Source organism: Pseudophryne corroboree, chromosome 8 (assembly GCF_028390025.1).
Source record: "Pseudophryne corroboree isolate aPseCor3 chromosome 8, aPseCor3.hap2, whole genome shotgun sequence".
Lineage (NCBI taxonomy): Eukaryota > Metazoa > Chordata > Amphibia > Anura > Myobatrachidae > Pseudophryne > Pseudophryne corroboree.
The window spans coordinates 456,736,637-456,880,815 of record NC_086451.1 but is presented as its reverse complement, the minus strand read 5'-3'; the positions used below and the strand labels follow the sequence as shown (position 1 = coordinate 456,880,815).

The 144,179-nt window shown below is 48.0% G+C and overlaps 1 protein-coding gene and 11 non-coding genes across 14 annotated transcripts; 1 reads left to right on the top strand and 11 right to left on the bottom strand.

Moving 5' to 3' along the window:
- The first annotated feature begins 32,921 nt into the window (after positions 1-32,921).
- On the top strand, positions 32,922-32,993 carry TRNAE-CUC (transfer RNA glutamic acid (anticodon CUC)). The gene has a single exon. It is a non-coding gene; the product is annotated as a tRNA-Glu (tRNA).
- A 370-nt stretch (positions 32,994-33,363) lies between these two features.
- Positions 33,364-33,435, bottom strand: TRNAG-UCC (transfer RNA glycine (anticodon UCC)). Its single transcript has one exon. It is a non-coding gene; the product is annotated as a tRNA-Gly (tRNA).
- A 26,141-nt stretch (positions 33,436-59,576) lies between these two features.
- Positions 59,577-72,153, bottom strand: LOC134949627 (uncharacterized). 3 transcript variants are annotated; one of them, XM_063938334.1, is made up of 5 exons: positions 71,954-72,153; positions 68,558-68,702; positions 66,303-66,380; positions 64,754-64,825; positions 59,577-63,054 (listed from the first exon to the last, which is right to left on the bottom strand). In XM_063938334.1, the coding sequence occupies exons 2-5, from the start codon at positions 68,634-68,636 to the stop codon at positions 62,270-62,272; spliced, it is 1,014 nt and encodes a 337-aa protein (XP_063794404.1). In that variant the 5' UTR covers positions 68,637-68,702; positions 71,954-72,153; the 3' UTR covers positions 59,577-62,269. The 3 variants fall into 3 exon arrangements, with proteins under 3 accessions (XP_063794404.1, XP_063794405.1, XP_063794406.1); XM_063938335.1 differs by lacking the exon at positions 71,954-72,153 and adding an exon at positions 71,868-71,930; XM_063938336.1 differs by lacking the exons at positions 68,558-68,702; positions 71,954-72,153 and adding an exon at positions 67,742-68,475.
- A 205-nt stretch (positions 72,154-72,358) lies between these two features.
- TRNAL-UAA (transfer RNA leucine (anticodon UAA)) lies at positions 72,359-72,441 on the bottom strand. Its single transcript has one exon. It is a non-coding gene; the product is annotated as a tRNA-Leu (tRNA).
- Positions 72,442-73,536: 1,095 nt separating this feature from the next.
- Positions 73,537-73,619, bottom strand: TRNAL-UAA (transfer RNA leucine (anticodon UAA)). The gene has a single exon. It is a non-coding gene; the product is annotated as a tRNA-Leu (tRNA).
- Positions 73,620-74,619: 1,000 nt separating this feature from the next.
- Positions 74,620-74,702, bottom strand: TRNAL-UAA (transfer RNA leucine (anticodon UAA)). The gene has a single exon. It is a non-coding gene; the product is annotated as a tRNA-Leu (tRNA).
- Positions 74,703-76,042: 1,340 nt separating this feature from the next.
- Positions 76,043-76,125, bottom strand: TRNAL-UAA (transfer RNA leucine (anticodon UAA)). Its single transcript has one exon. It is a non-coding gene; the product is annotated as a tRNA-Leu (tRNA).
- A 54,669-nt stretch (positions 76,126-130,794) lies between these two features.
- TRNAE-CUC (transfer RNA glutamic acid (anticodon CUC)) lies at positions 130,795-130,866 on the bottom strand. The gene has a single exon. It is a non-coding gene; the product is annotated as a tRNA-Glu (tRNA).
- A 1,125-nt stretch (positions 130,867-131,991) lies between these two features.
- On the bottom strand, positions 131,992-132,063 carry TRNAE-CUC (transfer RNA glutamic acid (anticodon CUC)). The gene has a single exon. It is a non-coding gene; the product is annotated as a tRNA-Glu (tRNA).
- Positions 132,064-134,987: 2,924 nt separating this feature from the next.
- On the bottom strand, positions 134,988-135,059 carry TRNAE-CUC (transfer RNA glutamic acid (anticodon CUC)). The gene has a single exon. It is a non-coding gene; the product is annotated as a tRNA-Glu (tRNA).
- A 2,918-nt stretch (positions 135,060-137,977) lies between these two features.
- On the bottom strand, positions 137,978-138,049 carry TRNAE-CUC (transfer RNA glutamic acid (anticodon CUC)). Its single transcript has one exon. It is a non-coding gene; the product is annotated as a tRNA-Glu (tRNA).
- A 2,924-nt stretch (positions 138,050-140,973) lies between these two features.
- TRNAE-CUC (transfer RNA glutamic acid (anticodon CUC)) lies at positions 140,974-141,045 on the bottom strand. Its single transcript has one exon. It is a non-coding gene; the product is annotated as a tRNA-Glu (tRNA).
- Positions 141,046-144,179: the final 3,134 nt, after the last annotated feature.

The following is a 144,179-nucleotide window of genomic DNA, read 5'->3' as shown; positions in this document are numbered from 1 at the left end:
GTGTTGGATTTCCTAAAATCACATTGGTTTGAGCCACTTAAGACCGTGGATTTAAAATATCTCACGTGGAAAGTGGTCATGTTGTTGGCTCTGGCTTCGGCCAGACGTGTGTCAGAATTGGCGGCTTTGTCCTGTAAAAGCCCCTATCTGATTTTCCATATGGATAGGGCTGAATTGAGGACTCGTCCTCAATTTCTCCCAAAGGTGGTATCAGCGTTTCACCTGAACCAACCTATTGTGGTGCCTGCGGCTACTAGGGATTTGGAGGACTCCAAATTTCTGGACGTAGTCAGGGCCCTGAAAATATATGTTTCCAGGATGGCTGGAGTCAGGAAGACTGACTCGCTGTTTATCCTGTATGCACCCAACAAGCTGGGTGCTCCTGCTTCTAAGCAGTCTATTGCGCGCTGGATTTGTAGCACTATTCAGCTGGCGCATTCTGCGGTAGGATTGCCGCAGCCTAAATCAGTAAAAGCCCATTCCACAAGGAAGGTGGGCTCATCTTGGGCGGCTGCCCGAGGGGTCTCGGCTTTACAACTTTGCCGAGCTGCTACTTGGTCAGGGGCAAACACGTTTGCTAAATTCTACAAATTTGATACCCTGGCTGAGGAGGACCTGGAGTTCTCTCATTCGGTGCTGCAGAGTCATCCGCACTCTCCCGCCCGTTTGGGAGCTTTGGTATAATCCCCATGGTCCTTACGGAGTCCCCAGCATCCACTAGGACGTTAGAGAAAATAAGAATTTACTCACCGGTAATTCTATTTCTCGTAGTCCGTAGTGGATGCTGGGCGCCCATCCCAAGTGCGGATTGTCTGCAATACTTGTAAATAGTTATTGTTAAACAAATCGGGTTGTTATTGCAAGCCATCTCTTCAGAGGCTCCTTTTTTGTTATCATACTGTTAACCGGGGTTCCTATCACGAGTTACATGGTGTGATTGGTGTGGCTGGTATGAGTCTTACCCGGGATTCAAAATCCTTCCTTATTGTGTCAGCTCTTCCGGGCACAGTGTCCTAACTGAGGCTTGGAGGAGGGTCATAGGGGGAGGAGCCAGTGCACACCAGGTAGTCCTAAATCTTTCTAGAGTGCCCAGTCTCCTGCGGAGCCCGTCTATTCCCCATGGTCCTTACGGAGTCCCCAGCATCCACTACGGACTACGAGAAATAGAATTACCGGTGAGTAAATTCTTATTTTTTCAAGGAAGCATAAGTCATGCTAATTGACGGAGTCATTATTTATAGTCTGCAGAAGATATTCTTTGACCTTGAATATGATATATTTTTCAATGAACGACTACAAAATACGAGTCTACATTCTCTTCATAATCTTATCAATAATATAAATATATTTCTTATAGTTCTAGCTAGTTAAAATAAAACATGCTATTCAAAAAGGATTTATGTTTCATGGACACATTCCTGACTGAAATTTAACCTTCAAACACAAGATTTTTCTAATAAGCCTCTATTTTATTTTTGTATCAGTAGAACAGACAAAATGGAGTCATGTTAGCTAAAACACCGCTTTTTACTATACCATTACTCCCAGCTATTAATCAGGTTCTATCAGTCATTTTTCTAGCACAGTTTGGAGAATTAAAATAAACCTCTGGTTGCTATGGGTGACAGCAACTTTTTCTACACCGTCCGTTACCTCAGTCAGATATATATTGTACAGAGAATAAGGTACTGAGTGTGTAATTGTGGCTCTTACAGTCACGTGTAGCTGTTTAATATAACTGTGCATGTATATTATAGTGCAGGTATCTATATGACTGTATGCAGATTTCCCTGACACTCGCTGTGTTATATATCTGTCACATTCATGTCTATGTAAGATCTTGGTAGTAATTTGAGCATTGATGTATGGTGCAGACCTGTCAGTCATTCCCTATCCCCGTGTAATGTGTTCAGTACAGGAAGATAGCCCTGAGCGCTGTGTACAACAGGCCGGGGCTCATTCACATTGTGACAGGGGGCTGCTATGTGGCTGGTGTCCCCCCCCCCCCCCCCCCTCCCCCATAATGTCACCAGCCTGTCACAGCCTACTGCTGGAAGCAGCATTGTCAGGAAGTGCTGTCATTTCAAGTGTTTATTTTCCGCCCCCTAAATATATCCCCCAGTGTGCCAGGAATAAGTAATTACCAAGTGCCCACAGGAAAGGGGCTTTTCCCGGTTGTCCATGGCTGTATGATATCTATAAGGCTATATATTTATATTTTATGTAATGAACGTTCTACCATTGCAGCACCTGTCACACAGTAGGAGACTGTATAACTCCAGTGGCATGCTGACTACCCCGGGCCCCCCTCAATCAGGGGGAGCCCCCCGGCAACAGCACACTGACATTGCCAGCTCTCTTGTGGGTAGCAGAAGGAAAAACCAGGCAGCCAGGATGTGAGCAGGACAGTATGCAGTGGAGGCAGAGACACAGAAGTATCAGGTGTCATGAGCTGCCGACGGAACTTGCCAACCAGAGGAGAGATAGGAGGAGGGAGAGAGCTGTAAGTGACCCAGGGATCCCAGCTTCTCCCCCACCACCATACACAGCAGGCTAGATTGATATGTCTGGGTCCTGTGTAACCTGTTATCTAATGAGATCATTCGTGACTGGAGAGAGAGAGACACACAGAGTCCTCCGGAGTCCTGTCCCAGTGTGTAGGTAGTATAGAGGCTGCTGCTATTCTTGCATGTGACAAGACATGGTAGATTTTATTTATGTGTATTTTAAGGTTATTTAAGTTGTCTTTGTTCTACTGCAAGAAAACTTTAGGAAATAGTTGTCTCTCAGTTATGTGGAGCTATAAACAGTACTAGGCATGCTTAAATCTAACGTACACCATTTAGTTACAGTAAATGTTATATACACAATCTAATATACATCCCCACCCCTGGAGAACACTGCTGCAGTCTGTCAAAGTCAGAAAAATATCACTATGCACACTGCCATATTTGCACCTCATACATGTCCGCGCTGCGCATGCGTGAGCTCTCCCGTGCGTGCGCATACTCGCTGTTGCGTGCACCCGCAGGCGCACGGTATGCGCATTTACGGTAGAGTTTGTGTTCGTAGCGTGCGACTCAATCGTTACATAATTTAACCATATAATGTATTTTATAAGTTAATATTCCCCTGAGTCCAGCAGGTATCAGTGGGTCTCAAATGGCTCTTTGACCTTAGAGATTCGCCAAACAATAGCTCTCCAGAAGACAGGAATGTGTTAGTCATCACCCAACATTTTGCATAACCAAGCTCACATGCTCAGCTCCCTGATACAAGACAGCCCACATACTGTGAAAGACACACTTCCTGTGGTTGACACACCCCCACAGCTGGAATGCAGGTATGATATTATCCACTGGAAATCACAGGGCTCACTCACTCACACAGCTACCTGGCACCCAGCAGCATGGCGGCTACATCCCCAGGACTGACCTCCAAGCTAAAGGCTAAGTATTGAATTCACATGGCTAGATAAGGAAATATAGACAGATTGCTTTAAGGTCAATGGTGCTGGTTTAAATAGGATATTGTAACTTGTTTGTGTGATAGATCTGGGAATCTGTGATGGTAGCTGGGACATTAGACAACCTGTAGCATAGCATTTGTGGTATTTGTTTGCCTATGGTGATTTAAAATAGATTGTGCTGGTTTGTTATAATATATCTTGTTAATCATGAATACCACCATGCAGTTACTTTTGAATATGTGCTTGTAGCAATGGCAGGCTGATACTTGTGGGTACCTGGTGGTCTGGTCTTGTGATAGCTCATATGCTCTGGTTATTGAGATACTGTGTTTGCTTGAAATTGTGAAAGGTGATTTAGATGGTTTGGAATTGTAAAATCAGAACATATGCATTGTTTTGAGGCTTGGACATTTTGGAATAAAATGGAGTCTTGTGTCTTCTGCTATGTGATTGTGGTGTAACAGAGAGTGCCATGTGTTTGGACCTGCAAATCTAAAATGGCTGCTAGCATCCCCCTTTCAACCATGTGTTGCAGTCTTTGGAATCATGGGAGGTTTCCCAAAATGGAGTCTAGCTTCTGTCCCATGCGGTATTGTAGTGTTGTGTATATAGGGACAGCCAGTATGGGTAAGCTCAAGTATTTTCTCCACAAAGATTCTCAGCACTGACTAACATGCGCAGCGATTGTTCCTCACATGTGTAAGCTTCTCTGCAACCATATTGTCTTATTGTTATTGTTAGCCATTCTCTCTCCCCCTCTCTCTCCCCTCCCCCTTAAACGTACTTGTGTCTTTATTGTATAATATGTTAGTTACTTGGTTAGATATTCTATGTTATTTTGGTAGTGTATAGCTTGTATTGCATTATTCTTTTTGAACGTTCATTCTCTCACTAAAGGCGTTAGAACCTTAGACCGGTATTTGATTGATTATTATAAATGCATAAAGGTTTCTCAGAGCGTCATAGTCGCTCATACAGCTTTTAAGCTAACAAGGTTACACTGCATTACATCTACACATTGTCACTGCACAAATGTTTACAGTATAAGTACATTCCTTAAGGTATAGTTAAGGGAGTACCCTTGCGGTACTTTTTGCGCCAATTGCGTACTGTGTTCTTTAACCTTTAACGTGTTTTTAATAGGACAAATATTATAGACATTGTCAATTGGGGACTCGTCCTCCGGTCTTCACATATCTGCACTAGGTAATTTTAGCAGACATTATCAGGTCAGCAAAGGGCGGAGAAGGTAGTATCGCTCGTTAAACCGTTTGGAGGTCGGGGATACTGCAGTGCTGACCAGTTAATTGTCTGCTTCACTTGGTAAGGAGTGCTGAGGGAATTCGGGAACTGGAAGGTAAGAACAGTACGTTATTGTCTTTGAAAATCTGTTTTTTTTATTTCTATTTTGTGCCTAACTACACACGCAGATTGGATGGTTTGTCTGTTTAAATAGGTTTAAAATTATTTTTAATCGCTCTGCATAGCATGATAACTTTAGGAGTTTGAATGATGACTTTCTTTGTGACAAGAAGCAGCATGGTCTGTCCACCATTTTGTGTGACCCTCATGGAGGTGAAAGGGGGAGGAGCAGCGGCCATTTTGGGAAGGTCACATTTTTTTTATTTTTATTTTTTTCTCCCTAAGCGGCTGATTTTCAGTTGACTCAGGAAATAATCAGCCATCCATTGTCAAAAAGAAATCATCATTTAATGAGTTTTTTTATGCATTTATTTAATCTATATCATAGTCAATCATAAGTAATAGTAATTGGTACTTATATGTAATATCTATATGCGTGTGCTTACATCAATGTATGTTATTAGATTCAATTTAGAATTGCATGTTCATTTGTGTAATTTTCACATCTCACCTTCCTGTTTGCAATTTGCATTGATAACGTGCTAAGAAAGATTTGTTGCTATTAGTAGTTAAAAAGATAAAAAGTAATATTTAAGGGTATAATTGTAAAAAGCACACACGCAGCTCTACCCAAAGGTACAAGGAGAGATTGGTGTGGTGCTCGGTAGACGATCGAGGATCATCTACATTGATAAACGTGTTAGTTGTGTTACGGTGGATAAAAGACTGGTGTACACGTGTCTCTAACAAAGGGTGAGACTCGCGTACGCAAAGGCCGACGCACGCAGCGTAAATTACGCAACGGAGCGTCTGAGTACGCCCACGTAACTCAAATCACACAATAAGTGTTATTTTAGCAGGCGAAGAGGTGGCAATGCGATAAGTAGCGCAAATCTATTTTTAGTGTCCGAAATTTAGACTAACAGATCCTTCTCCAGTTTTACAACACATCTGGTCTAAAGAAAAATTTCTGCGCAGAAATAGAAATAGAAACAAAAGTGTACATGTGGTGAGTGAGTGTGTTATATACAATTTTTGAGGTTGAACCACAGGAAGTCGGGTTCCCGCAGGGTACATACGTGTAAGTGACGTACATGGTGGCAAGGGAGGCATCCCTTGTTAAACATAAATCAGAGTATTAGAGCATAGCAGACCAGGAGGTCATACTGTAGCACAGACCAGGAGGTCCAGAACAGACCAGGAGGTCCAGGTACAGCAGACAAGGAAGTCCGCTATAAATAGAGAAAAGAGCACAACCCCGGGGGTTGGTGCAGAACCCATATAGGCCATAAAGCTCTTGCTGAAGGAATTCGCAGCCGAAATTTTCGATTCCGTTGGTCGCTCCGTACATAAGATTAGTTGCTTATGTACTGAACGATTGTACCGCACGTAATTGTGTGCATTAGTAAACCTGACCAGTACCATTTGCGTACCATTAAGGGTCATAAACGCTATTTGTACATTCTGACGTGATTTGTGTAATTTTTTATTTTCTAAAGGAAAGTTCGCTGGTCACTCAGGAATTGTCCAACAACCAATAGTTACTGGAAAGAGTAAGTGTTCTGCGGATAACCCTCGCATGTTCCAGTAAATAGAGGTTCAGGTCAGGGGCCCTGGGTCGAGTACGCCAGCACTAGGGCAGTGTGTAGGTCGTATTGGTCGGCGTGGGCGAGTGAGTAGGGTACTCGGTAAACCGCCACCGTTGGCCTATCGTGAACATTTTGGTTTGTTTGTAAGGGTTCGCTAAGCGCAACACCTGCAAGTTATGGGGGCCAATTGTTCAGGTAGGGGACGATCAACCTCGGTTCGGGTTGATTCAGTGAACCGACCAGTCGGGTCGGCAAGATATGTAATGTGTGAAAAATACGGTTCACACACAGAGGTTTTATGTGATGAATGGGAGAGAATGACAGTACATGACGGGGAGAAATTCCCAAGAGTAGGCAGCTTCAGCCCAGAAGTGTTACAAAATTTAAGGAGAAGGATCTGTCTCATAAAATCCTGGAAGCAACGAATTAGACATTATGATTGTTTACAGTTATGGCAACAGGAAAGTGAAATGCAAAGAAATTTAACTTACATATCTGACCCTCATCTTGGGAAGAGAGACATGGCAATGGAGAGGATTATGTTTGCAGAGAAATGGCACAATGTTGTACGATAAAAATGCACTTAGTAACTGTATTAAGAATGAAAGTAACAAATGTAATAATGTTTATAAAAATGAAAGTGTAAAAATCACAAATGTTAACCTGTGCAAGTCGCACCCCATGTTAAACTTCCCTCAGGAATACAAGCAAGAAAGTGAGCCCAGCCCGATGTCGGCACCCCTTCCAGCAGCCATCACACAAGACATCCAGGTGGACGCGACCAAATCGGTAAAGGCAATAATCAAACCCCCTAACGGAGGGTCAGGTGAGGTCGTGTCCACAGGTACGTACAATGTTTTATATCACGCACAAACAAATGTACCCCATATTGTAAGACCAACACAAGGTGATGTAATTGAATTTGGTCCTGTCAGGGTGATCACAGTCCCCAATGGGAAGACTGACGATCAGGGAATCATTCCCGTCAAGGACAGTGCAATGCGCCATCCCTGGTCCCGGACAGAATTGAGATCAATCATGTCTGATTTCCCAGATCCTAGGAAAGATCTAAGTGTATGATCAAAGATTCACAGAAGGTATATCAACTCCCTAGACAACGACATAATCAGGGTATCCAAGGATTAAGGGAGGTACAGGGAAAGCAGTTGATGGTGATGAGCATCCAAGCTTTTGAGGAGACATAAAATCAACCAAGACCCCATTTCACTGACACTTGGAGGAAGCCCAGGGTTTGTGATCTTTGCAAAAGAGAAGGGCATTATGCCAGTAACTGCAACAGCCCACATAAAGTCAGACCCCCTAGACATGAAAATGAGCAAAAGTTAGGACACACCAAATTGTAACCAGGGATCAGATAGGAAGAATTTTGGCCCACACTCATGATATGTAGTCAGGAAAGGTGATCACTAGGACTGATGGTAAGCCTGAGGTAACAGTTAACAAGTTGGGAGGTCATTCCCTGAAGACACAGGAATGACCGGGTGAAACGTTGTAAATGTATCTGTAAATGTTCTTTTCCCCATCTCTGACGTTCATCGGCAGGACCCAAATATCACATAAGCTATTTGGTCCTTGCAAAAGTCTACCACACCCCAGGATGACCTGCCAGCATCGATGTATCCTGGCCAGATACAGTGTAGGTATGGAAATGCTGGTGGGAGAGACTATGCAAGGATACCATTGGACATGTAGATGTGACAGCCTGATGGTGAACGGAAGGTCTGACAATGTTTTTTTTCTCTTTCCTGAAAAAAAAAAGAATGTTTGAAAAATGTTTTTTTTTCCTGATGTTGTTTATTGATGTGTTATGTTATATATATGCATATGAATTGTTCTCTCTTTCTGTGTTTTTTTTTTGTTTTCTCTCTCTTCTCACTCATGTTTTCATGTTTTAAAGATGGTATGTCACACAGTAGTTGGACAAATGGTAATGCAAGATTTTTGCTCCTTACAGAAAGAGCGCTGAGCTAGAAGAAATATTGTATCACCAGAATGTTTAGAAAACTGAGAGACAGCACCTTTGAGATGACAGCAGAACAAGAAGAACAACAAGACTAGAGAACTTATTATCGTAACAAGTTTCTCTCCCCCTCAAACTGTTTTCCTGTACCCCCATTACAAATTTCTCCTTTTCTCCTCCTGTAAGATGGACTCGCCCCAAGAGACTGTGATCCGTGTTTTCATGTTGACCCTGATGTTGACCAGAGCAGTCTGTTTCGGTGAGAGTACCAGTGAGGTCGAGAAAGGATCCAGAAAGGTTCTGATGACTGAGACGGAGGTGTAAATTTCCAATAGCAACACAATCACCAAGCAAAGGCGAGTACCGGAAACGGTCTAGCAGCCATGTTATTTGTAAACATTGTGAAGGATTGTTAGCTGAAGAAAACTGTATCTGTAGGCTCTGTGACAATGTAGTTGAGGATGGGTGCATTAAGAAATGCCAATCCAGTTTTAATATCCACGTGGACCGGCATCCATTGAGTGACTATCACTTTTTAGTGGGTAGTGTGTTAAATCAGACAGATTGTTGGGTATGCTCTCAAGTACCTCAAGGTCATAGCAAATCAGGGCTAGTACCATTTCCTTTAACGGTAGGGGAGGTACTTGAGCTAAAGGGTGGGAGACCGGTGGACAGGAGGTTTAATATCTCCAGTCCTCCTAGTTTGAAGCTCCACCAATATCATGTGGATAGATCCCTCGTATGTTTTAACATTTCCAATCCCCGAAAGCCGGGAAATTGGGAAGTGTCATGGAGTAACCAAACCATGACCTTTTCATATAGAGCAGATAGAATGCCAACAGATACAGAGCTTATACGCCACATAGCCGGTAGTGGAAAGTCTTTCCGATATAGGTATACCCTAGGAAGTAGGACCATGAAAGTTGGAGAGGTATCACCAGGATACTGTGCACATATCGTACAAACCGATACGTGTATTAAACAGATGGGAGAATTAGGGTTAGGAGATTTCACATGGAAAATGTGTAATATGGTTATGTCCTACTCCGTCCCATATGTCCTCCCCGATGATGCATATTTCATATGCGGGAGGAAGGCGTATAAGTGGCTTGCCCCAAACTCTGAAGGATTGTGTTATATTGGAAAAGTACTGCCTGAAGTAATGACTGTATCGCATAACAAAATGGATTTGATTTACGACCCAACCATTGAAACCACGCTGTGATAAAAGGTGATTCCACGACCTGTTTCTTTCACCTGTTTTTCCGTTTTCTCCAAAGTAAAAAGACCCACTTGGACGAGGAATTTGACGAGCCTGTATACAGACAACTGATGGATTAAAGAAGAAGTTTTGACAACCTTATACACAGATATTTGATGAACTATGCCATAGACCCCCAGTTTCCCTAGAAATTTTAAAATTACGCTAGCCCAACACTTTTGTAAGTCTATGGACATTGACAAAGCTTTTTGCTCGCACCTTATGAGCAAAAGCGCAAAGAAGACTGCATTCAACAGACACCGAACAAGACTTCAACCGACAAATGTTCATTAACCTGACATAGAATACCACTGCATTTACCATAAGTGTTCTTTATCTTCATCTCTACAACCCTCAGGTAATGACACACATAGTCGATAGGGAATACAGGCACAGATATCAGCAATCACATATCCCCCCCATTCATGTATCATCAACTAAAATGTGCTCCCCCATTTTTGTTACAACCACAGCCGAAAAGAGCTCGGTAGAGTTTGACAGCCCATCCACAGACCCTTAATACGGGATAAGAAGGAATTCAAATGTATACTTAGCAATACCTCGAAGCTTGATGTACAACACGTACGGCACGATGATACATGACCCCCCAAACATGGATTCATACACACATGCTTCTGCTATCTCACTAGGTCATACCCTCTTCACACCTTCTCCTCTCTCCTCCCTTACCCAACCATGGAAATGTATTAACCCCTGACATATATTTTTCTCTTTTTGAAATCTTTTAGAAAGTGGCAGTTATTGTTGACTGCCAAAGGGTGGACTGTCAAAGTCAGAAAAATATCACTATGCACACTGCCATATTTGCACCTCATACATGTCCGCGCTGCGCATGCGTGAGCTCTCCCGTGCGTGCGCATACTCGCTGTTGCGTGCACCCGCAGGCGCACGGTATGCGCATTTACGGTAGAGTTTATGTGTTCGTAGCGTGCGACTCAATCGTTACATAATTTAACCATATAATGTATTTTATAAGTTAATATTCCCCTGAGTCCAGCAGGTATCAGTGGGTCTCAAATGGCTCTTTGACCTTAGAGATTCGCCAAACAATAGCTATCCAGAAGACAGGAATGTGTTAGTCATCACCCAACATTTTGCATAACCAAGCTCACATGCTCAGCTCCCTGATACAAGACAGCCCACATACTGTGAAAGACACACTTCCTGTGGTTGACACACCCCCACAGCTGGAATGCAGGTATGATATTATCCACTGGAAATCACAGGGCTCACTCACTCACACAGCTACCTGGCACCCAGCAGCATGGCGGCTACATCCCCAGGACTGACCTCCAAGCTAAAGGCTAAGTATTGAATTCACATGGCTAGATAAGGAAATATAGACAGATTGCTTTAAGGTCAATGGTGCTGGTTTAAATAGGATATTGTAACTTGTTTGTGTGATAGATCTGGGAATCTGTGATGGTAGCTGGGACATTAGACAACCTGTAGCATAGCATTTGTGGTATTTGTTTGCCTATGGTGATTTAAAATAGATTGTGCTGGTTTGATATAATATATCTTGTTAATCATGAATACCACCATGCAGTTACTTTTGAATATGTGCTTGTAGCAATGGCAGGCTGATACTTGTGGGTACCTGGTGGTCTGGTCTTGTGATAGCTCATATGCTCTGGTTATTGAGATACTGTGTTTGCTTGAAATTGTGAAAGGTGATTTAGATGGTTTGGAATTGTAAAATCAGAACATATGCATTGTTTTGAGGCTTGGACATTTTGGAATAAAATGGAGTCTTGTGTCTTCTGCTATGTGATTGTGGTGTAGCAGAGAGTGCCATGTGTTTGGACCTGCAAATCTAAAATGGCTGCTAGCATCCCCCTTTCAACCATGTGTTGCAGTCTTTGGAATCATGGGAGGTTTCCCAAAATGGAGTCTAGCTTCTGTCCCATGCGGTATTGTAGTGTTGTGTATATAGGGACAGCCAGTATGGGTAAGCTCAAGTATTTTCTCCACAAAGATTCTCAGCACTGACTAACATGCGCAGCGATTGTTCCTCACATGTGTAAGCTTCTCTGCAACCATATTGTCTTATTGTTATTGTTAGCCATTCTCTCTCCCCTCCCCCTTAAACGTACTTGTGTCTTTATTGTATAATATGTTAGTTACTTGGTTAGATATTCTATGTTATTTTGGTAGTGTATAGCTTGTATTGTATTATTCTTTTTGAACGTTCATTCTCTCACTAAAGGCGTTAGAACCTTAGACCGGTATTTGATTGATTATTATAAATGCATAAAGGTTTCTCAGAGCGTCATAGTCGCTCATACAGCTTTTAAGCTAACAAGGTTACACTGCATTACATCTACACATTGTCACTGCACAAATGTTTACAGTATAAGTACATTCCTTAAGGTATAGTTAAGGGAGTACCCTTGCGGTACTTTTTGCGCCAATTGCGTACTGTGTTTTTTAACCTTTAACGTGTTTTTAATAGGACAAATATTAGACATTGTCAAGTCCCATAGTGGGGATGGGCAGGATGACAAGTTGTGGAGGGCCGGCGCAGTGGGGGCAGGACTGGGCCCCCTAAGCCTTCATCAGGCTCTGTGTTGCACCATGTGGCTTCTCCTCATACTGTTCTTGCTTTCCATGGACAACCCACGGAATGGGAACCCAGTTCTGCCACTGCCATCAGCAGACACTGCGCAGCAAGTCACTGTGTAGGATATGTATCATACCCACACGTGTTCTGCGGATATAGTGCTTCCTGCCTAACCTCTTCACTGAGTCGAAGCAGGAAGCATTAGCACCAATGTCTCAGATGCCAAAAAGGGGGAGTGAAAACTCCCTCCTCCGGCGATCCCTGCTAGAGCCCCACAGTGTACCAGCCTAGTGCTGGTGCGCTGTGTCTCTTCCCCTTGCCAGCTCACTGGGCATGCGCAAGATCTCGCTACCATCGTAAGATCTCCCGTGCAGTCCGGAGCCGGCAGTCTCAGCAGTCAGGGACAGAGCCGTCCCTGCTGTGGTGTATGGGCAACGACAACTGCAGATGTCAAGATCGATAGCTTAAGATGTCGGAACGGTCAGTGCTACTTACCCTTCATACATTGCCCCACACGTTGTCATGCTATCTTGTAGATAGCGGCCCAAATATAGACAGGGGCGTCACTGAACACACTTCTCATTCATACATGGGGAAGAACGTGCGCCCCCATAACAACATTTAATACATCTCCCCCTGTGACCAGAGTAAGTAACTGCTCTGTCCCCGCTGTAAGCTTCAGACATAGCCACCCACAAAGGCCTGCACAGTGGGGAGTAGTGCTGGGAAGACCATCAGGTGGGGGCTACACAACTTGTCAGTACCTCACTAGGCACTGCCTGGCACATAGGGGCCATTCTTCAGGAGAGTTGGTACTAGGTTAGCGCTGGACCCTGAGGAACAGAGACGTGCAGCGAGGGGAAGCAGAGCCCCCCTAACACAATGACGATATTTATACCACAGATTCTGTGTTATTATAACACTTCTTTGTATTATTCTACTAATTTTTGCAGTAATAAACCTAGCCATACCTGGATGGGAGGCAGCGAGAGTGCTGCCTCCACTGACAATAAAAAACTGTATGAAGCAGGAGGAAGGAGCCACAGGCAGGAAAAACCCTTTGAAAATAAAAATGAGGTGATGAGGCACCTTTATCTCTGCCTCAGTGACAGGGCTGTGATAGCGGATGCAGAGACGGATCACACTGCTGTCTGACCCTCCCTGATTAGATGCCTGAAAAGGAGGCCGGGTTACGCTGGTTGTCATTAATCACTACTTGGTTTCCTGCCCGACCAGCCCCTGTGCATCAGCCCCATACACAACTCCATCGGTGGGGCTCGGCTGATGGATTCCCCTGGTGCAGCTCCTCTCGGGCCATGACGTTACCTCTAACACTAGATCCGTCCGGCGGTCTCTTCTGCTGCAGTGTACGCCGGGGCTCTATGAGGGACCAGCTGTCCAGGTCCCACTCCCGACTCCACTATATCTCCACCTTGACCAGACAGGACTCACCAGTGATCAGTAGTATAGAGGATACAGGGCCTGATCAGAGATGCCCCAAATGTTCTCGCTGATGAGAATTTGTACGCAGCGGCTTTACAGAAATATACTAATGTCACAGCTACCGGGTGTTACCGCCACCAAACGCTCACCTGTCAATCACACTGCACAAAAATAGTCCCTGCAACCACTGACGGTAGGGAACCTTAATGCATGTGCAGTGCGTCTGAGGTGAATGCACAGATCGGCGATAATCGCTTAATAAATATCAGCATTATGTACATCTCTGAATTAGACCCATAGGGGCTAAGTCAGACCTGATCGCTACTGTATGTTTTCGCACAGCAGGCGATTAGGTCTGAACTGCGCATGCGTATGCACCACAATGCTCAGGCGCGACGGGGAGCGCCAGGATGGTGTGACAAACACGATCACACCAGCGATCGCAAGAAGATTGACAGGAGGAGGGCGTACGTGGGTGGACACCGACCGTTTCTAGGGTGTGTCCGGAAAAACGCAGGAGGGACCCGGAGTTTTGTGGGAGGATCCGTGATGTCTGCTCCGGCCCTGATCATCGCAGCGGCTGAGTAAGACTGCTGTTTGTGCAGCTCTCCTACACATGCGATCGCACCCCTGCACAGCGATTTCTCCCTCCCCCTGTAGCCGGCAATTACCTGATCGCAGGGATACAAAAAACGCACCCTAGCGATCAGGTCTGACGTACCCCCATAGTCATAAACATGGGAGCACCTGGGAAATGTCAGCCATTTTGCCATGGGAGCTGCCAATTTCTATGTAACATAGTCATCATGTTAGTATTCAGCACTGAGAATGCAGAGTGATAACTGGAATATGGAGTAATACAGCATCACTGATTAAAGCCGTCTCCCGGACTGTTTCCCTATAAACGTACAGTACAGTATATAAGGAAAAAGCCGAAGGGAGAAAAATATTTTACTGGCTAATCTTCTATTTCTCATCATATGTTTTTGCATACTTTATTTTTAAAAATATTCTACTGGTTGTATAGCTGACAGATCTTCCAGAAATTAAATGGTAAGACAAATTTGAAATGTGAATATAATATATTATATATATATATATATATATTTTTTTTTTTTTTTTTAAGATGCTACTCAAGAGGGTATAACCACAACATAGATCTTTTTACTTATGTTTGTACTGTTTTCGTCTAAATGATCAAATCCTCTGAAAGGGGTAATCTGCCTACCCGCCAGATGAATCACAGATCTGGGTTTACTCAGATTTCCTGAAGTCCCCACCCAACTGGGTTTTCACCACTAGTCTTTCTGAAGACCAAACAAAGCAACTTGCTCTGTGAGAGGCCATTCAGTCATTCGTCCCTTCAGGGGTGGTCGTTCTAGTACTGATAGAGCAGAAGAGGTCAGAATTATATTCAAATCAGAATCAGCTTTATTGGCCAGGTATACTTTCGTATACTAGCAAAAACAATAGGAGCATGGCTGTTTGTATAAGTTTTTATTGTGAAATTAAACCATATTTTCCTATAATGAATACCGCCAGTTGAGTGTATTGTTAAATTCTTGTCCCTGAGATTACCAGCCGCGCTCCTATTATTTTTGGTTGTGTTTTTTTACATATAAGGAGGTGTGCAATAATTGCCTCCTTTTTTTGGAAGCAGCGGTAGACTATCCAGAGATTAGAATATTTATAAATATATATTTCCACCAGCAGGTCAGCGCAAAATCTTTACATTTGTTGTGTCTTTTCGTATACTAGGAATTGTTTACAGTTGCAGTGCATCGACAGATTACATGGAGGGGTGGGGGTTATTTAACATGGTACGGTACATAACGTGTAGACATACATACATAGCATATTGTACATTACTACGGATACACTGTGCAAGATAGCATCTCAGTTCATATCTTCAGGCGTTTTAGACATTATTTAGTAGATGAACAGCTAGTGGGAAGAAGCTTTTAGAGGTTCTGGTCGACTTGGCAGGAATGGACCTATAACGCCTACCTGATGGGAGAGTTTCAAACAGGGCGTGGCCAGGGTGTAGCTTGTCCGCCATGATTTTCCCAGCCCGCTTCTTGACTCTGGACATGTATATGTCGTGGACACAGGGGAGATCGGCCCCAATGACCTTTTCTGCCGACATCACCACCTTCTGTAGCCGCCGTCTGTCACAGTCTTTGTCAGCTCCATACCATACTGTGATTGATGAGCATAGGACAGACTCCACAATGACTGTGGAGAAAGTGAGCAGCAGCTTCTGTGTGATGTTGAATTTCCTGAGTTGCTTCAGAAAGAACATTCTCTGTTGTGCCTTCTTGACGATGGAGCCTATGTTTGGCCCCCATTTGAGGTCACGGGAGATTTTAGATCCAAGGAATTTGAAGGAGTCGACCCGCGGCACCACGCTGTCAGCAATCACTAATGGGGGCATGGCAGCAGGTTTCTTTCTGAAGTCCACTACCATCTCGACCGTTTTGATGGGGTTTAGGTTAAGGTTGTTCTTACCACACCACAGAGTTAGGTCCACCTTGCGTCTGTATGCCGACTCGTCTCCTTCCTTGATTAGACCAATGATGGTGGTGTCGTCTGCAAATTTTATGATTTTTACCGGTTACTCGGCCGAGGTACAGTCATTGGTGTATAGAGAGAAGAGCAGGGGGGAGAGGACATATCCTTGGGGGCCCCCCGTGCTGAGCGCACGTCTGATGAGAACTTTCTTGCTTTCACCACTTGTTCCGTCGCTGTCAGGAAGTCCATGATCCAGGAGCATGTTGGTGCAGGAACCCCTAGGGAGAGAAGTTTTGGTTGCAGGATACACAGGACAATTGTGTTGAAAGCTGAGCTGAAGTCGACAAAAAGGACTCTAGCGTAGGTGCCTGGACGGTCCAGGTGCTGTAGGATGTAGTGTAGCCCCAAGTTGACTGTGTCCTCAATGCTCCTGTTTGCACGGTAGGCGAACTGCTGGGGGTCTAGGTGGGCATTCGTCACTTCTCTCAGGTGGTTCAGCACTAGCCGCTCGAACACTTTCATGGCCATTGATGTTAGCGCAATTGGCCTGTAGTCATTCAGATCTTTAGCAGTTGCGATCTTGGGAACCGGGACAATTGTCGAGCATTTGAAGCAGGAGGGAACCTTGGACGTCTCCAGCGAGGTGTTAAAGATCCTGGTAAAGATGGATGCAAGCTGGGCAGCACAGGACTTTAGGGCAGATGGCGATATGCCGTTCGGGCCTGTTGCTTTCCTGGGTTTGACTTTGTTGAACATGTCTTCCACCTCTCCTATATCCACCCGCAGAGCCTGATAGGGGGCAGCTATGCTTTGGTCAGGGGTGGGATTGAGACCGGGGGCTGCTTCCTCGAACCTGCAGTAAAAGTTGTTCAGCTCGTCCGCCAGTTTTTGGTGCATGACGATGGGGGTTGGGGGTTTCTTGTAGCTAGTCATGACTCTCCAGACTGACTCGGGGTCGTTGGCTGAGAGGTTGTTTGTCAGCTTGTTGGAGAATTAATTTTTTGCCAGCCTAATCTCGCGGGTCAGTGAGCTTCTAGTCAGTTTGTACAGAGCCCTGTCTCCGCTGCGATGGGCCTCCTCCTTGGCCCGACGGAGCTTCTTGAGCTGAGCGCTGAACCACGGCTTGTTGTTGAAGGAGCGGAATGTCTTGATTGGCATGCACATGTCCTCACAGAAACTGATGTAGGATGTCCAGGTCAGAAGACGAGGGTTCAAAGACCCTCCAGTCTGTGCAGTCAAAGCAGGCCTGGAGCTTCTGCTTAGCTTTGCTTGTCCAGCTTTTTGTGGACCTAACTACAGGTTTTGCCTTTTTTAGCAGCTGGGTGTAGGTTGGGAGGAGCTGAACTAGGCAGTGGTCGGAAAGGCCCAGGGCTGCACATGGGATAGACCGGTGCACCCTTCCCTGGTGGGGCATTTGACTTGCTGCCTGAACTTCGGTAGCTCCTGGCTCAGGTTTGTATTGTTGTAGTCGCCCAGTACTATGAGCAGCGAGACCCGATATTTGAGTTCTGCGTCCGATATCCTGACGGCTAGTTGCACTTGCATGGGGGGGAATATACACTCCCACCAGGACTATTGAGGCAAATTCCCGGGGGGAGTAGAACAGTTTAAATTCTTGTTCCAGAAATCAGACGGACAGGCTCAAGATGCGCTGACAGAGATCTGTCATAAACACTACGGAGCAGAACGATTTATAGTCCTCTATGAACACGAGGAAGGTGCACTTGTATGTTCCAATCTGGGAAGCTCTTGAATGCCTTCTCAGATACACAGTCCAGTCTCATCATTAACAGTTACAAGCTCTATATTTCGACCTGGTGACAGTGTTGACAGCAATTACAAAGATTGTGGAATTGATGGCCACGTTCTACGATCCAGACAAGAGAATATCATTCCTTACCTGGGCGACCTGATAATCAATGTGTTATCCTTGACTTTACACCATTCCCATGTGAGCTATGAGATCTTAGAGTGTCGTGGTGGATCTTAAACTACCAAAAGTCCAACCCAATTCCTAGCCAGTGAAAAATAATTATTGTATTACTGTTCTGCACCAAAAACATGGGGTACGCTTGCCAGAAGTTTAAAGAAACTAATGAAATTTCCCTTAATGTACAGTAAATCTTCCTCAATGGGCCTAATTCTGAGTTGATCGCAGCAGCAAGTTTGTTAGCAATTGGGCAAAACCATGTGCACTGCAGGGGGGACAGATATAACGTGCAGAGAGAGTTAGATTTGGGTGGGGTGTATTCAAACTGAAATCTAAATTGCAGTGTAAAAATAAAGCAGACAGTATTTACCCTGACCAGGAACAAAATAACCCACCCAAATCTAACTCTCTCTGCACATGTTACATCTGCCTCCCCTGCACTGCACATGGTTTTGCCCAACTGCTAACAAAGGCCCTCATTCCGAGTTGTTCGCTCGTTCTTTTTCTTCGCATCGCAGCGATTTTCCGCAAACTGCGCATGCGCAATGTTCGCACTGCGACTGCGCCAAGTAAATTTGCTAAGAAGTTAGGTATTTTACTCACGGCTTAACAAGGAAATTTCTTCGTTCTGGTGATCGGAGTGTGATTGACAGGAAGTGGGTGTTTCTGGGCGGAAACTGGACGTTTTATGGGTGTGTGTGAAAAAACGCTGCCGTTTCTGGGAAAAACGCGGGAGTGGCTGGAGAAACGGGGGAGTGTCTGGGCGAACGCTGGGTGTGTTTGTGACGTCAAACCAGGAACGACAAGCACTGAACTGATCGCTCTGGAAGAGTAAGTCTCGAGCTACTCAGAAACTGCACAGAGAAATCTTTTCGCTATATTGCGAATACTTCGTTTGTACTTCTGATAAGCTAAGATTCACTCCCAGAGGGCGGCGGGTTAGCGTGTGCACTGCTGCAAAAAGCGGCTAGCGAGCGAACAACTCGGAATGAGGACCAAAGTTCCTGCTACGATCAACTCAGAATTACCCCTAATGTACAGTAGACATGAAGGAGAATATATGGGACCCACTAAAACACTATGTGTGGCCCGGTTCCGGTATGAATGGTCGACCATGTTATGGTCGACAGTCATTAGGTTGATCACTATTGGTCGACATGGACATGGTCGACATGGACACATGGTCGACAGATGAAAATGGCCGACACATGAAAGGTCGACACATGAAAAGATTGACATGAGTTTTTTTAACTTTTTTGGTGTCGTTTTTTGCGTAAAGTGACTGGGAACCCCAATTAGTGCACCGCGTTCCCTCGCATGCTTCGAGGCATGGTGCCTTCGCTCCGCTACCGCTTCGCTCGGCACAGATTACCGTTCCAATAGTAGTCACATGGATCGTAAAGTATGGGAAAGTTCCCCAAAAGAAAAAAAAGTTTAAAAACTCATGTCGACCTTTCCATGTGTCGACCATTTTCATGTGTCGACCATGTGTCCATGTCGACCATGTCAATGTTGACCAATAGTGGTCGACCTAATAATTGTCGACCATAACATGGTCGACCATCTGAACAGATACCGTGTGGCCCTAGCCTTACTGTGCAGCAGCAGGAGGTGACGCTTCCTGCAATTGCTGCTCTCGGAGGGACCTCTGGTCCCTCTGCTTTCTGGTTCTCTCCCCCACTGTGCCTGCCATGCTGCTGAACGGTCAGCCCGGCAGCACCCTCCACCCAGCGGCTGCAGACAAGTATAACAAATCACATAATACGAATGATAATCCCCAACTGACTAAACAATGGACTGCTACCAGATTCAGAAGTAATTCAGGTCTTCTACCAAATGCTGTGTAGTTGTTGAGCCCGGGTGTCACAGCAGGCCAACATCCAGATCAAGGCAGATGATTCATATGTAGCAAGGGCCAGTGTACTCTTGCGGTCCCTGGCCCTGCTACTAGGTTCCATGTGCCTTCTTACCTGGGATGAGCGGCGCCGTCCCATGGGGCTGGAGGTAGCGTTGGCTCTGGGCATCACTGGGGACCGGGCCTGGTCTGAGGGGGCATTAGGACCATACATTAGGCCCAGGGAGTATACGGGCACTGGGCCCCACAGTCACCTCAGGCACTAGGCCTGTAGGCAATACGGGCACTAGGCCCTATAGGAGGCGTCATTAGGCCACCAGGTTTGGGATTTGTCCCCCAATGGTGACAGTAGGCCAGGGCAAGAAGGGCAATAGACCCGCACTACTGTACAGGATTAGGGCGGTGGGCAGCAGGCCCAATAGCAAGTCCCCCAGATAGGCAACAATAGGCCGGGGCACCCAGGGCAAGAAAGCCCAAAGCTATTGTGTGTACGATAAGTCGTCACTACGCAGTAGGTGTGGTAAGTCGGTACTAGGCCATGGTATCTTTTGATCCGGCGCTAGGCCACAGGTTGTATAAATTGGCGCTACGCCGCAGGTGTGGTAAGTCAGCGCTAGGCCGTGGTATCTCTGGATCCGGCGCTAGGCTGCAGAAGTCGGCACCACGTCGCAGATGCGGTAAGTTCTTAGTTGTCCCCACAGCCAGTCCCCCATGGAAGGTAGGCTGTCGGAAGTTACGCGCTGGTGAGTATCACAAGGTCGAAACAGTATAACTGTATCGTGTTATAACCTCTGCATAAGTGTCTCTGTCATATCGCATAAGCAGCGCCACGTCCCGTGGGCAGTATTGTGTGTTCTGTTACAGGAGCAGGAAAGAAGGGCCAGCCGTCTGGCAGGAAACCGAGGGTATAGCTAGTGAGCATAACTGTGTTTCGTGTTTTCTGTGTGTGTACGTTGCCCCCCCCCCCTCTCCCACACCTCCCTTTGGGCATTTTCGTTCAGGGTCGCGCCTGGTGCTTCGCACCACTATGGGAGCATCCAGTCTGAGGCCGCAAGTGCCAATGATGACTATTCACTGAGCCCAGAGGAGGCCACCCCTGCGTAGTGTGTCCCCCATTGTTTTCAGGTCACCTCAGGAAGTTCTTGTCCGTGTCTGGGTGCGTCCCAGTACCGTCTGAGTTGCCTCGACAGACTGAAGGTGGAGGATGGGAGGCGTGAGGTACGTAGGCTTGGTGAGTGCGTCATTCCTGCAGGGTCCCACCCCCGTGCCTCTTACACATACAGCATCATCAATGGGCTCAAGCAGCTCCCGCCCATGGCATTTTTACTCCTAGGGGTCTTTTTCAAGGAAATGTAGAGAGTGAGCTGTGGTAGTATTTATGCTATGCCTGACCAATCAGAATAGGGTCCGCCCTTAAAGTCATAATATATCTTTCTTATCCAGTACAAGAAAACATGTTAGATAACAAGCGAACACATAATTAAAAGTATTAATTAAAATAATAATAAAATAATTTACATAATCCACATTCGTTGCCATAGCGACCACTACCAGTTCAGGGGTCTATTTACTAACCGTTGGACGGAGATAAAGGGGGTGATTCAAACTTGATCATAGATGTGCTAAATTTAGCACATTTACAATCAGCTTCCCTGACAATGCGGAGGACGCCCAGCACAGGGCTAGTCCGCCCCGCATGTCTGGCCCTCCCTTCCCGCGCAAGTACAAAAGCATCGCACAGCGGCGATGCTTTTGTACTTGACGAGTAGCTCCATGCCAGTGCTACTCGTCGCTGCTCGGATCACAGCGGCTGTGTGTGACGTCACGCAGCCACCGCGTCCTGCCCCCCAACGGTCCAGGCACGCCTGCATTGCCCTGACTGCGCCCCCTAAACGGCGGCCAGACGCCTCCAGTCCGCCCAGCGACCGCCTCTGCCTGTCAATCATGCAGAGGCGATCGCAGGGCTGAAACAGCTGTCGGCTGTCTGGCATGCGCTGGCACATGCGTAGTTCAGACCCGATTGCTGCTGTGCGAACACGCACAGCATGTATTGGGTTGACGTGACAGAAGGTCGACATGAGTTTTTCACAATTTCTTTAATTTTTTTGAACCTTTTTCATAGTTTACGATCCACGTGGACTACAATTGGGAACGGTAACCAGTGCCGAGTGAAGCGAGCCATGCGAGGGGATACGGTGCACTAATTGAGGTTCCCGGTCACTCTATGGAGAAAACTGCACATTTTTTTTGAATTATGTCGACCTGAGACCATGTCGACCTGGAAACCCTGTCGACCTACTTACTGTTAACCAATAGTGTCTAGGTCGACCTAAGTGTGGTCAACCCTATGATCCAAACCAGAGCCGGCCATAGGCATAGGCAAACTAGGCAATTGCCAAGGGCATTTGATATGCCTATGGGCATCAGCAGCTTCTGCTGATTAAAATGATATGCGGCATGCCTATATTCTGTGTGTAGCATTTCATATGCAGATACAGCCACAGTCTCACACAGTATATAGGCATGCTGCATATCATTTTAATCAGTAGAATCTGCTTGTGCATCCTAGCCACATAGCAATGCAAATAAGATGCATTTTCATAAAAAAAGGTGTGCCCGACGTTCACATTGAGGCAAGATTTATGAGGACACATCTGTATCCAAGCAGAGGCAGAGGTCACAGTGTTAGTGGCAGTGTGAGTGCTGTGTGCATGTGAGTGGGTTGGTTGTGCAGTAGTGTTTGGAATATGTGTAAGGAGCATTATGTGTGTCATGTAAAAATGCATTAATAATGTGCAACATATGTGTAAGGGGCACTATGTGTGTCATTATATGTATAAGGGCATTAATAATGTGCGGCATATGTGTAACAGGGTACTACTGTATGTGTATCATTATGTGTATAGGGGCACTAATAATGTGCAGCAAATGTGTAGGGGGCACTATGTGTGTCATTATGTGTATAAGGGCATTAATAATGTGCGGCATATGTGTAAGGGACATTATGTGTAAAAGGGCATTAATAAAGGTTGTCATAATGTGTAAGGCGCATTATAATTATAAGGACATTAATAAGGTGTCTCATATGTGTAAGGGGCATTACTGTGTGGAATTATGTGTATAAATGAATTACTAATGTGTGGCATTATGTGTATAAGATGCTCTACTATGTGGTGTTGCATATAGAAAGGGCACTACTGTGTCATCTAATGTGAATAAAGAGCAATAGGGTGTGGTGTTATGTGAATAAGGAGCAATTCAGTGTGATGTAATGTGAATAAGGGGATCTACTGTGAGGAGTAACGTTTATAAGGTACAGTGGTACTACTGTGTGATGTAATATGAATTATGGACACTATCGCATGATCAAATGTGAATAAAGTTGCAGTACTGTGTGGCGTAATTGGAATTGGGGTTACTATTGAGTGGCCATGCCCCTTGCCAGCAAAAACACACCCCTTTTTGGGCTGTGCGCCAAATGTGCGAACTGTTCCTATTTGAAATATAGGGGGAACAAACAAAATAAGGACTGCTATGGGTGAGGGGTGATGGTGCTGGGAAAAAGGTGCAAGGTCAGAGGCGGAACCAGCGGTGGTGCTAGGGGCACTAGCCAAAATCTTGCCTAGGGCCGGCTCTGATCCACACCCATTTTACTGTCGTGGTCCACATCTGAAAATGTAAATGTTGGGGATTTAATGGATACCATCATTCGGGGGGGACTGGGATGGAAAACCAGCCCCAGAAATTTATGGTAGCAGCCCTCCCTAATGGGGCGGGGTCTGTTAAATGGGGGGGGGGGGGATTCAGTCGAGGGTGGGGAGTTCCCTCCTCCTGAGTTGGATGCAGTTGCGGCCTTCCTTGCATCTTTTGCTGAAGTTATGTCTGTGACTATGTGCTAATGCCGCTACAATGCCCTTCCCCGATGTACAATCCGTGCATCCGAATATGCAAGATGGTGCAGATCATCCGTCATATTATGGCCTCCAATGTGAGCAATTCAGCCTCTCTATACACAACCACTTTCAGCAACCAGCCCATACTACGTTACATCTGCATCTGATTAGCCCACCACCTGTAGCCTGGTGCATGCGCCTGACTCTGCATTGCAACCCTGTACGAACTCCCTCGGGAGGCATGCAACTTGTGCAGACGAAAAACATCATACACAAAAAATACCCACAATGGCCATCACAGAAAAAAACAACACACACATTGGCCCCTACAGAAAACAATAAAACATATTAGCGCCCACAGGAAAACAACCACATACATTAGCCACCTCAGGGGAAAAAAAAAGGTCGTACTGTATACCATTAGATCAGCCCAATACCCAAATCACAAAAAAGTGAAAGTCAGTGGAGGTACAAACACAGAGTGGCCCATACACATTGATAAATACTAGAAAACTTTAATTATAACAACATAATATACACTATAACTACCGGGAGTGGGACAATTAAGAAAAACAATATAATGTAATAATACTAAATTCAACAGCACTAATAATAACACATGAATATCAGTAGCTGCAAGTTAAAAATTACAATACGGATCCAATGGGTAGCAGTTGATTTACTGATGGACACAATACCGACGGTCATAATCCCCACAGTAAAAAAACTGACACGGCCAAAATATCGACACTCATTATGCCGACATGTTCAAAATGCCAACATAGTCAGAATACCGACATTTGAAATGCCGGCATGTCAAAATGCCGACGTGCGTTTTTGAGGAATTTTTGCCCCAAAACAGACTAATTCATACTTTACCATCACAGTGGACCTGGAATGGGGATATAATGGTGTGCCGGGCCCAGCGAGCCATGCGAAGGGACGCGGTACACTCAGACGGTGTCTATGTCGACCTATGTAGACATTGACACAAAACCCCAAAAAAACTCATGTCGGAGTTGTAACACTGTAGGGGTGCAAGGCGCCTCTTCCTGGGGAATATGGCAGCACGCAGCAGCTGAGGAATAACACAAGTCCAGTTTCTGGTACAACTGACCCCGGCCAGTTTTATTGAAACAGAAAATAAAACAAACCCCAAAATAAGAATACCTTGCCTGTCCGGCACTAACTAAACATAAGATATTCCTAACTGTAACTAAACAAAACACAGAGTTCTTCAGTACATACTGTATAGCTCACTTGCATCAGAAAGCGTGTCTCTTCCACACAGATCCTGCAGCCTTCCCAGGCAGTCTGCCCATACTAATCAGGTTAGAAGCCCTATAACACTCTTACACAGCTGAAACCCTGATTAGCCCTCTGTGAGGCCAAAGACCCGAACTGGGCCCAATGTCTAGAACTCGCCTTATCTCTCTCTCAGAGCCTTTACCCAGCTTTTACAGCAAACTGAAAAGGTTCAGACAAAACAAAAAGCATTTTTCCTAGAAGTTAACATTTTCTAAAACATGTAAGACAAGAACCTGGGACAAATATACCTGCCCTCAAACACTATCCCAGTGTTCTTGTCACAGTATTTTGACATGTCGGAATTTCAAATGTTTGTATTCTGACTATGTCGGCATAATGAATGTTGGTATTTTGACCGTGTCTGTATTTTGACTGTAGATCAATGGCTGTCGGGATTATGACAGTCAGTATTGTGTCTGTCGGTATATCATACTGAACCCGATGCAATAGCTAATGTTAATATAATAGGACGCCCATAGATTGCAGTAGATGCTGGAAGGAGTCCCAGTGTAATATCTAACATACAGTACTGTAAGGGCGTCCTATTATACAGGTTGAGTATCCCATATCCAAATATTCCGAAATACAGACTTTTTTGAGTAAGACTGAGATAGTGAAATCTTTGTTTTTTGATGGCTCAATGTACACAAACTTTGTTTAATACACAAAGTTATTACAAATATTGTATTAAATGACCTCCAGGCTGTGTATATGAAACATAAATGAATTGTGTGAATGTACACACACTTTGTTTAATGCACAAAGTTATAAAAAATATTGGCTAAAAGTACCTTCAGGCTGTGTGTATAAGGTGCATATAAAACATAAATGCATTCTGTGCTTAGACTTAGGTCCCATCGCCATTATATCTCATTATGGTATGCGATTATTCCAAAATACGGAAAAATCCCATATCCAAAATACTTCTGGTCCCAAGCATTTTGGATAAGGGATACTCAACCTGTATTAACATTGGGATTTCCCTTTGCTCTGTTTGGAGCTGGTGTGGTATGCATGACCGGTGGTCAGCATACCTCCGCCGGGATCCCAGCAGCGGAATGCTGGCCGGGTTGGGGGGTAAACGAGTGCAACAAGCCCCTTGCAGGCTCGCTGCGGTCTCGGTGGCAAGCACTATTCCCACTCCATGGGTGTCGTGGACACCCACGAGTGGGAATAGTCCCTGTTGGTGGGCACTGTGAGGGTGCAGGATGTAGGTGGAGGTCATGTGACCGGCGGTCTCCTGGAAGCACCTGCTAGCTGGAGCAGATGATAGCTTCTGGTTTATGTTCCACAGTGGAACACAAATCAAGGAAGTGTGGCCGGCAGATGCAGGGGGAACCGGCCTGACAGGGGGAGAATGGGACAGGCCCAGCGGAAACACAACTGTTACCCCGGTGGGCCAATCTGCCTCTGCCACCAGTAATCATCTTCTTGAATTGACAAAACAGAAACTTCACTAGATTTACAGCTGGCGTTGGCTAATGTACGGCTATCAGCAGCGCCGACCCAGGTCTACTAGCATCTGGTGCAAGAATATTTGGAGTGCCCCATTACCCCCCACCACCATTCCCCCAAAGTAACAAAAAATAAGACACTGCCCCCACAGGAAAAAAACAACATCCTTGACCGCTCCATGGGGCTAATTCAGATCTGATTGCGGCAGGAAATTTGTTAGCTAATGGGCAAAACCATCTGCACTGCAGGAGGGGCAGATGTAACATGTGCAGAGAGCGTTAGATTTGGGTGGGTTATATTGTTTCTGTGCAGGGTAAATACTGGCTGCTTTATGTTTACACTGCAATTTAGATTTCACTATGAATACACCCCACCCAAATCTAACTCTCTCTGCACATGTTACATCTGCCCCACCTGCACTGCACATGGGGGTAAATTTACTAAGATGGGAGTTCTATTTAAGATGGGATGTTGCCCATAGCAACCAATCAGATTCCAAGTATTATCTTCTAGAAGGTGCTAGATAAATGAGACGTAAAAGCTGATTGGTTGCTATGGGCAACATCCCATCTAAAATAGAACTCCCATCTTAGTAAATTTACCCCATGGTTTTGCCCATTAGCTAACAAATTTTCTGCGCAATCAGATCTGAATTAGGCCCCATATTCTGCAACACATCCCTGTCCTCTGTATACACTGCACTACATTCCTGAACCAGGGCCTGTGCTAGGTTTGTAGGCGCCCTAGGCAAAGCTTCACGTTACCGCCCCTGCTCGCCCCAGTGCCCTCTTCCAAGCCTGTTCATTTTAAATCAGAGAAAAGTAACCTTGTAAAAAATACACAGCTCGCATCTCATCAGTGTCTACTCCAGAGGACGGGGAGGAGAGAGCCGGGGGCAGTCGCCCGTGCTTGTATTGTATCACAGCAGATGTCAGCGCTGTGACAGCCCTGGCGACAGAGACCTGGAAGTGTGGGCGGACGGGTCCAGAGGCGTAACTAGGGTTTTCGGAGCCCAGGGCAAGATGTAAAATGGCGCCCCCCCCCCCCTTTAAAAAAAAAAAAATACACTAAAAGAAGCATGTGTGCGCGCCGAAAAGATGGCTACGCTCCAGAAGGGGTGTGGCCACTGAAAATGGCCCACAGTGCCGGATACAATGCCCCACTCAGTGTCGGATACAATGCCCCACTCAGTGCCGGATACATGCCCCACAGTGTCAGTTACATTGCCCCACAGTGCCGGATACATTGCCCCCCACAGTGCCGGATACATTGCCCCACACAGTGCCAGTTACATGCCCCACAGTGCCAGATACATGCCCCACAGTGCCAGATACATGCCCCACAGTGCCAGATACATGCCCCACAGTGCCAGATACAGTGCCCCACAGTGCCAGAGACATGCCCCACAGTGCCAGATACAGTGCCCCACAGTGCCAGTTACAGTGCCCCACAGTGCCAGTTACATTGCCCCACAGTGCCAGTTACATTGCCCCACAGTGCCACTTACATGCCCCACAGTGCCAGTTACATGCCCCACAGTGCCAGTTACATGCCTTACAGTGCCCCACAGTGCCAGTTACAGTGCCCCACAGTGCTGTATACAATGCCCCACAGTGCCTGTTACATGCCCCACAGTGCCAGGCCCCCCCGTGCCGCCGCCGGACCCCCGTCACTTACCTCTTGTGAGGGGAGGAGAGCGCAGCGCAGCGCCTCTCCTCCCCCTCGCCGCTCCAGGTCTCCGGACGCCAGCGCGGTTCGCTAGCCAATCAGAGCTCGCGGACCGGCAGCCAATCAGGAGCCGGTCCGCAATCCCTGATTGGCTAGCGCCGGAGACCGGACACGGCAGCGCTGCTGGCAGCGCTGCTAGTGCTCCCAGCGGCAGTGAGGGGAGGGAGAGACGCTGCGCTCTCTCCTCCCCTCACATTTAGGGTTAACGGGGCGAGTGGGGCATGATGCCCTGGACGCCGGCGGCGACCCCTTCTCCTGGGCCTGCCAGGGCGCCCAGGGCACGTGCCCCACTCGCCCTACCCTAGATACGCCTCTGGACGGGTCACAGCAACAAATACAGCTGTCAAGACCCACAGCCACTGCCAAGCCCTAGGGCCGGATTAAGGATAGTAGGGGCCCTTGGGCAACAAATTTATAGCGGCTCCCAGTGCCGTAACTAGGCATTTAGCGCTGTGTACAAGAAACGGCATTGGCGCCCCCCCCATGCAAGACAGGGACAGTGCGCGCGTGAAAAATATATAGGGCGTGGCTTCATGGGGAAGGGTCGTGGCCACAAAATAATACCAATTAATACTACGGTGCACAGTAGTCTCCATTATTCAAATTACGCTGCACAGTAACACCACTACACCAGGTAGAGCCCCTTTTACACATTACGGCAGACAGCGCCCCCCTTTTTACACATTACGGCAGACAGCGCCCCCCTTTTTACACATTACGGTAGACAGCGTCCCCTTTTTACACATTACGGCAGACAGCGCCCCCCTTTTTACACATTACGGCAGACAGCGCCCCCCTTTTTACACATTACGGCAGACAGCGCCCCCCTTTTTACACATTACGGTAGACAGCGTCCCCTTTTTACACATTACGGCAGACAGCGCCCCCCTTTTTACACATTACGGTAGACAGCGTCCCCTTTTTACACATTACGGCAGACAGCGTCCCCTTTTTATACATAACGGCAGACAGCTTCCCCTTTTTACACATTACTGGAGCCGCAGCAGTGCTATGTAATTGGTAGAGGCGCTGCTGCAGCAGTCTCGTCTCCTTCCGTATTGGCTGCCCGCTGCAGCTGTGAATTCTGGGATGAAGGAACCGCATCCCAGCATTCACAGCAGCGCCGGGCAGCCAATACGGAAGGAGAGGAGACTGCTGCAGCGGCGCTACTACCAATGACATAGCGCTGCTGTGGCTCCAGTCCCCCTCCCTCCTCCTCCGCTGCCTCCGGCGCTGCTGCTCTCCTCACGAGTGCGGCGCACAGAGCAGAGGCGGCTTGTAATGAGTCTATTTGACTCATTACAAGCTGCTGGACGTTGCGCCCTCAGGGCAACTGCGATGTGTGCCAGGCACACCTGGCAGACACGTAGTTATGGCCCTGGCGGCCCCTACCAATAATACCCTACACCTCACCTGCTGATTTACCCCTCACTCATCATCACTCCCATACCTAATACTTGTCCCACTGAAATAATCCTCACCCACTGCCACTGCTGGGCACTCACCTCACCCACTGCCTGGCACTCACCTCACCCACTGCCACTGCCTGGCACTCACCTCACCCACTGCCACTGCCTGGCACTCACCTCACCCACTGCCACTGCCTGGCACTCACCTCACCCACTGCCTGGCACTCACCTCATCCACTGCCACTGCCTGGCACTCACCTCACCCACTGCCACTGCCTGGCACTCACCTCACCCACTGCCACTGCCTGGCACTCACCTCACCCACTGCCTGGCACTCACCTCACCCACTGCCACTGCCTGGCACTCACCTCACCCACTGCCACTGCCTGGCACTCACCTCACCCACTGCCACTGCTGGGCACTCACCTCACCCACGGAAATACCCTTTACATAATCTGACAATAACAGAAAATGTCAAAAGAAAATTGTGTTATATTTATATTTCTCAAATTAAATTGTCCTCCCCTCTCATTGCACCTGTAGCTATTCATGTCTATTCCTGACGGCTGTATTCAGCACAAAGGGAGGGGTAGGTCGCTCTAGAGGGCTATATAAATAAATAAATGAATGAATAAATAAAATGACTCTTTAAAAACAAAACAAAAACACAAACCCCCCCAAAACAAACAAAAAAAGTATCTTTATAATATATACACACATGTAAATAAATGGTATTGTTAGTATACAGGCTATGCAACCAGATAAAGTACCAACCAATCAGCTCCTAACTGTCAAGTTTCATGCTGGGTTTAAAAAATGAGTTACGCTGGGTACCCACTGGCCGATATAGGCGGGGGACTGCAGCACACATTGCCCGTCCTCTTCATCAGCAGGTATTGGGCTGAGCGCACACACAAGGCGGGGGACTGCAGCACACATTGCCCGTCCTCTTCATCAGCAGGTACTAGGCTGAGCACATGCACAAGGCAGGGGGACTGCAGCACACATTGCCCATCCTTTCATCAGCAGGTACTAGGCTGAGCACACACACAAGGCGGGGGACTGCAGCACACATTGCCCGTCCTCTTCATCAGCAGGTACTAGGCTGAGCACATGCACAAGGCAGGGGGACTGCAGCACACATTGCCCATCCTTTCATCAGCAGGTACTAGGCTGAGCACACACACAAGGCGGGGGACTACAGCACACATTGCCCGTCCTCTTCATCAGCAGGTACTGGGCTGAGCACAAACACAAGGCGGAGGACTGCAGCACACATTGCCCGTCCTCTTCTTCAGCAGGTACTAGGCTGAGCACACACAAGGCGGGGGGACTGCAGCACACATTGCCTGTCCTCTTCATCAGCAGGTATTGGGCTGAGCACACGCACAAGGCGGGGGGGGGGGGGGGGGCTGCAGCACACATTGCCCGTCCTCTTCATCAGCAGGTACTGGGCTGAGCACACACAAGGCGGGGGGACTGCAGCACACATTGCCCGTCCTCTTCATCAGCAGGTATTGGGCTGAGCGCACACACAAGGCGGGGGACTGCAGCACACATTGCCCGTCCTCTTCATCAGCAGGTATTGGGCTGAGCACACGCACAAGGCGGGGGGGGGGGGGAAGCTGCAGCACACATTGCCCGTCCTCTTCATCAGCAGGTACTGGGCTGAGCACACACACAAGGCGGGGGGGGGGGGGGGGGGGGGGGGGGCTGCAGCACACATTGCCCGTCCTCTTCATCAGCAGGTATTGGGCTGAGCACACACACAAGGCGGGGGGGGGGGGGGGGGGGGCTGCAGCACACATTGCCCGTCCTCTTCATCAGCAGGTACTGGGCTGAGCACACACACAAGGCGGGGGGGGGGGGGGGGGGGGCTGCAGCACACATTGCCCGTCCTCTTCATCAGCAGGTATTGGGCTGAGCACACACACAAGGCAGGGGGGACTGCAGCACACATTGCCCATCCTTTCATCAGCAGGTACTGGGCTGAGCACACACACAAGGGGTATCCGGAATCTGGGTCGACACCTCTTAGGTCGACACCCATTACATCAACACCCATTGGTCGGCAGCGAATAGATCTACACTAGAAATAGGTCGACACGAACAAGGTCGACATGTAAAAATTAGTTTTTCACATATTTGAACTCTTTTTGAACTTTTTCATACTTTACGATCCACGTGGACTACGATTGGAAATAGTAACCTGTGCTGAGCACAGCGGTAGCAGAGAGAGGCACCTTGCCGAAGCATGGCAAGTGAAGCGAGCCATGCGAGGGGTCACGGTGCACTAATTGTGGTTCCCTGTCACTTTACGAAGAAAACAACACCAAAAAAACATGAAAAACTCATGTCAACCTTGTTCATGTCGACCTATTTATAGTGTTGACCTAGCCACTGTCAACCAATATGTGTCGACCTAGACACTGTCGACCATGAGTCCCATACCCCATAAAAGGCAGGGGGACTGCAGCACGGGTGTACTATGGTATACCGGCAGCAGGGCAAGCACAAAAGAGCCCCTTGTGGGCTCACTGCGCTCGCCAAGCTGCGGGCACAGTGGCGCGTCACATTATTTATTCGCCTCCAGGGGTGCTGTGGACACCCCAAGAGGGAAAATAGTTGTCGGTATGTCGGCTGTTGGGATTCCGGGGCCGGTATGCTGAGCGCCGGGATCCCGACAGCCGGCATATCAGGTGCCACCCCTGCAGCACACATTGCCCGTCCTCTATCACATCCTGGTATTCAGCAATCACCGGAGTTTCTGCAGTGACCACACAGATGCCATGTTGGGTGCTGGATAATGGATGATATATAAAACTATTTCACTGTAAATAGAAATAAAATGTCTCATGGTTGATATTTTCTATGAGAACATTTTTTACTTGATCTATATTATTGTGATAATTTCCTGAAGCCTTGTAGCCCCAGGGTATGTACACAGCCATTGTGTCTGTATTACTTATATGTGTACAGTTACCCTTCTGAGTGAGTGGGTGGCACAGGTGACACTGGAAGGACACTGGGTATACTCTGTATTAGTGTGTGCACAGCACAGAGCACAGAGAGGTAATGAGCTAATGTACAGGACACAGGAGCACTCCTGCTATCAGCACTTGCACTGCCAGCCTCCCTCACACTCCCTGGTGGTCTAGTGGTTAGGATTCGGCGCTCTCACCGCCGCGGCCCGGGTTCGATTCCCGGTCAGGGAAGAAGTATTTTTTTGTTATTGATTAAATAATTAATTGAGTTATTTAATTTCTTTCTTTATTCTTTTCAGTTTATTTTTATCATTTAATTGATATTTTATAAATCTACCTATGGGCTAGTTTATTACTGTGTGACACAGACCTCTGTAACACTCAGCATCTCTACTGACTTGCACTGACAGGTTCACTTCACTTTCTAGGAGTGTTTTGTAACTCAATGCATGAATCAGCACAAATATATATATATATATATATATATATATATATATATATATATATATATATATATGTGTTTCCTGATATGTCATTAGGAATCACTATTACCATGCAGAGGAAAAAAAATGTATAGCTGCAATTGTGGAAGAAAAGAATCTGCGTTGGCCGGGAATCGAACCCGGGTCAACTGCTTGGAAGGCAGCTATGCTCACCACTATACCACCAACGCCTGATGCTGGGAACAGGATCCTGTACTGCTTATGTCAGGGGAATCATTCACTGCTCAGCTCACACCCTACCCTGTGCATTCTCCTGCTCAGCCGTCACTGTGCTCTCCCCTATACCGCTTGTCAGCTCACATTGTGTGCTCTCCCCTACCCTGCCTCACACTGTATGCTCTCCCCTATGCTGCTCATTCCTTATCCTGATCAGCTCGCACTGTGCTCACTTCTATCCTGCTCATCTCCCACTGTGCTCACTTCTATCCTGCTCATCTCCCACTGTGCGCTCTCCCCTATCCTGCTCAGCTCCCACTGTGCGCTCTCCCCTATCCTGCTCAGCTCCCACTGTGCTCTCCCCTATCCTGCTCAGCTCCCACTGTGCGCTCTCCCCTATCCTGCTCATCTCCCACTGTGCGCTCTCCACTATCCTGCTCATCTCCCACTGTGCGCTCTCCCCTATCCTGCTCAGCTCCCACTGTGCGCTCTCCCCTATCCTGCTCATCTCCCACTGTGCGCTCTCCCCTATCCTGCTCAGCTCCCACTGTGCGCTCTCCCCTATCCTGCTCAGCTCCCACTGTGTACTCTCCCCTATCCTGCTCAGCTCCCGCTGTGTGCTTTCCCCTATCCTGCTCAGCTCCCACTGTTCTCTCTCCTATCCTGCTCATCTCCCACTGTGCGCTCTCCCCTATCCTGCTCAGCTCCCACTGTGCTCTCCCCTATCCTGCTCAGCTCCCACTGTGCGCTCTCCCCTATCCTGCTCATCTCCCACTGTGCGCTCTCCACTATCCTGCTCATCTCCCACTGTGCGCTCTCCCCTATCCTGCTCAGCTCCCACTGTGCGCTCTCCCCTATCCTGCTCATCTCCCACTGTGCGCTCTCCACTATCCTGCTCATCTCCCACTGTGCGCTCTCCCCTATCCTTCTCAGCTCCCACTGTGCTCTCCCCTATCCTGCTCAGCTCCCACTGTGCGCTCTCCCCTATCCTGCTCATCTCCCACTGTGCGCTCTCCCCTATCCTGCTCAGCTCCCGCTGTGCGCTCTCCCCTATCCTGCTCAGCTCCCGCTGTGCGCTCTCCCCTATCCTGCTCAGCTCCCGCTGTGCGCTCTCCCCTATCCTGCTCAGCTCCCGCTGTGTGCTCTCCCCTATCCTGCTCAGCTCCCGCTGTGTGCTCTGCTCTCCCCTATCCTGCTCAGCTCCCGCTGTGTGCTCTCCCCTATCCTCTCCCACTGTGCGCTCTCCCCTATCCTGCTCAGCTCCCGCTGTGCGCTCTCCCCTATCCTGCTCAGCTCCCGCTGTGTGCTCTCCCCTATCCTGCTCAGCTCCCGCTGTGTGCTCTCTCTATCCTGCTCAGCTCCCGCTGTGTGCTCTCCCCTATCCTGCTCATCTCCCACTGTGCTCTCCCCTATCCTGCTCATCTCCCACTGTGTGCTCTCCCCTATCCTGCTCAGCTCCCACTGTGCTCTCCCCTATCCTGCTCAGCTCCCACTGTGCGCTCTCCCCTATCCTGCTCATCTCCCACTGTGCGCTCTCCCCTATCCTGCTCAGCTCCCACTGTGTGCTCTCCCCTATCCTGCTCATCTCACACTGTGCTCTCCCCTATCCTGCTCATCTCCCGCTGTGTGCTCTCCCCTATCCTGCTCATCTCACACTGTGCTCTCCCCTATCCTGCTCAGCTCCCGCTGTGTGCTCTCCCCTATCCTGCTCAGCTCCCACTGTGTGCTCTCCCCTATCCTGCTCAGCTCCCGCTGTGTGCTCTCCCCTATCCTGCTCAGCTCCCGCTGTGTGCTCTCCCCTATCCTGCTCATCTCACACTGTGCTCTCCCCTATCCTGCTCATCTCCCACTGTGCTCTCCCCATGCCATCTCACACTGTGCTCTCCCCTATCCTGCTCAGCTCCCACTGTGCGCTCTCCCCTATCCTGCTCATCTCACACTGTGCTCTCCCCTATCCTGCTCATCTCACACTGTGCTCTCCCCTATCCTGCTCAGCTCCCACTGTGCTCTCTCCTATCCTGCTCATCTCCCACTGTGTGCTCTCCCCTATCCTGCTCAGCTCCCACTGTGCTCTGCCCTATCCTGCTCAGCTCCCACTGTGCTCTCCCCTATCCTGCTCAGCTCCCACTGTGCGCTCTCCCCTATCCTGCTCATCTCCCACTGTGTGCTCTCCACTATCCTGCTCATCTCCCACTGTGCACTCTCCCCTATCCTGCTCAGCTCCCACTGTGCTCTGCCCTATCCTGCTCATCTCCCACTGTGCTCTCCCTTATCCTGCTCAGCTCCCGCTGTGTACTCTCCCCTATCCTGCTCAGCTCCCACTGTCTACTCTCCCCTATCCTGCTCAGCTCCCGCTGTGTGCTCTCCCCTATCCTGCTCATCTCCCACTGTGCGCTCTCCCCTATCCTGCTCAGCTCCCACTGTGTGCTCTCCCCTATCCTGCTCAGCTCCCACTGTGCGCTCTCCCCTATCCTGCTCAGCTCCCACTGTGCGCTCTCCCCTATCCTGCTCAGCTCCCACTGTGCTCTCCCCTATCCTGCTCAGCTCCCACTGTGCGCTCTCCCCTATCCTGCTCATCTCCCACTGTGCGCTCTCCACTATCCTGCTCATCTCCCACTGTGCGCTCTCCCCTATCCTGCTCAGCTCCCACTGTGCGCTCTCCCCTATCCTGCTCATCTCCCACTGTGCGCTCTCCCCTATCCTGCTCAGCTCCCACTGTGCGCTCTCCCCTATCCTGCTCAGCTCCCACTGTGTACTCTCCCCTATCCTGCTCAGCTCCCGCTGTGTGCTCTCCCCTATCCTGCTCAGCTCCCACTGTGCTCTGCCCTATCCTGCTCATCTCCCACTGTGCTCTCCCTTATCCTGCTCAGCTCCCGTTGTGTACTCTCCCCTATCCTGCTCAGCTCCCACTGTGTACTCTCCCCTATCCTGCTCAGCTCCCGCTGTGTGCTCTCCCCTATCCTGCTCAGCTCCCACTGTGCTCTCTCCTATCCTGCTCATCTCCCACTGTGCGCTCTCCCCTATCCTACTCAGCTCCCACTGTGTGCTCTCCCCTATCCTGCTCAGCTCCCACTGTGCTCTCTCCTATCCTGCTCTTCTCCCACTGTGCGCTCTCCCCTATCCTGCTCAGCTCCCACTGTGCGCTCTCCCCTATCCTGCTCAGCTCCCACTGTGCTCTCCCCTATCCTGCTCAGCTCCCACTGTGCGCTCTCCCCTATCCTGCTCATCTCCCACTGTGCGCTCTCCACTATCCTGCTCATCTCCCACTGTGCGCTCTCCCCTATCCTGCTCAGCTCCCACTGTGCGCTCTCCCCTATCCTGCTCATCTCCCACTGTGCGCTCTCCCCTATCCTGCTCAGCTCCCACTGTGCGCTCTCCCCTATCCTGCTCAGCTCCCACTGTGTACTCTCCCCTATCCTGCTCATCTCCCACTGTGTGCTCTCCCCTATCCTGCTCATCTCACACTGTGCTCTCCCCTATCCTGCTCAGCTCCCACTGTGCTCTCCCCTATCCTGCTCAGCTCCCACTGTGCGCTCTCCCCTATCCTGCTCATCTCCCACTGTGCGCTCTCCCCTATCCTGCTCAGCTCCCACTGTGTGCTCTCCCCTATCCTGCTCATCTCACACTGTGCTCTCCCCTATCCTGCTCATCTCCCGCTGTGTGCTCTCCCCTATCCTGCTCATCTCACACTGTGCTCTCCCCTATCCTGCTCAGCTCCCGCTGTGTGCTCTCCCCTATCCTGCTCAGCTCCCACTGTGTGCTCTCCCCTATCCTGCTCAGCTCCCGCTGTGTGCTCTCCCCTATCCTGCTCAGCTCCCGCTGTGTGCTCTCTCCTATCCTGCTCATCTCACACTGTGCTCTCCCCTATCCTGCTCATCTCCCACTGTGCTCTCCCCATCCTGCTCATCCCACTGTGTGCTCTCCCCTATCCTGCTCAGCTCCCACTGTGCGCTCTCCCCTATCCTGCTCATCTCACACTGTGCTCTCCCCTATCCTGCTCATATCACACTGTGCTCTCCCCTATCCTGCTCAGCTCCCACTGTGCTCTCTCCTATCCTGCTCATCTCCCACTGTGTGCTCTCCCCTATCCTGCTCAGCTCCCACTGTGCTCTGCCCTATCCTGCTCAGCTCCCACTGTGCTCTCCCCTATCCTGCTTAGCTCCCACTGTGCGCTCTCCCCTATCCTGCTCATCTCCCACTGTGTGCTCTCCACTATCCTGCTCATCTCCCACTGTGCGCTCTCCCCTATCCTGCTCAGCTCCCACTGTGCTCTGCCCTATCCTGCTCATCTCCCACTGTGCTCTCCCTTATCCTGCTCAGCTCCCGCTGTGTACTCTCCCCTATCCTGCTCAGCTCCCACTGTCTACTCTCCCCTATCCTGCTCAGCTCCCGCTGTGTGCTCTCCCCTATCCTGCTCAGCTCCCACTGTGCTCTCTCCTATCCTGCTCATCTCCCACTGTGCGCTCTCCCCTATCCTGCTCATCTCCCACTGTGCGCTCTCCCCTATCCTGCTCAGCTCCCACTGTGCGCTCTCCCCTATCCTGCTCATCTCCCACTGTGCGCTCTCCCCTATCCTGCTCAGCTCCCACTGTGCGCTCTCCCCTATTCTGCTCAGCTCCCACTGTGTACTCTCCCCTATCCTGCTCAGCTCCCGCTGTGTGCTCTCCCCTATCCTGCTCAGCTCCCACTGTGCTCTGCCCTATCCTGCTCATCTCCCACTGTGCTCTCCCTTATCCTGCTCAGCTCCCGTTGTGTACTCTCCCCTATCCTGCTCAGCTCCCACTGTGTACTCTCCCCTTTCCTGCTCAGCTCCCGCTGTGTGCTCTTCCCTATCCTGCTCAGCTCCCACTGTGCTCTCTCCTATCCTGCTCATCTCCCACTGTGCGCTCTCCCCTATCCTACTCAGCTCCCACTGTGTGCTCTCCCCTATCCTGCTCAGCTCCCACTGTGCTCTCTCCTATCCTGCTCATCTCCCACTGTGCGCTCTCCCCTATCCTGCTCAGCTCCCACTGTGCGCTCTCCCCTATCCTGCTCAGCTCCCACTGTGCTCTCCCCTATCCTGCTCAGCTCCCACTGTGCGCTCTCCCCTATCCTGCTCATCTCCCACTGTGCGCTCTCCACTATCCTGCTCATCTCCCACTGTGCGCTCTCCCCTATCCTGCTCAGCTCCCACTGTGCGCTCTACCCTATCCTGCTCATCTCCCACTGTGCGCTCTCCCCTATCCTGCTCAGCTCCCACTGTGCGCTCTCCCCTATCCTGCTCAGCTCCCACTGTGTACTCTCCCCTATCCTGCTCAGCTCCCGCTGTGTGCTCTCCCCTATCCTGCTCAGCTCCCACTGTGCTCTCTCCTATCCTGCTCATCTCCCACTGTGCGCTCTCCCCTATCCTGCTCAGCTCCCACTGTGCTCTCTTCTATCCTGCTCAGCTCCCACTATGCGCTCTCCCCTATCCTGCTCAGCTCCCACTGTGCGCTCTCCACTATCCTGCTCATCTCCCACTGTGCGCTCTCCCCTATCCTGCTCAGCTCCCACTGTACGCTCTCCCCTATCCTGCTCATCTCCCACTGTGCGCTCTCCACTATCCTGCTCATCTCCCACTGTGCGCTCTCCCCTATCCTGCTCAGCTCCCACTGTGCTCTCCCCTATCCTGCTCAGCTCCCACTGTGCGCTCTCCCCTATCCTGCTCATCTCCCACTGTGCGCTCTCCCCTATCCTGCTCATCTCCCACTGTGCGCTCTCCCCTATCCTGCTCAGCTCCCGCTGTGTGCTCTCCCCTATCCTGCTCAGCTCCCACTGTGCTCTCTCCTATCCTGCTCATCTCCCACTGTGCGCTCTCCCCTATCCTGCTCAGCTCCCACTGTGCTCTCCCCTATCCTGCTCAGCTCCCACTGTGCGCTCTCCCCTATCCTGCTCATCTCCCACTGTGCGCTCTCCACTATCCTGCTCATCTCCCACTGTGCGCTCTCCCCTATCCTGCTCAGCTCCCACTGTGCGCTCTCCCCTATCCTGCTCATCTCCCACTGTGCGCTCTCCACTATCCTGCTCATCTCCCACTGTGCGCTCTCCCCTATCCTGCTCAGCTCCCACTGTGCTCTCCCCTATCCTGCTCAGCTCCCACTGTGCGCTCTCCCCTATCCTGCTCATCTCCCACTGTGCGCTCTCCCCTATCCTGCTGAGCTCCCGCTGTGCGCTCTCCCCTATCCTGCTCAGCTCCCGCTGTGTGCTCTCCCCTATCCTGCTCAGCTCCCGCTGTGCGCTCTCCCCTATCCTGCTCAGCTCCCGCTGTGCGCTCTCCTCTATCCTGCTCAGCTCCCGCTGTGTGCTCTCCCCTATCCTGCTCAGCTCCCGCTGTGTGCTCTCCCCTATCCTGCTCATCTCCCACTGTGCGTTCTCCCCTATCCTGCTCAGCTCCCGCTGTGCGCTCTCCCCTATCCTGCTCAGCTCCCGCTGTGTGCTCTCCCCTATCCTGCTCAGCTCCCGCTGTGTGCTCTCTCTATCCTGCTCAGCTCCCGCTGTGTGCTCTCCCCTATCCTGCTCATCTCCCACTGTGCTCTCCCCTATCCTGCTCATCTCCCACTGTGTGCTCTCCCCTATCCTGCTCATCTCACACTGTGCTCTCCCCTATCCTGCTCAGCTCCCACTGTGCTCTCCCCTATCCTGCTCAGCTCCCACTGTGCGCTCTCCCCTATCCTGCTCATCTCCCACTGTGCGCTCTCCCCTATCCTGCTCAGCTCCCACTGTGTGCTCTCCCCTATCCTGCTCATCTCACACTGTGCTCTCCCCTATCCTGCTCATCTCCCGCTGTGTGCTCTCCCCTATCCTGCTCATCTCACACTGTGCTCTCCCCTATCCTGCTCATCTCCCGCTGTGTGCTCTCCCCTATCCTGCTCAGCTCCCACTGTGTGCTCTCCCCTATCCTGCTCAGCTCCCGCTGTGTGCTCTCCCCTATCCTGCTCAGCTCCCGCTGTGTGCTCTTCCCTATCCTGCTTATCTCACACTGTGCTCTCCCCTATCCTGCTCAGCTCCCGCTGTGTGCTCTCCCCTATCCTGCTCATCTCCCACTGTGTGCTCTCCCCTATCCTGCTCAGCTCCCGCTGTGTGCTCTCCCCTATCCTGCTCAGCTCCCGCTGTGTGCTCTCCCCTATCCTGCTCAGCTCCCGCTGTGTGCTCTCCCCTGTCCTGCTCAGCTCCCACTGTGCTCTCCCTATCCTGCTCAGCTCCCACTGTGCTCTCCCCTATCCTGCTCAGCTCCCACTGTGCGCTCTCCCCTATCCTGCTCATCTCACACTGTGCTCTCCCCTATCCTGCTCATCTCACACTGTGCTCTCCCCTATCCTGCTCAGCTCCCACTGTGCTCTCTCCTATCCTGCTCATCTCCCACTGTGTGCTCTCCCCTATCCTGCTCAGCTCCCACTGTGCTCTGCCCTATCCTGCTCAGCTCCCTCTGTGCTCTCCCCTATCCTGCTCAGCTCCCACTGTGCGCTCTCCCCTATCCTGCTCATCTCCCACTGTGTGCTCTCCACTATCCTGCTCATCTCCCACTGTGCGCTCTCCCCTATCCTGCTCAGCTCCCACTGTGCTCTGCCCTATCCTGCTCATCTCCCACTGTGCTCTCCCTTATCCTGCTCAGCTCCCGCTGTGTACTCTCCCCTATCCTGCTCAGCTCCCACTGTGTACTCTCCCCTATCCTGCTCAGCTCCCGCTGTGTGCTCTCCCCTATCCAGCTCAGCTCCCACTGTGCTCTCTCCTATCCTGCTCATCTCCCACTGTGCGCTCTCCCCTATCCTGCTCAGCTCCCACTGTGTGCTCTCCCCTATCCTGCTCAGCTCCCACTGTGCTCTCTCCTATCCTGCTCATCTCCCACTGTGCGCTCTCCCCTATCCTGCTCAGCTCCCACTGTGCGCTCTCCCCTATCCTGCTCAGCTCCCACTGTGCTCTCCCCTATCCTGCTCAGCTCCCACTGTGCGCTCTCCCCTATCCTGCTCAGCTCCCGCTGTGCGCTTTCCCCTATCCTGCTCAGCTCCCGCTGTGTGCTCTCCCCTATCCTGCTCAGCTCCCGCTGTGTGCTCTCTCTATCCTGCTCAGCTCCCGCTGTGTGCTCTCCCCTATCCTGCTCATCTCCCACTGTGCTCTCCCGTATCCTGCTCATCTCCCACTGTGCGCTCTCCCCTATCCTGCTCATCTCCCACTGTGCGCTCTCCCCTATCCTGCTCATCTCCCACTGTGCTCTCCACTATCCTGCTCATCTCCCACTGTGCGCTCTCCCCTATCCTGCTCAGCTCCCACTGTGTGCTCTCCCCTATCCTGCTCATCTCACACTGTGCTCTCCCCTATCCTGCTCATCTCCCGCTGTGTGCTCTCCCCTATCCTGCTCATCTCACACTGTGCTCTCCCCTATCCTGCTCAGCTCCCACTGTGCTCTCCCCTATCCTGCTCAGCTCCCACTGTGCGCTCTCCCCTATCCTGCTCATCTCCCACTGTGCGCTCTCCCCTATCCTGCTCAGCTCCCACTGTGTGCTCTCCCCTATCCTGCTCATCTCACACTGTGCTCTCCCCTATCCTGCTCATCTCCCGCTGTGTGCTCTCCCCTATCCTGCTCATCTCACACTGTGCTCTCCCCTATCCTGCTCAGCTCCCGCTGTGTGCTCTCCCCTATCCTGCTCAGCTCCCGCTGTGTGCTCTCCCCTATCCTGCTCAGCTCCCGCTGTGTGCTCTCCCCTATCCTGCTCAGCTCCCGCTGTGTGCTCTCCCCTATCCTGCTCATCTCACACTGTGCTCTCCCCTATCCTGCTCAGCTCCCGCTGTGTGCTCTCCCCTATCCTGCTCATCTCCCACTGTGTGCTCTCCCCTATCCTGCTCAGCTCCCGCTGTGTGCTCTCCCCTATCCTGCTCATCTCACACTGTGCTCTCCCCATCCTGCTCATCTCACACTGTGCTCTCCCCTATCCTGCTCAGCTCCCACTGTGCGCTCTCCCCTATCCTGCTCATCTCACACTGTGCTCTCCCCTATCCTGCTCATCTCACACTGTGCTCTCCCCTATCCTGCTCAGCTCCCACTGTGCTCTCTCCTATCCTGCTCATCTCCCACTGTGTGCTCTCCCCTATCCTGCTCAGCTCCCACTGTGCTCTGCCCTATCCTTCTCAGCTCCCACTGTGCTCTCCCCTATCCTGCTCAGCTCCCACTGTGCGCTCTCCCCTATCCTGCTCATCTTCCACTGTGTGCTCTCCACTATCCTGCTCATCTCCCACTGTGCGCTCTCCCCTATCCTGCTCAGCTCCCACTGTGCTCTGCCCTATCCTGCTCATCTCCCACTGTGCTCTCCCTTATCCTGCTCAGCTCCCGCTGTGTACTCTCCCCTATCCTGCTCAGCTCCCACTGTGTACTCTCCCCTATCCTGCTCAGCTCCCGCTGTGTGCTCTCCCCTATCCTGCTCAGCTCCCACTGTGCTCTCTCCTATCCTGCTCAGCTCCCACTGTGCGCTCTCCCCTATCCTGCTCAGCTCCCACTGTGTGCTCTCCCCTATCCTGCTCAGCTCCCACTGTGCTCTCTCCTATCCTGCTCATCTCCCACTGTGCGCTCTCCCCTATCCTGCTCAGCTCCCACTGTGCGCTCTCCCCTATCCTGCTCAGCTCCCACTGTGCTCTCCCCTATCCTGCTCAGCTCCCACTGTGCGCTCTCCCCTATCCTGCTCATCTCCCACTGTGCGCTCTCCACTATCCTGCTCATCTCCCACTGTGCGCTCTCCCCTATCCTGCTCAGCTCCCACTGTGCGCTCTCCCCTATCCTGCTCATCTCCCACTGTGCGCTCTCCCCTATCCTGCTCAGCTCCCACTGTGCGCTCTCCCCTATCCTGCTCAGCTCCCACTGTGTACTCTCCCCTATCCTGCTCATCTCCCGCTGTGTGCTCTCCCCTATCCTGCTCAGCTCCCACTGTGCTCTCTCCTATCCTGCTCATCTCCCACTGTGCGCTCTCCCCTATCCTGCTCAGCTCCTACTGTGCTCTCCCCTATCCTGCTCAGCTCCCACTGTGCGCTCTCCCCTATCCTGTTCATCTCCCACTGTACGCTCTCCACTATCCTGCTCATCTCCCACTGTGCGCTCTCCCCTATCCTGCTCATCTCCCACTGTGCGCTCTCCACTATCCTGCTCATCTCCCACTGTGCGCTCTCCCCTATCCTGCTCAGCTCCCACTGTGCTCTCCCCTATCCTGCTCAGCTCCTACTGTGCGCTCTCCCCTATCCTGCTCAGCTCCCGCTGTGCGCTCTCCCCTATCCTGCTCAGCTCCCGCTGTGCGCTTTCCCCTATCCTGCTCATCTCACACTGTGCTCTCCCCTATCGTGCGCTCTCCCCTATCCTGCTCAGCTCCCGCTGTGCGCTCTCCCCTATCCTGTTCAGCTCCCGCTGTGTGCTCTCCCCTATCCTGCTCAGCTCCCGCTGTGTGCTCTCCCCTATCCTGCTCAGCTCCCGCTGTGCGCTCTCCCCTATCCTGCTCAGCTCCCACTGTGCGCTCTCCCCTATCCTGCTCAGCTCCCGCTGTGCGCTCTCCCCTGTCCTGCTCAGCTCCCGCTGTGCGCTCTCCCCTATCCTGCTCAGCTCCCGCTGTGTGCTCTCTCTATCCTGCTCAGCTCCCACTGTGTGCTCTCCCCTATCCTGCTCAGCTCCCGCTGTGTGCTCTCTCTATCCTGCTCAGCTCCCACTGTGTGCTCTCCCCTATCCTGCTCATCTCCCACTGTGCTCTCCCCTATCCTGCTCATCTCCCACTGTGTGCTCTCCCCTATCCTGCTCATCTCCCACTGTGCTCTCCCCTATCCTGCTCAGCTCCCACTGTGCTCTCCCCTATCCTGCTCAGCTCCCACTGTGCGCTCTCCCCTATCCTGCTCATTTCCCACTGTGCGCTCTCCCCTATCCTGCTCAGCTCCCACTGTGTGCTCTCCCCTATCCTGCTCATCTCACACTGTGCTCTCCCCTATCCTGCTCAGCTCCCGCTGTGTGCTCTCCCCTATCCTGCTCATCTCCCACTGTGCTCTCCCCTATCCTGCTCAGCTCCCACTGTGCTCTCCCCTATCCTGCTCAGCTCCCACTGTGCGCTCTCCCCTATCCTGCTCATCTCCCACTGTGCGCTCTCCCCTATCCTGCTCATCTCCCACTGTGCGCTCTCCACTATCCTGCTCATCTCCCACTGTGCGCTCTACCCTATCCTGCTCAGCTCCCACTGTGCGCTCTCCCCTATCCTGCTCAGCTCCCACTGTGTACTCTCCCCTATCCTGCTCAGTTCCCGCTGTGTGCTCTCCCCTATCCTGCTCAGCTCCCACTGTGCGCTCTCCCCTATCCTGCTCAGCTCCTACTGTGCTCTCCCCTATCCTGCTCAGCTCCCACTGTGCGCTCTCCCCTATCCTGCTCATCTCCCACTGTACGCTCTCCACTATCCTGCTCATCTCCCACTGTGCGCTCTCCCCTATCCTGCTCAGCTCCCACTGTGCGCTCTCCCCTATCCTGCTCATCTCCCACTGTGCGCTCTCCACTATCCTGCTCATCTCCCACTGTGCGCTCTCCCCTATCCTGCTCAGCTCCCACTGTGCTCTCCCCTATCCTGCTCAGCTCCTACTGTGCGCTCTCCCCTATCCTGCTCATCTCCCACTGTGCGCTCTCCCCTATCCTGCTCATCTCCCACTGTGCGCTCTCCCCTATCCTGCTCAGCTCCCGCTGTGCGCTCTCCCCTATCCTGCTCAGCTCCCGCTGTGCGCTTTCCCCTATCCTGCTCAGCTCCCACTGTGTGCTCTCCCCTATCCTGCTCATCTCACACTGTGCTCTCCCCTATCGTGCGCTCTCCCCTATCCTGCTCAGCTCCCGCTGTGCGCTCTCCCCTATCCTGCTCAGCTCCCGCTGTGTGCTCTCCCCTATCCTGCTCAGCTCCCGCTGTGTGCTCTCCCCTATCCTGCTCAGCTCCCGCTGTGCGCTCTCCCCTATCCTGCTCAGCTCCCACTGTGCGCTCTCCCCTATCCTGCTCAGCTCCCGCTGTGCGCTCTCCCCTATCCTGCTCAGCTCCCGCTGTGCGCTCTCCCCTATCCTGCTCAGCTCCCGCTGTGTGCTCTCTCTATACTGCTCAGCTCCCACTGTGTGCTCTCCCCTATCCTGCTCAGCTCCCGCTGTGTGCTCTCTCTATCCTGCTCAGCTCCCACTGTGTGCTCTCCCCTATCCTGCTCATCTCCCACTGTGCTCTCCCCTATCCTGCTCATCTCCCACTGTGTGCTCTCCCCTATCCTGCTCAGCTCCCACTGTGCTCTCCCCTATCCTGCTCAGCTCCCACTGTGCGCTCTCCCCTATCCTGCTCATTTCCCACTGTGCGCTCTCCCCTATCCTGCTCAGCTCCCACTGTGTGCTCTCCCCTATCCTGCTCATCTCACACTGTGCTCTCCCCTATCCTGCTCAGCTCCCGCTGTGTGCTCTCCCCTATCCTGCTCATCTCCCACTGTGCTCTCCCCTATCCTGCTCAGCTCCCACTGTGCTCTCCCCTATCCTGCTCAGCTCCCACTGTGCGCTCTCCCCTATCCTGCTCATCTCCCACTGTGCGCTCTCCCCTATCCTGCTCATCTCCCACTGTGCGCTCTCCACTATCCTGCTCATCTCCCACTGTGCGCTCTCCCCTATCCTGCTCAGCTCCCACTGTGCTCTCCCCTATCCTGCTCAGCTCCTACTGTGCGCTCTCCCCTATCTTGCTCATCTCCCACTGTGCGCTCTCCCCTATCCTGCTCAGCTCCCGCTGTGCGCTCTCCCCTATCCTGCTCAGCTCCCGCTGTGCGCTCTCCCCTATCCTGCTCAGCTCCCACTGTGCGCTCTCCCCTATCCTGCTCATCTCCCACTGTGCTCTCCCCTATCCTGCTCAGCTCCCACTGTGCTCTCCCCTATCCTGCTCAGCTCCCACTGTGCGCTCTCCCCTATCCTGCTCATCTCCCACTGTGCGCTCTCCCCTATCCTGCTCAGCTCCCACTGTGCGCTCTCCCCTATCCTGCTCATCTCACACTGTGCGCTCTCCCCTATCCTGCTCAGCTCCCACTGTGCGCTCTCCCCTATCCTGCTCAGCTCCCACTGTGTACTCTCCCCTATCCTGCTCAGCTCCCGCTGTGTGCTCTCCCCTATCCTGCTCAGCTCCCACTGTGCTCTGCCCTATCCTGCTCATCTCCCACTGTGCTCTCCCTTATCCTGCTCAGCTCCCGTTGTGTACTCTCCCCTATCCTGCTCAGCTCCCACTGTGTACTCTCCCCTATCCTGCTCAGCTCCCACTGTGCTCTCTCCTATCCTGCTCATCTCCCACTGTGCGCTCTCCCCTATCCTACTCAGCTCCCACTGTGTGCTCTCCCCTATCCTGCTCAGCTCCCACTGTGCTCTCTCCTATCCTGCTCATCTCCCACTGTGCGCTCTCCCCTATCCTGCTCAGCTCCCACTGTGCGCTCTCCCCTATCCTGCTCAGCTCCCACTGTGCTCTCCCCTATCCTGCTCAGCTCCCACTGTGTGCTCTCCCCTATCCTGCTCAGCTCCCACTGTGCGCTCTCCCCTATCCTGCTCATCTCCCACTGTGCGCTCTCCACTATCCTGCTCATCTCCCACTGTGCGCTCTCCCCTATCCTGCTCAGCTCCCACTGTGCGCTCTACCCTATCCTGCTCATCTCCCACTGTGCGCTCTCCCCTATCCTGCTCAGCTCCCACTGTGCGCTCTCCCCTATCCTGCTCAGCTCCCACTGTGTACTCTCCCCTATCCTGCTCAGCTCCCGCTGTGTGCTCTCCCCTATCCTGCTCAGCTCCCACTGTGCTCTCTCCTATCCTGCTCATCTCCCACTGTGCGCTCTCCCCTATCCTGCTCAGCTCCCACTGTGCTCTCTTCTATCCTGCTCAGCTCCCACTATGCGCTCTCCCCTATCCTGCTCAGCTCCCACTGTGCGCTCTCCACTATCCTGCTCATCTCCCACTGTGCGCTCTCCCCTATCCTGCTCAGCTCCCACTGTGCGCTCTCCCCTATCCTGCTCATCTCCCACTGTGCGCTCTCCACTATCCTGCTCATCTCCCACTGTGCGCTCTCCCCTATCCTGCTCAGCTCCCACTGTGCTCTCCCCTATCCTGCTCAGCTCCCACTGTGCGCTCTCCCCTATCCTGCTCATCTCCCACTGTGCGCTCTCCCCTATCCTGCTCATCTCCCACTGTGCGCTCTCCCCTATCCTGCTCAGCTCCCGCTGTGTGCTCTCCCCTATCCTGCTCATCTCCCACTGTGCTCTCTCCTATCCTGCTCATCTCCCACTGTGCGCTCTCCCCTATCCTGCTCAGCTCCCACTGTGCTCTCCCCTATCCTGCTCAGCTCCCACTGTGCGCTCTCCCCTATCCTGCTCATCTCCCACTGTGCGCTCTCCACTATCCTGCTCATCTCCCACTGTGCGCTCTCCCCTATCCTGCTCAGCTCCCACTGTGCGCTCTCCCCTATCCTGCTCATCTCCCACTGTGCGCTCTCCACTATCCTGCTCATCTCCCACTGTGCGCTCTCCCCTATCCTGCTCAGCTCCCACTGTGCTCTCCCCTATCCTGCTCAGCTCCCACTGTGCGCTCTCCCCTATCCTGCTCATCTCCCACTGTGCGCTCTCCCCTATCCTGCTGAGCTCCCGCTGTGCGCTCTCCCCTATCCTGCTCAGCTCCCGCTGTGTGCTCTCCCCTATCCTGCTCAGCTCCCGCTGTGCGCTCTCCCCTATCCTGCTCAGCTCCCGCTGTGCGCTCTCCTCTATCCTGCTCAGCTCCCGCTGTGTGCTCTCCCCTATCCTGCTCAGCTCCCGCTGTGTGCTCTCCCCTATCCTGCTCATCTCCCACTGTGCGTTCTCCCCTATCCTGCTCAGCTCCCGCTGTGCGCTCTCCCCTATCCTGCTCATCTCACACTGTGCTCTCCCCTATCCTGCTCAGCTCCCACTGTGCTCTCCCCTATCCTGCTCAGCTCCCACTGTGCGCTCTCCCCTATCCTGCTCATCTCCCACTGTGCGCTCTCCCCTATCCTGCTCAGCTCCCACTGTGTGCTCTCGCCTATCCTGCTCATCTCACACTGTGCTCTACCCTATCCTGCTCATCTCCCGCTGTGTGCTCTCCCCTATCCTGCTCATCTCACACTGTGCTCTCCCCTATCCTGCTCAGCTCCCGCTGTGTGCTCTCCCCTATCCTGCTCAGCTCCCACTGTGTGCTCTCCCCTATCCTGCTCAGCTCCCGCTGTGTGCTCTCCCCTATCCTGCTCAGCTCCCGCTGTGTGCTCTTCCCTATCCTGCTTATCTCACACTGTGCTCTCCCCTATCCTGCTCAGCTCCCGCTGTGTGCTCTCCCCTATCCTGCTCATCTCCCACTGTGTGCTCTCCCCTATCCTGCTCAGCTCCCGCTGTGTGCTCTCCCCTATCCTGTTCAGCTCCCGCTGTGTGCTCTCCCCTATCCTGCTCAGCTCCCGCTGTGTGCTCTCCCCTGTCCTGCTCAGCTCCCACTGTGCTCTCCCTATCCTGCTCAGCTCCCACTGTGCTCTCCCCTATCCTGCTCAGCTCCCACTGTGCGCTCTCCCCTATCCTGCTCATCTCACACTGTGCTCTCCCCTATCCTGCTCATCTCCCACTGTGCTCTCTCCTATCCTGCTCATCTCCCACTGTGTGCTCTCCCCTATCCTGCTCAGCTCCCACTGTGCTCTGCCCTATCCTGCTCAGCTCCCTCTGTGCTCTCCCCTATCCTGCTCAGCTCCCACTGTGCGCTCTCCCCTATCCTGCTCATCTCCCACTGTGTGCTCTCCACTATCCTGCTCATCTCCCACTGTGCGCTCTCCCCTATCCTGCTCAGCTCCCACTGTGCTCTGCCCTATCCTGCTCATCTCCCACTGTGCTCTCCCTTATCCTGCTCAGCTCCCGCTGTGTACTCTCCCCTATCCTGCTCAGCTCCCACTGTCTACTCTCCCCTATCCTGCTCAGCTCCCGCTGTGTGCTCTCCCCTATCCTGCTCAGCTCTCACTGTGCTCTCTCCTATCCTGCTCATCTCCCACTGTGCTCTCCCCTATCCTGCTCAGCTCCCACTGTGCGCTCTCCCCTATCCTGCTCAGCTCCCACTGTGTGCTCTCCCCTATCCTGCTCAGCTCCCACTGTGCTCTCTCCTATCCTGCTCATCTCCCACTGTGCGCTCTCCCCTATCCTGCTCAGCTCCCACTGTGCGCTCTACCCTATCCTGCTCAGCTCCCACAGTGCTCTCCCCTATCCTGCTCAGCTCCCACTGTGCGCTCTCCCCTATCCTGCTCATCTCCCACTGTGCGCTCTCCACTATCCTGCTCATCTCCCACTGTGCGCTCTCCCCTATCCTGCTCAGCTCCCACTGTGCGCTCTCCCCTATCCTGCTCATCTCCCACTGTGCGCTCTCCCCTATCCTGCTCAGCTCCCACTGTGCGCTCTCCCCTATCCTGCTCAGCTCCCACTGTGTACTCTCCCCTATCCTGCTCATCTCCCGCTGTGTGCTCTCCCCTATCCTGCTCAGCTCCCACTGTGCTCTGCCCTATCCTGCTCATCTCCCACTGTGCTCTCCCTTATCCTGCTCAGCTCCCGTTGTGTACTCTCCCCTATCCTGCTCAGCTCCCACTGTGTACTCTCCCCTATCCTGCTCAGCTCCCGCTGTGTGCTCTCCCCTATCCTGCTCAGCTCCCACTGTGCTCTCTCCTATCCTGCTCATCTCCCACTGTGCGCTCTCCCCTATCCTGCTCAGCTCCCACTGTGTGCTCTCCCCTATCCTGCTCAGCTCCCACTGTGCTCTCTCCTATCCTGCTCATCTCCCACTGTGCGCTCTCCCCTATCCTGCTCAGCTCCCACTGTGCGCTCTCCCCTATCCTGCTCAGCTCCCACTGTGCTCTCCCCTATCCTGCTCAGCTCCCACTGTGCGCTCTCCCCTATCCTGCTCAGCTCCCGCTGTGCGCTCTCCCCTATCCTGCTCAGCTCCCGCTGTGTGCTCTCCCCTATCCTGCTCAGCTCCCGCTGTGTGCTCTCTCTATCCTGCTCAGCTCCCGCTGTGTGCTCTCCCCTATCCTGCTCATCTCCCACTGTGCTCTCCCGTATCCTGCTCATCTCCCACTGTGCGCTCTCCCCTATCCTGCTCATCTCCCACTGTGCGCTCTCCCCTATCCTGCTCATCTCCCACTGTGCTCTCCACTATCCTGCTCATCTCCCACTGTGCGCTCTCCCCTATCCTGCTCAGCTCCCACTGTGTGCTCTCCCCTATCCTGCTCATCTCACACTGTGCTCTCCCCTATCCTGCTCATCTCCCGCTGTGTGCTCTCCCCTATCCTGCTCATCTCACACTGTGCTCTCCCCTATCCTGCTCAGCTCCCACTGTGCTCTCCCCTATCCTGCTCAGCTCCCACTGTGCGCTCTCCCCTATCCTGCTCATCTCCCACTGTGCGCTCTCCCCTATCCTGCTCAGCTCCCACTGTGTGCTCTCCCCTATCCTGCTCATCTCACACTGTGCTCTCCCCTATCCTGCTCATCTCCCGCTGTGTGCTCTCCCCTATCCTGCTCATCTCACACTGTGCTCTCCCCTATCCTGCTCAGCTCCCGCTGTGTGCTGTCCCCTATCCTGCTCAGCTCCCGCTGTGTGCTCTCCCCTATCCTGCTCAGCTCCCGCTGTGTGCTCTCCCCTATCCTGCTCAGCTCCCGCTGTGTGCTCTCCCCTATCCTGCTCATCTCACACTGTGCTCTCCCCTATCCTGCTCAGCTCCCGCTGTGTGCTCTCCCCTATCCTGCTCATCTCCCACTGTGTGCTCTCCCCTATCCTGCTCAGCTCCCGCTGTGTGCTCTCCCCTATCCTGCTCATCTCACACTGTGCTCTCCCCATCCTGCTCATCTCACACTGTGCTCTCCCCTATCCTGCTCAGCTCCCACTGTGCGCTCTCCCCTATCCTGCTCATCTCACACTGTGCTCTCCCCTATCCTGCTCATCTCACACTGTGCTCTCCCCTATCCTGCTCAGCTCCCACTGTGCTCTCTCCTATCCTGCTCATCTCCCACTGTGTGCTCTCCCCTATCCTGCTCAGCTCCCACTGTGCTCTGCCCTATCCTTCTCAGCTCCCACTGTGCTCTCCCCTATCCTGCTCAGCTCCCACTGTGCGCTCTCCCCTATCCTGCTCATCTTCCACTGTGTGCTCTCCACTATCCTGCTCATCTCCCACTGTGCGCTCTCCCCTATCCTGCTCAGCTCCCACTGTGCTCTGCCCTATCCTGCTCATCTCCCACTGTGCTCTCCCTTATCCTGCTCAGCTCCCGCTGTGTACTCTCCCCTATCCTGCTCAGCTCCCACTGTGTACTCTCCCCTATCCTGCTCAGCTCCCGCTGTGTGCTCTCCCCTATCCTGCTCAGCTCCCACTGTGCTCTCTCCTATCCTGCTCAGCTCCCACTGTGCGCTCTCCCCTATCCTGCTCAGCTCCCACTGTGTGCTCTCCCCTATCCTGCTCAGCTCCCACTGTGCTCTCTCCTATCCTGCTCATCTCCCACTGTGCGCTCTCCCCTATCCTGCTCAGCTCCCACTGTGCGCTCTCCCCTATCCTGCTCAGCTCCCACTGTGCTCTCCCCTATCCTGCTCAGCTCCCACTGTGCGCTCTCCCCTATCCTGCTCATCTCCCACTGTGCGCTCTCCACTATCCTGCTCATCTCCCACTGTGCGCTCTCCCCTATCCTGCTCAGCTCCCACTGTGCACTCTCCCCTATCCTGCTCATCCCCCACTGTGCGCTCTCCCCTATCCTGCTCAGCTCCCACTGTGCGCTCTCCCCTATCCTGCTCAGCTCCCACTGTGTACTCTCCCCTATCCTGCTCATCTCCCGCTGTGTGCTCTCCCCTATCCTGCTCAGCTCCCACTGTGCTCTCTCCTATCCTGCTCATCTCCCACTGTGCGCTCTCCCCTATCCTGCTCAGCTCCTACTGTGCTCTCCCCTATCCTGCTCAGCTCCCACTGTGCGCTCTCCCCTATCCTGCTCATCTCCCACTGTACGCTCTCCACTATCCTGCTCATCTCCCACTGTGCGCTCTCCCCTATCCTGCTCATCTCCCACTGTGCGCTCTCCACTATCCTGCTCATCTCCCACTGTGCGCTCTCCCCTATCCTGCTCAGCTCCCACTGTGCTCTCCCCTATCCTGCTCAGCTCCTACTGTGCGCTCTCCCCTATCCTGCTCAGCTCCCGCTGTGCGCTCTCCCCTATCCTGCTCAGCTCCCGCTGTGCGCTTTCCCCTATCCTGCTCATCTCACACTGTGCTCTCCCCTATCGTGCGCTCTACCCTATCCTGCTCAGCTCCCGCTGTGCGCTCTCCCCTATCCTGCTCAGCTCCCGCTGTGTGCTCTCCCCTATCCTGCTCAGCTCCCGCTGTGTGCTCTCCCCTATCCTGCTCAGCTCCCGCTGTGCGCTCTCCCCTATCCTGCTCAGCTCCCACTGTGCGCTCTCCCCTATCCTGCTCAGCTCCCGCTGTGCGCTCTCCCCTATCCTGCTCAGCTCCCGCTGTGCGCTCTCCCCTATCCTGCTCAGCTCCCGCTGTGTGCTCTCTCTATCCTGCTCAGCTCCCACTGTGTGCTCTCCCCTATCCTGCTCAGCTCCCGCTGTGTGCTCTCTCTATCCTGCTCAGCTCCCACTGTGTGCTCTCCCCTATCCTGCTCATCTCCCACTGTGCTCTCCCCTATCCTGCTCATCTCCCACTGTGTGCTCTCCCCTATCCTGCTCATCTCCCACTGTGCTCTCCCCTATCCTGCTCAGCTCCCACTGTGCTCTCCCCTATCCTGCTCAGCTCCCACTGTGCGCTCTCCCCTATCCTGCTCATTTCCCACTGTGCGCTCTCCCCTATCCTGCTCAGCTCCCACTGTGTGCTCTCCCCTATCCTGCTCATCTCACACTGTGCTCTCCCCTATCCTGCTCAGCTCCCGCTGTGTGCTCTCCCCTATCCTGCTCATCTCCCACTGTGCTCTCCCCTATCCTGCTCAGCTCCCACTGTGCTCTCCCCTATCCTGCTCAGCTCCCACTGTGCGCTCTCCCCTATCCTGCTCATCTCCCACTGTGCGCTCTCCCCTATCCTGCTCATCTCCCACTGTGCGCTCTCCACTATCCTGCTCATCTCCCACTGTGCGCTCTCCCCTATCCTGCTCAGCTCCCACTGTGCGCTCTCCCCTATCCTGCTCAGCTCCCACTGTGTACTCTCCCCTATCCTGCTCAGCTCCCGCTGTGTGCTCTCCCCTATCCTGCTCAGCTCCCACTGTGCTCTCTCCTATCCTGCTCATCTCCCACTGTGCGCTCTCCCCTATCCTGCTCAGCTCCTACTGTGCTCTCCCCTATCCTGCTCAGCTCCCACTGTGCGCTCTCCCCTATCCTGCTCATCTCCCACTGTACGCTCTCCACTATCCTGCTCATCTCCCACTGTGCGCTCTCCCCTATCCTGCTCAGCTCCCACTGTGCGCTCTCCCCTATCCTGCTCATCTCCCACTGTGCGCTCTCCACTATCCTGCTCATCTCCCACTGTGCGCTCTCCCCTATCCTGCTCAGCTCCCACTGTGCTCTCCCCTATCCTGCTCAGCTCCTACTGTGCGCTCTCCCCTATCCTGCTCATCTCCCACTGTGCGCTCTCCCCTATCCTGCTCAGCTCCCGCTGTGCGCTCTCCCCTATCCTGCTCAGCTCCCGCTGTGCGCTTTCCCCTATCCTGCTCAGCTCCCACTGTGTGCTCTCCCCTATCCTGCTCATCTCACACTGTGCTCTCCCCTATCCTGCTCAGCTCCCGCTGTGCGCTCTCCCCTATCCTGCTCAGCTCCCGCTGTGCGCTCTCCCCTATCCTGCTCAGCTCCCGCTGTGCGCTCTCCCCTATCCTGCTCAGCTCCCGCTGTGCGCTCTCCCCTATCCTGCTCAGCTCCCACTGTGCGCTCTCCCCTATCCTGCTCAGCTCCCGCTGTGCGCTCTCCCCTATCCTGCTCAGCTCCCGCTGTGCGCTCTCCCCTATCCTGCTCAGCTCCCGCTGTGTGCTCTCTCTATCCTGCTCAGCTCCCACTGTGTGCTCTCCCCTATCCTGCTCAGCTCCCGCTGTGTGCTCTCTCTATCCTGCTCAGCTCCCACTGTGTGCTCTCCCCTATCCTGCTCATCTCCCACTGTGCTCTCCCCTATCCTGCTCATCTCCCACTGTGTGCTCTCCCCTATCCTGCTCAGCTCCCACTGTGCTCTCCCCTATCCTGCTCAGCTCCCACTGTGCGCTCTCCCCTATCCTGCTCATTTCCCACTGTGCGCTCTCCCCTATCCTGCTCAGCTCCCACTGTGTGCTCTCCCCTATCCTGCTCATCTCACACTGTGCTCTCCCCTATCCTGCTCAGCTCCCGCTGTGTGCTCTCCCCTATCCTGCTCATCTCCCACTGTGCTCTCCCCTATCCTGCTCAGCTCCCACTGTGCTCTCCCCTATCCTGCTCAGCTCCCACTGTGCGCTCTCCCCTATCCTGCTCATCTCCCACTGTGCGCTCTCCCCTATCCTGCTCATCTCCCACTGTGCGCTCTCCACTATCCTGCTCATCTCCCACTGTGCGCTCTCCCCTATCCTGCTCAGCTCCCACTGTGCTCTCCCCTATCCTGCTCAGCTCCTACTGTGCGCTCTCCCCTATCTTGCTCATCTCCCACTGTGCGCTCTCCCCTATCCTGCTCAGCTCCCGCTGTGCGCTCTCCCCTATCCTGCTCAGCTCCCGCTGTGCGCTCTCCCCTATCCTGCTCAGCTCCCACTGTGCGCTCTCCCCTATCCTGCTCATCTCCCACTGTGCTCTCCCCTATCCTGCTCAGCTCCCACTGTGCTCTCCCCTATCCTGCTCAGCTCCCACTGTGCGCTCTCCCCTATCCTGCTCATCTCCCACTGTGCGCTCTCCCCTATCCTGCTCAGCTCCCACTGTGTGCTCTCCCCTATCCTGCTCATCTCACACTGTGCTCTCCCCTATCCTGCTCAGCTCCCGCTGTGTGCTCTCCCCTATCCTGCTCAGCTCCCACTGTGTGCTCTCCCCTATCCTGCTCATCTCACACTGTGCTCTCTCCCTTATCCTGCTCATCTCACACTGTGCTCTCCCCTATCCTGCTCATCTCACACTGTGCTCTCTCCTATCCTGCTCATCTCACACTGTGCGCTCTCCCCTATCCTGCTCATCTCACACTGTGCGCTCTCCCCTATCCTGCTCATCTCCCACTGTGCCCTCTCCCCTATCCTGCTCATCTCCCACTGTGCGCTCTCCCCTATCCTGCTCATCTCACACTGTGCGCTCTCCTCTATCCTGCTCATCTCACACTGTGCGCTCTCCCCTATCCTGCTCAGCTCCCGCTGTGCTCTCCTTTATCCTGCTCAGCTCCCGCTGTGCTCTCCCTATCCTGCTCAGCTCCCAATGTGTTCTCTCCCCTATCCTGCTCAGCTCCCGCTGTGTGCTCTCTCTATCCTGCTCAGCTCCCGCTGTGTACTATCCCTATCCTGCTCAGCTCCCGCTGTGTGCTCTCCCCTATCCTGCTCAGCTCCCGCTGTGTGCTCTCCCCTATCCTGCTCAGCTCCCGCTGTGTGCTCTCCCCTATCCTGCTCAGCTCCCACTGTGCGCTCTCCCCTATCCTGCTCATCTCCCACTGTGCGCTCTCCCCTATCCTGCTCAGCTCCCACTGTGTGCTCTCCCCTATCCTGCTCATCTCACACTGTGCTCTCCCCTATCCTGCTCAGCTCCCGCTGTGTGCTCTCCCCTATCATGCTCAGCTCCCACTGTGTGCTCTCCCCTATTCTGCTCATCTCACACTGTGCTCTCTCCCTTATCCTGCTCATCTCACACTGTGCTCTCCCCTATCCTGCTCATCTCACACTGTGCGCTCTCCCCTATCCTGCTCATCTCCCACTGTGCGCTCTCCCCTATCCTGCTCATCTCACACTGTGCGCTCTCCCCTATCCTGCTCATCTCACACTGTGCGCTCTCCCCTATCCTGCTCAGCTCCCGCTGTGCTCTCCCCTATCCTGCTCAGCTCCCGCTGTGCTCTCCCCTATCCTGCTCAGCTCCCGCTGTGTGCTCTCTCTATCCTGCTCAGCTCCCGCTGTGTGCTCTCCCTATCCTGCTCAGCTCCCGCTGTGTGCTCTCCCCTATCCTGCTCAGCTCCCGCTGTGTGCTCTCCCCTATCCTGCTCAGCTCCCACTGTGTGCTCTCCCTATCCTGCTCATCATCCATATGTAAAACTCAATTTGCATATGAATTTCCTATTTTCCAGCTTATGTGGGACTGTCCCGATTTGAGGGGTCTGTTATACCGTCCCGACCATTGGTTCCTGTGTCATGATCGTTGGAACGTTAGTACGTATGATACAATCACAGGAACGCGCCGCACTTCCATTAATATGGGGTATACTCCAGACCTTCGTGGGGCCATTACACCCTTCCCGGGACCTCCATCTTTCTGCTCTTTGGAAGGACGGGGCTGGGCTGGAGAGTAGCAATATTAAAATGAATTATTAACAGGACATATTCTTTTACACAAACTCAGGATTCAGGCCATTAGCGGCAGCTTTGTGATTCCAGAGCCGTATGCCGGGTTACCGGTGATGTCATTGCACCAGCTGCCACTAGCTGGTCTATGTACTAAGGTTTGAAGAGAGATAAAGTGGATTAAGATAAAGTGCCAATCAGCTCCTGTCATGTTACAGGCTGTTTGAAAAATTAGGAGCTGGTTAGTTGGTACTTTATCTCCGTCCACTTTATCTCTCACCAAGGCTTAGTAAATAGACCCCTAGATCACTATCACAGGGGTAGTGCAGGGGACACAGGACTGAGTCTACGGCTTCCATAAGGTCAGTCATCTTCCTCTCTCCATGTTTTGCTCGCTCTCCCAGTGGTTTGGAATCGCTGTGGGAATAAACCACTCCCACTACCAGAGACTTACACGTAGATGACATCCCTTCATAGTTACAGCACCTGTCCCATAATAGCTGGCACAATGCCATGCCAGGGAATGTAATTCATAAGCAACAACAAAGGGGTTGGGTACACGATGCCGGCAGTCAGAATACCGACACCTCAACTGTTTGAAATCCTGACAGGGGCGCAGGAGGCAGCTAACCCTAACCTCCCCTGCCCGCAGCCTGACTTTATCCCTCTCTCCTATACCCTAACCTCCCCTGCCCGCAGCCTGACTTTATCCCTCTCTCCTATACCCTAACCTCCCCTGCCCGCAGCCTGACTTTAACCCTCCCTCCTGTAGCCTAACCCTCCCTTGCCCGCAGCCTGACTTTAACCCTCCCTCCTGTAGCCTAACCCTAACCTCCCCTGCTCGCAGCCTGACTTTAACCCTCCCTCCTATAGCCTAACCCTGACCTGCCTGAAGCCTGACTTTAACCCTCCCCCTGTAGCCTAACCCTAACCTGCCTGAAGCCTGACTTTAACCCTCCCCCTGTAGCCTAACCTTCCATGCCAGCAGCCTGACTTTATCCCTCTCTCCTGTAGCCTACCCTAACCTTCCCTGCCCGCAGCCTGACTTTATCCCTCTCTCCTGTAGCCTACCCCTCCCCTGCCTGCAATGACTTTAACCCTCCCTCCTGTAGCCTAACCCTCCCTTGCCCGCAGCCTGACTTTATCCCTCCCTCCTATAGCCTAACCCTAACCTCCCCTGCCCACAGCCTGACTTTATCCCTCTCTCCTATAGCCTAACCTCCCCTGCCCGCAGCCTGACTTTATCCCTCTCTCCTGTACCCTAACCTCCCCTGCCCGCAGCCTGACTTTATCCCTCTCTCCTGTACCCTAACCTCCCCTGCCCGCAGCCTGACTTTATCCTTCTCTCCTGTACCCTAACCTCCCCTACCCGCAGCATGACTTTAACCCTCCCTCCTATAGCCTAACCTCCCCTGCCCGCAGCCTGACTTTATCCCTCCCTCCTATAGCCTAACCCTAACCTCCCCTGCCCACAGCCTGACTTTATCCCTCTCTCCTATAGCCTAACCCTAACCTCCCCTGCCCGCAGCCTGACGTTATCCCTCCCTCCTATAGCCTAACCCTAACCTCCCCTGCCCACAGCCTGACTTTATCCATCCCTCCTATAGCCTAACCTCCCCTGCCCACAGCCTGACTTTATCCCTCTCTCCTATAGCCTAACCCTAACCTCTCCTGCCCGCAGCCTGACGTTATCCCTCCCTCCTATAGCCTAACCCTAACCTCCCCTGCCCGCAGCCTGACGTTATCCCTCCCTCCTATAGCCTAACCCTAACCTCCCCTGCCCACAGCCTGACTTTATCCATCCCTCCTATAGCCTAACCTCCCCTGCCCACAGCCTGACTTTATCCCTCTCTCCTATAGCCTAACCCTAACCTCCCCTGCCCACAGCCTGACTTTATCCATCCCTCCTATAGCCTAACCTCTCCTGCCCGCAGCCTGACTTTAACCCTCCCTACTGTAGCCTAACCCTAACCTCCGCGGGATACTTCTGTTCGGGATCTCGTTGTCGGCATTCTGACTTTGGCATTCTGACTGCCAGGATCCAGAGCACCGGGATCCCAATTACTTCCCTTATTGAACAATATATTTTCATGATTATTTACAGGTGTTAATTGTGCAAGATAGACACAGTGGCAACAGATCACACTAATCAGTGCAAACCCAAATCCCCCTGGTGTGTGACGTGGCAGAGTGCCGACAGGTGGGCTTCATACGCCTAGCATCCAGTCAGCCTTAATCGAGTCCGTATATGTCAGTCATTTACACCTGTTACAGGCATAAAGCATTTTGTGTGGAGTAGGTTTAATGAGCCTCACTGGGGCCTATTTACCAACGAGTAATAAAACTTAGTGCAGATGATAAATGGAGCTCCAGCCAATCAGCCCCAACTGTCATTTTTAAAACACAAGACAGGAGCTGATTGGCTGGAGCAGCATTTATCATACGCAACAAGTTTATCACTCACAAGTTTATCACTCCAGGAATTTTATCACTCCATTTTCTCTTTAAAAAGTACCAGCTACTGTATCTCTGAGTTCTCCCCATTCATCTGTAGCGTCACAAGCAATGAGCCCCGTCTGCCACCTGCTCCTCACCAGTGATCACAGGTAAAGCAGCTTTCAAAACACAAAATTGTACCCGTTTGCTGCATACACGAAGTAACGACGACAGAGGTCAGGAAATAAAAGAACAGTGAAACTTTTAATTTAAACAATGCATATAACTGTATGGTATCAGGAGGACGTCTTTGTACAACCACCAATGCTCGTTTCTCTAACGATAAATAAGCCATCTCTATTTTAGAACTTAATGTCCTTCTGATCGTTGTTCTTTAGCACTTCTATGGAAATACTAGCAGAAATATAAACGCTGCAGGGATTGTATTAAAGAAACAAAAATCCAGCGCAGCCACAGAACACGCAGACTGAATGAGCCATATAAAGAGGTACCCGGGTGGTATAGACCTTTCATCATCCTTCGCTGCCCATAAAACTGCGCACCAAGAACCAGTAAGGACCTGGAGCTCGTAGGAGAATGATAAATATTACCTCTTAAAAAGTCAACTCCATGAATAACGCTTAGGTAAAACCACCTTTTGTAATATTTTGTATACAAACATGGTGTAAAAGAATCTATATTGTGTAAACATTTGGAACAGTTCAACTAAACAGTAGGAGCTAAACCTACAAAGAAAATACTGATATAATGAAAGAAGTCTGTGGAGGCGCAAATTGTGGGACTCCACCTTTACTCCGCACACTCTGCTCCTCCTCCTTTACCCTGAACAGCGGCCAGTCAGACAGACTTACAGGATTTCAGATACGTGCAGCTTCCACAAAATTTTATATTGTGAAATTCCTCTAAGACAGGGGTGGCCAAACCGGTCCTCGAGATCTACCAACAGTACACATTTTCCAGACCACCTAGCTGGTGCACAGGTGTAGTCATTACTAATTAAGATGTGCTGCATTCATTCCTAACTGACAATTCTACAGATCTCCAGGAGGCCTGGAAAACATGAACTGTTGGTAGATCTCGAGGACCGGTTTGGCCAGCCCTGCTCTAAGAGGACCCTGGGTTAAGGTGCGATTTAATGCTTCTGCAGTTTGCTGTGATCAGTGTGCAGAGACCGCTGGGATAGTGGTGGTATATAGTGAGGGGCCCCCTGGTGGTAAGGCAGAGCTCTGCAGGAAAGACAGTTTTAACAACTGGTGAAATTCAGCTGTTAAATCATGAAATGGTTTACGACACAAACACTCCTCCCACCAGAGACTGGTCTGCTAGGAGCGAGATACACACAGACCTTTTCACTCCTTTCACCCATCTACACCTAATATCCTTCAACTATAAACAGATCAAAGCATTTCAAATGTACATATCACTTTCTATGCTCTTAGCCGACGTGTGGCACAGCGCTGGGCACGGTCACATATCATTACAGCAGATGTCATATAAGTCAGTATATTACATTTGTGAGAATGAAGTTTCATAGAATTTTGTTTTCATAACCAATTACCAAACTGTATAAGTGACAATGTTGTTATACTAGGGCTATAAGGCTTACCTCTAAACACTGGCGCACATGACAGAGGTGCTGTAACCAGGCGCAGATTTACATTCTTACCCCCCCCCAGGGTCACATGCGACTCTGCTAGCTCCCAACCCTGTGTACACGGCTCAGTTCAGATGGACATCAGGTCTTCAGTGCAGGCGGCTGGTTCAAAATGTCCTGGTCGTTAGTGTAAAACGCTGGCACCCGTCCCGATAACCAGCACTAAATAAGAGTCCAGTGCAGGCTCCATCCCTTACCTGTCCCACCCGCTCTCCTCTGTGGCTGCATACGGCAGAGTGCAGTTGTTACATCATCGTTCTATCAGTAATGACATCACCAACAGCTGTCAATGACCCCAGCAGTGGCCGCCCCAGTAATGTATTCTTAGTAGTAGGGTTCCCCAACTGTTGAATTAAAAATATAAACATATGCTGCCCCCTCCTCACCTGCAGCCCTAGGCTGGGGCACATTAAGCCTTGCCACAAACCTGTATCCATAGCAACAAATGTCATTTACCGCACCTCCTTCCTGCGCAGTTTTTTTTTTTACATTTGTGTAACTGCCCCCAATAAATGTAATGCAAAACAACAGTCATCTTTTTCCCCCAAAATGCTGACAATTGCTCATTCTTGCCCATTACGCTGAATAGGACACCTAGCGTTTAGCAACATTAAATATACACTAAATATACAACAGATGAAAAACATTTTGTCTGAGAGTATTAATATTTATCAAAACCGGTGCACAGGTAATGGTCTTCCCGCCAGAGATGACCAAAGCGTCTATGTCACATGGAATAATCAGCTATTTATTTTTAGAAACAAAACCAGGGAGTCCCACGGGACCGATGAAGGAAACACTGGGGGAAATGTATCAAACCTTCTAAACACTACAAGTGAATAAATTCCCCTTTGCAACCCAATCAGCTTCCAGCCACCACTTATCTAATACAGTCCGTACAATGATAGCTAGAACCTGATGAGTTTCTATGGAAACTTCTTCTCCCACCATCATCAGAACGTTTGATACATCTCCCCCACTGTGTCTTCGCACGTTCCTGCCATTTACCTCTCTTGTGCAGACACAATTATGTGAGAGCGGGATGAGTTCTGATAAAGTGGGATAGACGATCACCTGTTAAGGGTGCTGACGTAATACACCATTAAGGAGGAGATGTATCAAGCCTTGGAGAGTGATAAAGTGGAGAAATTGCCCGATCAGCTTCTATCAATTATCTAGCAGTCTCTGAAATGACAGAAGCTTGTTGGTTGCTTTGGGCAACCACACCATCTTATCTCTCTCCAAGGCTTGATACAGCTCTGCCTAAGTCTCTTCAGCTGCAGCAGCTGAGGCCTCGGCCAGAATGGCTGCTGCAGGATCTGACAAGCGGCGTAAGATTCTCTGCAGGACCTGGTTTTGTTCCTGAATGAGTTTCTCCTGCTTATTATAATGTTCCTTCATGATCCTCTGCTTCTTCGCGTAATGCTCCCTCAGCAACAGTAACTTCTCCCCTCTAAAGTATCGCAGCTCCTCAAAATCCCTGTGCCTCATCCTCAATATTCTGGCCCTTGAAGATTCTCGAACGTATTCGCTCACTTTAATGATCTTCGACAACTTGTGAACACCTGCACCCAAATGGAGCAGGTCCATGTGCACCACGTGCATCTGGTGCCTTTGGGATTGGTGGTAGTTACGCTGCGCTGTACGAAAAGACCGAACAATGTTACTGACACTTCCTGGGTCGGCGGCGTCCGGCTGGTGGACTGGAGTATTGAGTGAGGAGGGCTGGTTGGGAAGAAGAGGTAGTTTGGTACCAACAGAACGTCGCTTCTTAGCAGGAGGAAGACGCTTGGTGCGAGTAGAACACGGCTTGGCGTCCGCTGACAGAGGTTTAGCAGGAACAACTGGAGGCTTGGTTGTAAAGACTGCCGGCTTGGTAGACACAGGAGAGATTTGGGAAGAAGCACAAGGCTGGACGTCTATAGACACAGGTTGAGCAACGCTGTAAATTGACTGGGCAGAAGATGAGGGAACCTCAGCACTGTAGTCGATGGGTTGCATCTTCATGACCATCTCCATGTTGTCTTCTTCCTCTTCTGTCCGGTCAACTAAATGTTGGTGGAAAAACAAAATTAAGTAGCCTGCACATAGAGCATGTATTAATTGGAAGATCGTTTCACAGACACCGACTGATTTATACATACAGAGAACAACTGAACAGTGATTAACTAGATACAATATATTGTGATAAGAAAATAAAATAATTCTGGTTATTCGATCTATCTATAAAAACAAGTGTCCTCACTAATTCATCAAAATCCAGCCCAAACCCCTGGACCCAGAACCATGAAATTCGGGGAGTATATTCCTCCCATGACGTAAGCACTTACTAAGCAGGTATTTTTCAAAATTAGACACCTAAGACTGAGGGTCAAAATATTTCCTCCCCCGATACAATGTCCCGACAGGCTGACTCTACTGCCAGTGATGTTTGGCAGTGTTTGCGGTGGCAGTTGCTGTGTCTCCCCTATCTGAATACAGGACAGCGCTGCCGTCTCACCTCTGCAACTGCCACTACTTATCACTGACCAGATTTTTTTCTTTTTGGATACTTCACTTGATTTGGATTTTTCATTTTCTGGAACATGGCAATTGAGTTTTTGAATGTTAAAGGGGAGACGGTGCCTCACATCACTATCCCCATCACAGGAGACGGAGCCTGCCTGTTCCGAACTCCCTCTCCTGTCTCACTCAGCTAATGGCTAGGTTAGTGGTTCTCAAGTGCCGTGGCTCCCTGGGGTGCCTCGGGACACTTGCAGGAGAGCCTTGCACTGGTGGTCCAGGACCAATACAAATTATTTATAGTCAATGTAATAGGCAAAACCAGTGCTGGTGGATGTCAATCATAAATATGTGGACAAACTGAAGCAGATCTTGTCCCTCACCACACAACTGACCCTAAGGATGACATATAAACACAATTTACATAATTTAATATTTATTTCTAAATTTCTCAATAAGAAGCTTTTGGCCTAGGGGTGCCGTGAAAAGAATTCTTATATTCTAGGGCGCCGTGATTCAAAAAAGTTTGGAAACCTCCGGGCTAGGTAGGTGTATGAACTAATTGTGAGGCATGTGGTGGACAACTGGGAGGACTTCTCCATCATGTCCCACAACAGCGAGGGGGACAACTACACCAGCTCTGCTTAGTATCTCCTTAACATGTCCCAACCAATGCAGGCAGCAATACAGAAGGCTGGTAAGGCAGCCCCCTTAGGAGTCATATGTAAAAAAAAATCCCTGATTAGTGCGTGATTACGTCGTAGAAAGAACACACTTCCAAAATGTTATGTTTCTAGGTCCAGGGGTTTGGGCTGGACATTGATGAGACAGGAGGTTTGATAGACAGTGAAGGAGGGGGGAGGTTTGGGAAGAGGAGACTGGGTGTACCATAGCCCTGGGTACCATGAGCCTCAAAAGACAGTGCTGCAATGCCCTCAAGTAGAAGGATGAGGCCTTCGGAATGTGCTGCCAAGGTTAAGCTCCAGGCCTTCAAACCTCTTCCTGGGTGAGACCGGGCACATACGCTAATTATAATATATACACATTTCAGCCTTCAATACACTAATCACATGATGAATGTCTTAAAAAATTGTGCTTGTTAAAAAAAATATAAACAAAAATAAAATTAAAAATGATCGTACACGCTGATTGAGGAAAATATTTTTTCTTTTACTTTTAAAAATGAAAAAAAAAAAACAGAAGTCACAGGTGTCATGCAAAAGCGACGCACGGGATAGTACATACCGTCATTCCTCTGCCCGGTGGCTACACGGGATGATAATCCCACCCGTGTTGGTGGCGGATGATTACTGGGACCTACAGCGGGGTAAACAAAAACAAAACTTCCTGACAATTGTAGTCACTTAGGGGTAGATTTACCGGGTTCATTATGGTATGCCGGCGGTCGGGCTCCCGGCGACCAGCATACCGGCGCCGGGAGGCCGACCGCCGGCTTACCGACAGTGTGGCGAGCGCAAATGAGCCCCTTGCGGGCTTGCTGCGCTCGCCACGCTACAGGCACGGTGGCGCGCCACGCTATTTTATTCTCCCTCCAGGGGGGTCGTGGACCCCCACGAGGGAGAATAAGTGTCGTATGCCGGCTGTCTGGATCCCAGCGCCGGTGTACTGTGCGCCGGGATCTCGTCAGTCGGCATACTGAAGACCACACAGATTTACCAAAGCTTCTAAAACAGACAAGTGGAGGTGTTTCCAGTAGCAACCAGATTCTATCAGTTTCAAGAATGCAATAGAGAAAGGATACTACCAGTTTTTATTTTTAGAAGCTTTAGTAAATCTAGCAGTCTAGACTTTGGTGGCTAAATTCAACAAGCCAATAATATTTGCTGTAATGTATAACATTAATTCATTTTACAACATTAATCAAGTTACATGTCACATGTACACAGCTACCAGCTGAGCTGTGACTTAAGGGGAAATAGAAAATATCCAAAGCAGAGCAGGAAGTGCCCAGTACAGGAGAAAGGACAGGGCGAGTTCTTGGCTCACTTAGGAGCGTGCCATTGGAATGGGTGTAGTATGGTTTGCTGGCGGTCAGGGTCCCAGCGACCAGCATATCGGCGCTGGAAACCCGACCACCGGCATACCGACAGCTGGACGAGCGCAAATGAGCCCCTTGCGGGCTCGCCGGGCCACGCTATCTGTTCTCTCTCCAGGGGGGTCGTGTACCTCCAAGAGGGAGAAAAGATGTCGGTATGCGGCGGTCGGGATTCCGGCGCTGGTATGGTGGTCGCCGGGAGCCCAGCTGCCGGTAATCAGAAGACCACCCCGTTGGGATCACAGAACCTATTTCATGGCACTGTGAAATCATAAAACATAGAAGTGGAAAAATTATTGATTGTCCATTCAAAAAGGCCTATCATGTTCTCGATTCTACTGTGCGATTTTAAATTTTTATTAATGTTCTTTATTTTTAAAATACAGCATTCCCAAGGTGGGTTATTATGGACGATTGTGTATAAATTCCAAGGCTGTGAGGTATGACGAAGCATAGATGGACAAGTGTGCAGAGGAAGACTGATGACCAAGCTGTGGATTTTGTGACCTTAATTATTTGCCAATGCTAAATCTGCACAGTTAGTCCTAGCAATTTACGCAGTCCCCAGTCTGTGTCCACGCGTTTATCTATTGGTTGAACGGTGTCTGGCCACGGACGAGCATCAGTTCTTCTTCATATGATAAGTAGTGTAACTCCATAACCTGACATGTTTTAAATGATGTAACGCTGCTGTAAATGAATGTGTAAGTACATATGATACAGGCATCATACATTTACCTTCCAAATCCTCATCGGTTGTTAGATCAGCTTCATCCCATTGCTTAATCCAGAGTAACAAATTCGGGTTGAAGCCACCTGATGGGGTCAATACCAGATATTGGAAATGAGGGAAGTTTCTTTGCAGACGTCATTATATGACATAAGAATAAACTGGGGTAACAATTACTTCACTCCAAACATCACTCATATCATAGATGTTGTACAACCTCATTCCCCTCCACACAATGCCGGGCCCTGATTCTGATGGCAATCAATGGGAAACGTTTAATTACAAAAGGAGAAAGGGTGCCAAGCCTGAATTACAAGTTGGTTTAAATGTTTCGTAACTTGAATTTTATCAAAGGCATTTTACATATACAAAACATGGATAAAAAGAACAGCCAGGATGGACAAACCTTCTACAATGTACAAGAGACGTTTGTGAGCGTTCCCTCCCACACTGCAAAACCATGCAGGTAAGGTAATTGGCTGCAGACAAATAAATTAACCCTATTGCAGTGGTTTTCAAACAGTCCAGGTTTTCCAGGTCACCTTGCAGACTCTCCCACGTAGTTTGTCTATATCAATGGTTAACACTAAAGGTGGGGATATTGGGGGTAATTCCAAGTTGATCGCAGCAGGAATTCTGTTAGCAATTGGGCAAAACCATGTGCACTGCAGGGGAGGCAGATATAACATGTGCAGAGAGAGTTAGATTTGGGTGGGGTGTGTTCAATCTGCAATCTAATTTGCAGTTTAAAAATAAAGCAGCCAGTATTTACCCTGCACAGAAACAAAATAACCCACCCAAATCTAACTCTCTCTGCACATGTTACATATGCCTCCCCTGCAGTGCACATGGTTTTGCCCAACTGCTAAAAAAATTTCTGCTGCGATCAATTTGGGATTACCCCCATTGTACAGCCACTCCAGCTAGTAAACGTGTTTCATCCCGGTGTGAGTCAGACTGTTAATTGTATGAAGCAGTGAAAAGAGTGGACAAGGAGATCAGCGTTGAGGCAGCATTTCTAACGTATGTTCTATAAAATTATTTTAGATTGGTTGCTATGGGCAACTTCTCCACTTCATGATAAAGCTCCCCACTTTCTGCAAAATGCGGTTACAAATATTTGCTCAGCAGCTGGCACTTCCCTTTAATCCTACTTCATTACCGCGTCCATCCTTTACCTCACATATACATCATTCAGACAAGCTTGTGCACGTTTTACATGTTTTTGGCCAAACAGCCGCTGTGGAACTATAAAACACAGCATGCCCCAACACTATGGCCTGTCCGGACATGCTAGGGTCTGTAATTCTACCCTAGCTAGAAAGCCACAGGATGCCAACTTCTTCTACAGCTGCTTATGACTGTCAGAACACGATGAGACTTGTAGTTCCACAGCTTGTTCTAAGTTACAAAGTCCCTTTAGTGTTTGGAGTCTTACTTTGCCTACCTGTGAGAATTACTGGAGTCTTCAGTTGTAATGTAGTCAAAGACATTGGAACAAGTGGGAAAATGTAAAATAATACAAAAGCACATAAATACAGAAGTTTTCCATTGGCAACTAAAGATAATGACTATCCAGTGTATAAATCAAATGAACATGGACACGATAAATACTGTATATAATCGTGCTCTACTTGCGAATGAAACAAATCTGTTTGCTGATGTCGGCTTTCCATATTGAGGGTAGTGGATGTGGCATTACCCGTCTCTAATCCTTTGTAGCAGACAGGCAGTGGCAGACTCAGTGTCGGCAGAAGTGCCACCAATGTTCAGCTGCGCACGTATATCCGCATATATGGTACCTGCAACATCGCTAGTGGGCACACCTAGAGGGCACACCTCTACGGAGAGGGATGAAAAACCATCGATGTTGCTGATCTGCCATTCAGGAATGGGACATTGCGACCATCTCATCTGATTGAATCTCCCCTCTCTCTTAATTGCCCTTGTCGCTAAACCTCAATATCACCCCTCTGTCCTGACCCCCTCAGCTATCATAGAGCCTGTTCTAAGGGATGAGACACCCTTAGTATGGCCTCTATATGGTCAGAGTATTAAAGGCAGGTTTCAGGTGTCATTCAGTAGTGTGTGGCCCTCCAAGCTCTAAGAACTACAGGCAGGAACAGAGTTATTGGTGGGTAGCTATAAAGCAGTAACAAGAGACCCATGTTGTCCTTCTAAGAAGGAAAGGGAATGTGGAGGGGGAAGGGGGGTGGGCGTTCCTATTTACCCACTCCTGTTATAGGGAGGTCTCTTCCATTACCTTGTCCAGAGGTGCCTGTACAGGACTCCATGTCTTCTTCCTCGTCATGTAAGATACCTCTCTTCTGTAAGGCGTCCATAGTGTCTGAGGTCCAGACGTCTGGTCCCCTGCAGGAGACTCTCCCCCGGAGTTACAGTTCTTATGACTGAACGAAACACACAGTATATTACATGACACAAGAGGACCTCTGCTTACACTGTGTATACATATAACGCCCTTGGTATTGGCAGGTAAATGACAGACATGCGTTTGTAAATCACTGTGCTGTGGTAGGAGCACAATCAGTACACTTGTAAATCTGTGGCAAGAAAACACTATACAAATATGTTACACAATACAAATCCTGTACATTTATGAAGACTGTGTTCATTTAAAAAAAAAAAAAAAATTAATATCCCAACTCGTGGTTGTCAGACAAGCAGCGGTCATTCCTCGGAAGCAGTACTTACCTTCGACAGTAAAAGGAGGGTGGTTGCTGAACATGTCAGAGCGGTTACATTTGTGATTCCATAAAATCACAATATGTGACTACACGTTCAGGGGAAAATGAACTCGCCACTGCAGGGAAGGGGCCAGTAATAGGTATATACAGTCATTTCTGATCTCAATGGATATTTATGAGACAATGATTTACTCTGCAAATTACTATTTACTGACAAATAATCTATCTTCCATTTGAAAGTAATGGATGTAAGTCGTACTTACTTTATACTAACGGAGATGGACCCCATAATTATACTGTAGCTTGCTGGGGGAGGTGGGGAAGGGTACTGGGGAAATGCTGGGTATGGTCAGTGGGGAAGGGGAGTGGGGAAAAGTACTGGGTATGGTGGGGAAGGGTGCTAGAGAAAAGTGCGGAGTATGGTGGGGAAGGGCGCTGGGGGAGGGGGGAAAACGCCGGGTATGGTCGGTGGGGAAGGGTACTGGGGGGGGTGGGGAAATGCTGGGTATGGTGGGGAAGGGCACTGGGAAAAGTAATGAGTATGGTGAGGGAAGGGGGTAGTGCTGGGTATGGTGGGGAAGGGCACTCTGGGGAAAAGCTGGGTATGGTGGGGAAGGGCCCCGGGGGCAGCGGGAGGTGATGGTGGTGGGCATGGTGGTTGAAGGGCACAGAGGGAAAGTGGCAAGTATAGTGAGATAAAGGTGCTGGGGGGGGGGGGGGTAGTGCTGAGTATGGTGAGGGAAGGGTGCTGGGGGGAGGGAGGTAGTGCTGGGTATGGTGAGGGAAGGGTGCTGGGGGGAGGGAGGTAGTGCTGGGTATGGTGAGGGAAGGGTGCTGGAGGGGGTAGTGCTGGGTATGGTGAGGGAAGGGAGTAGTGCTGGGTATGGTGAGGGAAGGGAGTAGTGCTGGGTATGGTGAGGGAAGGGTGCTGGAGGGGGTAGTGCTGCTGGGTATGGTGAGGGAAGGGTGCTGGGGGAAGGGGGGGTAGTGCTGGGTATGGTGGGGAAGGGTGCTGGGGGGAGGGAGGTAGTGCTGGGTATGGTGAGGGAAGGGTGCTGGGGGTAGTGCTGGGTATGGTGAGGGAAGGGTGCTGGGGGGAGGGGGGGTAGTGCTGGGTACGGTGGGGAAGGGTGCTGGGGGGAGGGAGGTAGTGCTGGGTATGGTGAGGGAAGGGAGTAGTGCTGGGTATGGTGAGGGAAGGGTGCTGGAGGGGGTAGTGCTGGGTATGGTGAGGGAAGGGTGCTGGGGGAAGGGGGGGTAGTGCTGGGTATGGTGGGGAAGGGTGCTGGGGGGAGGGAGGTAGTGCTGGGTATGGTGAGGGAAGGGTGCTGGGGGGAGGGGGGGTAGTGCTGGGTATGGTGGGGAAGGGTGCTGGGGGGAGGAGTGCTGGTATGGGGAGGGAACGGTGCTGGAGGGAGGGGGGCAGTGCTGGGTATGATGAGGGAAGGGTGCTGGAGGGGGTAGTGCTGGGTATGGTGAGGGAAGGGTGCTGGATATGGTGAGGGAAGGGTGCTGGGGGGAGGGAGGTAGTGCTGGGTATGGTGAGGGAAGGGTGCTGGGGGAAAGGGGGTAGTGCTGGGTATGGTGGGGAAGGGTGCTGGGGGGAGGGAGGTAGTGCTGGGTATGGTGAGGGAAGGGTGCTGGGGGGAGGGGGGGTAGTGCTGGGTATGGTGGGGAAGGGTGCTGGGGGAGGAGTGCTGGTATGGGGAGGGAATGGTGCTGGAGGGAGGGGGGCAGTGCTGGGTATGATGAAGGAAGGGTGCTGGTGGGGGTAGTGCTGGGTATGGTGAGGGAAGGATGCTGGAGCGGTTAGTGCTGAGTATGGTGGGGATGGGTGCTGGGGAGGGGGTAGTGCTGGTTATGGTGAGGGAAGAGTGCTGGGGGGAGGGGGGGTTAGTGCTGGGTATGGTGGGGAAGGGTGCTGGGGGAGGAGTGCTGGTATGGGGAGGGAATGGTGCTGGAGGGAGGGGGGCAGTGCTGGGTATGATGAAGGAAGGGTGCTGGTGGGGGTAGTGCTGGGTATGGTGAGGGAAGGATGCTGGAGCGGTTAGTGCTGAGTATGGTGGGGATGGGTGCTGGGGAGGGGGTAGTGCTGGTTATGGTGAGGGAAGAGCGCTGGGGGGAGGGGGGTAGTACTGGGTATGGTGGGGAAGGGTGCTGGGGGGAGGGGGGTAGTGCTGGGTATGGGGGGGGGGGGTAATGCTGGGTATGGTGGGGAAGGGTGCTGGGTATGGGGGGGGGAGGGGGGGAGTGCTGGGTATGGGGGGTAATGCTGGGTATGGTGGGGAAGGGTGTTGGGGGGGCGTGCTGGGAATGGTGAGGGAAGGGTGCTGGGGGGAGGGGGGTAGTGCTGGGTATGGGGGAGGGGGGGGTAATGCTGGGTATGGTGAGGGAAGGTGCTGGGTATGGTGAGGGAAGGGTGCTGGGGGGAGGGGGGGGGTAATGCTGGGTATGGTGGGGAAGGGTGCTGGGTATGGTGAGGGAAGGGTGCTGGGGGGAGGGCTAATGCTGGGTATGGTGGGGAAAGGTGCTGGGTATGGTGAGGGAAGGGTGCTGGGGAGATGGGGGGGGGGGTAATGCTGGGTATGGTGGGGAAAGGTGCTGGGTATGGTGAGGGAAGGGTGATGGGGAGGGGGGGGGGTAATGCTGGGTATGGTGGGGAAAGGTGCTGGGTATGGTGAGGGAAGGGTGATGGGGAGGGGGGGGGGGGGGGGGGTAATGCTGGGTATGGTGGGGAAGGGTGCTGGAGAAGTGGACTGTGGATGGTGGAATGTTTTTTTTACCTGTCTCCAGTCTCCACAATCTCCCCCAGCTATGTTACAGACAATATTACACATATGCACTAATTACACACTATATAAGATGTACTTTATTCTGTTCCTCCAGGTGACTGCAGCTCCTCCCAGCAGCCTGACCAGAGCGAGCAGCAGAACATGGGCAGAGAGACACATTACCTTCTCCTCTAAGCGGCGGACTATCACCCCCAGCAGCGCCAGAGGACTACTATCCTCAGCAGCACATCACAGCACGAACCACATATTGCCTAGCAACCGCGCATGCGCACACTGGCCGGGAACTCCGGCCACGAGGATAAACCCAAACATTTATGTGTCGGCCAGCGGCATTGTGGGTAGCACTGTGCGCCCCGCGCGGCTCTCGAGCATCTACACTTCCCGGCATGCCCGCGCGTCTTAGCTGAGCCTGAAGGATCACGGGAATTGTAGTCCTGTCGCAAACGGAGCGCCGTAAACGGTGTTTTCTGAAATGAAATGTGCCCGCACTTCACGGAGACCTGGAGCGCATGCACTTTCCTGACTCACAGCTGGAAAAAAATGTTTTTTAATGATATTAAAAAATGTTACCAGAAGTGGGGTTCGAACCCACGCGGACATATGTCCATTGGATCTTAAGTCCAACGCCTTAACCACTCGGCCATCCTGGTAGCTGTTGTATAGTGGTGGAATCTCCCCTGATCTCCTCTGCCTGGTGCCATTGCATCGCCCCCTGCTGGTGATTGGTTTCTAATGCACACATAATAGGGACGTGTTACTGCCCCAATCCCCCTGTGTGATCCCTGTCACCTGCAGTGCTGCCCCATCCTCCTGTTACTGCCCCAATCCCCCTGTGTGATTCTCTGTCACCTTCAGTGCTGCCCTGATCCTCCTGTTACTGCCCCAATCCCTCTGTGTGATTCCCTGTCACCTGCAGTGCTGCACCATCCTCCTGTTACTGCCCCAATCCCCCTGTGTGATTCCCTGTCACCTGCAGTGCTGCCCCATCCTCCTGTAACTGCCCCAATCCCCCTGTGTGATTCCCTGTCACCTGCAGTGCTGCACCATCCTCCTGTTACTGCCCCAATCCCTCTGTGTGATTCCCTGTCACCTGCAGTGCTGCACCATCCTCCTGTTACTGCCCCAATCCCCCTGTGTAATTCTCTGTCACCTGCAGTGCTGCCCCATCCTCCTGTAACTGCCCTAATCCCCCTGTGTGATTCTCTGTCACCTTCAGTGCTGCCCCATCCCCCCTGTGTGATTCCCTGTCACCTTCAGTGCTGCCCCATCCTCCTGTTACTGCCCCAATCCCCCAGTGTGATTCCCTATCACCTGCTGTGTTGCCCCATCCTCCTGTTACTGCCCCAATCCCACTGTGTGATTCCCTGTCACCTTCAGTGCTGCCCCAATCCCCTGTGTGATTCTCTGTCACCTGCAGTGCTGCCCTGATCCTCCTGTTACTGCTCCAAACCTCCAGTGTGATTCCCTCTCATCTGCTGGGTCACCCCTATCCTTCTGCTACTGCCCCAACCCCCCATGTGTGATTCCCTGTCACTCACAGTGCCGCCCCAATCCTCATGTGTGATTCTCTGTCACCTTCAGTGCTACCCCATTCTCCTGTTACTGCCCCAATCCCCCTGTGTGATTCCCTCTGACCTTTAGTGCTGTCCCAATCCCCTGTGTGAGTCCCTGTCACCTGCTGTGCTGCCCCGATCCTCCTGTTACTGCCCCAATCCCCCTGTGTGAATGATATTATTAAAAGAAGTTACCAGAAGTGGGGTTCGAACCCACGCGGACATATGTCCATTGGATCTTAAGTCCAACGCCTTAACCACTCGGCCATCCTGGTAGCTGTTGTATAGTGGTGGAATCTCCCCTGATCTCCTCTACCTGGTGCCATCGCATCGCCCCCTGCTGGTGATTGGTTTCTAATGCACACATAATAGGGACGTGTTACTGCCCCAATCCCCCTGTGTGATCCCTGTCACCTGCAGTGCTGCACCATCCTCCTGTTACTGCCCCAATCCCCCTGTGTGATTCTCTGTCACCTTCAGTGCTGCCCTGATCCTCCTGTTACTGCCCCAATCCCTCTGTGTGATTCCCTGTCACCTGCTGTGCTACCCCGATCCTCCTGTTACTGCTCCAATCCCACTGTGTGATTCCCTGTCACCTGCAGTGCTGCCCCATCCTCCTGTAACTGCCCTAATCCCCCTGTGTGATTCCCTGTCACCTGCAGTGCTACCCCGATCCTCCTGTTACTGCCCCAATCCCGCTGTGTGATTCTCTGTCACCTTCAGTGCTGCCCCATCCCCCCTGTGTGATTCCCTGTCACCTTCAGTGCTGCCCCATCCCCCCTGTGTGATTCCCTGTCACCTTCAGTGCTGCCCCAATCCACCTGTGTGATTCCCTGTCACCTGCAGTGCTACCCCGATCCTCCTGTTACTGCCCCAATCCCCCTGTGTGATTCCCTGTCACCTTCAGTGCTGCCCCAATCCCCTGTGTGATTCTCTGTCACCTGCAGTGCTGCCCTGATCCTCCTGTTACTGCTCCAAACCTCCAGTGTGATTCCCTCTCATCTGCTGGGTCACCCCTATCCTTCTGCTACTGCCCCAACCCCCCATGTGTGATTCCCTGTCATCCACTGTGCCGCCCCAATCCCCCTGTGTGATTCTCTGTCACCTTCAGTGCTACCCCATTCTCCTGTTACTGCCCCAATCCCCCTGTGTGATTCCCTCTGACCTTTAGTGCTGTCCCAATCCCCTGTGTGAGTCCCTGTCACCTGCTGTGCTGCCCCGATCCTCCTGTTACTGCCCCAATCCCCCTATGTGAATGATATTATTAAAAGATGTTACCAGAAGTGGGGTTCGAACCCACGCAGACATATGTCCATTGGATCTTAAGTCCAACGCCTTAACCACTCGGCCATCCTGGTAGCTGTTGTATAGTTGTGGAATCTCCCCTGATCTCCTCTACCTGGTGCCATCGCATCGCCCCCTGCTGGTGATTGGTTTCTAATGCACACATAATAGGGACGTGTTACTGCCCCAATCCCCCTGTGTGATCCCTGTCACCTGCAGTGCTGCACCATCCTCCTGTTACTGCCCCAATCCTCCTGTGTGATTCTCTGTCACCTTCAGTGCTGCCCTGATCCTCCTGTTACTGCCCCAATCCCTCTGTGTGATTCCCTGTCACCTGCTGTGCTACCCCGTTCCTCCTGTTACTGCCCCAATCCCACTGTGTGATTCCCTGTCACCTTCAGTGCTGCCCCATCCTCCTGTAACTGCCCTAATCCCCCTGTGTGATTCCCTGTCACCTGCAGTGCTACCCCGATCCTCCTGTTACTGCCCCAATCCCGCTGTGTGATTCTCTTTCTCTGTCACCTTCAGTGCTGCCCCATCCCCCCTGTGTGATTCCCTGTCACCTTCAGTGCTGCCCCATCCCCCCTGTGTGATTCCCTGTCACCTTCAGTGCTGCCCCAATCCACCTGTGTGATTCCCTGTCACCTGCAGTGCTACCCCGATCCTCCTGTTACTGTCCCAATCCCCCTGTGTGATTCCCTGTCACCTTTAGTGCTGCCCCAATCCCATGTGTGATTCTCTGTCACCTGCAGTGCTGCCCTGATCCTCCTGTTACTGCTCCAAACCTCCAGTGTGATTCCCTCTCATCTGCTAGGTCACCCCTATCCTTCTGCTACTGCCCCAACCCCCCATGTGTGATTCCCTGTCACCCACAGTGCCGCCCCAATCCTCCTTTGTGATTCCCTGTCACCTTCAGTGCTGCCCCATCCTCCTGTTACTGCCCCAATCCCCCTGTGTGATTCCCTGTCACCTTCAGTGCTGCCCCGATCCTCCTGTTACTGCTCCAAACCTCCAGTGTGATTCCCTCTCATCTGCTGGGTCACCCCTATCCTTCTGCCCCAACCCCCCTGTGTGATTCTCTGTCTCCTGCAGTGCTGCCCTGATCCTCCTGTTACTGCTCCAAACCTCCAGTGTGATTCCCTCTCATCTGCTGGGTCACCCCTATCCTTCTGCCCCAACCCCCCATGTGTGATTCCCTGTCATCCACAGTGCCGCCCCAATCCCCCTGTGTGATTCTCTGTCACCTTCAGTGCTACCCCATTCTCCTGTTACTGCCCCAATCCCCCTGTGTGATTCCCTCTGACCTTTAGTGCTGTCCCAATCCCCTGTGTGAGTCCCTGTCACCTGCTGTGCTGCCCCGATCCTCCTGTTACTGCCCCAATCCCCCTGTGTGAATGATATTATTAAAAGATGTTACCAGAAGTGGGGTTTGAACCCACGCGGACATATGTCCATTGGAGCTTAAGTCCAACGCCTTAACCACTCGGCCATCCTGGTAGCTGTTGTATAGTGGTGGAATCTCCCCTGATCTCCTCTACCTGGTGCCATCGCATCGCCCCCTGCTGGTGATTGGTTTCTAATGCACACATAATAGGGACGTGTTACTGCCCCAATCCCCCTGTGTGATCCCTGTCACCTGCAGTGCTGCACCATCCTCCTGTTACTGCCCCAATCCCCCTGTGTGATTCTCTGTCACCTTCAGTGCTGCCCTGATCCTCCTGTTGCTGCCCCAATCCCTCTGTGTGATTCCCTGTCACCTGCTGTGCTACCCCGATCCTCCTGTTACTGCTCCAATCCCACTGTGTGATTCCCTGTCACCTGCAGTGCTGCCCCATCCTCCTGTAACTGCCCTAATCCCCCTGTGTGATTCCCTGTCACCTGCAGTGCTACCCCGATCCTCCTGTTACTGCCCCAATCCCTCTGTGTGATTCCCTGTCACCTGCTGTGCTACCCCGATCCTCCTGTTACTGCCCCAATCCCACTGTGTGATTCCCTGTCACCTGCAGTGCTGCCCCATCCTCCTGTAACTGCCCTAATCACCCTGTGTGATTCCCTGTCACCTGCAGTGCTACCCCGATCCTCCTGTTACTGCCCCAATCCCGCTGTGTGATTCTCTGTCACCTTCAGTACTGCCCCATCCGCCCTGTGTGATTCCCTGTCACCTTCAGTGCTGCCCCAATCCCCCTGTGTGATTCTCTGTCACCTTCAGTGCTACCCCATTCTCCTGTTACTGCCCCAATCCCCCTGTGTGATTCCCTCTGACCTTTAGTGCTGTTCCAATCCCCTGTGTGAGTCCCTGTCACCTGCTGTGCTGCCCCGATCCTCCTGTTACTGCCCCAATCCCCCAGTGTGATTCCCTATCACCTGCTGTGTTGCCCCATCCTCCTGTTACTGCCCCAATCCCCCTGTGTGATTCCTTCTCATCTGCTGGGTCACCCCTATCCTTCTGCTACTGCCCCAACCCCCCATGTATGATTCCCTGTCACCCACAGTGCCGCCCCAATCCTCCTGTTGCTGCCCCAATCCCCCAGTGTGATTCCCTGGCACCTGCAGTGCTGCCCCAATCCTCCTGTTACTGCCCCAATCCCCCTGTGTGATTCCCTGTCACCTTTAGTGCTGTCCCGATCCTCCTGTTACTGCCCCAATCCCCCAGTGTGATTCCCTGTCACCTTCAGTGCTGCCCCATCCCCCCTGTGTGATTCCCTGTCACCTTCAGTGCTGCCCCATCCCCCCTGTGTGATTCCCTGTCACCTTCAGTGCTTCCCCATCCTCCTGTAACTGCCCCAATCCCCCTGTGTGATTCCCTGTCACCTGCAGTGCTGCCCCTATCCTCCTGTTATTGCCCCAATACTCCTGTGTGACCCCCTGTCACCTGCAGTGCTACCCCGATCCTCCTGTTACTGCCCCAATCCCCCAGTGTGATTCCCTGTCACCTTCAGTGCTTCCCCATCCTCCTGTAACTGCCCCAATCCCCCTGTGTGATTCCCTGTCATCTGCAGTGCTACCCCGATCCTCCTGTTACTGCCCCAATCCCCCAGTGTGATTCCCTGTCACCTGCAGTGCTGCCCCATCCTCCTGTTATTGCCCCAATACTCCTGTGTGACTCCCTGTCACCTGCAGTGCTGCTGAGAGCTTCACAGTGATCATGGACAAAGAGCTTTAACAACGGAATCTTCTACACGTGACACGCAATGAATCCACAATAGCACGCCATAACATGATATAAATATTTTCACAAAACAAACAACCCCCCCCTCCAAAATTAAAATAATAATAATAATAATAATAATAATGACAACATGATAAACACATCGTTGACCAACAGTGTATCACCAGGCAATGCCTGGCTGCGCAAATATCAGACAACGCTGGCATTGCAAGGTTTCCAGTCAAACACTATGGGGTGCGAGGCAAAACTTGCGTTCCAGAACAGCAAATTGTGTTCACCCGGTGAGAAGTGAATTCCATACTTGTCTCCTCTCCCGGGAGGTCCTGGAGACTCCCAAAGATCGAGTGTCCCTCTTGGATGCCCAGAAAATAGGATTTTAATTACCTACCGATAAATTATTTTCTCATAGTGTGTAGAGGATGCTAGGGTCCACATTAATACAATGGGGTATAGACGGGACCACTAGGAGCCATTGGAACTTTAAGAGTTTAATAGTGTGGGCTGGCCCCTCACTCTATGCCCCTCCTACCAGATTCAGTCTAGAAACTGTGCCGAGGAGACGACATACTTCAAGAGAAGGAAATACATATATAGTGGCGAGATTCATACCAGCTCACACAAACAAGGCAAACCAGGCTAACAAGCCTCAAAACTCAGCACCAGCTGAAATATTACTAAAACCAGTAAAGAAACAAACTACGCACCTAAGAACAAAGCAGTACTGACAGAGAGTCCGATTTCCTGTGACGAGCAGTCCTCTTCACATAGATCTTCAAAACCCTCACAACATCCAAAGACTTTGAAGCAATTGAGGAGTCAGTAGCCACTGGCACCACAATAGGTTGGTTGATATGAAAAGCCGACACAACCTTGGGAAGGAACTGTTGACGCATCCTGATTTCTGCCCTATCTTCATGGAAGACCAAATAGTGGCTTTTACAGGACAAAGCCCCCAATTCCGACACACGTCGCGCAGAAGCCAAGGCCAACAATGTGACAGCCTTCCACGTGAGAAACTTGATCTCAACCTCCTGTAAAGGCTCAAACCAATCCGATTGCAGGAAATACAACACCACGTCAAGATCCCAGGGTGCCGTCGGCGCCACAAATGGAGGCTGGATGTGCAGAACCTCTTGAACCTCAGGGAGGGCAGCCAATTGTTTCTGGAAGAAAATGGATAAAGCCGAAATCTGGACCTTTAGGGATCCCATCCTCAGGCCCATATCCACACCTGCTTGCAGGAAAAGGAGAAACCATCCAAGTTGAAACCCCACCACAGGAAATTTCTTGTATTCACACCAAGACACATACTTTTTCCAAATCCGATGGTAATGTTTAGACGCTACTCCCTTCCTAGCCTGTATCAGGGTAGGAATAACCGCGCTTCGAATACCCTTCCAAGCTAAGATCTGGTGCTCAACCTTCATGCCATCAAATGTAGCTGTGGTAAGCCTTGATAAGCGAACGGCCCCTGTTGCAGAAGATCCTCCCGAAGATGTAGAGGCCTTGGATCTACAGTAGTAGATCCAGCAGATCCGCGTACCAAGCCCTCCTTGGCCAGTCTGGAGCAATGAGGATCGCCTGAACTCTTGTTCTTTTTACAAGCTTTAGAATTCTTGGAATGAGCTTAAGTGGAGGGAACACATACACTGACTTGAACACCCACGGTGTTACCAGGGCATCCACTGCCACTGCTTGTGGGTCTCTCGACCTGGAACAATACCTCCGAAGCTTCTTGTTGAGGTGGGAGGCCTATTTGAGGTACACCCCAATGACTTGTTACCTCCTTGAACACCTCCGGATGGAGGCCCTACTATCCTGGATGGAGATTGTGTCTGCTGAGGAAGTCCGCTTCCCAGTTGTTCACTCCCGGAATGAAGATTGCTGACAGTGCCACCACGTGCCTTTCTGCCCAGAGGAGGATTTTTGTCACCTCTGACATTGCAGCTCTGCTCTTTGTTCCGCCCTGTTGGTTTATGTAGGCCACCGTCGTTACATTGTCCGACTGCACTTGAATGGCCTGATCTTGCAGAAGTTGTGCTGCTTGTAGAAGACCATTGTACACGGCTCTTAGCTTCAGTTTGTTTATTGGAAGAAGGGATTCCTGACTTGACCACCTTCCATGGAAGATTTTCCATTTGGTGACTGCGCCCCAACCTTTGAGACTTGCATCCGTGGTTAGAAGGATCCAGTTCTGAACCCCCGAACCTGCGGCCCTCCACAAGGTGAGGCAGTTGCAGCCACCAGAGGAGTGAAATCCTTGCTTTCGGCGACAGACGTATCCTCTGGTGCATGTTTAGGTGAGATCCCGACCACTGGTCTAGAAGATCCGGTTGGAATGACCGAGTATGAAATCTTCCGTACTGTAGAGCCTTGTAAGAGGCAACCATCTTCCCCAGAAGGCGAATGCACTGATGAACTGATACCCGGGCAGGATTCAAGACATCCCGGATCATTGACTGTATCACCAACGCTTTCTCCACCATTAGAAACACCCTCTGCACCTCCGTGTCGAGAATCATCCCCAGGAAAGACAATCTCCTTGTCGGCTCCAAATGTGATTTTGAAAGGTTCAGGATCCAACCGTGCTCCCTGAGTAGATAAGTCGTGAGAGCAATGGACTGTAACAACTTCTCCCTGGACGATGCCTTTATCAGAAGATCGTCCAGATATGTAATTATGTTCACTCCCTGTCTGCAGAGGAGAACCATCATCTCTGCCATAACCTTGGTGAAGACCCTCGGTGCCATGGATAGTCCGAATGGCAGTGCCTGGACCTTATAGTGATTGTCTAACAGTGCAAACCTGAGATAAGCCTGATGCGGCGGCCAAATGGGAATGTGGAGGTACACATCCTTGATATCTAGGGACACCAGAAACTCCCCCTCCTCCATACCTGAGATCACCGCCCTCAGAGACTCCATTTTCAATTTGAACTCCCTCAGATAAGGGTTTAACGATTTCAAGTTCAAAATTGGCCTGACCAAACCATCCGGTTTCATATGCTGATGAGGTGGAACTGGAACAATGACCTCTGACTTTCCAATTTTTGGACGTCTTCCTGTAGGATAGCCCTGTTTGTAATTAAAGCTGGCAAGCCTAATTTGAAGAACCAGTGAGGTGGGAGATCTTGAAACTCCAGCCTGTACCCCTGGGACACAATATCCTGCACGCAAGGATCCAGGCCAGACCACACCCAGACGTGGCTGAAACGTCGGAGTCTCGCCCCCACCTGTCCGTCCTCCAGGCTGCGCAGTCCACCGTCATGCTGCAGATTTTGACGTACCAGAAGCCGGCTTCTGGTCCTGTGAACCTGCAGGTGCAGGTTTTTTGGATTTTGCACGTCCTCCTCTAAAGAAGGTGGTAGGAGGCTTGGGCTTTTTAGTCTTAGTGGCCCGAAAGGACTGCGATACAGATGAAGAATAGGGTTTCTTCGTAGAAGGCGGAGCTGATGAAAGAAAACGTGACTTACCCTTGGTTGCTGTGGAAATCCACGCATCCAATGCTTCCCCAAATAGAGCCTGACCTGTGTAGGGTAAGTTCTCCACACTTCTCCTGGATTCCGCGTCTGCAGACCATTGGCATATCCAGAGTCCCCTGCGAGCTGAGGCGGACATGAAAGATATCCTTGCATTCAGCGTACCTAGATCCTTCATGGATTCCACCATGAACCCCGCAGAATCCTCAATGTCACTCCATCCATTGTATCTAAGCCCTCCAGTATCATGCCTGACCACTTTACTATAGCTTTAGAGATCCACCCACAGGCAATAGTAGGACTTAATGCCACCCCTGACACAGTGTATATGGATTTGAGCAGAGTGCCAATCTTACGATCAGCCGGTCCTTCAATGCGGTAGAACCCGGGACAGGTAAAACCACCTTTTTTGACAATATGGAGACAGATGCGTCAACTATGTGTGGAGTCTCCCAACTTTTCCTATCCTCTTCAGGGTAGGGAAAAGCAACCAGAATCCTTTTGGGGATCTGGAATTTTTTCTCCGGGTCTTCCCAGGATTTAACAAATATAGCGTTTAATTCTTTGGACGCCGGGAAGGTTAGCGAGGCTATTGTCTGTGAAGTAAGCCTCCTCAACCTGCACAGGTGGGGTCTCAGTAATGTGTAATACATCTCTGATGGCTTCAATCATCAGCTGCACACCCCTTGCAAGGGATGCCACCCCCCTCGGCATATCCCCATCACCGTCCGCCATGTCAGAGTCGGTATCCGTGTCATCCTGCATAATCTGGGCATGTGCACATTTCTGAGGGTACACGCTAGTGGTTTTTGAAGGGATAGGAATGGAATCTGACCACCCTGCCATCTGCTTTAAAACTTGATCTTCAGTTTCAGTATGGGCTACCCTGGTAGAGATCTCAGAGATCAGTCCCTTAATAGAAGTTAGCCATTCTGCCTCAGTAACAGGAATCTGAGACAAAACATTACATTCCTGGGTACAGGAAATGGACTCCTCTGGAGAAGAAGCGTCCTCTGCAGCATAAGACACAGAGAGGCAGATGTATTAACCTGGAGAAGGCATAAGGAAGTGATAAACCAGTGATATGTGCAAGGTGATAAAGGCACCAGCCAATCAGATCCTAACTGTTAATTTACATATTGGAACTGATTGGCTTGTGCATTTACCACCTTGCACATATCACTGGTTTATCACTTCCTTATGCCTTCTCCAGGTTAATACATCTGCCCCAGAATCCCTGGACATGGTATGTGAGAAGCATACACACACACTCACACAGGAAAATGTCAGACACAGTTTCCCCCAAAATCCTTCAGAGAAGCACAGAGCATGGAGCCAGCACACACGCAGTGCTTCCCTAGGTAGAGACAATATCACTACCTAGCGCTGACTGTGTACCTTAATAGCTACACAGTAATTACACAGCCTCCCCCCTTCTACAACCCCCTGGTACCGCACAGGATAGCTGGAGTTGCGTGGAGGGACAGCTGTCCCTGTCAGCGTCACTGTAGAGGATTTGCCGGCAGGAAAATGGCGCTGATGAGCTGCTGGGTCCGCTCTGAGGATAAGCTCTGGTGCTCTGAGGTAAGATCATGGTGCTGCTTCCCGCACTTTCCTTCTTTATACTAGCCTGAGGAATGGTGCTGGCAGCGTTACTGAGGTCCCTGACAGCAAGAGTGACCAGTGTAGGGCATAGGTGCTGGCTCAGGACGCCCCTCACAGCGCCGCACAATGTACCGCTGAGCCTCTAGAGCGCGGTCCATACCGTGCTCACACCCTGTTGCCGCCATCTTCACACCGGCTCCCCGCTTGTCAGGGGGGCCGGTGACTCACTCGCCACTGGAATTCTTCTGGCTCTGTTATGGGGTGGCGGCATGCTGCGGGAGTGAGCAGTCGCCTGGAGCGGCTATCCATCATCACCCTCAGGAGCTCAGTGTCCTGTCAGCGGAGATAGTGACTCAGATCCCACAGGGCGGACACTACTCCCTCCCAAGTCCCACGAAGCAGGGAGGCTGTTGCCAGCAGCCTCCCTGTGCCTAAAATACTCTTAGAAAAACCATAAAACTTAAGAAGCTCTAGGAGCTCCGCTACCTATGACCAGCTCCTCCGGGCAGAGCCGGCCCTAACCAATATGATACCCTAGGCAAGATTTTGGCTGGTGCCCCCTAGCACCACCGCTGGTTCCGCCTCCGACCTTGCACCTCTTTCCCAGCACCATCACCCTTCACCCATAGCAGTACTTATTTTGGTGTTTGTACCCCCTATATTTTAAATAGAAACATTTTGCACATTTGGCGTACAGCCCAAAAAGGGGTGTGTTTTTGCTGGCAACGGGCATGGCCACACAGTAGTAACCCCAATTCCAATTACGCCACACAGCACTGCAACTTTATTCACATTTGATCATGCGATAGTGTCCATAATTCATATTACATCCCACAGTAGTATCACTTTACTTTATAGACATTACTCCTCACAGTAGAGCCCCTTATTCACATTACATCACACTGAATTGCTCCTTATTCACATTACACCACACCCTATTGCTCTTTATTCATATTAGACGACACAGTAGTGCCCTTTCTATACGCAACACCACATAGTAGAGCACCTTATACACATAATGCCACACATTAATAACGCATTTATACACATAATTCCACAGAGTAATGTCCCTTATACATTGTTAATATCCTTATAAACATAATGCGCCTTACACATTATGGCAACCTTTATTAATGCTCTTTTACACATAATGTCCCTTACACATATGACGCACATTATTAATGCCCTTATACACATAACGACACACATCGTGCCTTCTACACATTTGCTGCACATTATTAGTGCCCCATTACACATAATGACACACATACAGTAGTACCCTGTTACACATATGCCGCACATTATTAATGCCCTTATACACATAATAACACACATAATGCTCCTTACACATATTCCGAACACTACTGTACAACCAACACACTCACATGCACACAGTACTCAGACTGCCACTAACACTGTGACCTCTGCCTCTGCTTGGATACAGATGTGTCCTCATAAATCTTGCCTCAATGCTAACGTCGGGCACTTTTTTAATGAAAATGCATCTTATTTGCATTGCTATGTGGCTAGGATGCACAGGCAGATTCTGTTGATTAAAATGATATGCAGCATGCCTATATACTGTGTGAGACTGTGGCTGTATCTGCATATGAAATGCTACACACAGAATATAGGCATGCCGCATATCATTTTAATCAGCAGAAGCTGCTGATGCCCCTAGGCATATCAAATGCACTGGGCAATTGCCTAGTTTGCCTATGCTGATGACCGGCTCTGCCTCCGGGCACATTTTCTAAACTGAGTCTGGTAGGAGGGGCATAGAGGGAGGAGCCAGCCCACACTATTAAACTCTTAACGTGCCAATGGCTCCTAGTGGACCCGTCTATACCCCATGGTACTAATGGGGACCCCAGCATCCTCTAGGACGTAAAAGAAAAGTGGACAAATCTCCTGGAGTTGGCTGCTTCCCCTCCACTAAACTGGGTGATGACGTGATTCACGCTGAATCGCATCATCATAGCCACACCCCCTACTGTGCAATGGTGGTAATCTCTGCATTGTATAGCGGGGGCGGGGCCACAATGACGTGATCACAGAAACTTCTTCCCCAGCACAGCCTCCTTTGATTTGCCGCACCACGCTCCAAGATTATAATCTTGAAAAAATTCCTGTTGAATACAGCACGAAATGCATTGATTTGTTCAACACTTTGGTCCGACATACATCAAACTATCTTTAAAGAAAGGCACGCAATATCGGGAACCGAAGAAGTGAATGGATCCACATGCCAGGTTATCAGGTTGTACAACTCCTAGACTGAGCAAACATCGCTACAGTGCGGCAACCTTATTGACCACTTCAAACCTGAAGCTGTTCGTGGGGGGATCAGTACTAAATCCCGCTGGATGGGATCAGAGGCGGTCAAAATACCGACGGCGGAATCCCGACCACACAATCCCGACAGGGGTGGCGAGCGGAACGCAGCCCCTTGCGGGCTCGCTGCGCTCGCCACGCTCGGCACACTAATTTATTCTCCCTCTATGGGTGTCGTGGACACCCATGGAGGAATAATATGTCGGGATTGTGCTGGTCGGGATTCCGGCGTCGGTATTTCGACCGCCGGGATTCCGTCTGGCGGGATCTTGACCGCATCCCGCTCGTGGCACTGGGCATAGCCAGATTAGGGGAAGGGGGTGTGGGCAGGGCATACTGTACCCCGGGCCCCCCTTTGTCAGGGGGCCCCATGGCCAGAGCACACTGACATCACTAGTTTTCCCTCTTAAGCAGCAGCAGAAACAGCAGCCAGAATGCAAACAGGACAGTATGCAGTGCAGGTAGAGACACAGGAATATCATGTTTCATGAGCTACCTACAGAGCCTTTTGACCAGAGGAGAGATAGGATGGTGGAGAGAGCTGTAAGTGACACAGGGATCCCAGCTTCTCCTCCTCCCAGCCTGGGTGTCTGAGTCCTGTATAAACCGCTTTGCAACTTAACCATTTGGGTCTAGAGATAGAGACACACACAGAGAGTCCTACCGAGTCCTGTCCCAGTGTGTAAGTAGTACAGAGGCTGCTGCTGTTGTACTTGCATGTGACAAGATCAATTATTTTATTTTTCTATGTGTATTTTAAGGTTAAGATGTCTTTGTTCCACTACAAGAAAAGTTAATAAAACCATTGCCTTCCAATTAGGTACAGCTATAAACAGTACACAGCCATTATTAAACTATTAGCTTAAATCTAATATACACCATTGGTTTACATTTAATATACACAATGTATACCTCCCACCGTGACCCATTCCAGGAAGGACAAAATGCTCTCTACCTGGACTTCCTTCTTAATTAATGATTGCAATCACCTGTGTTGAAACACCTTTATTATCAATTAAATAGTTCAACACAGGTGACGCCAATCATATATTAAATGGGAAGACCAGGTAGAGAGCATTGAATATTTGTGGCCCTGGACCATTAATTCCACGTGAGATTGTGCTTTTAAAAAGGGCTATATTTATTTTCATTTACTTTTATATTTGTGTGTTGAAAATGTATTTAATTTTTATTTTGATAGTATTCATTTAGATTTTAAGGACCTAATTCAGAATGGATCGCAAAAGCAAAATCTTTCTCTAATGGGCAAAACCATGTGCACTGCAAGTGTGGCGGATGTAACATGTGCAGAGAGAGTTAGATTTGGGTGGGTTATTTTGTTTCTGTGCAGGGTAAATACTGGCTGCTTTATTTTTACACTGCAATTTAGATTTCAGTTTGAACACACCCCACCCAAACCTAACTCTCTCTGCACATGTTATATCTGCCCCCCCCTGCAGTGCACATGGTTTTGCCCATTATACAAAGATTTGCGATCCATACAGACAGGCCCCAAATCTTTATAGACATATTCGCTGAGTCCTGGATTTATTCAACCATATTGGTGTAATATTTGGAATATTAGCACTGGTCTACATTGTACTATAATAAAGATAAAGCACAAAATAAAATGTAAAAAGTCTTAGTGATTTTGTGGCAACGTTTCTCAGGCGGTATGCTTCCTCAATCAGTGCAAGACTGACCAATTGGATCCTGTATAGGCAGATGTATAGAGCCTAATTGGTCATTACAGGACTGGATGTGAGATACGGTAAACGGATGACCAGGATGGCTAATAGAAAATTTGAGAAGGAAAAAAATGCCTCTCACTGGGGTGCATGAGACCAGACATGCCTGGGCAGCACTCATATTGTTTTTATAAAGTTATTTCTGTAATGGGCGCTTGGTTACAGGTAACTGCAGACATAGGGCCTAATTCAGACCTGATCGCTGGCTAGGGGATTTTTGCACCGCTGTGAACAGATAGTCGACGCCCACAAGGGAGTGTGTTTTCGCTGTGCAAGTGTGTGAACGCATGTGTAGCAGAGCTGTACGAACAGATCTTGTGCAGTCTCTGCACAGCTCAGGACTTACTCAGCCGCTGCGATCACATCAGCCTGTCCGGGGCCGGAATTGACGTCAGGAACCCTGAAAACGCTTGGACACGCCTGCATTTATCCAAACACTCCCAGAAAACGGTCAGTTACAATCCACATATGGCTTCTTCCTGTCAATCTCCTTGCGATCGTCCATGCAAATGGATTCTTCTCACAAACCCATCGCTGAGTGGAGATCCGCTTTGTACCTGTGCGACGTGCCTGTGCATTGCGATACATACGCATGCGCAGTTCTGACCTGATCGCAGCGTTGCAAAAAACGCTAGCGAGTGATCAGGTCTGAATTACCCCCATAGTTACATAGTTGGTGAGGTTGAAAAAAGACAAAATGTCCATCGCTTTCAACCTGTATTATAAAATTATATATCATTTAAATGCTGTAACCGTGGATATTTCTTTCAGTTAGGAATTTATCTAATCCATTTTTAAACTAATTTAGGGGGAGATGTATTAAGCCTGAAAAGTGATAACTATCACTGTGATAAAGCACCAGCCAATCGGCTCCTAACTGTCATGTCACAGGCTGTGTTTGAAAAATGACAGTTAGGAGCCGATTGGCTGGTACTTTATCACTGTGATATTTATCACTTTTCAGGCTTAGTACATCTGGCCCTCAGTGAGTCCACCATTACTACCTCCTCTGGTAGAGAATTCCAAATTCTTACTGCTCTTACTGTGAAGAACCCTTTCCTCCGTTGGGTATATCCTTATGTAGTGTATAAATCTACACTGAAAAAACTCATAGTCCCTGGATGCTTTTTAAAAATGCTACTTAAACACATTTGCAATAAGTTTGTTACCAGTGTTGTTACCAGGGTTTGTGATCACTGAACCCAGCATTTTACCACCCCAGTCCCCACGTGCAAATAACCCAAAAATTAAAAGTTAGAGCCAGCAGTGTTCCAATGTGCAAATTAAATGACATATTCTCTGTGAACCAGAGCTACTGTGAACTTGTGTAACCCAGAAGCTCTGGACTAAAGACTCCAGCTGGAGTATACACCTAGACAGATAAGTCCCACACTCACACTAGCCACTGTTCCTGATGCAATGCTCCAGGGCCAGTTCTAGCCTTTGTGGTTCCCCGGGTGAAAAATAGGGGCGTGGCTTCATACAGGGGCGTGGTCAGTTACGCCCCCTGTAGAGTTGTGCCCCCATTTGTGCCTTCTGTACAGTAGCGCTGCTTACAAAAAAATAAAATAAATGAATACTTACTATCCCCGCTCCTGATTCCCGACCGCTGCAGACCTCCGCAGGCGCCGCTCCTCTTCTCGGATCTATGGGAGAGACGTCATGACGTCTCTCCCATAGCGCAGCATAGATAGACACTAGAGGTCAATTGTGACCCCTAGCGTCTGTGCCAGTCCCACAATGCTGTGCGGTGCGCAATGACGTCATCGCGCACCGCACAGCAAAGGTCCTCTCCACGAAGGGAAACTAGACGGGTAGCGTTTAGTTCACTTCACAGCGGGGGACACAGCGGGGGGCACTGCCAAGCAGTAGCGGATCTTGCCATGGTGCGGCGCCCTCCGGATGGTGCTGGTGCCCTCCGGAATGCGGCACCCCGGGCAAAAGTCCTGCTTGCCCGTGGCAAGATCCGCTACTGCAAGGCTCCCAGGAACACAGTGCCAAAAGGTAACAGTGAGGCATTAGGAGGTTATAGTGCATCCTCCCCATCCTTAAAACCTGGACTGTTGGGGTGCCTTGAGGAACACATTTAGAAACCACTGGACTGGAGTATAAAATAATTGTATAATATAATGTGTCTGGTTTCAGGTGCCAGCAGGTCTCATCTCCATAAATACTGTCTAATAGTAGATCATCAATGAGCTGCTACTTCTCTCGGCAGTAAACACCTCCTTAGGAGATGGACTGGAAAAGAAAACGCATTTGATAAAGAGAAGAGATCAGAGTCTACATAACCCTTCACTGTGAGCCAGAGCCATGCTAATAATAATAGTCCAGAAAAGATCGATAAAAGTGGATGCATTATCAGGACTGACGGAACCAGAAAAATATTGTGGAATAAGTGACTGTTTTCGTTGATCGCCTGGTTGGAGATACCTAACAGGTTTTTCTTTTGGAACAGTACACCTGCCTATTGACGGTACTTAAAAATTAATTCCGGATATTAATGATTGACGTTTAGGAAAACCTTTGGAAAAGTGCGCAGGAGTCTATTTTTTATTGTTCTGCATCCTCCCCATACGTCTGCTCTGCCTGGCACCTCTGGAGTCCGCACGCCAGTTTGTGGAGCCCCGCCTCCCTGCCTCTCCCCATGTACAGGCTGTTGGCTTAGGCAGGGTAGCAGGCCTCCAGGCACACACTCACTAGCGATATTGAGTAGGATTACCAAAAACCTTCCTCTTTTTCCTGGGCACTGGGTTATGACTGGGCTCCCTGTACTTCATTCTGCCTGCCCCTCTGTGTGTCGCATGGCAGCCAGGGTGCATATTAACATGTAACCCACTAAAAAAGCCTAGCAGGAGCGCTACAAGTAAAATATTATAGGCGGCATATTTATAATTATTGGGTTTTAGACTGAATAATTATATTCTCAGCAATAAGAAATCATGTACTGCCCGGATGTATTAAGAAACACAGGGATAGGACCGCGTATTTGCAATATGTAAAGTATTTGCTGATACGATTACTTAACCATGTGCTGCGGACCCCCAGCATGCTCTAGGCTTGCATGGAATGACTTGAATTCCGCAGCCTGGTAAATTTCACAGGGGCGTTATTGCAATCAGAAATGAGGGAACCAGAGCAGTTATCACTGTGATAATTGTGATGGAACCTCCATCCAGGGGATACTTAGATATTGTGAGTATGCCCCGAAAATGTACGTTTTCAGTGGATTTCTCACAAAATTTGGGATGGAAAACCAGCCTAGGAATCTTATGGAAGCAGCCGTAATGGTGGTGGGGTCTGAGGACGGGTGGGGTTCCGGCCATGTGTCTGGAATTGTCCCTTCCCCCTGCCCTCTGTATCTTTGTAATGTCCCCTTCTCTGCCCTCTGTATCTTTGTAATGTCCCCCTCTCTGCCCTCTGTGTCTTGTATGGCCATTCCCCTCCTGCCCTCTATATCTTCTACTGTTCCCACCTCTCTGCCCCGTGTCTTGCATTGCCATCTCCCCCTGCCATCTGTCTTGCATCATACTTGCGGGAGGCTCCTGTTTTTCGGGGTAGGCCCCTGCACCCCCGGAAGAGTAGGCAGGTCTCCCACATCCTGCTCGCTTCCTAGTGATGTGGCAGGATAGAGAGATACTCTCCTGTGTTCGCGTGTACGTGGAGTGGGTGAAGGGGTTAAAATGTCGTAAATCGCGTCATTTTATCCCCGCATCCATCCCGCGGACTCGCGAATCGCGGCGTTTTCCGAATGTGGGGGCGGGGCTTGTTGATGTTACCGCCCGCCCCCGCCCCCTGAAGTCTCGTGCAGCGTGCATTCAAAGTAGGCAAGTATGTCTTGCATTGACCTCTGCCCTCTGCCTGCTCTGTCCACAAGTATGTTATCTCAATCTGCCCCTGTCCTCTGCACTGCCGCTCTTCCACATACTGCCGCTGAGTCATCGGATGGCAATGACAGCAGTGCCACGACATCGTCCTTGATGTCCACACCCCTGCCTGCACATTTGTGGCCCTAGTGCTCCTTGCTAACGGCACCTGGAAGCTTATGCGCAGTAGCGGATCTTGCCACGGGCAAGCAGGACTTTTGCCCGGGGCGCCGCCTTCCGGAGGGCACCGGCGCCATCCGGAGGGTGCCGCACCATGGCAAGATCCGCTACTGTGCCCCCACTGCCACTGTGTCCCCTGCTGTTTCCGCCGCTGGTCCCCCACTGTGAAGGGAACTAGACGCCGTCTAGTTTCCCTTCGTGGAGAGGACCTTTGCAGTACGGTGCGCGATTACATCATCGCGCACCACACAGCATTGTGGGACTGGCACAGATGCTAGGGGTCATAATTGACCTCTAGTGTCTATGCTGTGCTATGGGAGAGACATCATGACGTCTCTCCAATAGATCAGAGGAGAGGAGCGGCGCCGGCGGAGCGGGGATAGTAAGTATTATTTATTTATTCTTTCTTTCAGCGGCGCTACTCTACAGGGGGCACAAATGGGGGCGTAACTGATCACGCCCCGTAGGAAGCCACGCCCCTGTTTTTTGGCTGGGGCGCCACAACGGATAGATCCGGCCCTGCTTAGGCATTTATATAATGGGGGCCACACCGCACCCGTATAGTATACTTACTGCTCCGGAGTCCTGCTGGAGCCATGCAGTGTGGGCACAAATCACTCTGAAAATGACCGTCGTGGCCATTTCCGAGTGATTTGTGCATGTGCACTGAAGATGTCCCTGGGAAAAAGGCGCGGGCGCCATGTTCCCGGAGACCTGCGCATGCACACTAAACTCTTCTCTCTCAAAACGCCCCTGCCTGGAAGTCCCTTCTAGTCAGAGCAGAAGTCAGCTTCTAGTGGAACGCGAACCCGGAAGCGCAGCTGCCGGTACTGGCAAACATTGACTCAGCAAGAGCCAGCGGGCTGTGTTTCCCCCGGCCCGGCAGGCAGTACCAGCCATTACAAATGTTAGTAAAATAAAAAAATAAAAAAATGACAGTATGGGATTATTAAATAACAATATACATGTAATCGTGCACTTGCCATCGCTGTCAGGCCATGTAGTTTATTGTGGTTCTAGATCAACAAAACAAGGAAAAATACACCCAGTCAAAGATGTCTTAGAAAAAAAGCCCTAATAAAAAAAGATAAATCAATTTCCTTAAAAAAATATAATATTTGATTATAATTTTGCTGTACAATACTTTATTCTACAGGTTCTCAAACTCAGTCCTCAGGACCCCACACAGTTCATGTTTTCTAGGTCACCTGTGGATTTTTAAAATGTGACAGTTGGTGATACACAGTGCCGCTGCCGGGTGACCTAGAAAACGTGACCTGTTTGCGGTGCAGAGGACCGAGTTTGAGAACCACTGCTTTATTCAATAAAACTTTTTGTGAGGCCAAAGTTACCATTAAATACGGTTACATACCCTCCAACATTTTACACAGAAAAATCGGTACAAATCCGAAAAAGGGTCGTGGTCGCGGGTAAAGGGTGCGTGGTCACGCCCCTTTTCCTATACTTTCAATGGAAGTTTGGAGAGCCAAAAATCGGTACAGACCATAAAAAAAAGGTACTGTACCTATTAAAAAGGTACAGTTGGAGGGTATGTGGTTAAATCCACTCATGTTCCCTCCCACTTACTGTGCATTACCAAGCCTGCGCTTAAAACATACCTATCCAACTATCCCGAATTTTGCGGGACAGTCCCGTTTTTTGGGACTGTCCCGCTGTCCAACCGTGTGCCTCAGTGTCCCGTGGTGGAAGGGGGGGCAGTTAGGAAGCTCCTGTCACTGCTGCTCTGCGTCAGCGTCTATTCACAGGCATGCCCCCTCAGTGACGGTAAATGGGGGCGTGACTCGCGATCGCGGCTCTGCAGCAAGGCCTTCCCCCCTTTCACATAGGTGACTCCCACTTTTTATGCAGTCTAGGCTTAGGTGCAAAAACATGGCCCCTCTAATGCATTTTCCCTTCGGGCACCAGTTTGAAACTATATATATATAAATATATATATATATATATATATATGAAACGAAATAGAGGAGATGGCGCCAAGGGAGTTATATCAACGCCCTACCTAAAAACGGACCCTTATAGTACTCTCCGGATAAATTACATCAGATAACAAATACTAACATAAAAATTTATTAAAACAACATATAAACCCGACACAAATGTTCATAAGTATACAGAGTTGATACATTTACATTTGTCGCACAATTTGAACAATCAGTTTGTAGTGATGAGGAAAAAGCGTAGATATATCACTACGATTTCCTCCTTCTCCTTATTGTAGATTCGGAGGTAACATCAGATAATAGATAGATAAATAACCCAACGCGTTTTGTCTTGTTCCAAGACTTCATCAGGGGTAAAATCTCTTCATTTCAGAACATATTGTCAGCACATAAAAGGTCATTCAAAGATGTATGAACAACGTTTCAATATTTCAATGGGACTTGATTGATACAGCGGGGACCATACCTCATATATCATCAGCTTGAGTCTGACATTCAGATATTCGAATATGGGGAAGATTCATATGTGTATAGAATCTAACTGGTTCGCAAGCATAAGGAACCTCGTCGGTCAGCAGCTTGAACCTGACACTCAAAGACTCAGGAGTGAAGGCAATTCAAATGGGTATAATGTCTAACCAATTTAGAACACGTGGTAGACCCTCCAGTGGTGCAGTGCTGACAGCCAAGTCTCTGTATAATGAGGAAAAAAATATATATATATAATGGCCCCTCTAATGCATTTCCCTTCGGGCACCAGTTTGAAACTATATATATATATATATATATATATATATATATATATAAAAATATATATATAATCAGGAAAAACGAGGCAGCACTCAGAGACTTGCAAAAAACATAAAACGTGTATTAAGTTGATAGCACTTAATACACGTTTTATGTTTTTTGCAAGTCTCTGAGTGCCGCCTCGTTTTTCCTGATATATATATATATACAAACAGAAAACTCAGCACTCACCAATGTAAGCTCACTTATCCTCAACAATTCAATAAATAAATGATGGGGATTTAGATAGTGGATTGGCCAATGCACGGAAGCCTGGAAACCGCTCACCAAGGTACCCCACCTTCAAGCAGGTCCTACACTATCACAGAGTCTTAAAACCTGACTACTTCACTGCTGTTACACACATCATCTGCCTGCTAGATATAATGTGCACCTGCCACACCTTTATGGCTTTTAAAGGTACACTAGTCACCTTACATCGGCTTAGATAGATTGCTAAGGAACAGCTGAGACAGGTTCAGGATAATAGCGTCCACACAAGGGTGCATGAGAAAGCTAGTGGCCATGGTTAATAAGAGTTACCCATAGATTAACCCCGTCATATACACACATAGAAAACCACAGCACTCAGCACCCCAGAAGCGGAGTACAGAAATGCACTAACCACTCACAGAGTGGGGTGCACGTAACACAGCACTCACCATCCCAAATCTAGCAGGCAGATGATGTGTGTAACAGCAGTGAAGTAGTCAGGTTTTAAGACTCTGTGATAGTGTAGGACCTGCTTGAAGGTGGGGTACCTTGGCGAGCGGTTTGCAGGCTTCCGTGCATTGGCCAATTCACTAACTAAACCCCCATCATTTATTTATTGAATTGTTCAGGATAAGTGAGCTTACATTGGTGAGTGCTGGGTTTTCTGTTTGTATGTTATAGAGCGATGTGGTCATAGGCTACATGCACCCCACCCCGGGAGTGGTAAGTGCAGCTGTGTACCCCTCTTTTGGGATGGCAAGTGCTGTTACGTGCACCCCACCCTTTGAGTGGTTAGTGCATTGCTGTACCCCGCTTCTGGGGTGGCGAGTGCTGTGGTTTTCTTTCTGCGTATATATATATATATATATATATGGGAGTGTGTGTGTGTGTGTGTGTGTTTTGGAGGGGTTTTTGTTTATTTAATACATATCTCACACATTCTTCCAATTCTACATCATCACCAATGTTTTTATCACTAATTAATAGCATTTCAAATAAAATCCTGAGTGCATTGAATTCAACCTTTAAGACATTCCAAGAAAGAAACAGAACTTCTCTGAATGAAGTACAATGGAATATGAGGGAGTGGGCTATTAGCTATTTAATATTATTAATATAATTTTATTTCTTCAAGATACTTCATGGAAGCCATTACACATGGGATTACATCCCATCCCCCTAGTTCTAGACAGGAAGTTTTGTTTTTTTACCAAGGACCGCCCACTTAGGGTATATAGGTTGGCCCCTCCTCTTCCTCCGTAGTCTTTTGAGTGTCTCCTCTTATTCAGTCCTGGAAAAACACAATTAGGGACGGCATATTGGAGGCTGCCCTGAAGTATCTTAAAGAAACAAAACTATCGGAAAGCCTAATTTGCTGTTTTCTTCTTCACTACTTCATGGCAGCCATTACACATGGGACATACCAAGCAATATGTATAGGAAGGGGTAACAAATAGTCAACCGAAAGAATTAATGGTTCATGACAAATTTATTCATGACACTGTCCATTCTAGGACATAACTCCCAAAGTGGGCACTTGACATATCTAAAGCATAGTGACTTGAGAACGTATGAACAGGTGGCCATGTAGCCGCAGCACATATGTCCTTTACAGATACCTGAACCTTCTTACCCTAAGAACTTGCAACAGCCCTGGTCGAGTGGGCCTTCAGATTTTCTGGGTCTTCATGATTACTTTTATCATACACAAAAGCAGAGCTGGATTAAGAAGGGGATAGGGGATATGTTACCCCGGGCCCCCCAGTTCTCCAGGGCCCCTCCGTGTCCCTGTAATTGACTGCACCTGCCGCCAGCCTGGTGCGGCACTGTGGTACAGGTAGTTTGAAAATAATTGTTAAAGTGGCACGCATCACTCCATTAAATGCCCCCCCAGTCACCTCTGCCTATGAATGAAGTCTTCTGATGACACCCAGCACACTGCACCCCGTAGTGCACGCTGCACCCGCCCTCCCTGCCTCACCTGTTCTATGCCTGCCATGGAGTACCTTCGCAAGGAGCAGGAGGAACACTGTTCCTGGCTGGAACCATAGCATGACGTGATAGTGGCAGGAGGAGGCAGACGGACCTGGGCACAATCTACAGCACTGCCAGCTCCACACAGGATCAGCAGGCATTGACCAAAGAGGAAGCTGACCCATGAGGAAGCTGACAGGTTATTTCTATTCTCATTAAATCTCCCTATGTCTCTCTCTCCCTCTCCTACCCCCTCTCTCTCTCCTTCTCTACCCACCTCACTCTCTGTACCCCCCCCCCTCTCTCTCTCTCTCCTCTCTTCCCCTTTCTTTCTTTTTTTCTCCCTCTCCCCCCTCTCTCTCTCTCTCTCCCTCTCTCTCTCGTCAAGGTGGGGTGTGGGTAGAGGTCAAGGTGGTTCCCCATGGGCCCCCAGAGATGTCAGTGTATATATATATATATATATATATATATATATAGCAAATCCAAATCTCCCGGCACTCCTTATGACCCTGTCTGTGCGCCGGTGCCCTCCTTAAGGGGATTGCACACCTAAATATGCAGATAGTGGAGAAAGGCGGCACTCCGGAGGCTTCACACATGGTAAATATCACCACAAGTGTTTATTCTGACATATTGACGTTTCGGGGCCAGTTGCCCCTTTCTCAAGTCATGACAAGACCTTGAGAAAAGGGCAACTGGACCCAAAACGTCGATATGTCAGAATAAACACATGTGGTGATATTTACCATGTGTGTAGCCTCTGGAGTGCCGTCTTTCTACACTATCTGTATCTATCTATCTATCTATCTATCTATCTATCTATCTATCTATCTATCTATCTATCTATCTATATCTAGTAAGATAGGATCGGAGGGCGCTTAACTAAGTGTTATGAAATACCACCTCATATACATAACAGTATTGCACAAAATCAACAAATTAAAACACTTGTTTTTAATAAAAAATTCAGACCTATTATAATGTCATAAAAAAGTATACAAATTCACATACAAGAACAATGTATACATCAAGTCAACAAATTTGTTCCAGTTTGGAGTATAACTTCAAGGACTTGACCACTCCTAAACAACTTGAGGCCTCCAAGGTGGAAGGGTACAGTAGGTACAGATAAAGAATCCAACGCGTTTCGTCAAAATGACTTCATCAGGGGTAGATCAGAATCGTAGTAATTCAGATGGGTCCTCCGTTATCTTGGTTGTTTCTGCACCTAGACAGAGGTTTAGTCACGCCTAGGCGAGAGCTTAGGTTGCTGAGTTTAATCACGGACATGCGCGTTGAGGCACGAACATGCAATACACATCTCCACCACTGGGTGGCTAATGCTCCACTAATCCAGTACTTTAGTTTGAATAGCAGCGGATTGCTCTACAGTACAAGCTCTGGCAAATGGTCAGTGACGACTGTAATGTTAATATACACTCCTGTACTGCATAGTGTACACACAGATGGTGACCAATGGTCAGATGGAGAGAGTAAAAAAAAAAGAAAAATAGTTTATTAAGATGCAAAAGAACGTGTTAAAACACTTGTTTATGCAGACGCAACTAATGTGTGAAAGGAATAATGTAGCTCACTGACTTTAAAGTATGTACAGCACACTAAGGGGGTCATTCTGAGTTGTTCGCTCGCTAGCAGTTTTTCGCTGCTGTGCAAACGCTATGCCGCCACCCCCTGGGAGTGTATTTTAGCTTAGCAGAAGTGCGAACGCTTTCATTGCAGAACGGCTTCAAAAATGTTTTGTGCAGTTTTAGAGCAGCTCAAAACCTACACAGTGCTTGCGATCACTTCAGACCATTCAGTTCCGGATTTGACGTCACAAACCCGCCCTGCGTTCGTCCTGCCACGCCTGCATTTTTCCTGGCATGCTTGCATTTACCCGAACACTCCCTGGAAACGGTCAGTTGCCACCCAGAAACGCCCACTTCCTGTCAATCACTCTGCAGCAGCCAGTGCAACTGAAATGCATCGCTAGACCCTGTGTGAAACTACATTGTTTGTTGTATTAGCACACCATGCATGTGCATTGCGCCGCATATGCATGTGCAGAAGTGCCATTTTTTAGCCTGATTGCTGCGCAGCGAACAAATGCAGCTAGCGATCAACTCGGAATGACCCCCTAAATACTGTGTTTTGCTATATGAGCGCATGAGTTCCCTAACAGCATAAACAAACACCAATGGGAAGGAATCACTGCTTGCATTACTTTTATACATGAACTTGTGGAATTTCCATTCAGTGACATGGGTGAGCAAGCAGTGAAGGCTCCCGCCTCTCACACTAAGAGCTCTGGGCTCGATTCCCAAAGTGCCAATATATATACATTTTTTCCCTCTGACATTCACTTTATTAATTTTTTTTCTTTGTAATACATTCAATGGAAGGGTGCACCCAGGTTTCACATAAATCAAAGTAAATCTGCAGGAGCAACTAATTCCGCTATATAAAATACACAGCGGTAATGAGCATCCATTGAGATACAGTACCAGTAAATATAAATTACTGTATTCTGACGCAACTAACTGTTCGAGCAACACAATACTGTAAATAGTGGTGGTGTGGACTAGATGGCGCTAACGTTCAAGCAGTGATGGTGAATATGAGAGTGCTAGGGAAAATACTTAGCTGGGTTGTCTCCAGACGAAAGATCAGGTACAATTTAGGTCCAGTTGCTGATGGAGAGCTCAGCCATATTAAGAAAAAATATATATGTGGCGGTATCGTTTGCAATAGGCAAAATGTAAAAATGTTTTAACAAGGATTATTTCGTCAGTGAGGACTGGGGATTTTCACTAGGTGATATGAATAGTCAGAAAATAGATAGTCTTTTAAATCCCAACATTCAGAGACAGTATCCTCATATGAACACACCTGACTTACTCAAAGACAGGTGGTGACAGGTCCATAAAGGTATCTTTTTGAGATGTGATGTGCTCTTTATCAATAGGTGGTTTAAGTGAGCGTACCTAACACTCACGTGAAGGACAGTAGATATCCTCATATAGCGGTTTCTTTCTATGACATCATTCCGCAGAGATTACCGTGATAGTTCAATGTTCAATGATGGCGTGCTCGATCATATATGAAATGTGAAACATAGACACACAATATGTAGTATGTTCAAGATACGTAAGATATCCTAGAAGCTATATATAGGCGTACCTAGGTATCTTTCTAGGTTACAAATGCAAACATGAGATTCTTATAAACACACCTGACTTACATAAAGACAAGTGTCTGGATGCCCATAACGGTATCTTTCAAAAAATATGCGGTTCTCTATCAGTCACTAGTCAGTAACCAATTTTATAATGGTAGGAGAGGCGTACCTCACACTCACATGTGGAACGGTCGATGTCCTCATATAGCGGTATCTTTAAAGAGCCTCGCTCCAAAGGTGTTAAGAAGGTGACATTTTTTTTATTCCAGGTATACAGCAAAAAATAACATAAAACAGGCTAAACTCAGCACACGAGTCCGGCTCTGATGAAAGTAAGAACCGTCTTGGAACCATAAGGGGCCAACTTTGGGGTTCCAAAAAAGGAAGATAATTGTATAATTATGACAAGGTCCTACCTTCCTTCAGAGTCCAGAAAAAAAGGGACAAGTCCGCCGCAGAGAAGCCTCCTCAGAGCCAACGCGTTTCGAGTCAGGAGACTCTTTTTCAAGGCATGAGGGACCAAACAAACAGGTTCCCCTATTTATGGCAAAACATGGTGACATAATTTCCTGTCACATGACAGGAAAAGGGTATTATAGAGTTAGAAAAAAAAAAAATTCTCATTGCTATTTAAAATATATGTCAGTATACCAATAACTGCATTATAAGCATAAAATAGTACTCTTATGAGATGAAGATTCACATATAGAATTATGGGACATGTAGTTTTTTCATAATCTAAAGAACCTCCGTGACCGGAAGTAGTTAGACTGCTGGGAAATGTAGTCAAAGTCTATACAGGAAGTTGCACTGTTGTCGGCCTGATAACTTTGTTATTAACCTAAAGCAGGCTTATTTGGATAATCTCCTTCAAAGATTTACATATGTGATGTTAGACAAGTTAAACACAAAGAGAAGTTTTTCGAAATGAAGAAAAACGGCCGCGACCGGAAGTTGCACGGCCTCATAGGTAGTGTAGTTTTCTTTGCCGGTCGTAACTTCTACTCCCTCCTATTTGAAGGACACAGGAGATGTCATTACAAAACTTCAAAACATCAAGTGGGAAGAAGGCATGTATATGGCCTCGGCTGATGTGGCATCCCTGTACACCTGTATTAAGCATGAACAGGGATTGGAAGCCATCACCTGGTTCCTCGACAATACGGACCTGACCGAAGAAAGAAAGGCTTTCACTCTGGAATCCATTAATTTCATATTAAAGAATAATTTTTTCTTCTTTAACGGTGATTTTTTCCTTCAGAAGAACGGTACAGCTATGGGAACTAAATTCGCCCCAAGCTATGCCAATTTATTTATGAGCTTTTGGGAAAATAAAGCCATCTATGGCGACATAGCTTGGGGAGGACCCCTCACACATTGGTACCGCTATATAGATGATGTCCTCCTCTTTTGGAAGTCTCCATTAGAAGACCTGCAAAAATTCTTTGAATCATTGAACGTGAATGACGTAAATCTAAAATTTACCGTGGTCACCAGTAATGAACAAATTAACTTTTTGGATTTGACCATTTATCAGGAAAACAATATTTTGAATACTATGGTCTACCATAAACCGACGGATGTCAATACGTACATCCCGACAGACAGCCAACATCATTCTCTGTGGCTAGAAGGGGTACCTAAAAGCCAATTTCTAAGAGTTTATAGAAACTGTAGCGACCGACAGGTTTGCAAACAGCAATCCCTACAGATGAAAGAAGATTTCCTCAAGAAAGGATACAAAGAAGAAACACTCGACCAAGTCTTAAGCGAGGTAGAAAAGATAGATCGCACATCCTTACTTTCAAAGAAAACGGAAAAAAACGATAAAGAAAAGAAGTCAGATAGGCTACAGTGGTCATTCATTTCCCAATATGATGGCCAACATAAACAAATAGAAAAAATTATCAATAAAAACTGGTACCTTTTAACGAAAGATCCTATTCTCTCGGATATTATTCCAAAAAAAACTAATTTCATTTATAGAAAATCCAGAAATCTAAAGAATAAACTGGTAAAAAGCACGCTACCAATGCCAACTCGTAACCTAATCAGAACCAAAGGTTTTCATCGTTGTGGTTTATGCATTGGGTGTAAGAACATCAAAGACACCACTAACAAATATTGTGAAATAACGGTCAACAATGTCAAGTTCAAGATAAAAGACTTCATAACGTGTCACACAGCCAATGTTGTTTATTTAATTGAATGCTCCTGTGGACTTTGTTATATCGGTCGAACCACCAGACCCTTAAAAATCAGAATAGGAGAACATTTACGGAATGTTAAGAAAGGAGTAGAGACCCATCACCTTTCCAACCATTTCAAAATCAAACATGGATGCTCCTCTCAACACATCAAGAGATTCATTGGAATTAAACATATCAAAGCCACGTGGAAGGATAAAAACACAGAGAAAAATCTTGCGATATCAGAAATGAAAACCATCTTTCAATTAAATACTCTTACTCCAGGCGGGCTGAATCATGACTTCGAATTAAAGTGGTTCCTTTGAGGGAACAAACCATGAGTACAGAGAAAAAAGGACACCGATATACACTATCTAAACTATTGGCAGTCCCATCACTCTTAAGATCAGGGAAAATGAATTTTAATTTCACCCTCAAAAACAGCATTTCTACAACACAGCATGGTTTAATTCTTAAGCACTATATGGTTCATCATACACTGATTTCATAATGCATGTTTCATACGGGTCACATTCGCACCCTATTACCCACCTACCTAGTAATGCCTTATTAAGCCTTATTAATCTATGTTCGACTAATTAGTATGTTCATAATTGTTTCTTTTAAATCCTCCAGCAAATAAAACAGAGACCATTGATCATCATGTTTTTTGCAAAAAAAAGCGATGAAAAAGAAATAACTTTTTAATTTTGCTGTAATTATGCTGGTAGCACGTAGAACTACAAGACCCAGCATTATAGCGGCTCTTTTACTTTCGTTTTAGCCGCTATACACATCTAAGAACTACAAACTACACCTCCCAGAATCCCCGCGGCATCCCTTCCGCGTACATCACTTCCGGGATCAAGACATGCACCATACAGCCACAGACAGAGTGGCTTCCGGCAAAGAAAACTACACTACCCATGAGGCTGTGCAACTTCCGGTCGCGGGCGGTTTTTTCCATTTAGAAAAACTTCTCTTTGTGTTTAACTTGTCTAACATCACATATGTAAATCTTTGAAGGAGATTATCCAAATAAGCCTGCTTTAGGTTAATAACAAAGTTATCAGGCCGACAACAGTGCAACTTCCTGTATAGACTTTGACTACATTTCCCAGCAGTCTAACTACTTCCGGTCACGGAGGTTCTTTAGATTATGAAAAAACTACATGTCCCATAATTCTATGTGTGAATCTTCATCTCATAAGAGTACTATTTTATGCTTATAATGCAGTTATTGGTATACTGACATATATTTTAAATAGCAATGAGAAATTTTATTTTTTTTCTAACTTTATAATACCCTTTTCCTGTCATGTGACAGGAAATTATGTCACCATGTTTTGCCATAAATAGGGGAACCTGTTTGTTTGGTCCCTCATGCCTTGAAAAAGAGTCTCCTGACTCGAAACGCGTTGGCTCTGAGGAGGCTTCTCTGCGGCGGACTTGTCCCTTTTTTTCTGGACTCTGAAGGAAGGTAGGACATTGTCATAATTATACAATTATCTTCTTTTTTTGGAACCCCAAAGTTGGCCCCTTATGGTTCCAAGACGGTTCTTACTTCCATCAGAGCCGGACTCGTGCGCTGAGTTTAGCCTCTTTTATGTTATTTTATGCTGTATACCTGGAATAAAATTTTTTTCACCTTCTTAACACCTTTGGAGCGAGGCTCTTTAAAGATACCGCTATATGAGGACATCGACCGTTCCACATGTGATTATAAAATTGGTTACTGACTAGCAACTGATAGAGAACCGCATAATTTTTGAAAGATACCGTTATGGGCATCCAGACACTTGTCTTTATGTAAGTCAGGTGTGTTTATCAGAATCTCATGTTTGCATTTGTAACCTAGAAAGATACCTAGGTACGCCTATATATAGCTTCTAGGATATCTTACGTATCTTGAACATACATCTCCACACATATTGTGTGTCTATGTTTCACATTCCATATATGATCGAGCACTCCATCATTGAACATTGAACTACCACGGCAATCTCTGCGGAATGATGTCATAGAAAGAAACCGCTATATGAGGATATCTACTGTCCTTCACGTGAGTGTTAGGTACGCTCACTTAAACCACCTATTGATAAAGAGCACATCACATCTCAAAAAGATACCTTTATGGACCTGTCACCACCTGTCTTTGAGTAAGTCAGGTGTGTTCATATGAGGATACTGTCTCTGAATGTTGGGATTTAAAAGACTATCTATTTTCTGACTATTCATATCACCTAGTGAAAATCCCCAGTCCTCACTGACGAAATAATCCTTGTTAAAACATTTTTACATTTTGCCTATTGCAAACGATACCGCCACATATATTTTTTTTCTGTTTTTTTCTTAATATGGCTGAGCTCTCCATCAGCAACTGGACCTAAATTGTACCTGATCTTTCGTCTGGAGACAACCCAGCTAAGTATTTTCCCTAGCACTCTCATATTCACCATCACTGCTTGAACGTTAGCGCCATCTAGTCCACACCACCACTATTTCCATTGTTTTACTTTTTGGACTATCCGGGATAAGTCCATTGTTGGATTCAGAAGGCAGCAATCGGTTCGTGAGAAGCGCCATTAAGGATTCCACCACTCTTTTTTAACACAATACTGTAGATCGTCGGCATTAGAGAATCTGTGTTGTACTTTACACAACCCGGTAATTTACTAAGAATTTGTATTCTCAATCACTGCCGACAATAGCCAAACATTGCTGGGAAAGCATAGAATTTGTAAAAAAAAAAGTAGCTTTCAAATAGACCTGCTTTTTGCTGGCATGTTCAGATAGTCATGCATGGATCCGTGAGATCCATGCATGCTTCTCTGTGTAAAAGGGTCAGAAATAGTTAAAGATGTCAACATTTTTTTTGCATCGGGTCTACCCTCCTAATAGTGATGAGCACCGGAAATTTTTCGGGTTTTGTGTTTTGGTTTTGGGTTCGGTTCCGCGGCCGTGTTTTGGGTTCGAACGCGTTTTGGCAAAACCTCACCGATTTTTTTTTGTCGGATTCAGGTGTGTTTTGGATTCGGGTGTTTTTTTAAAAAAACCCTAAAAAACAGCTTAAATCATAGAATTTGGGGGTCATTTTGATCCCAAAGTATTATTAACCTCAATAACCATAATTTCCACTCATTTTCAGTCTATTCTGAACACCTCACACCTCACAATATTATTTTTAGTCCTAAAATTTGCACCGAGGTAGCTGTGTGACTAAGCTCAGCGACCCAAGTGGCCGACACAAACACCTGGCCCTTCTAGGAGTTGCACTGCAGTGTCACGCAGGATGGCCCTTCCAAAAAACACTCCCCAAACAGCACATGACGCAAAGAAAAAAAGAGGCGCAATGAGGTAGCTGTGTGACTAAGCTCAGCGACCCAAGTGGCCGACACAAACACCTGGCCCTTCTAGGAGTGGCACTGCAGTGTCACGCAGGATGGCCCTTCCAAAAAACACTCCCCAAACAGCACATGACGCAAAGAAAAAAAGAGGCGCAATGAGGTAGCTGTGTGACTAAGCTCAGCGACCCAAGTGGCCGACACAAACACCTGGCCCTTCTAGGAGTGGCACTGCAATGTCACGCAGGATGGCCCTTCCAAAAAACACTCCCCAAACAGCACATGACGCAAAGAAAAAAAGAGGTGCAATGAGGTAGCTGTGTGAGTAAGCTCAGCGACCCTAGTGGCCGACACAAACACCTGGCCCATCTAGGTGTGGCACTGCAGTGTCACGCAGGATGGCCCTTCCAAAAAACACTCCCCAAACAGCACATGACGCAAAGAAAAATTAAAGAAAAAAGAGGTGCAAGATGGAATTGTCCTTGGGCCCTCCCACCCACCCTTATGTTGTATAAACAGGACATGCACACTTTAACCAACCCATCATTTCAGTGACAGGGTCTGCCACACGACTGTGACTGAAATGACGGGTTGGTTTGGACCCCCACCAAAAAAGAAGCAATTAATCTCTCCTTGCACAAACTGGCTCTACAGAGGCAAGATGTCCACCTCATCATCATCCTCCGATATATCACCGTGTACATCCCCCTCCTCACAGATTATCAATTCGTCCCCACTGGAATCCACCATCTCAGCTCCCCGTGTACTTTGTGGAGGCAATTGCTGCTGGTCAATGTCTCCACGGAGGAATTGATTATAATTCATTTTAATGAACATCATCTTCTCCACATTTTCTGGATGTAACCTTGTACGCCGATTGCTGACAAGGTGAGCGGCGGCACTAAACACTCTTTCGGAGTACACACTTGTGGGATGGCAACTTAGGTAGAATAAAGCCAGTTTGTGCAAGGGCCTCCAAATTGCCTCTTTTTCCTGCCAGTATAAGTACGGACTGTCTGACGTGCCTACTTGGATGCGGTCACTCATATAATCCTCCACCATTCTTTCAATGGGGAGAGAATCATATGCAGTGACAGTAGACGACATGTCCGTAATCGTTGTCAGGTCCTTCAGTCCGGACCAGATGTCAGCATCAGCAGTCGCTCCAGACTGCCCTGCATCACCGCCAGCGGGTGGGCTCGGAATTCTGAGCCTTTTCCTCGCACCCCCAGTTGCGGGAGAATGTGAAGGAGGAGATGTTGACAGGTCGCGTTCCGCTTGACTTGACAATTGTCTCACCAGCAGGTCTTTGAACCCCAGCAGACTTGTGTCTGCCAGAAAGAGAGATCCAAGGTAGGTTTTAAATCTAGGATCGAGCACGGTGGCCAAAATGTAGTGCTCTGATTTCAACAGATTGACCACCCGTGAATCCTTGTTAAGCGAATTAAGGGCTCCATCCACAAGTCCCACATGCCTAGCGGAATCGCTCTGTGTTAGCTCCTCCTTCAATGTCTCCAGCTTCTTCTGCAAAAGCCTGATGAGGGGAATGACCTGACTCAGGCTGGCAGTGTCTGAACTGACTTCACGTGTGGCAAGTTCAAAAGGTTGCAGAACCTTGCACAACGTTGAAATCATTCTCCACTGCGCTTGAGACAGGTGCATTCCACCTCCTATATCGTGCTCAGTTTCATAGGCTTGAATGGCCTTTTGCTGCTCCTCCAACCTCTGAAGCATATAGAGGGTTGAATTCCACCTCGTTACCACCTCCTGCTTCAGATGATGGCAGGGCAGGTTCAGGCGTTTTTGGTGGTGCTCCAGTCTTCTGTACGTGGTGCCTGTACGCCGAAAGTGTCCGGCAATTCTTCTGGCCACCGACAGCATCTCTTGCACGCCCCTGTCGTTTTTTAAATAATTCTGCACCACCAAATTCAAGGTATGTGCAAAACATGGGATGTGCTGGAATTTGCCCAGAGTTAATGCACACACAATATTGCTGGCGTTGTCCGATGCCACAAATCCACAGGAGAGTCCAATTGGGGTAAGCCATTCCGCGATGATCTTCCTCAGTTGCCCTAAGAGGTTTTCAGCTGTGTGCGTATTCTGAAAAGCGGTGATACAAAGCGTAGCCTGCCTAGGAAAGAGTTGGTGTTTGCGAGATGCTGCTACTGGTGCCGCCGCTGCTGTTCTTGCGGCGGGAGTCCATACATCTACCCAGTGGGCTGTCACAGTCATATAGTCCTGAGCCTGCCCTGCTCCACTTGTCCACATGTCCGTGGTTAAGTGGACATTGGGTACAGCTGCATTTTTTAGGACACTGGTGACTCTTTTTCTGAGGTCTGTGTACATTTTCGGTATCGCCTGCCTAGAGAAATGGAACCTAGATGGTATTTGGTACCGGGGACACAGTACCTCCAACAAGTCTCTAGTTGGCTCTGCAGTAATGATGGATACCGGAACCACGTTTCTCACCACCCAGGATGCCAAGGCTTCAGTTATCCGCTTTGCAGCAGGATGACTGCTGTGATATTTCATCTTCCTCGCAAAGGACTGTTGGACAGTCAATTGCTTAGTGGAAGTAGTAAAAGTGGTCTTACGACTTCCCCTCTGGGATGACCATCGACTTCCAGCAGCAACAACAGCAGCGCCAGCAGCAGTAGGCGTTACACGCAAGGATGCATCGGAGGAATCCCAGGCAGGAGAGGACTCGTCAGAATTGCCAGTGACATGGCCTGCAGGACTATTGGCATTCCTGGGGAAGGAGGAAATTGACACTGAGGGAGGTGGTGGGGTGGTTTGCGTGAGCTTGGTTACAAGATGAAGGGATTTACTGGTCAGTGGACTGCTTCCGCTGTCGCCCAAAGTTTTTGAACTTGTCACTGACTTATGATGAATGCGCTGCAGGTGACGTATAAGGGAGGATGTTCCGAGGTGGTTAACGTCCTTACCCCTACTTATTACAGCTTGACAAAGGCAACACACGGCTTGACACCTGTTGTCCGCATTTCTGTTGAAATACTTCCACACCGAAGAGCTGATTTTTTTTGTATTTTCACCAGGCATGTCAATGGCCATATTCCTCCCACGGACAACAGGTGTCTCCCCGGGTGCCTGACTTAAACAAACCACCTCACCATCAGAATCCTCCTTGTCAATTTCCTCCCCAGCGCCAGCAACACCCACATCCTCCTCATCCTGGTGTACTTCAACACTGACATCTTCAATCTGACTATCAGGAACTGGACTGCGGGTGCTCCTTCCAGCACTTGCAGGGGGCGTGCAAATGGTGGAAGGCGCATGCTCTTCACGTCCAGTGTTGGGAAGGTCAGGCATCGCAACCGACACAATTGGACTCTCCTTGTGGATTTGGGATTTCGAAGAACGCACATTTCTTTGCTGTGCTTTTGCCAGCTTGAGTTGTTTAATTTTTCTAGCGAGAGGCTGAGTGCTTCCATCCTCATGTGAAGCTGAACCACTAGCCATGAACATAGGCCAGGGCCTCAGCCGTTCCTTGCCACTCCGTGTGGTAAATGGCATATTGGCAAGTTTACGCTTCTCCTCCGACAATTTTCTTTTAGATTTTTGAGTCCTTTTTTTACTGTTATTTGGTGTTTTGGATTTTACATGCTCTGTACTATGACATTGGGCATCGGCCTTGGCAGACGACGTTGATGGCATTTCATCGTCTCAGCCATGACTAGTGGCAGCAGCTTCAGCACGAGGTGGAAGTCGATCTTGATCTTTCCCTATTTTTGGAACCTCCACATTTTTGTTCTCCATATTTTAATAGGCACAACTAAAAGGCACCTCAGGTAAACAATGGAGATGGATGGATATTAGTATACTTATGGATGATGAGCGACTGCCGACACAGAGGTAGCTACAGCCGTGGACTACCGTACTGCGTCTGCTGCAAGTATAGACTGGATGATAATGATATAAAAAATATATATATATCACTACTGCAGCCGGATAGGTATATATTATATAATGACGGACCTGCTGGACACTGTCTGTCAGCACTGCAGACTCCTAAAGTAAGCTACTAGTATCAAGAAGATAGAAAAAAAAAACCACAGGTAGGTGGTATACAACAATTATGGGTGGACGAGCGACTGCCGACACAGAGGTAGCTACAGCCGTGGACTACAGTACTGCGTCTGCTGCTAATATAGACTGGATGATAATGATATAAAACATATATATATCACTACTGCAGCCGGACAGGTATATATTATATAATGACGGACCTGCTGGACACTGTCTGTCAGCACTGCAGACTCCTAAAGTAAGCTACTAGTATCAAGAAGATAGAAAAAAAAACACAGGTAGGTGGTATACAACAATTATGGGTGGACGAGCGACTGCCGACACAGAGGTAGCTACAGCCGTGGACTACCGTACTGCATCTGCTGCTAGTATAGACTGGATGATAATGATATACAAAATATATATATATATCACTACTGCAGGACAGGTATATATTATATAATGACGGACCTGCTGGACACTGTCTGTCAGCACTGCAGACTCCTAAAGTAAGCTACTAGTATCAAGAAGATAGAAAAAAAAAACCACAGGTAGGTGGTATACAACAATTATGGGTGGACGAGCGAGTGCCGACACAGAGGTAGCTACAGCCGTGGACTACCGTACTGCGTCTGCTGCTAGTATAGACTGGATGATAATGATATAAAACATATATATATCACTACTGCAACCGGACAGGTATATATTATATAATGACAGACCTGCTGGACACTGTCTGTCAGCACTGCAGACTCCTAAAGTAAGCTACTAGTATCAAGAAGATAGAAAAAAAAAAACCACAGGTAGGTGGTATACAACAATTATTGGTGGACGAGCGACTGCCGACACAGAGGTAGCTACAGCCGTGGACTACCGTACTGCGTCTGCTGCTAGTATAGACTGGATGATAATGATATAAAAAATATATATATATCACTACTGCAGCCGGACAGGTATATATTATATAATGGCTGGCCTGCTGGACACTGTCAGCAGCACTGCAGACTCCTAAATTAAGCTACTAGTATCAAGAAGATAGAAAAAAAAAAACCACAGGTAGGTGGTATACAACAATTATGGGTGGACGACGAACTGCCGACACAGAGGTAGCTACAGCCGTGGACTACCGTACTGCGTCTGCTGCTAGTATAGACTGGATGATAATGATATAAAAAATATATATATATCACTACTGCAGCCGGACAGGTATATATTATATAATGGTGGACCTGCTGGACACTGTCAGCAGCACTGCAGACTCCTAAAGTAAGCTACTAGTATCAAGAAGATAGAAAAAAAAAAACACAGGTAGGTGGTATACAACAATTATGGGTGGACGAGCGACTGCCGACACAGAGGTAGCTACAGCCGTGGACTACCGTACTGCGTCTGGTGCTAGTATAGACTGGATGATAATGATATAAAAAATATATATATATCACTACTGCAGCCGGACAGGTATATATTATATAATGGCGGACCTGCTGGACACTGTCAGCAGCACTGCAGACTCCTAAAGTAAGCTACTAGTATCAAGAAGATAGAAAGAAAAACCACAGGTAGGTGGTATACAACAATTATGGGTGGACGAGCGACTGCCGACACAGAGGTAGCTACAGCCATGGACTACCGTACTGCGTCTGCTGCTAGTATAGACTGGATGATAATGATATAAAAAATATATATATATCACTACTGCAGCCGGACAGGTATATATTATATAATGACGGACCTGCTGGACACTGTCTGTCAGCACTGCAGACTCCTAAAGTAGGCTACTAGTATCAAGAAGATAGAAAAAAAAAACCACAGGTAGGTGGTATACAACAATTATGGGTGGACGAGCGACTGCCGACACAAAGGTAGCTACAGCCGTGGACTACCGTACTGCGTCTGCTGCTAGTATAGACTGGATGATAATGATATACAAAATATATATATATCACTACTGCAGGACAGGTATATATTATATAATGACGGACCTGCTGGACACTGTCTGTCAGCACTGCAGACTCCTAAAGTAAGCTACTAGTATCAAGAAGATAGAAAAAAAAACCACAGGTAGGTGGTATACAACAATTATGGGTGGACGAGCGACTGCCGACACAGAGGTAGCTACAGCCGTGGACTACCGTACTGCGTCTGCTGCTAGTATAGACTGGATGATAATGATATAAAAAATATATATATATCACTACTGCAGGACAGGTATATATTATATTAATGACGGACCTGCTGGAAACTGTCTGTCAGCAGAATACGTTTTTTTATAGAATAAAAAAACACCACACGAGTCACACGAGGAGTGTTTAACTTTTTCAGGCAGACAATCACAATATACTGGTGGTCAGTGTGGTCACTGGTCAGTCACACTGGCAGTGGCACTCTGGCAGCAAAAGTGTGCACTGTTAAATATGTACTCCTGGCTCCTGCTATAACCTATAACTGCTCCCCAGTCTCCCCCACAATTAAGCTGTGTGAGCACTGCAGTGAGCACTCAGCACAGTCAGATATTATACATAGAGATGATGCAGCACAGATATGGGCCCTCATTCCGAGTTGTTCGCTCGGTATTTTTCATCGCATCGCAATGAAAATCCGCTTAGTACGCATGCGCAATGTTCGCACTGCGACTGCGCCAAGTAACTTGGCTATGAAGATAGTATTTTTACTCACGGCTTTTTCATCGCTCCGGCGATCGTAGTGTGATTGACAGGAAATGGGTGTTACTGGGCGGAAACACGGCGTTTTAGGGGCGTGTGGCTGAAAACGCTACCGTTTCCGGAAAAAACGCAGGAGTGGCCGGAGAAACGGTGGGAGTGTCTGGGCGAACGCTGGGTGTGTTTGTGACATCAACCAGGAACGACAAGCACTGAACTGATCGCACAGGCAGAGTAAGTCTGAAGCTACTCTAAAACTGCTACGAGGTTTGTGATCGCAATATTGCGAATACATCGGTCGCACTTTTAAGAAGCTAAGATTCACTCCCAGTAGGCGTAGGCTTAGCGTGTGTAACTCTGCTAAATTCGCCTTGCGACCGATCAACTCGGAATGAGGGCCCTGGTATGTGACTGTGTCACTGTGTATCGTTTTTTTCAGGCAGAGAACGGATAAAACTGCACTGGTGGTCACTGGTCAGTCACGAGTATAACTAACTACTATCAGCAAAATTCTGCACTCTCTGAGTACTCCTCCTAAGCTCCAGTAAATGAAGTGTCTCACTTGTTAGGCGCCGAGGGTCCGCCCGTCAGTGCGGCCCGGCGCCTAGCAACTAGGGACGCCGCAGGCAGACAGCCGCCGGCTCCCTAGCAACGCTAGACGCCGGGCGCACGGAGCCGCTCAGACCCTAGCAACGGGGACGCCACGGTCGGACCGCGTTCCCCGTTGCTGGGTCTTAATTAATCAGTTCAATTGTATCCTGGCCGTGCAGCATGCAGCTGCACGGCATGATTATGTGATTACCCTGTCTGGATCTTGATTGGAGGGCTCCCAAATTTAAGCACTCTCAGGACTTCTCACAGACGCCGGTGATAGCTTCCTGTTTGCTGTGTCAGTTACAGAGAGTTTCCAGTCCTGCTCAATCCGGTTGTTCCTGTCCTCAGTGGTCCTGTACTCGGAAGTTGTCATCTATTCCTGGAGTCCGACCGAGCACCTTTAACATCCTGTGGTGTTCGTGAGTCGCGGCGTAGCCGTGTGTTGCGGCTTGACCGCTTACTGTTTATTATTTAGTTTCATTGTGTTCCGGAGCTTTTGCGGAGGATTCCGCTCCCACAAATCCACTCTGGTATCCAGCGGTGCTGGATAGGAGTAACGGATCAGTGGATCTTTGGTTGTCCTTTTCCCTGGCGGTTTGTCCGCACATACTTTTGGTTTAGGTTAGTTAGCTTGTAGCCCCTGGCCTGGTTGCTTAGTCAGAGGGCCCCTTGTTATCACCCTGTCTCGGATTTCCCTTTGTCTCCCATTAAGACCTGAGGGGGCATCGAAGTTGGGCAGACATAATCCGCCCTTCAAACGCGGCTGCCATGGGCTCAAGCAACCATAGTCTCGCAGGGGATTTCTGATAACACGGGCGAGACAACGGAGTTAGGGCGCCAGGGGTTACTAGGCTTTCCTGCTCCCGTAACCAGCATATCTTTCCAGTACTCAGACCTCTGCCATAAGATCTCCTCTGGTCTGGAGTACGGGAATCATAACATTATCACCGGCCAGACTAAAATTTAAAATTAAACAGGATTTAATTTTTTCCCTTATTCAGTTGGAAGATTTGTCGGCCTCATGAATCCCACCGGTGTTGGGCCAAATCCTGGCCAGCTTCTAGTTAGCCAGATTCAAGAACTTACTCAGATGGTTCAGGATCTGTCCCTTCGGGTGAGGTCACAGGAAGATCTGTTACGGACTTCCCCGAGGGTCATTCCTGAACCAAAAATGCATTTGCCTGACCGTTTTTCTGGGGATAGAAAGCAGTTTTTTAATTTTAAAGAGTCTTGTAAACTTTATTTTCGTTTAAGACCAGTCTCCTCAGGTACGGAATCTCAGCGGGTTGGAATTATTATTTCTTTACTTCAGGGGGATCCTCAGACCTGGGCTTTTGGTTTAAGAACAGACGATCCGGCTTTATTGTCTGTAGACGCCTTTCTGGGGTCTTTAGGGCTATTGTATGACGACCCTGATAGAGAGGCATCCGCCGAGAGTCAGTTGCGTGCTCTCAGACAGGGTAGGAATCCCGCAGAGATTTATTGTACGGAGTTTCGCCGTTGGTCGAACGACTGTGGATGGAATGACCCAGCCCTGCGCAGTCAGTTTCGCCTCGGCTTATCCGAGTCTATAAAAGACAGTCTCCTTCAGTATCCCGCTCCTGAGACTCTCGATAAACTCATGGAGCTCTCTATTAAGATTGATCGTCGTCTCAGAGAGCGGAGGGCTGAAAAAGGAGCATCTGTCGGGTCTACTCCTTGTGTTTTTTCCATTCCTGTGGACATAGAGGAGCCCATGCAGATAGGCCTCTCCAAACTGTCTCCTGAAGAAAGAACCAGAAGGCAAAATTCTGGTCTTTGTTTATACTGTGGAGGTAAGGGACATTTTGCCCGTAGTTGTCCGAACAAGTCGGGAAACGCCTCGACCAAGTGATTTGTGAGGGGGTTCACTTTGGTCTGCAGCTTATCTCCTCAAATAATTCACTGTTAGTCCCAGCTAAAGTTTCCTTTGGCAGCCTCTGTTCCTCGGTCTCGGCTTTTGTGGACAGTGGAGCTGCAGGGAACTTTATGGATTTAACATGGGCCAAGGCCTTAGGTATTCCTCAGTTAGCCTTGGGTAGGTGTATCACCATGCATGGTTTAGATGGGAGTCCCTTGTCCAATGGGGTTATTTCTCTCTGTACACCTCCTGTTCTACTTTCGGTAGGAGCTCTGCATTCTGAAAAAATTGAGTTTTTCCTTACCCATTGCCCAGCAGTTCCAGTGGTTCTGGGTCACCCTTGGCTGGCCTTTCATAATCCCATCATTGATTGGCAGTCGGGGGAGATCTCACAATGGGGTACCATCTGTAATAAGGAATGTATTACGTTTCCCATCAGAATAGCTGCTGTCATTCCCGCACCCATTCCTGTGGAATACCAGGATTTTGTTGATGTATTTTCCAAGGGCAATGCGGACATTCTGCCTCCCCATAGGCCTTATGATTGTGCTATTGAGCTAATTCCTGGTGCCACTTTGCCTAAGGGAAGGTTATATGCATTGTCCGGACCTGAAACTGTGGCCATGAATGAGTATGTTAAAGAAAGCCTAGGGAAAGGATTTATCAGGCCATCTAAATCCCCTTTAAGTGCAGGCTTCTTCTTCGTGGAGAAGAAGGATGGATCACTCAGACCTTGCATTGACTTTAGAGCCTTGAATAAGATCTCAGTAAATAATACTTACCCTTTGCCGCTGATTTCTGTCCTCTTTGATCAGCTACGTTCGGCTGTGATTTTTTCTAAGATTGACCTGAGAGGAGCATATAACCTCATCCGGATCAAGTCAGGGGATGAGTGGAAAACGGCATTCAGTACTCAGTCGGGTCACTATGAGTATCTGGTTATGCCATTCGGCCTGTCTAACGCTCCGGCAGTTTTCCAGGATCTCATTAACGATGTGCTTCGTGAATTTCTTGGAAGATTCGTTGTAGTCTACTTAGACGATATTTTGATATATTCTGACTCTATAGAACAACATGTTACCCAGGTGCGTCAGGTTCTAAAAAAATTACGTGAAAATCACCTATATGCCAAGCTGGAGAAGTGTGAATTTCATGTCACGGAGGTATCCTTTTTAGGGTACATAATTTCCCCTCGGGGATTCTGTATGGAACCAAAGAAGCTCCAAGCCATCCTTAGTTGGGCGCAACCCACCAACTTAAAAGCAATTCAGCGCTTTTTAGGGTTTGCGAATTACTATAGAAGATTTATTCACTCTTTCTCCGACCTAGTTGCTCCCATTGTGGCACTGACTAAGAAGGGAGCAGATCCTACCAACTGGTCACGTGAAGCTGAGTTATCTTTTCAGGCCTTGAAACAAGCCTTTGTCTCAGCCCCAGTCCTCAGACATCCCAACCCAGAATTGCCTTTCATTGTTGAGGTTGATGCCTCGGAGGTTGGAGTAGGGGCTATCCTATCTCAGAAGGATCCGGATTCTCTAGAATTACATCCTTGTGCCTTTATGTCCAGGAAATTCTCATCTGCTGAATCCAACTACGATGTTGGTAACCGGGAATTACTGGCTATTAAATGGGCTTTCGAGGAGTGGAGGCATTGGCTTGAAGGAGCCACTCAAACCATTTCAGTTTTGACTGATCACAAAAATCTTCAATACATTGAATCAGCTAAACGGCTGAATGCCCGGCAAGCTCGTTGGGCTTTATTTTTTACTCGTTTCAAGTTCATTATCACCTTCAGGCCAGGTTCCAAGAATACCAAGGCAGATGCCCTGTCACGCAGTTTTCTTCCAGTTCAAGACAACAGTCCTGTTACTCCCATACTTCCGTCTTCAGTCATTCGGGCAGGCCTCACACAAGATTTATTTACCCAGTTAAAGCAGCTTCAACATCAAGCTCCTGGAAATACTCCTGCTGGTCGTCTTTATGTCCCCGAGTTTTTGAGAGCAACTGTTTTGACGGAGTTTCATGATAGCAAAGTTGCCGGGCATCCGGGGATCGCCAAAACTTTTGAATTAGTTTCCCGCTCGGTATGGTGGCCTGGTCTTTCCAAAGACATTAAGGAGTTTGTTTTTTCTTGTCAGGTCTGTGCACAGCATAAGGTTCCCCGTTCCTTGCCTATCGGTCAACTTATGCCCTTGAATGTTCCTCTTAGGCCATGGTCTCATATTTCCATGGGTTTTGTGGTGGACCTCCCTCTGTCAGCCGGATGCCGAGTCATATGGGTGGTAGTGGACCGTTTTAGCAAAATGGCCCATTTCATTGCTCTTCCCCGATTGCCATCTGCCCAGGGATTGGCAGTCTTGTTCCTCCGCCATGTTTTCAGACTCCATGGGTTACCCACTGATATTGTTTCTGATCGGGGTCCACAATTCATTGCACAATTTTGGAAGTCTTTTTGTGCCTCATTAAAGATGAAATTATCTTTAACGTCTGGCTACCATCCCCAATCCAACGGGCAGACTGAGCGAGTTAATCAATCATTAAAACAATATTTGCGTTTGTACTCGGCCAAACTCCAAAATGACTGGTCTGAGTTTCTTCCGTTGGCGGAGTTTGCTTACAACAATGCCTGTCATTCCTCCACCAATGTGTCTCCATTTTTTACAGTTTTTGGTTTTCACCCCAGAGCTAATTCCTTTTTTCAACATTCCTCTGTCTCCTCACTGACCTTGACCTCTCATCTCAAACTCATTTGGAGAAAAGTGCACCTGGCTCTCAGAAAAGCGGCATTTCGGGAGAAAAATTTTTCTGACAGGCTCCGGCGGCCGTGCACTTTTAAAGTAGGAGATAGGGTAGGGTTGTCGACTCGCAACATTAAACTTCGACAAACCTCAGCCAGATTGGGTCCTAAATTTATTGGACCATTTCATATTATCAAAAAAGTCAATCCAGTTGCTTTCCGGTTACGTTTACCAAAAACTTTACGGATCGGAAATACCTTCCATTGCTCCTTGTTAAAACCATATGTTTCGTCCAGTAGATTTCCTCGCAAGATCTCTCAGGGGAAATCACCAATAGATGTACAGGGTCAGCAGGAGTTCTTGGTGGAGAAGGTTCTCGATTCCAAGTTGTCCCGGGGTCGGCTTTATTTTTTGGTACATTGGAGAGGTTATGGTCCAGAAGAAAGGTCTTGGGTCCTGGATGAGGATCTCCATGCCCCGAGGCTCAAAAGGGCATTTTTTCGAGAATTTCCTCAGAAACCTGGCCTTAGGGGTTCCTTGACCCCTCCTCAAGGGGGGGGGTACTGTTAGGCGCCGAGGGTCCGCCCGTCAGTGCGGCCCGGCGCCTAGCAACTAGGGACGCCGCAGGCAGACAGCCGCCGGCTCCCAAGCAACGCTAGACGCCGGGCGCACGGAGCCGCTCAGACCCTAGCAACGGGGACGCCACGGTCGGACCGCGTTCCCCGTTGCTGGGTCTTAATTAATCAGTTCAATTGTATCCTGGCCGTGCAGCATGCAGCTGCACGGCATGATTATGTGATTACCCTGTCTGGATCTTGATTGGAGGGCTCCCAAATTTAAGCACTCTCAGGACTTCTCACAGACGCCGGTGATAGCTTCCTGTTTGCTGTGTCAGTTACAGAGAGTTTCCAGTCCTGCTCAATCCGGTTGTTCCTGTCCTCAGTGGTCCTGTACTCGGAAGTTGTCATCTATTCCTGGAGTCCGACCGAGCACCTTTAACATCCTGTGGTGTTCGTGAGTCGCGGCGTAGCCGTGTGTTGCGGCTTGACCGCTTACTGTTTATTATTTAGTTTCATTGTGTTCCGGAGCTTTTGCGGAGGATTCCGCTCCCACAAATCCACTCTGGTATCCAGCGGTGCTGGATAGGAGTAACGGATCAGTGGATCTTTGGTTGTCCTTTTCCCTGGCGGTTTGTCCGCACATACTTTTGGTTTAGGTTAGTTAGCTTGTAGCCCCTGGCCTGGTTGCTTAGTCAGAGGGCCCCTTGTTATCACCCTGTCTCGGATTTCCCTTTGTCTCCCATTAAGACCTGAGGGGGCATCGAAGTTGGGCAGACATAATCCGCCCTTCAAACGCGGCTGCCATGGGCTCAAGCAACCATAGTCTCGCAGGGGATTTCTGATAACACGGGCGAGACAACGGAGTTAGGGCGCCAGGGGTTACTAGGCTTTCCTGCTCCCGTAACCAGCATATCTTTCCAGTACTCAGACCTCTGCCATAAGATCTCCTCTGGTCTGGAGTACGGGAATCATAACATCACTCTATCTATTTCTAAACGGAAAGAACGCCAGCCATGTCCTCTCCCTATCAATCTCAATGCACGTGTGAAAATGGCGGCGACGCGCGGCTCCTTATATAGAATCCGAGTCTCGCGATAGAATCCGAGCCTCGCGAGAATCCGACAGTGGGATGATGACGTTCGGACGCGCTCGGGTTAACCGAGCAAGGCGGGAAGATCCGAGTCGCTCGGCCCCACGTAAAAAAAGCTGAAGTTCGGGCGGGTTCGGATTCCGAGGAACCGAACAAACTCATCACTACCTCCTAAGCATAACCAGCCTTGGGCTCCTTAAGCCAGTCCTGGTAGTTTAAATACTGGGAAAAAATTGACTGGGGTCCCCCTGTATTTAGACAACCAGCAGCGGGCTTTTGGGCTGGACCTGGTTCCAAAAATATGGGAGACAAAAGACGCAGGGGTCCCCCGTACTTTTAAAACCAGCACCGGGCTCCACTAGCCGAGAAGATAATGCCACTGGTGTGGGACACATTTATGTAGGTCCCTGCGGCCGTGGCATTACCCTCCAACTAGTCACTCCTGGTCGGGGTACCCTTGGTGAGTGGGGAACCCTGAAATCGGTGGTTCCCCCTGTCACCCAAGGGCCAGGGGTGAAGCCCGAGGCTGTCCACCCCATCCCTGGGTGGTGGATGGGGGGCTGATAGCCTTTGTTTGTGTAAAATAAAGAATATTGGGGGTCATTCCGAGTTGATCGCTCGTTATTTTTTTCTTGCAACGGAGCGATTAGTCGCTAATGCGCATGCGCAATGTCCGCACTGCGACTGCGCCAAGTAAATTTGCTATGCAGTTAGGTATTTTACTCATGGTTTTTTCATCGTTCTGGTGATCGTAATGTGATTGACAGGAAGTGGGTGTTTCTGGGCGGAAACAGGCCGTTTTATGGGTGTGTGAAAAAACGCTACCGTTTCCGGAAAAAAAGCGGGAGTGGCTGGAGAAAACGGAGGAGTGTCTGGGCGAACGCTGGGTGTGTTTGTGACGTCAAACCAGGAACTAAACGGACTGAACTGATCGCAGATGCCGAGTAAGTCTGGAGCTACTCAGATACTGCTAAGAAGTGTCTATTCGCAATTTTGAGAATCGTTCGTTCGCAATTTTGATAAGCTAAGATTCACTCCCAGTAGGCGGTGGCTTAGCGTGTGCAATGCTGCTAAAAGCAGCTTGCGAGCGAACAACTCGGAATGAGGGCCATTGTTTTTTGTCGTAGAACAAATAAGCCCCCCCCCACTTGCTGGGACTTGTAGTTCTATACTGTTATATACTGTATGACATACTGTAGCATATTGTAGCCTAATGAGACGTACCAGTAAAGTAGTTCTTACACTGTAGTTCAGTATTGTATTTTAATGGAGACCACATGCATGCGCATTGTTGATTTTAAAAAGCGACATCTGGTGGATGATCTTAGTTATTACACACAGGGAGAGACTGCATGCCAGCAGCTCACAGAGTGCTGGACATGCCCCCTCAGTAACGAAAACAAAGGTGTGGTTCACGATCACGGCACTCCCATAAAGCCACACCCCCTTTCCATAGGTGAGATCTCTTTTTCAAAATCGGGGCGTGGCTGAGCCGCACACAAGCCCCGGCTGAGCCGCACACAAGTCCCGCTTCCACTACCTTAGATGTTGGGAGGTATGCTGCATGAAAACAAATGTATTTGTTTTCCAAAAGTCCTTCACTCTGCTCAGATAGACAAAAATTGCTGCAATAAGTCCAGTATATGCAATTTAAAGGCAAAATAATCTGATTTAATAAAATGCTGACAATACCTTCAGTATATAAAATGTATTTGTCCTAGAATAACTGTATCTGCCAAGATATTTATACCCTTTTACACCGCCAGCATAAAAACCAATGACACATTATGAATTAGATATCTCCCTCCCCTGGACCAATAACAGAAGACTCAGTGCCAGACATGTAGTTCTCCCCCAATACACAGTATATAGGTGATTCCCCTCACCCAAGAACTTCTGTTTGCTGTTTGCTGTTTTTCTGTTGCTGTTTTGTTGCTGTTGAGGCAGAGCTAAAGATGGAGTGGACTGTGCATTGAGCAAATAGGGTGAAGTATGCTGGCTGTGGCTGTAATGGATTCTTTTGTAACTACAACTGCTTCTAGTGTAAATATAACACTGTAACCATATATATACTATACATGTGTTATATTGTATGCACATCCTTTTAATATCAAATATATACATCTCTGAGCGTTGGACCTCAGCCACTGTGTACGATTGACTGTGTGCAATTTTCTCTTAAGGGATGTAGTGTTTGCGACATACAGTGCAATTTTATCGTATATGGTAATAAGATGCGCCATGCATCCGCAGCATATATTAATGCTGGCATTTTAAATATTTATTAGAAATAATCTGAACTTCTCAACCCGGTATTCCAACTTGGGTAGTTTGTAGGGTTGAACATGGGTTCAACCCGGCAAACTGTGCTGTGTAAACGATAGTCAGGTCGGATCGACCCGGCTTCCCATTTACAGTGAATGTATGGGCTGCGCTTGGAGATCATGTGATCTCGAAACGCTGCCCCCGCCGCATCATCAGCAATGTCACCAACCCGGCAATATGCTGGGTTGGTAAATGTGGTGGGAAAGGGGCCTGACACGGGTCGCAGCTGGGTAGCACTCATGTCAGGCTCCTGGATGCGTCCCGCGGTATTTGGTCTGAAAGCGGTATTAGATAGGGCCCTTCCACCCATAATACTTGTAATTCACTGACCCTTCTGGCTGAGGTAATAGCAGTTAGAATAAACTACTTTCCAGGTCAACAACTTTACCAGAATCTCTTGTAGTGGCTTAAAAGACGATAGCATAAAAGCGTTCAATATCAGATTCAGATCCCATGGGGCTAGGACTGAATTGACTCAAGGCTGTGGCATCGGAAGGGGTGACACCAAAGTGCCAGCTCTTCTGCAGTGACAGGAGCCAAGTCACAGATAAGAGCTGGCACACACACAGTCCAGTCTCCGGGGGCAGCCAGCATCTTCGGGGAAGCTGGACATGCCCCCGGAGCGAAAGAGAAAAGACCTGCGAGGCTACGCCCCCTTTTCAGGCGCTGTGCGGCCAGAGCAGGGGAGGTGTAGTAGTAGAGTGACGCCTCTGACTCGAGGCCATACTCTTTTCATAGCTTGACAAGATTGCCTATAGACAGTTTCCTATCCAGCAACACACTCAAGGCTACTAGCTGTACCTTAATGGTTGATACTACTAGACACGTCTCAACCCATCATATAGAAACTGTAATATTTGGGGTGTTTCAACTCTCATGACATCAAACTCAGAGTCAGTCATGAGATAAGATTTTCCAGATCCTATAATAAATTAGAGGATATCCTCTTTCTTGCTTGCATAAGAAACTGATAACTTGTTCATGCAACCCTTTCCTTCTTAACCACTTAACTGACAATTTTTTCCCAAAAAACACTCAGAAATTGTGGTTTTTTTATGATTGAATTAGGTGAAGAACATATATTTATCCTTATCCAAAATGATTTTAGTTAAAAAAAGATCATTTTGTTTTTTAATATTTGAAATACCCCCAAACATTGGAACATCGGTCAAAACCACTGGAACATTGCAATCATTGTAAACATTGTGACCATCACGGCTTTCATTTTAAAAGTCGGGACAACCACCAGGTACACAGGTGGGCTTGTGGGGGTTAATTTACACTTTCCCAGAGGATGCTATTGTCTGCAGGCAGTGGGTGGGAGGTCCTGCAGTGCAGACTGATCAGCAATAATAGGCAGCACGGCAAACACTAGGGGAGCATGTGGGAAGGCAAAGGGACCTTCCTGTCCCTCTGAAAGCAGCAAGAACGTAAGGGAAGGGTCGCACAGACTAAATAGATTTATTTATATATCACTTGTGTGTATTCAATAATACCCCGCTTGTCATTTTTTTAGCTATAAATGTTGCAGTATTATGAATCGGGGGAGGTGCTCCTGGAATAAGATTTGGCATAAATAAACTAGAGAGAAAAAAGTATTCCGTATAAGGGCACACTCAAAATGAATACACTAGTATATCCTAAAAGTCCACGCCCCTTAGGGGAGAGGACCACAAATCGATTAAAATATAACTTTTATTGGTATATGTTAAAGCTTACGAAATATGTGCAAGTGAAAAAATAATAATGAAAAAAATTATTAATAAAGATAATGAAAAAAATAAATAAAATGAAAAAATTAATAAAAATTATGAATTGTGCAGACTTAATGTGATATTAAAAAGCTGAACCACTGCATTGATGTGCGTGTTGTTAATTCTTCCAGTAAGAAAAGTGTGTGTTACTTTATTCTGTGGTTACATGAAATATTGCTACAACTGTTACAATATTGTAGCTGCTTATGACAGAGGTGGTATTTGTATCAATTTCACTGTGAAGATCTTGTTTTTATATTTACTATACCTTCCACATAAGCACAAATCTATCGGACAGTATACCACATTACAATATCATGTTGATGAATATATGGAGACACACACAAAAATAGAAAGTATTGATAATATGCTGCTGAATATATTTCCTCATAAAGAATGATGTAATTATTGTACATGATAGTCCTTTATATGTATATCATTTTATGTCCCCATCAGTAATCATAATTACATATCAATGTTTTATATAAGGGGTACATAAAGTTTAACCCTATGTTGTTCACTTGTCTCGTGGGCTGAGTATATGTTTAAATATTGGATGTTTAATTGATAATAGCCAGCATCTCAGGGCATTTTCAGTGTGTCCCAGCACCCAGTATTACATTAAGCCGCAGCAAGCATCTCCCTGCTATAATTAAGTATATGCAGGTAACAAGGGTTATGTAATAGTAGTCCTGAAGACCGCTGTCGGCGTTTTCTAATACACGCGGTCAAACCAGTTGCAGCTGACCGTGATCGGGATACATTAAGCTGCAGCAAGCATCTCCCTGCTGTAACTAAATGATATGCAGGTAACAAGGGTTATGTAATAGTAGCCCTGAAGACCGCTGTCGGCTTTTTCCGATACACGCGGTTAAACCAATTGCAGCTGACCGTGATCGGGATCTCCCGATTGACGCGGTCAGAGGGTTACTGGACTAAGTGTACTGTATAATTGCAGACAAACGCTTGATAGATCCTGCTCTCAGGTGTCTATCAGCGGTGTGAATACGTCTGCAGTTCAGCCGTTAGTAGTGTGCCCGTGCTGCTAGCAAGCACGTCACACTTGTTGGCTAATATAATCAATCCAGCAATATTATATGGAAGAACACACGCACAAACATATATTAACTTTGTAAAGACTAAATATCCATATTAACAGTGGTAAAGCTAACAAAGAGACGGACACGTTCTAAACGTGACCCGTCCTGCCTAACGATCGTTTCGCATTACAGCTTAATCATAGGGAACCCGAGTAGCGGGCGGAAGGGAGTTAAATAGCCTGCCTCTAATGTTCATTGGTTATATCTTTTGATTGATAGGTCATTCAACCAGTCTTAATAGAGATGATCAATTTTTATTAAAATAATCAATTTTTTATGGTTATTGACAAATCTTAAATGATATTTGAACATACTGAGAATTGGCTGTGTAAGTATGATGTTTATAGTATAGTTTCTATACAGAGGAGCCGACTTATCATTAGAAATCTTCAATAGCTCTTAATATTTATTGTTTGTATATTTTTTTGTTTGTTTTTCTCTCATTCTGTAACCAAATTAGTTATTGTAGGTGTATCTGATTTTTTATTTTATTTTTTGAGGAATAGGACCATATATTCTTAAACTATATAGATGTAATATACATAGGCAGGTAAATGTATTCATCCTCATCATTCAAGAAGATTCCTAGAGACCTCCACAATACCATTGTATTTTCAAATTAATCCATCCTAGGAAGTAGACATGAATCGTACGTGAGAACCTCTATTCTAGAGAACTTCTATATTTCATTCTCAATAAATGAAGTGAAACCGTGATTAAATATACCCTCCTACAGTGACAGAAAATTCCATTGTGTATTTGATACACATGTATGTGTGTAAGTGATCTGTATAATTCACTAGTAGTGAGTGAATTCTTGACCAATTGTAATTATCAAAGTGTAAAAACAAAAAGGAACAAAATTAAGTGATGTACAAATGAGTGATAAACTAATCAAAACGTGTGAACTACAAATAAAGTGGAAAATGAGTAAAATTAAATTAATATACTAAAAAGTGTCATAGCTATTGTATTCATGTCTCATTCCTACTGATATGGTGAAGTTTAGGGCAAATATGTATTTCTTCTTTCTCTTTTAATTCTTCTTTTTACTTTTACCTTTTTTCCTCTTTTGCCTTTTTTCCTTTTTCCTCAGTTGTTCTTCTCTCTCTTCTCTCCTTTTCCTATGATCTGTATTATTTCATATTACTTGATATTGTTATTATAGAAAAATTCCAAAATTGATGTGTTCATTAAGTCCATGTGGTTGTAAACCCCCAAGAAGAAAAGTCCATCGGCTTTCCCTTCGCAGTAATTCTTGCGTGAGGTTTCCACCTCTTATTCCCAAACGTACTTGTTCGATACCGAACACCTTCAGGTCACCTGGTCTACCCGCATGTTTGTCGTGGAAGTGTTTGGCCACTGTTGTCAACTGTTTAAATTTACTGTGATCTTTTTTACAGTTCCTAATAGATCCCACATGTTCCAATACTCTTTGTTTCAATGGCCTCGTTGTCATGCCAATGTATCTTTTTGAGCATGTACATGTAAGGCAATAGATCACGCCAGAGGTTTTGCAATTTATGTAGTCCTTAATCTCATGTGTTCTATTGAATTTGTCCTTAAATTCCATTGTTCTCATCATATAGTCACATGCCTTACACTCCCCACATTTATGTGATCCTGTGATGGTCTTCTTTTTCTGTTTGGTTGAGCCATAGTGGCTATGGACCAGATTATCTCGTAAGTTAGTGGCCCTCCTCCAACTGATTGATGGTCTTGGTCCCAGTTTATCAGTAAGATCCTGATCCGCGGTGAGTATTGGCCAATGTTTGTTAAGGATCCTTTGAATTTCCTTCCATTCGGCACAATAATCACCCACAAACCTGATGGTATCTGGTTGTTTTGTTATTCTGGTCTTATTGGGGTGTAAGAGTAAATTCCTATCTGTTTGTTGGGCTGCATATTTGGCCTTCTTTATGGCCCTCTTGGAGTACCCTCTTTTGAGGAGTCTCTCACTGAGTTCTGTAGCCCTCTGTTCAAATTGTGCCAAATCCGAGCAATTCCTTCTCATCCTAAGGAACTCGCCTTTTGGAATGCCTTTCAGAACGGGAGGGAAGTGTGCACTCGATCTATGTAATACACTATTTGTAGCTGTATGTTTCCTATGAAGGTCCGTTGCAATTCGTCCATCCTCCGTCTTTCTTATTTTCAAGTCCAAGAAGGTGACTTCCATCTCACTTACTTCATAGGTAAGTTTCCAGTTTAAATTGTTGTTGTTGAGTAAGTTAATGAATTCAATCAACTTTTCACGAGGACCATCCCAGAGTATCATCAGGTCATCAATATATCTCATCCATATCAATATGTGTTGAGTATATTGTTCCATCGTGTCATGGAAGACTGTTGTCTCCTCCCACCATCCGAGGTATATATTTGCATAGGTGGGGGCACAAGCTGCCCCCATCGCTGTGCCCCTCACCTGCAGGTAATATTTTTCATCAAATACAAAAAAGTTTTTTTGAAGTACAAATGTAAGAAGTCTAAGAAGAAATTCTCCAAATGCTGTTTCCCCTTCTTTTTTGAGGAAATAATCTATTGATGCTACGCCCCTATCATGCTGGATGCTCGTATAGAGCGATTCAACATCACATGTGACCAGTAGGACTTGTTCATTCACATGTATCTCATCCAATTTACAGAGTACATCTGAAGTGTCTCTGACATGCGATGGAAGGCTTGTCACAAATTTCCTGAGATGAGTGTCCAAGAACTTGCTCGCTTGTTCAGTCAAACCATCAATTCCTGAAACGATCGGACGACCAGGGGGCATTTTCTCATTTTTGTGAGCCTTCGGAAGTAGATAGAACGTAGGTGTCTTTGGTTCCACTACCTCCAAAAATGCATATTCTGTTTTGTTAATAATGCCATTGTCATGGGCTGATGTTATTATTCGATCATATTGTTTCTTAAAGATTTCCATAGGGTTGGATGGGAGAAGTTTGTAGCATCTTGGGTCATTTAGCTGTGTCATCGCCTCTTTGAGGTACAATTTTTTATCCCAGATAACTACATTCCCCCCTTTATCGGAAGGTTTGATTTGGACACTATCCCAGGATTTGATCTCATTTAAGGCTTTTCTTTCTTCTTTGGTAAGATTATCCATCTCCTGTGAATGATTTCTATCGATGTTATCAAGTATGTCCAAATCTTTGGATACTAATTCCATAAAGATGCTTACATTCGGACAGATATTCCCTTGTGGGAAAAATTGTCCCCTCCTCTTACAGATTGGTCTCGTATTGGATGTAACAGGATTTTCTTCATTAGCAAGATCTTCAAGCAATTCAATAATCTGCTGGTCTTCATCTGTAAACCCATGGATGGTGCTCACACTTTGTTGGTCCATGTTAGTGTCACGTTTCTTGAGAGTATAAAATTTATTGAGTAATACTTTTCGTCCAAATAGGTGAAGATCCCTCTCCCATTTAAATCTGTCAAAATTCCTGACAGGAGAGAAAGAGAGACCTTTACCTAATACGGAGGTATGTGCTTCCGTGAGTGTTAGGTTAGATAGATTAATAATTTTCAAACGATCTTCTGCTACTTCTTCCGTTCTTATCGTCGATTCTGTGTCCTTTTCGAGTAACGCGTGGGACCCTGGTCGTTCCATTTCCCTCGATTTCGTATCTTTCCTCCCTCTCCTGATCTTCCTCCTGCGACCGGACTGTCTTCCCTTGACCCCGGGCCTGAATCTAAAAAATCCCTATTGGAGTATGATGGTAAGTTGGCTTTAAGTTGGAAGGATTGTTGGGAATCTTCTGCTTCTGAGGAATCTTGATCAGTTGAAGTCAGGCTATATGATGGTCTCCTTTTTTGATGAAAGGACCCTTTCTTCAAGTTCCATCTAAAGACCTGATTTGCAGCGTAGTCTCGTTTGTCCCTAGCAAACTTGTTCTTTTTCCGAACTATTATCTCCGTCTCCATTTTACTAAGATCACTCTTATATTTTTCAAAAGTTTGTTAAAATGTTAACTCCTTCTCAAAGGTCTGGAGCTTATTGGTTAAGGTCTCTATGTCTTTACTACATTGTTCCAATAGGAGATTGTCATGTTTGACCAAAACCATCATGAGGTCGTGAGAGCATTTTTTCAATACATCCTCCCATTCAGTTTTCAGATTTTCAGTAATGAGCTCATAGGCAGGGAACAATCTTGGTCTTAGACCTCTGGGAGTAATTTTATGTTTCATATAGTTGTTAAATGTGGTCATTTCCCACCATGTTTTCGTCTGTTTTATAAGGAGATGTTTAAGAGATAAGAGATCCTCATTCCAACTATTTGAAAGTCCAGATGTATCCCCCATAGTTTCTGAAAATATTGTATCAACATCACTATTCCATTTCTCTCTCCTACTTGTTAATTCTGCTGTGAGGCTGAAATTAGCCATTTTCTATCTCCCTTCAGTAACAAATATACAAAATTATGTACATATATTATATTCGTGTGGAAGTGTCGTGCTGACCCAGAGTCTGAGGATAGGCCTCAGTGGTTTTATCACTAAGAACGTAAGGGAAGGGTCGCACAGACTAAATAGATTTATTTATATATCACTTGTGTGTATTCAATAATACCCCGCTTGTCATTTTTTTTAGCTATAAATGTTGCAGTATTATGAATCGGGGGAGGTGCTCCTGGAATAAGATTTGGCATAAATAAACTAGAGAGAAAAAAGTATTCCGTATAAGGGCACACTCAAAATGAATACACTAGTATATCCTAAAAGTCCACGCCCCTTAGGGGAGAGGACCACAAATCGATTAAAATATAACTTTTATTGGTATATGTTAAAGCTTACGAAATATGTGCAAGTGAAAAAATAATAATGAAAAAAATTATTAATAAAGATAATGAAAAAAATAAATAAAATGAAAAAATTAATAAAAATTATGAATTGTGCAGACTTAATGTGATATTAAAAAGCTGAACCACTGCATTGATGTGCGTGTTGTTAATTCTTCCAGTAAGAAAAGTGTGTGTTACTTTATTCTGTGGTTACATGAAATATTGCTACAACTGTTACAATATTGTAGCTGCTTATGACAGAGGTGGTATTTGTATCAATTTCACTGTGAAGATCTTGTTTTTATTTTTACTATACCTTCCACATAAGCACAAATCTATCGGACAGTATACCACATTACAATATCATGTTGATGAATATATGGAGACACACACAAAAATAGAAAGTATTGATAATATGCTGCTGAATAGATTTCCTCATAAAGAATGATGTAATTATTGTACATGATAGTCCTTTATATGTATATCATTTTATGTCCCCATCAGTAATCATAATTACATATCAATGTTTTATATAAGGGGTACATAAAGATTAACCCTATGTTGTTCACTTGTCTCGTGGGCTGAGTATATGTTTAAATATTGGATGTTTAATTGATAATAGCCAGCATCTCAGGGCATTTTCAGTGTGTCCCAGCACCCAGTATTACATTAAGCCGCAGCAAGCATCTCCCTGCTATAATTAAGTATATGCAGGTAACAAGGGTTATGTAATAGTAGTCCTGAAGACCGCTGTCGGCGTTTTCTAATACACGCGGTCAAACCAGTTGCAGCTGACCGTGATCGGGATACATTAAGCTGCAGCAAGCATCTCCCTGCTGTAACTAAATGATATGCAGGTAACAAGGGTTATGTAATAGTAGCCCTGAAGACCGCTGTCGGCTTTTTCCGATACACGCGGTTAAACCAATTGCAGCTGACCGTGATCGGGATCTCCCGATTGACGCGGTCAGAGGGTTACTGGACTAAGTGTACTGTATAATTGCAGACAAACGCTCGATAGATCCTGCTCTCAGGTGTCTATCAGCGGTGTGAATACGTCTGCAGTTCAGCCGTTAGTAGTGTGCCCGTGCTGCTAGTGTGTCCCTCTGAAAGCAGCAGCAGAGGGAAGTTTATCTTCCCTGAAGCCGAACACGCTATCTGACTAATCACATCCCATGCGACAAGGTCATATAAAGCACTTGCTGGCATGGTCTCATCTGATGTGACCATGCCAGGCAAGTGGTTAATATGGTTCATGTTCAATTTCCATACCATCAAATGAAGATTTTTAAAGTTTGGATGGAATAACAGCCCCTGGTGTGAGTGGTAACAGCCATGGAGTCTCTGCTTCCATTCTCACCACTGTTGGGACCCACACATTCCTTGGCCAGTAAGGAAAAATTATAACCACTTCAACTTGCTCTTACCGGATGTTATTTAGGACGTGAGCAATCATAGGAAAAGGAGGGAACACATATCCCAGCATGAAGTTCCATGCTAGGGATAACACATCTACTCCACTTCTTCATGGAAGGTGGTATCTAGAAAAGTGCTGAGTGCCAATTAGATACACATGGGACTGCCCAATATCTTGAAATTAATTTGCATCCAATTCCTTTTCTTTTGGCAGCCGCTCGTGTCTGCTGAGAAATTCTGCAACCTTGTTGTCTAATTCCGGTACATACAGAGCTTACAGGGAACTGAGGTAATACTCTACCCAATCAAAAATTCTTATTACTGTTAAGAGCATTCGTCTCTAAGTGCCAACGTATCGATTTAAATAGGGTGAGAAGAAGATTGGTCATGCATAGCAGTCTTCAAGTTTACCACACAGCAGCTTTACCTCCTTGATGTATAGTACTGGCACCAAAAAAATATGATTTTGAGAAGCAAGACGTTGAGAGTCCCTGGCTCCATGATAAGTTGTTCTGGTGCTAAAGAAGACATTGATGATTCAGATACCAAACATGGCCTGAATATTTCCTTAAAAATGCCTTTTCTACAGGAGCACAAGTCAGAAGACCTACCTTTCCCTGACCGGGAATCAAAACCAGGCCGCGGCGGTGAGAGCGCTGAATCCTAACCACTAGACCACCAGGGAGAGATGGAGTAGGTACACACTCCATGATAGAAAAGGAAGTTCTCTGAATGAAGTGCAATGGAATATGAGGGAAGGGGCTACAAGGAATCAGTTTTACAAGAAAGGAGAGGAAGATTGGTCATGTCTAGCAATTTTCAAATTTACCACACAGCAGTTTTGCCTCCTTGATGTATAGTACTGGCAACAAAAAAAGATGATTTTGAGGAGCTAGATGTTGAGATTTCCTGGCTCCATTATAAATTGTACTGGTGCTAAAGAAGACATTGATGATTCAGATATCAAACATGGCCTGAATAGTTCTGACAAAATTCTCTTTTCTACAAGAGCAGAAGTCTTTTAGTAGCAAAAATTCATTTAGAAAGACATCTCACCCTTTGTTATCAATTTCCATGATCTGTTTTGACCACTCACAGCTTCTCATGTCTACTTAAAGACGATTTCATATGAGAAATGATGTTCTGAAGTGTAAGATTTTTTAACGTTTGATAAGTCTGTGTTTTCGTCAAAAACAGTCAGAATACCTCCCTTTCCCTGACCGGGAATCGAACCCAGACAGCAGCGGTGAGAGCACCGAATCCTAACCACTAGACCACCAGGGAGTGATGTAGTGGGTGCCCACTCCATGATAGAAAAGGAAGTTCTCTGAATGAAGTGCAATGGAATATGAGAAAAGGGCTACTAGGAATCAGTTTTACAAGAAAGGAGAGGAAGATTGGTCATGTATAGCAATTTTCAAATTTACCACACAGCAGTTTTGCCTCCTTGATGTATAGTACTGGCAACAAAAAAATATGATTTTGAGGAGCTAGATGTTGAGAGTTCCTGGCTCCATTATAAATTGTACTGGTGCTAAAGAAGACATTGATGATTCAGATATCAAACATGGCCTGAATAGTTCTGACAAAATTCTCTTTTCTACAAGAGCACAAGTCTTTTAGTAGCAAAAATTCATTTAGAAAGACATCTCACCCTTTGTTATCAATTTCCATGATCTGTTTTGACCACTCACAGCTTCTCAAGTCTACTTAAAGACGATTTCATATGAGAAATGATGCTCTGAAGTGTAAGATTTTTTTACGTTTGATAAGTCTGTGTTTTTGTCAAAAACAGTCAGAAGACCTCCCTTTCCCTGACTGGGAATCAAACCCGGGAAGCAGCGGTTAGAGAGCCGAATCCTAACCACTAGACCACCAGGGAGTGAAAGAGTAGGTGCCTACTCCATGATAGAAAAGGAAGTTCTCTGAATGAAGTGCAATGGAATATGAGGAAAAGGGCTACTAGGAATCAGTTTTACAAGAAAGGAGAGGAAGATTGGTCATGTATAGCAATTTTCAAATTTACCACACAGCAGTTTTGCCTCCTTGATGTATAGTACTGGCAACAAAATAAGATGATTTTGAGGAGCTAGATGTTGAGAGTTCCTGGCTCCATTATAAATTGTACTGGTGCTAAAGAAGACATTGATGATTCAGATATCAAACATGGCCTGAATAGTTCTGACAAAATTCTCTTTTCTACAAGAGCACAAGTCTTTTAGTAGCAAAAATTCATTTAGAAAGACATCTCACCCTTTGTTATCAATTTCCATGATCTGTTTTGACCACTCACAGCTTCTCATGTCTACTTAAAGACGATTTCATATGAGAAATGATGTTCTGAAGTGTAAGATTTTTTAACGTTTGATAAGTCTGTGTTTTTGTCAAAAACAGTCAGAATACCTCCCTTTCCCTGACCGGGAATCGAACCCAGACAGCAGCGGTGAGAGCACCGAATCCTAACCACTAGACCACCAGGGAGTGATGTAGTGGGTGCCCACTCCATGATAGAAAAGGAAGTTCTCTGAATGAAGTGCAATGGAATATGAGAAAAGGGCTACTAGGAATCAGTTTTACAAGAAAGGAGAGGAAGATTGGTCATGTATAGCAATTTTCAAATTTACCACACAGCAGTTTTGCCTCCTTGATGTATAGTACTGGCAACAAAAAAATATGATTTTGAGGAGCTAGATGTTGAGAGTTCCTGGCTCCATTATAAATTGTACTGGTGCTAAAGAAGACATTGATGATTCAGATATCAAACATGGCCTGAATAGTTCTGACAAAATTCTCTTTTCTACAAGAGCACAAGTCTTTTAGTAGCAAAAATTCATTTAGAAAGACATCTCACCCTTTGTTATCAATTTCCATGATCTGTTTTGACCACTCACAGCTTCTCAAGTCTACTTAAAGACGATTTCATATGAGAAATGATGCTCTGAAGTGTAAGATTTTTTTACGTTTGATAAGTCTGTGTTTTTGTCAAAAACAGTCAGAAGACCTCCCTTTCCCTGACTGGGAATCAAACCCGGGAAGCAGCGGTGAGAGAGCCGAATCCTAACCACTAGACCACCAGGGAGTGAAAGAGTAGGTGCCTACTCCATGATAGAAAAGGAAGTTCTCTGAATGAAGTGCAATGGAATATGAGGAAAAGGGCTACTAGGAATCAGTTTTACAAGAAAGGAGAGGAAGATTGGTCATGTATAGCAATTTTCAAATTTACCACACAGCAGTTTTGCCTCCTTGATGTATAGTACTGGCAACAAAATAAGATGATTTTGAGGAGCTAGATGTTGAGAGTTCCTGGCTCCATTATAAATTGTACTGGTGCTAAAGAAGACATTGATGATTCAGATATCAAACATGGCCTGAATAGTTCTGACAAAATTCTCTTTTCTACAAGAGCACAAGTCTTTTAGTAGCAAAAATTCATTTAGAAAGACATCTCACCCTTTGTTATCAATTTCCATGATCTGTTTTGACCACTCACAGCTTCTCAAATCTACTTAAAGACGATTTCATATGAGAAATGATGTTCTGAAGTGTAAGTTTTTTTAACGTTTGATAAGCCTGTGTTTTCGTCAAAAACAGTCAGAAGACCTCCCTTTCCCTGACCGGGAATCAAACCCAGGCCGCTGCCGTGAGAGCGCCGAATCCTAACCACTAGACCACCAGGGAGTGACGGAGTAGGTGCCCACTCCATGATAGAAAAGGAAGTTCTCTGAATGAAGTGCAATGGAATATGAGAAAAAGGACTACTAGTAATCAGTTTTACAAGAAAGGAGAGGAAGATTGGTCATGTATAGCAATTTTCAAATTTACCACACAGCAGTTTTGCCTCCTTGATGTATAGTACTGGCAACAAAATAAGATGATTTTGAGGAGCTAGATGTTGAGAGTTCCTGGCTCCATTATAAATTGTACTGGTGCTAAAGAAGACATTGATGATTCAGATATCAAACATGGCCTGAATAGTTCTGACAAAATTCTCTTTTCTACAAGAGCACAAGTCTTTTAGTAGCAAAAATTCATTTAGAAAGACATCTCACCCTTTGTTATCAATTTCCATGATCTGTTTTGACCACTCACAGCTTCTCAAGTCTACTTAAAGACGATTTCATATGAGAAATGATGTTCTGAAGTGTAAGTTTTTTTAACGTTTGATAAGCCTGTGTTTTCGTCAAAAACAGTCAGAAGACCTCCCTTTCCCTGACCGGGAATCAAACCCAGGCCGCTGCCGTGAGAGCGCCGAATCCTAACCACTAGACCACCAGGGAGTGACGGAGTAGGTGCCCACTCCATGATAGAAAAGGAAGTTCTCTGAATGAAGTGCAATGGAATATGAGAAAAAGGACTACTAGTAATCAGTTTTACAAGAAAGGAGAGGAAGATTGGTCATGTATAGCAATTTTCAAATTTACCACACAGCAGTTTTGCCTCCTTGATGTATAGTACTGGCAACAAAAAAACATGATTTTGAGGAGCTAGATGTTGAGAGTTCCTGGCTCCATTATAAATTGTACTGGTGCTAAAGAAGACATTGATGATTCAGATATCAAACATGGCCTGAATAGTTCTGACAAAATTCTCTTTTCTACAAGAGCAGAAGTCTTTTAGTAGCAAAAATTCATTTAGAAAGACATCTCACCCTTTGTTATCAATTTCCATGATATGTTTTGACCACTCACAGCTTCTCAAGTCTACTTAAAGACGATTTCATATGAGAAATGATGCTCTGAAGTGTAAGATTTTTTTTAACGTTTGATAAGTCTGTGTTTTCGTCAAAAACAGTCAGAAGACCTCCCTTACCCTGACCAGGAATCAAACCCCGCCCGCAGTGGTGAGAGTGCCGAATCCTAACCACTAGACCACCAGGGAGTGATGGAGTAGGTGCCCACTCCATGATAGAAAAGGAAGTTCTCTGAATGAAGTGCAATGGAATATGAGGAAAAGGGCTACTAGGAATCAGTTTTACAAGAAAGGAGAGGAAGATTGGTCATGTATAGCAATTTTCAAATTTACCACACAGCAGTTTTGCCTCCTTGATGTATAGTACTGGCAACAAAAAAAGATGATTTTGAGGAGCTAGATGTTGAGAGTTCCTGGCTCCATTATAAATTGTACTGGTGCGAAAGAAGACATTGATGATTCAGATATCAAACATGGCCTGAATAGTTCTGACAAAATTCTCTTTTCTACAAGAGCACAAGTCTTTTAGTAGCAAAAATTCATTTAGAAAGACATCTCACCCTTTGTTATCAATTTCCATGATCTGTTTTGAACACTCACAGCTTCTCAAGTCTACTTAAAGACGATTTCATATGAGAAATGATGTTCTGAAGTGTAAGTTTTTTTAACGTTTGATAAGTCTGTGTTTTCGTCAAAAACAGTCAGAAGACCTCCCTTTCCCTGACCGGGAATCGAACCCAGGCCGCGGCCGTGAGAGCGCCGAATCCTAACCACTAGACCACCAGGGAGTGATGAAGTAGGTGAACACTCCATGATAGAAAAGGAAGTTCTTTGAATGAAGTGCAATGGAATATGAGGAAAAGGGCTACTAGGAATCAGTTTTACAAGAAAGGAGAGGAAGATTGGTCATGTATAGCAATTTTCAAGTTTACCACACAGCAGTTTTGCCTCCTTGATGTATAGTACTGGCACCAAAAAAAGATGATTTTGAGGAGCTAGATGTTGAGAGTTCCTGGCTCCATTATAAATTGTACTGGTGCGAAAGAAGACATTGATGATTCAGATATCAAACATGGCCTGAATAGTTCTGACAAAATTCTCTTTTCTACAAGAGCACAAGTCTTTTAGTAGCAAAAATTCATTTAGAAAGACATCTCACCCTTTGTTATCAATTTCCATGATCTGTTTTGACCACTCACAGCTTCTCAAGTCTACTTAAAGACGATTTCATATGAGAAATGATGCTCTGAAGTGTAAGATTTTTTTTTACGTTTGATAAGTCTGTGTTTTCGTCAAAAACAGTCAGAAGACCTCCCTTTCCCTGACCAGGAATCAAACCCCGCCCGCAGTGGTGAGAGTGCCGAATCCTAACCACTAGACCACCAGGGAGTGATGGAGTAAGTGCCCACTCCATGATAGAAAAGGAAGTTCTCTGAATGAAGTGCAATGGAATATGAGGAAAAGGGCTACTAGGAATCAGTTTTACAAGAAAGGAGAGGAAGATTGGTCATGTATAGCAATTTTCAAATTTACCACACAGCAGTTTTGCCTCCTTGATGTATAGTACTGGCAACAAAATAAGATGATTTTGAGGAGCTAGATGTTGAGAGTTCCTGGCTCCATTATAAATTGTACTGGTGCTAAAGAAGACATTGATGATTCAGATATCAAACATGGCCTGAATAGTTCTGACAAAATTCTCTTTTCTACAAGAGCACAAGTCTTTTAGTAGCAAAAATTAATTTAGAAAGACATCTCACCCTTTGTTATCAATTTCCATGATCTGTTTTGACCACTCACAGCTTCTCAAGTCTACTTAAAGACGATTTCATATGAGAAATGATGTTCTGAAGTGTAAGTTTTTTTAACGTTTGATAAGTCTGTGTTTTCGTCAAAAACAGTCAGAAGACCTCCCTTTCCCTGACCGGGAATCAAACCCAGGCCGCTGCCGTGAGAGCGCCGAATCCTAACCACTAGACCACCAGGGAGTGATGGTGTTGCTGCCCACTCCATGATAGAAAAGGAAGTTCTCTGAATGAAGTGCAATGGAATATGAGGAAAAGGGCTACTAGGAATCAGTTTTACAAGAAAGGAGAGGAAGATTGGTCATGTATAGCAATTTTCAAATTTACCACACAGCAGTTTTGCCTCCTTGATGTATAGTACTGGCAACAAAAAAAGATGATTTTGAGGAGCTAGATGTTGAGAGTTCCTGGCTCCATTATAAATTGTACTGGTGCTAAAGAAGACATTGATGATTCAGATATCAAACATGGCCTGAATAGTTCTGACAAAATTCTCTTTTCTACAAGAGCACAAGTCTTTTAGTAGCAAAAATTCATTTAGAAAGACATCTCACCCTTTGTTATCAATTTCCATGATCTGTTTTGACCACTCACAGCTTCTCAAGTCTACTTAAAGACGATTTCATATGAGAAATGATGTTCTGAAGTGTAAGTTTTTTTAACGTTTGATAAGTCTGTGTTTTCGTCAAAAACAGTCAGAAGACCTCCCTTTCCCTGACCGGGAATCGAACCCAGGCCGCGGCCGAGAGAGCGCCGAATCCTAACCACTAGACCACCAGGGAGTGATGAAGTAGGTGAACACTCCATGATAGAAAAGGAAGTTCTCTGAATGAAGTGCAATGGAATATGAGGAAAAGGGCTACTAGGAATCAGTTTTACAAGAAAGGAGAGGAAGATTGGTCATGTATAGCAATTTTCAAGTTTACCACACAGCAGTTTTGCCTCCTTGATGTATAGTACTGGCACCAAAAAAAGATGATTTTGAGGAGCTAGATGTTGAGAGTTCCTGGCTCCATTATAAATTGTACTGGTGCGAAAGAAGACATTGATGATTCAGATATCAAACATGGCCTGAATAGTTCTGACAAAATTCTCTTTTCTACAAGAGCACAAATCTTTTAGTAGCAAAAATTCATTTAGAAAGACATCTCACCCTTTGTTATCAATTTCCATGATCTGTTTTGACCACTCACAGCTTCTCAAGTCTACTTAAAGACGATTTCATATGAGAAATGATGCTCTGAAGTGTAAGATTTTTTTACGTTTGATAAATCTGTGTTTTTGTCAAAAAAAGTCAGAAGACCTCCCTTTCCCTGATCAAACCCAGGCCGCGGCCGTGAGAGCGTCGAATCCAAACCACTAGACCACCAGGGAGTGACGGAGTAGGTGCCCACTCCATGATAGAAAAGGAAGTTCTCTGAATGAAGTGCAATGGAATATGAGAAAAAGGGCTACTAGGAATCAGTTTTACAAGAAAGGAGAGGAAGATTGGTCATGTATAGCAATTTTCAAATTTACCACACAGCAGTTTTGCCTCCTTGATGTATAGTACTGGCAACAAAAAAAGATGATTTTGAGGAGCTAGATGTTGAGAGTTCCTGGCTCCATTATAAATTGTACTGGTGCTAAAGAAGACATTGATGATTCAGATATCAAACATGGCCTGAATAGTTCTGACAAAATTCTCTTTTCTACAAGAGCACAAGTCTTTTAGTAGCAAAAATTCATTTAGAAAGACATCTCACCCTTTGTTATCAATTTCCATGATCTGTTTTGACCACTCACAGCTTCTCATGTCTACTTAAAGACGATTTCATATGAGAAATGATGTTCTGAAGTGTAAGATTTTTTAACGTTTGATAAGTCTGTGTTTTTGTCAAAAACAGTCAGAATACCTCCCTTTCCCTGACCGGGAATCGAACCCAGACAGCAGCGGTGAGAGCACCGAATCCTAACCACTAGACCACCAGGGAGTGATGTAGTGGGTGCCCACTCCATGATAGAAAAGGAAGTTCTCTGAATGAAGTGCAATGGAATATGAGAAAAGGGCTACTAGGAATCAGTTTTACAAGAAAGGAGAGGAAGATTGGTCATGTATAGCAATTTTCAAATTTACCACACAGCAGTTTTGCCTCCTTGATGTATAGTACTGGCAACAAAAAAATATGATTTTGAGGAGCTAGATGTTGAGAGTTCCTGGCTCCATTATAAATTGTACTGGTGCTAAAGAAGACATTGATGATTCAGATATCAAACATGGCCTGAATAGTTCTGACAAAATTCTCTTTTCTACAAGAGCACAAGTCTTTTAGTAGCAAAAATTCATTTAGAAAGACATCTCACCCTTTGTTATCAATTTCCATGATCTGTTTTGACCACTCACAGCTTCTCAAGTCTACTTAAAGACGATTTCATATGAGAAATGATGCTCTGAAGTGTAAGATTTTTTTATGTTTGATAAGTCTGTGTTTTTGTCAAAAACAGTCAGAAGACCTCCCTTTCCCTGACTGGGAATCAAACCCGGGAAGCAGCGGTGAGAGAGCCGAATCCTAACCACTAGACCACCAGGGAGTGAAAGAGTAGGTGCCTACTCCATGATAGAAAAGGAAGTTCTCTGAATGAAGTGCAATGGAATATGAGGAAAAGGGCTACTAGGAATCAGTTTTACAAGAAAGGAGAGGAAGATTGGTCATGTATAGCAATTTTCAAATTTACCACACAGCAGTTTTGCCTCCTTGATGTATAGTACTGGCAACAAAATAAGATGATTTTGAGGAGCTAGATGTTGAGAGTTCCTGGCTCCATTATAAATTGTACTGGTGCTAAAGAAGACATTGATGATTCAGATATCAAACATGGCCTGAATAGTTCTGACAAAATTCTCTTTTCTACAAGAGCACAAGTCTTTTAGTAGCAAAAATTCATTTAGAAAGACATCTCACCCTTTGTTATCAATTTCCATGATCTGTTTTGACCACTCACAGCTTCTCAAATCTACTTAAAGACGATTTCATATGAGAAATGATGTTCTGAAGTGTAAGTTTTTTTAACGTTTGATAAGCCTGTGTTTTCGTCAAAAACAGTCAGAAGACCTCCCTTTCCCTGACCGGGAATCAAACCCAGGCCGCTGCCGTGAGAGCGCCGAATCCTAACCACTAGACCACCAGGGAGTGACGGAGTAGGTGCCCACTCCATGATAGAAAAGGAAGTTCTCTGAATGAAGTGCAATGGAATATGAGAAAAAGGACTACTAGTAATCAGTTTTACAAGAAAGGAGAGGAAGATTGGTCATGTATAGCAATTTTCAAATTTACCACACAGCAGTTTTGCCTCCTTGATGTATAGTACTGGCAACAAAATAAGATGATTTTGAGGAGCTAGATGTTGAGAGTTCCTGGCTCCATTATAAATTGTACTGGTGCTAAAGAAGACATTGATGATTCAGATATCAAACATGGCCTGAATAGTTCTGACAAAATTCTCTTTTCTACAAGAGCACAAGTCTTTTAGTAGCAAAAATTCATTTAGAAAGACATCTCACCCTTTGTTATCAATTTCCATGATCTGTTTTGACCACTCACAGCTTCTCAAGTCTACTTAAAGACGATTTCATATGAGAAATGATGTTCTGAAGTGTAAGTTTTTTTAACGTTTGATAAGCCTGTGTTTTCGTCAAAAACAGTCAGAAGACCTCCCTTTCCCTGACCGGGAATCAAACCCAGGCCGCTGCCGTGAGAGCGCCGAATCCTAACCACTAGACCACCAGGGAGTGACGGAGTAGGTGCCCACTCCATGATAGAAAAGGAAGTTCTCTGAATGAAGTGCAATGGAATATGAGAAAAAGGACTACTAGTAATCAGTTTTACAAGAAAGGAGAGGAAGATTGGTCATGTATAGCAATTTTCAAATTTACCACACAGCAGTTTTGCCTCCTTGATGTATAGTACTGGCAACAAAAAAACATGATTTTGAGGAGCTAGATGTTGAGAGTTCCTGGCTCCATTATAAATTGTACTGGTGCTAAAGAAGACATTGATGATTCAGATATCAAACATGGCCTGAATAGTTCTGACAAAATTCTCTTTTCTACAAGAGCAGAAGTCTTTTAGTAGCAAAAATTCATTTAGAAAGACATCTCACCCTTTGTTATCAATTTCCATGATATGTTTTGACCACTCACAGCTTCTCAAGTCTACTTAAAGACGATTTCATATGAGAAATGATGCTCTGAAGTGTAAGATTTTTTTTAACGTTTGATAAGTCTGTGTTTTCGTCAAAAACAGTCAGAAGACCTCCCTTACCCTGACCAGGAATCAAACCCCGCCCGCAGTGGTGAGAGTGCCGAATCCTAACCACTAGACCACCAGGGAGTGATGGAGTAGGTGCCCACTCCATGATAGAAAAGGAAGTTCTCTGAATGAAGTGCAATGGAATATGAGGAAAAGGGCTACTAGGAATCAGTTTTACAAGAAAGGAGAGGAAGATTGGTCATGTATAGCAATTTTCAAATTTACCACACAGCAGTTTTGCCTCCTTGATGTATAGTACTGGCAACAAAAAAAGATGATTTTGAGGAGCTAGATGTTGAGAGTTCCTGGCTCCATTATAAATTGTACTGGTGCGAAAGAAGACATTGATGATTCAGATATCAAACATGGCCTGAATAGTTCTGACAAAATTCTCTTTTCTACAAGAGCACAAGTCTTTTAGTAGCAAAAATTCATTTAGAAAGACATCTCACCCTTTGTTATCAATTTCCATGATCTGTTTTGAACACTCACAGCTTCTCAAGTCTACTTAAAGACGATTTCATATGAGAAATGATGTTCTGAAGTGTAAGTTTTTTTAACGTTTGATAAGTCTGTGTTTTCGTCAAAAACAGTCAGAAGACCTCCCTTTCCCTGACCGGGAATCGAACCCAGGCCGCGGCCGTGAGAGCGCCGAATCCTAACCACTAGACCACCAGGGAGTGATGAAGTAGGTGAACACTCCATGATAGAAAAGGAAGTTCTTTGAATGAAGTGCAATGGAATATGAGGAAAAGGGCTACTAGGAATCAGTTTTACAAGAAAGGAGAGGAAGATTGGTCATGTATAGCAATTTTCAAGTTTACCACACAGCAGTTTTGCCTCCTTGATGTATAGTACTGGCACCAAAAAAAGATGATTTTGAGGAGCTAGATGTTGAGAGTTCCTGGCTCCATTATAAATTGTACTGGTGCGAAAGAAGACATTGATGATTCAGATATCAAACATGGCCTGAATAGTTCTGACAAAATTCTCTTTTCTACAAGAGCACAAGTCTTTTAGTAGCAAAAATTCATTTAGAAAGACATCTCACCCTTTGTTATCAATTTCCATGATCTGTTTTGACCACTCACAGCTTCTCAAGTCTACTTAAAGACGATTTCATATGAGAAATGATGCTCTGAAGTGTAAGATTTTTTTTTACGTTTGATAAGTCTGTGTTTTCGTCAAAAACAGTCAGAAGACCTCCCTTTCCCTGACCAGGAATCAAACCCCGCCCGCAGTGGTGAGAGTGCCGAATCCTAACCACTAGACCACCAGGGAGTGATGGAGTAAGTGCCCACTCCATGATAGAAAAGGAAGTTCTCTGAATGAAGTGCAATGGAATATGAGGAAAAGGGCTACTAGGAATCAGTTTTACAAGAAAGGAGAGGAAGATTGGTCATGTATAGCAATTTTCAAATTTACCACACAGCAGTTTTGCCTCCTTGATGTATAGTACTGGCAACAAAATAAGATGATTTTGAGGAGCTAGATGTTGAGAGTTCCTGGCTCCATTATAAATTGTACTGGTGCTAAAGAAGACATTGATGATTCAGATATCAAACATGGCCTGAATAGTTCTGACAAAATTCTCTTTTCTACAAGAGCACAAGTCTTTTAGTAGCAAAAATTAATTTAGAAAGACATCTCACCCTTTGTTATCAATTTCCATGATCTGTTTTGACCACTCACAGCTTCTCAAGTCTACTTAAAGACGATTTCATATGAGAAATGATGTTCTGAAGTGTAAGTTTTTTTAACGTTTGATAAGTCTGTGTTTTCGTCAAAAACAGTCAGAAGACCTCCCTTTCCCTGACCGGGAATCAAACCCAGGCCGCTGCCGTGAGAGCGCCGAATCCTAACCACTAGACCACCAGGGAGTGATGGTGTTGCTGCCCACTCCATGATAGAAAAGGAAGTTCTCTGAATGAAGTGCAATGGAATATGAGGAAAAGGGCTACTAGGAATCAGTTTTACAAGAAAGGAGAGGAAGATTGGTCATGTATAGCAATTTTCAAATTTACCACACAGCAGTTTTGCCTCCTTGATGTATAGTACTGGCAACAAAAAAAGATGATTTTGAGGAGCTAGATGTTGAGAGTTCCTGGCTCCATTATAAATTGTACTGGTGCTAAAGAAGACATTGATGATTCAGATATCAAACATGGCCTGAATAGTTCTGACAAAATTCTCTTTTCTACAAGAGCACAAGTCTTTTAGTAGCAAAAATTCATTTAGAAAGACATCTCACCCTTTGTTATCAATTTCCATGATCTGTTTTGACCACTCACAGCTTCTCAAGTCTACTTAAAGACGATTTCATATGAGAAATGATGTTCTGAAGTGTAAGTTTTTTTAACGTTTGATAAGTCTGTGTTTTCGTCAAAAACAGTCAGAAGACCTCCCTTTCCCTGACCGGGAATCGAACCCAGGCCGCGGCCGAGAGAGCGCCGAATCCTAACCACTAGACCACCAGGGAGTGATGAAGTAGGTGAACACTCCATGATAGAAAAGGAAGTTCTCTGAATGAAGTGCAATGGAATATGAGGAAAAGGGCTACTAGGAATCAGTTTTACAAGAAAGGAGAGGAAGATTGGTCATGTATAGCAATTTTCAAATTTACCACACAGCAGTTTTGCCTCCTTGATGTATAGTACTGGCAACAAAAAAAGATGATTTTGAGGAGCTAGATGTTGAGAGTTCCTGGCTCCATTATAAATTGTACTGGTGCGAAAGAAGACATTGATGATTCAGATATCAAACATGGCCTGAATAGTTCTGACAAAATTCTCTTTTCTACAAGAGCACAAGTCTTTTAGTAGCAAAAATTCATTTAGAAAGACATCTCACCCTTTGTTATCAATTTCCATGATCTGTTTTGACCACTCACAGCTTCTCAAGTCTACTTAAAGACGATTTCATATGAGAAATGATGCTCTGAAGTGTAAGATTTTTTTACGTTTGATAAATCTGTGTTTTTGTCAAAAAAAGTCAGAAGACCTCCCTTTCCCTGATCAAACCCAGGCCGCGGCCGTGAGAGCGCCGAATCCAAACCACTAGACCACCAGGGAGTGACGGAGTAGGTGCCCACTCCATGATAGAAAAGGAAGTTCTCTGAATGAAGTGCAATGGAATATGAGAAAAAGGGCTACTAGGAATCAGTTTTACAAGAAAGGAGAGGAAGATTGGTCATGTATAGCAATTTTCAAATTTACCACACAGCAGTTTTGCCTCCTTGATGTATAGTACTGGCAACAAAAAAAGATGATTTTGAGGAGCTAGATGTTGAGAGTTCCTGGCTCCATTATAAATTGTACTGGTGCTAAAGAAGACATTGATGATTCAGATATCAAACATGGCCTGAATAGTTCTGACAAAATTCTCTTTTCTACAAGAGCACAAGTCTTTTAGTAGCAAAAATTCATTTAGAAAGACATCTCACCCTTTGTTATCAATTTCCATGATCTGTTTTGACCACTCACAGCTTCTCAAGTCTACTTAAAGACGATTTCATATGAGAAATGATGCTCTGAAGTGTAAGATTTTTTTTTACGTTTGATAAGTCTGTGTTTTCGTCAAAAACAGTCAGAAGACCTCCCTTTCCCTGACCGGGAATCGAACCCAAACCCGAGCGCCGAATCCTAACCACTAGACCACCAGGGAGTGATGAAGTAGGTGAACACTCCATGATAGAAAAGGAAGTTCTCTGAATGAAGTGCAATGGAATATGAGGAAAAGGGCTACTAGGAATCAGTTTTACAAGAAAGGAGAGGAAGATTGGTCATGTATAGCAATTTTCAAGTTTACCACACAG

What these genes read in the sequence shown, in the direction of transcription:
- LOC134949627 (XM_063938334.1), bottom strand. Translation starts at nt 68,636, where the DNA reads ATGGACGCCTTACAGAAGAGAGGTATCTTACATGACGAGGAAGAAGAC. An exon ending in TACAGGCACCTCTGGACAAG is followed by an intron (nt 66,381 to 68,557) that starts GTAATGGAAGAG and finishes TGACCCCATCAG; the next exon opens with GTGGCTTCAACCCGAATTTG. An exon ending in AACCGATGAGGATTTGGAAG is followed by an intron (nt 64,826 to 66,302) that starts GTAAATGTATGA and finishes ACCCCGCTGTAG; the next exon opens with GTCCCAGTAATCATCCGCCA.